The sequence below is a fragment of the Dryobates pubescens genome, chromosome Z, assembly GCF_014839835.1.
Source record: "Dryobates pubescens isolate bDryPub1 chromosome Z, bDryPub1.pri, whole genome shotgun sequence".
Lineage (NCBI taxonomy): Eukaryota > Metazoa > Chordata > Aves > Piciformes > Picidae > Dryobates > Dryobates pubescens.
In genome coordinates this window covers 101235195-101379373 of record NC_071657.1, presented here as the reverse complement: position 1 = coordinate 101379373, position 144179 = coordinate 101235195, and the positions used below count along the sequence as shown (strand labels likewise).

The 144179-nt window shown below is 43.8% G+C and overlaps 2 protein-coding genes across 5 annotated transcripts; one reads left to right on the top strand and one right to left on the bottom strand.

Moving 5' to 3' along the window:
- The first annotated feature begins 58133 nt into the window (after positions 1 to 58133).
- KIF2A (kinesin family member 2A) lies at positions 58134 to 133143 on the top strand. 4 transcript variants are annotated; one of them, XM_054177970.1, is made up of 21 exons: positions 58134 to 58386; positions 83965 to 84059; positions 85282 to 85401; positions 85918 to 85972; positions 87898 to 87963; positions 88614 to 88714; positions 90959 to 91054; positions 91841 to 91895; positions 95063 to 95225; positions 106654 to 106744; positions 106858 to 106921; positions 107303 to 107394; positions 107636 to 107778; positions 108507 to 108711; positions 118739 to 118849; positions 124169 to 124236; positions 126094 to 126207; positions 127318 to 127468; positions 128433 to 128534; positions 130409 to 130544; positions 132315 to 133143. In XM_054177970.1, exons 1-21 carry the CDS (start codon positions 58323 to 58325, stop codon positions 132398 to 132400), a joined length of 2178 nt encoding a protein of 725 aa, XP_054033945.1. In that variant the 5' UTR covers positions 58134 to 58322; the 3' UTR covers positions 132401 to 133143. The 4 variants fall into 4 exon arrangements, with proteins under 4 accessions (XP_054033945.1, XP_054033947.1, XP_054033944.1 ...); XM_054177969.1 differs by having other exon boundaries at positions 58135 to 58386; positions 87898 to 88020; XM_054177972.1 differs by lacking the exon at positions 126094 to 126207.
- A 2930-nt stretch (positions 133144 to 136073) lies between these two features.
- DIMT1 (DIM1 rRNA methyltransferase and ribosome maturation factor) lies at positions 136074 to 142387 on the bottom strand. Its single transcript, XM_054178180.1, has 12 exons — positions 142311 to 142387; positions 141816 to 141889; positions 141269 to 141355; positions 140832 to 140893; positions 140633 to 140726; positions 140502 to 140551; positions 139567 to 139690; positions 138619 to 138711; positions 137883 to 137947; positions 137529 to 137592; positions 136946 to 137052; positions 136074 to 136214 (listed from the first exon to the last, which is right to left on the bottom strand). The coding sequence occupies exons 1-12, from the start codon at positions 142369 to 142371 to the stop codon at positions 136172 to 136174; spliced, it is 924 nt and encodes a 307-aa protein (XP_054034155.1). The 5' UTR covers positions 142372 to 142387; the 3' UTR covers positions 136074 to 136171.
- Positions 142388 to 144179: the final 1792 nt, after the last annotated feature.

Here is a 144179-nt window from a genome sequence, read left to right as displayed (position 1 = left end):
AGTCCGTTCCGGCTATACTCAGATGTAGATGATTCAGAAGTCCAAAAAAGTCAGGAAATAAGAAAAATGGAAACCAGCTTGTCTCTCCACAGATGAAGTGAAGAAAAGGCAAACAGGAACACAGGGACTCTCAGTTGACTCAGGGCTCTTAGGGCTCTCAGGGTTCGTGCACTGTAGATTCCTCAGGGATTCTTCCTTTGGGCGCGTTGTAGCTGTACGACAGTCTGAAATTAAACTCTTTCAGCTAAAGTTAAATTTCTTTGTGGAATACACTGAATTTGACCATTCTCCTGCATTACCCAATAAGTGTGACCCGGACCTTCTGCTGAAACCACCCCTCGGACAGGTTTAGCCTCTCCTGAGGGTGAAAATACCCAAACAGTTTTACCTAACAGGTTCTTTTCTCTAACAACAGGAACTCTATCACCTTCTACTCTCCGTAGCAGATCTGAATGTGCCGGTCCAGCTCGGTTCACTGAACCTCTACTATTCACCAGCCAGGTTGCTTGTGCTAAATGTTTCTCCCAGTTTTTCAAAGATCCACCTCCCATGGCTTTGAGAGTGGTCTTCAACAAACCGTTGTAGCGTTCAATCTTCCCTGCAGCTGGTGCATAGTAAGGAATGTGGAAAATCCACTCAATACCGTGCTCTTTTGCCCAGCTCTTTACAAGGTTGTTCTTGAAATGAGTTCCGTTGTCTGACTCAATCCTCTCTGGAGTTCCGTGTCTCCACAGGATCTGTCTCTCCAGACCGAGAATGGTGTTGCGTGCAGTTGCATGTGGAACTGCATAAGTTTCCAGCCATCCGGTGTTTGCCTCTACCATAGTAAGCACGTACTGCTTACCAGAACGAGAACGTGGTAGAGTGATGTAGTCAATCTGCCAAGCTTCACCATACCTGTACTTGGACCATCTGTCACCATACCACAAGGGCTTAATTCGCTTTGCCTGCTTAATAGCAGCACAAATGTCACAGTCATGGATGACTTGTGTGATAGCATCCATGGAAATGTCTATGGATCTGTCACGAGCCCACTGGTATGTTGCATCTCTGCCTTGATGTCCTGACGAATCGTGAGCCCACCGAGCTAAGAATATCTCACCTCGGTGTTTCCAGTCGAGATCAAGTTCAGAGTCCTTGTCTACTTGAGAAACTCTTGCAGCTAAATCTGCCTGATGGTTGTGCTGCTGTTCCTCAGTAGCTTTGCTCTTAGGAATGTGAGCATCAATGTGTCTCACTTTCACTGGAATTCTCTCGATTCGATCAGCAATGTTTTGCCACAGGTCGGCTGCCCAGATGGGTTTTCCTTTCCTCTGCCAACCATTCTTCTTCCAGTTCTTTAGCCAACCCCATAGAGCATTGGCTACCATCCATGAGTCGGTGTAGAGATAAAGCTTTGGCCATCTCTCACGTTCAGCTACGTCGAGAGCTAGCTGGACAGCTTTTACCTCAGCAAACTGACTGGATTCTCCTTCTCCATCCTTCGCCTCTGCAACTCGGCGTGTTGGACTCCACACGGCAGACTTCCACCTTCGCTTGTTCCCGACGAGACGACAGGAACCGTCTGTGAACAAAGCATATTTCTTCTCATCATCTGAAAGGTCATTGTAAGGAGGAGCTTCCTCAGCACGAGTTACTCTCTCCTCTGGAGGTTTAGCACAGTTGGTACCTTCAGGCCAACTTGAGATCACCTCCACCAGACCAGGTCTTTCAAGATTTCCCATTCGAGCTCTCTGTGTTATCAGAGCCATCCACTTGGACCAGGTGGAATCTGTAGCATGATGTGGTGTGGAACCCTTGCCTTTGAACATCCAATTCAAAACTGGCAATCTGGGAGCTAGGAGAAGTTGTGATTCAGTTCCAATCACTTCAGAAGCTGCTTTCACTCCTTCATAGGCAGCTAGAATCTCTTTCTCTGTTGGAGTGTAATTAGCCTCTGAACCTCTGTAACCTCGACTCCAGAAACCAAGAGGTCGTCCACGTGTCTCACCTGGAGCTTTTTGCCACAAGCACCAGGTTGGACCATTGTCACCTGCAGCCGTGTACAAAATGTTCTTGATGTCTGGACCATCTCGGACAGGTCCCAGTCCCACTGCTTGTACCACTTCTTGCTTTATCTGGTCAAAGGCTGCTTGTTGTTCAGGTCCCCAGTGGAAACTGTTCCTCTTTCGAGTCACATCATACAGAGGTTTCACAATCTGACTGTATCCAGGAATGTGTAGTCTCCAAAATCCCACTATCCCCAAGAAACGTAGAGTTTCTTGCTTGTTCGTGGGATTTGCCATGGTAGAGACTCTATTTACCACATCCACTGGAATGTGTCGGCGTCCATCCTGCCACTGCACTCCCAGAAACTGGATCTCTGTGGTAGGACCTTTCACCTTGTCTCTCTTGATGGCAAAACCTGCATTCAGAAGAATGTCCATGATTTTGTTGCCTTTCTCAAAGACTTCCTCAGCAGTTTTACCCCAGACGATGATATCATCGATGAACTGGATGTGTTCTGGAGCACCACCTTCCTCCAGAGCATCGTGGATTACCGCATGACAGATGCTGGAGCTGTGGATCCAGCCCATTGGCAGTCTGTTGAAAGTGTACTGGATTCCTCTCCAGGTGAAAGCAAACTGAGGCCTGCATTCCTCTGCTATGGGAATAGAGAAGAATGCATTAGCAATGTCTATGGTAGCATACCATTTGGCCTCTTTGGATTCCAGCTCGTACTGGAGTTCCATCATGTCTGGTACTGCTGCACTCATAGGCGGAGTTACTTCATTCAGGGCTCGGTAGTCCACTGTCAGACGCCAGTCTCCATTCGGCTTTCGCACAGGCCACACTGGACTGTTGAAAGGTGAATGAGTTTTGCTGATGACTTTCTGACTCTCCAACTGACGAATCAGATTCTGAATGGGCAACAAAGAGTCACGGTTGGTTCTGTATTGTCTGTGATGCACAGTCTGAGAAGCAACCGGCAACTTAATGTCCTGAATCTTGTGTTGTCCCACAACTGCAGATTCATCAGAAAGTTCAGGTCTAGCAGACAGCTTCAGTTTTTGTCCATCAATCTCTACAGAAGCTACTCCAAAAGCCCATTTGTAACCTTTAGGGTCCTTGAAACGCCCTTCTCTCAGAAAATCAATTCCCAAAATACAAGGTGCATCAGGTCCGGTCACAACTGTATGCTTCTTCCACTGCTTACCAGTTAGACTTATATTAACCTCCACCTTACTTAACTCTTGAGATCCACCAGTGACCCCCAGAATAGTTATGGACTCCGATCCCTGATAATTTGATGGCAATATGGTGCACTGAGCTCCTGTGTCAACCAAGGCCCTGTACTTCTGAAAGTGTGAAGTGCCAGGCCACTGGATGTACACATCCCAATAGATTCTGTTATCTCCATTACCCCTCTCCTCCCCCTGGCGGGAGGCAGGGCACCCCTAATTGTGGGGAACATTTCCACAGGTGCAACGAGCACACTGTGCAGTGTTAGAACTGGAGTCACTGTTGGAGCTGTCATTGTTGTCCTGGGGAACTGTAGAAGTAACAGCTACCCTTCTGGTATTGCTACCCTGGGTTCTGCTACTTTGCAGTTCTCTCAGTCTCCTGAAAAGATTAGAAGTTGGTTGACCATCCCACCTGCTCATGTTCTCACCAAACTGATCACGTAGAGTTATCCAAATGGTCCTACGTGATTGCCTTGGTGGTCCGTTTTGGTTTGGCCTGTTTTGGAATGACCTCCTTGGAGGACGTCTATTCCTCACAGCTGAAACCTGCACCCACCTGGAGGAAGAATTGGAATCATCTCTTTGTGCCAATTGGCATATGGAATCTTTCAGCTCTTTCATGCAATTCTCAATTTTTCCAGACAGTGTTTCAATGGCTGAAACCAAAGAAACACGTGTCATGCTATCATCCAATTGTCTTAGTTGATCAGTGAATTGGCCAACCGTGGGAGGATCTCCACCATAATTTCTTGCCACAATTCTACTTGCCAGAATGTTTGCATAATTGGAAGGAGCAAGTTTGATGAGCTTTTTAGCAAGACCAGCTGCCACAGGAATGTCATCAGGATTCAGAGTATCATGGTCACCATAGAGTATCTCTCTAATGGCAAACTCTCTCAGACGCTTAATTCCCTCATCTATGGTAGTCCAGGGCTTAGGATTCCATGGAAGGTCATCTCGGGAAGGGTATCTCAGGGAAACTGCCATTAAAAGGCGTATCCAGAGATTAACCTTACCGAGAATCCTGGCTAGATGTCTGTCTATTCCATTATCCTTTGAGAGAGTTCCTAGCTGAGCTGCTGACTTGTCTCCAACTATTAGAGCTGGAGCACCTGTATCATAACACCTAGCAAGCCAAGATAGGATGGGTTCCTTATCTGCTCTGAGGTAATCTTTGCGGACATTGCGAATCTCCTCCCTTGGTGACGAGCATTCGGTGATGTCATCTTGCTCTCCATCTATCACATCTTCCTGAACCTTTTGTCCCCATAATCCTGCTGTCACTCTCCTAAGGACCTCTTTAAGCTGAAAAGCGCCACTGCCAGCTGCTGTCTTAGCTGCATCTCCATCCTGTGATGATCTCAATAACTCAGCTATATCTCTAAGACAAATCTTCTCCTCATCTTCAGCAGGCACTTTCCTAGCAGAGGTTCCCTCACCAGGATCATCCTGTTTAGCAGAGGTTCCCTCACCAGGATCAGTCTCCTGCTCTTCTCCTCCATTAGCTCCACTAGCTCCTGGATCAGCTTTGGCCTTTCCACCTCTGGTCTTTAAGACTGCTACTTGTTTAACTGGAGCTGTGTTTGAATTTACAGCCATCCTGATAGAAGCTGACAGGTCCTGATCTAAATCAGCCGCCGTGGGGGCCCCTTCCGGTCCTGTCATGGCGGACGGAAATGACCTTGCCTCACTACCGGTCGCCATCTTGGGAATGGGAGCCGCCCCTGGCTGCTTGCCAAAGTCATAGAGTGGAGCATTTAAGGCTGCTTTGCCAATAGGTTTTGCTATTTTTCTAACTGACGCAGCCCCTTCCTCGTCACTCGAGGACTCTGGGGCAGATTTAGAGGAACGCCTACGCTTCCTAGATTTTTGTTTAATCACAAAACATGGTCGAGAAACCTTTCTCTCTATATATAGAGCCCACAGCAGACACACAATAATTATCAGCAACAGCAGGATTACACCTGTCAAATAAATCACCTTAAGATCCCAGCCAGCACTTAAAGTTACTCTTTGACCTCCTGAAGTGTTAAACTCCCTTATCTCGATCGGCAAAGTAGAAGACGTTCTATTGCCGTAATTAGTGAGCCGAAAAAAACCCAAACAGTGTTTATACAACAGCTGGATCCTATGCATAAACCACAAATAGATTTTACGCATTAAATATTTACCTATCTGGTCTAACATCAACCCGATGCAGTACCGGTAGACCAACATGCCACAGACCGAGAAGAATAAACGTTCTAAAACCCAGAGCACCTTCATTTTGTTTCTCCGGCTGAGACAAGCAATAAATCAACTTAATTACTTAATTACCCGGCCCCACGTTGGTGAGCCAATAAAAAAAGTGTGTGGTGGTTTGAAAGGAAAGGCTCTGCTTTCCCTCCCCCACTGAGAAAGAGACCACGGCTAAACCCAGTCGGAGAAATGAGAGTATATTGTACAAGGAAACAGATTCTATGTAACACAACAAATACAGGTATTTTACAATATATACAGGAATATACAGCAAATGAACTCAACCAGAAACCAGACCCCCCACAGAGGGGGCTTCCCCCTGTGCCCCCTTCAACCCCCTACCTCCCTTCTCCCCCAAAAGAGGTAGAAGAAGAGACGAGGACAGTTAACAGGGCAGGAAAGGAATAAAGGCCTTGCACAGGAGTTAGTATCTTATCTTAGTTGGCCAGAATCCCAGAAGCAGATCCAGCCGAAAGGGACAGCCAAGGAAGGAAGACCGAGAGAAAGTTCCCAACTCCCCTGGGTCCAATCTCTCCTCCCACAATCCTACCAATGAAATTCGTTTAGAAAACCAAAATATTTTACAAACATTTAGCCAGTGTGCCCCTTCCTTAAAGGCACAGCGTCAAACGGCCACACAGACACTCACAAGAAGCCCTAACCCAACAGACAGAGCTTTCCTTCCGTGATCTCCCAATCAAAGACCAGCTACTAAAGTGAACACTGAAAAACCCACAGGTATGCACAGACACTAGGACTTCACCTCTTTTTTGTCTTGGCCTGTTTCATGGAAAGTTAAGCCTTAATGACTGCTTTTCTTCTACCTGATGTACAAAACAACCTCTCAGCCTTACTTGTTAGTGCCAACAGAGGGAATACAACAATGAAAGGGAAGGAATGAGTCAAACATTTTTTCCACAAAGGTCTAACATATCAAATGATAAACTCTTAGAATAACCCTGTCTCTACCACAAAACCAGTCTGTCAGCCACGATTTTGGAATCCTTTTACCTTCGTGATAAAATAGCAGCTGTTTTTTTAGCATTTGCCAAGAATATATTTCTACCCTCTACTTCCTTTAAAGAAATTAAGTCTTCATTTACATTAAAAAAGTCTCTGACTGTGTGTGTAGTAATAAAAAGGGGTTTCAGCATCATTAATTACTTCTACTAACAGATTGCCTCAGCTGCCAGCTAGCAGCTCAGGCCAGGAGAGGCAACAGTAGTACTCACAGAGATTAAGCATCAGAAATTTCTCCCTCACTCCTTCATACTTATTAATGATCACGGAATTTTCCCATATTAATTCCATATCTGTACATATTTTGCTTCAAATTTTGTAAAAAAAAACACAAAAAACCACCACCACCACCACAACAACAAAAAAAAAACAAAGAGCACATCAGACAAAGAGAATAAAAGACATAAGCAAATAATCAGATTTTTTAAAATGCAAAAATATATAACTGAGACAAGCTGGAAATAAAACCGTACTGCACCATGCTATTGAAGAAGTTCTAGCAGAGGAAAACCTGTTAATTTGGCAGTCAGTCTCAGTGAATATGAGTAGTAAATAAGCTTTAGATAACAGTAATTATGAAGCTACTTCAAATGCTATTGATACAGCTGCCAAAACACTTTATATCTTTCTTCTGCAACATTTCATCAAGTACTAGAAATGAATAGCACCATTTCCACAGGCTGACTTCAATATCCATGTGGCTATATTTAAACAAGAAAACAAGGGAACCGAGAATACTACAGAATTCTGAATGGGGAAAAAAAAAAAAAAAAAAAGGAATGTATAGCCAAAATTGCAATCACAGTAGAAAATAAAGGCAGTTTTATTAAAAGTTACTTGGTCAGAACAGATCCACTAAGATATGAGCACTCAGGCATATTTTTGCAATTCTTGAATTAAAGAATATCTGCCAGGTTAAAGTATTCTACAAGAATGTATGTGAAACAGAGAGGTCATAGCAAAAATTCATCTGGGCAAATGGGAAAAATTCCAGCTATATGTGGTGGTTGAGGCTGGGGTCCTGCCCTTGATACCACTGCACCAGCCATACCTGTGATGGCCCAAAAGGGTCCAGCCTAGTGGGTGGGCGCAGGAAGCCAGGTATTTTATCCCATAATGCTATTCTCCCCCTTAAAACATCAGCGAGGGGTCCTCACTTCCTCTTTCTTCCCTCGCCGCTGCCTGGGTAATGGGGTGAGCCGCCTCTCTTGGGCCTGGCTAGTCCCAAGGCTGGGGGGGGGGGGGGGAGAAAGAACCCTGGGGGTTTTGGGTGTACCCCCAGGTGGGGGTGGAATGCTTTTGGGTATGCTTTGGGATCTCTTTCCTTTGTCATGGTGCTTGTGGTTCTCTGTAAAACTTTCATTGTTTTTCCATTTAAACTTTCCACCATTTTTTGCAATCCATTTGTCTGAGTCTTTTCTTTTGCCTATGGTGGGGGAATCGGACTCTCAACCTCCCACACTATAGGATGACTAATGCTCACAGTGTGCTGGGTGAAGAGCTGGCTGAATGGAAGGCTTCAAAGGCTTGTAGTGAGTGGGGCTGCTTCTGGGTGGCCACCAGTCACCAGCAGTGTTCTTTAGCATTCAATTCTAGGGTCAGTCTTGCTCAATATATTTATCAGTTATCTGGATTCAATAATTGAATGCACCATGAACAAGTTTTGCTAATGATTTCAAACTGGGAGGTTTGTTAACTCTCTTGAAGGGCAAGAGCCCTTGCAGAGTGATTTAGATAGGTTGGAGGACTGAACTGTTTTCAAAGGTATGACATTTAACAAGAACAAATGCTGGATTATGCACACAGGATGGAGTAATGATGGGCAGAAGTATGAACTGGAACAGAAGTGGCTGGAGAGCAGAAAGGAATCTGGGGGTGTTAGTCAACTAGCAGGTTTAACAGTCATCAGTGTGCCCCAGCAGCCAAGAGGGCAAACCATGTTCTAGGGTGCATCAAACACAGCATAACCAAGCCTGTCTAAAGAGGGGATTACCCCATTGTATTTAGCTTTGGTGTATCCTTGCTTTGAGCACTGTGTACAGTTCTGGGTTCCACAATTTAAGAAGGATGTGAAGGCCCTTGCATGCATCCAGAGGAGGGTGACAAAGCTGGTGAAAGGGCTGGAAGACATGTTCTATAATGAGCAGCTAAGTATTTTGGCCTTGTCTAGTTTGGAGATGTGATGGTTTCAGGCAGACCCACTCCCCACCATGGGCAGAAATAGCAACTCAGACAAATGGATTGCAAAAGGGATGGAAAGTTTAAATGGAAAGCGGTGGATGATTACAGAGAGCCAGAAGCACAGTGACAAAAGAAATCCCAAAGCAGACCCAGAAACTTCCCATCCCTACCTGAGGGTACACCCAAGACCCCAGGGCTTCTTCTTCGCCCCCTCCCCCCCCTGCTAGGCTAGTCTCAGCTGGCCAGATCTGAGACTGCCCATTCCCCCCTGGCCTTGGGCCTAGGCAGGCCCAAGGCCGGGAGACATCTCCCCCAGTTACCGGGTGGCAGAGAGGGAAGAAAATGCCAGACCCCGCGCTGGATCTTACAGTGGCGCAGAGAATTATGGTATGAAATACCTAATTTCCTGTGTCCACCCACTGGGCTGGACTTCTGGACACAGGAAACACACCCCCCACCCCGGTAGCAGAGGGCACCCATCCCAAACTGCTACAGGAGAAAAAGAGACTGAGGCATGACCTTGTGAGAAGGGCAAGTGCAGAGGGAAGTGCTGAGATCCAGTGAATGGACACATGGGAATGGCTCAAAGCTGCATGTGTTGGAGGTTTAGACTGGAGATTAGGAAACATTTCTTTACATAGAGAGCACTCAAACACTGGAAGAGGCTTCTTAGAGAAGTAGTTGAGTCTGTCAGTATTTAAGAGACAGTTGGACTGCAAGATTTGACTTGAGCATGACAAATCAGCCATGTCAATCTGTCAGAGGGTAGGAGGGCTCTGCAGAGGGACCTTGACAGGCTGGATAGATAGGCAGAGTCCAACACCCAATCATGGAGAACATGATCACTGTGGGTCTGTTCCAAATGAACTTTTCTATCCTATCCTATCCTACCCTATCCTACCCTATCCTACCCTATCCTACCCTACCCTATTCTATTCTATTCTATTCTATTCTATTCTATTCTATTCTATTCTATTCTATTCTATTCTATTCTATTCTATTCCATTCCATTCCATTCTATTCTATTCTAGTCCACCTAGAGGTTAAATCAGTTCTTTATGCAGGTGCTTAGTAATAAAGCACATGTGCAAATCTGTACTTAGAATGCAATTCTTTCTTTTCATATATAGTATTGACCTCTGTGGTTTCTTCCAGTAGTCTTTTTCTTGCCATTTGTCAGGTGATTAAGAAATCACATCTCTTCAGAACAGTGAAAGTGAATTCCAAGTTCTTCCTGTCTCAACAGTGTTTCAGCAGCTATAGAGAGGTCCTACTTTCTTTGTGTATATAGTTTAAAGAGTTTAGATTTTATATTTTTAAATAATAATTTATTCTTTCCAAAATTGAAAGCAGTATAGCAATAATTTTTTTAATAAATAATTGATTATCAAAAATTATGTATTATTGGCATGAAATTCCTTTCACTAAGCAGTTAGCTTGCATTGAAATGCACTGGAATAACTCAGTGGCCTCCACCATTTGATTCATGGACTCCTGTCATGGTGTAAAGAGAACACTCCAGAACAATGGCAGTACATTCACAAGAGTCGCTCTTTCTCCAGACACTCATTGCTGGATGTTTCAGAAAGCTGCATATTGCCATGGTGTAACTCCTAATTATCTCTGACAAGGGTAACTTGTCCTAATTTTTTCTTATCCTGCAAAAGATTGGGTTTTGACTAGTATTAGACTTGTCATAATGTAGGAAAACCAACTCAAACACAGTGACACTTTTCTTAGAATCATACCTTTTTTTTTTTTTTTTACTTTCTATGAAAGTAAAACAATTGTTTGATGGGGCAGGAGCTCAAGTGGTGTTCTGCTCAATTCCCTCAGTGGCAGGGGTGTACACTGAAAGGAACAGGAGAACCCATGCCATCAACAAATGTCTCAGGGGATGGTGCCAGCAGCGGAATTTTGGGGTCTTTGATCAAGGAGCAACTTTTACCACACTTGACCTGCTGGACCTGGATGAGCAAGAGGGCTCTAGCACTAGAGTTGGCAGGGCTCATTGGGAGGGCTTTAAACTAGGTTTGAAGGGGGGTGAGTTTATGTCCCTCTCTCCCCTCTCCACAGAGGAGAGAGGGACAAAAACTAGAGTTAGTGGAGAAATCAGCAGCCCAGCTGAAGTGCATGTACACCAGTGCATGCAGTATCGGTAACAAAAAAGAGGAACTGGAAGTCTTGGTTCACCAGGAAAACTATGATGTAGTTGCCATTATAGAAACATGGTGGGACAGTTCACATAATTGGAGTACTGCACTGGATGGTGACAAGCTCTTTAGGCAAGACAGGTGAGGGAGAAGAGGAGAAGGGGTGGCCCTGGATATTAGGGAATCTTTTGATGCCACAGAACTTAAGGTAGAGGATTAAAGGATTGAGTGGCCATGGGTTAAAATCAGAGGGAGGGCTAACAAAACTGACATCCTGGTTGGAGTCTGTTACAGACCAACCAACCTGGATGAAGACGTTGAAGAAGTATTCTATAAGCAACTGGAGGGTATCTCAAGATCATCAGATCTTGCCCTTGTGGGTGACTTTAACCTGCCAGACATCTGCTGGGAACTTAACTCAGCAGAGAGGAGGCAGTCCAGAAGGTTCTTAGAGTGCATGGAGGACAGCTTCTTGACGCAGCTGTTAAGTGAGCCTACCAGGGTCAGGCTCTGCTTGACCTGCTGTTCTCAAGTAGAGAAGGGCTGGTGGGAGATGTGATGGTAAGAAGCTGTCTTGGGTGCAGTGACCATCAGATAGTGAAGTTGTCAATTTGCAGGGAAATAAGGAGGAGCAATAACATAACCCTTATATTAGACTTCTGGAGGGCAGATTTCAGCTTCTTTAAGCAACTATTGTGGAGAGTACCCTGGGTAGAAGCCCGTAAGAACCAAGGGGTCCAGGATGGTTGGACCTACTTCAAACAGGAGCTCTTGAAGGCACAGGAAATGGCAGTTCCCATGTGCTGAAAGATAGAATAGGATAGAATAAACCAGGTTGGAAGAAACTTTCAAGATCATCGCGTCCATCCTATCACCCAACACCACCCAATCCACTAAACCATGCAACCAAGCACCCTATCAAGTCTCCTTCTGAACACCTCCAGTGATAGTGACTCTACCACCTTCTCAGGCAGCCCATTCCAATGGGCAATCACTCTTTCTGTGTAGAACTTCCTCCTAACCTCCAGCCTAAACCTCCCCTGGTGCAGCCTGAGACTGTGTCCTCTTGTTCTGGTGCTGGTTGCCTGGGAGAAGAGACCAACCTCTGCCTGTCTACAACCTCCCTTCAGGTAGTTGTAGAGAGCAATAAGGTCACCCCTGAGTCTCCTCTTCTCCAGGCTAAGCAACCCCAGCTCCCTCAACCTCTCCTCATAGGGCTGTGTTCCAAGCCCCTCACCAACTTTGCTGCCCTTCACTGGACACGTTCCAGCAAGTCAACATCCTTCCTAAACTGAGGGGCCCAGAACTGGACACAGTGCTCAAGGTGCAGCCTAACCAGTGCAGTGTACAGGGACAGAATGACCTCCCTACTCCTGCTGGCCACATTGTTCTTGATGCAGGCAAGATGCCATTGGCCCTCCTGGCTGCCTGGGCACACTGCAGGCTCATGTTCAGCCTACCATCAACCAGCACCCCCAGGTCCCTCTCTGCCTGGCCACTCTCCAGCCCCTCTGACCCCAGCCCGTAGCACTGCATGGGGTTGCTGTGGCCAATGTGCAGAACCCGGCACTTGGATGTGTTAAATCTCATGCCGTTGGACTCTGCCCATCTGTCCAGCCTGTCGAGGTCCCTCTGCAAAGCCTCTCTACCCTCCAGCAGATCAACTCCTGCCCCCAGCTTGGTGTCGTCAGCAAATTTACTGATGATGGACTCAATGCCCTCATCCAGATCACCAATAAAGCTGTTAAAGAGCATGGGGCCCAGCACTGATCCCTGGGGCACACCATTAGTGACTGGCCACCAGCTGGATGTGGCACCATTCACCACCACTCTGTGGGCTTGGCACTCCAGCCAGTTCCTAACGCAACGCACTGTGCTCCCATCCAAGCCATGGGCTGACAGCTTGGCCAGGAGTTTGAAGTGGGGGACAGTGTCAAAGGCCTTGCTGAAGTCCAGGTAGATTACATCCACAGCCTGCCCCATATCCACCAGGCAGGTCACCTGATCACAGAAGGAGATCAGGTTGGTCAGGCACGACCAACTAAATCCATGCTGGCTGGGCCTGATCCCTTGGCTATCCTCTAAGTGCTGTGTGATTGCACTCAAGATGATCCACTCCATAATCTTGCCTGTCACTGAGGACAGGCTGACAGGCCTGCAATTCCCTGGCTCATCCAACTGGCCCAACTTGTGGATGGGCACCACATTGGCCAGCTTCCAGTGTTCTGGGATGTCTCCAGTGAGCCAGGACTGCTGAAAAATGATGGAGGGCAGCTTGGCCAGCTCATCTGCCAGCCCTCTCAGCACTCTAGGATGGATCCCAGTATCACAGTATCACTAAGGTTGGAAGAGACCCCAAGGATCATCAAGTCCAACCTGTCTCGATAGACCTCATGACTAGTCCATGGCACCAAGTGCCACGTCCAATCTCCCCTTGAACACCTCCAGGGACGGTGACTCCACCACCTCCCTGGGCAGCCCATTCCAATGATGAACGACTCGCTCAGTGAAGAACTTTCTCCTCACTTAGAGTCTAAACCTTCCCTGGCACAACTTGAGACTGTGTCCCCTTGTTCTGGTGCTGCTTGCCTGGGAGAAGAGACCAACCCCTTCCTGGCTACAACCACCTTTCAGGTAGTTGTAGAGGGCAATGAGGTCACCCCTGATCCTTCTCTTCTCCAGGCTAAACAATCCCAGCTCCCTCAGCCTCTCCTCATAGGGCTTGTGCTCAAGGCCTCTCCCCAGCCTAGTTGCCCATCTCTGGACACATTCAAGTGTCTCAATGTCCTTCTTAAACTGAGGGGCCCAGAATTGGACACAGTACTCAAGGTGTGGCCTAACCAATGCAGAGTACAGGGGCACAATGACCTCCCTGCTCCTGCTGGCCACACTATTCCTAATAGAGGCCAGGATGCCATTGGCCCTCTTGGCCACCTGGGCACACTGCTGGCTCATGTTTAGGTGGGTGTCAATCAGCACCCCCAGGTCCCTCTCTGTTTGGGAGCTCTCCAGCCACTCTGACCCCAGCCTGTAGCTCTGCATGGGGTTGCCGTGGCCAAAGTGCAGCACCCAGCACTTGGACTTGTTAAATGCCATCCCATTGGCCTCTGCCCATCTGTCCAGTCGGTCGAGGTCCCTCTGCAGAGCCTTTCTACCCTCTAACTGACCAACATCTGTTCCCAACTTGGTGTCATCTGCAAACTTGCTGATGACTGACTCAATCCCCTCATCCAGATCATCAATGAAGATGTTAAAGAGGATGGGGCCCAGCACTGATCCCTGGGGGACGCCACTGGTGACTGGCCACCAGCCGGATGTGGCACCATTCACCACCACTCTCTGGGCTCGGCCCTCCAGCCAGTTCCTAACCCAGCACAGAGTGTTGCAGTCCAAGCCACGAGTTGACTGCTTAGCCAGCAGTTTACTGTGGGGGACGGTGTCAAAGGCCTTGCTGAAGTCCAGGTAGACCACATCCACAGGCCTCCCCACATCCACCAGACGGGTCACCTGATCATAGAAGGAGATCAGGTTGGGGAGGCAGGACCTGCCCTTCCTAAATCCATGTTGGCTGGACCTGAGCCCTTGGCCATCCTTCAGGTGCGCAGTTATTGCCACCAGGATAATCTGCTCCATCACTTTCCCTGGCACTGAGGTCAGGCTGACTGTCCTGGAGTTTCCAGGTTCCTCCATCCGTCCCTTCTTGTGGATGGGGACCACCTTGGCCAGTTTCCAGTCATCTGGGACATCTCCAGTGAGCCAGGACTGGAGGAAAATGATGGAGAGCAGCTGGTCCCATGGACTTGTGGGGATCCTAGCAGCTGAGGAGATCTCTAACTATCCCCTCCTGGAACAGACAAAAACTATACTGCTCCCCGACTCCTCCTGCCAGCTCTGCAGGCCAGCTGTCTGGAAGACATTCTGTCCTGCTAGTAAAAATTGAGGCAAAAGAGGTGTTACGTACCTCTGCCTTCTGCTCAACCTTTGTTACAATGTTCCCCTCCATGTCAACCAAGGAGTGGAGGTTGTCCTTGCCCTTCCTCTTGCTATTAATGTATTTATAGAAGGACTTTTTGTTGTCCTTCACAGCAGAGTCCAGTTTAAGCTCCAAATGTGCTTTTGCCTCTCTAATTTTCTTCCTACAAGACCTAGCAACATCCTTAAACATCCCATGGGTTGCCTCACCTTTCTTCCAAAGATGATACACCCTCTTTTTTCCCTTAGTTCTATTAGAAGCTCATTACCCATTCAGGCTGGCCATCTGCCCCAGCGGCTCTTCTTCCAGCACATTGGCACAGCCTGTTCCTGTGCCTTCAACAGTTCTTCCTTGAAGTAGTCCCAGCTCTCCTGGACCCCTCTGTTTCTAAGGGCTGTTTCCCAGGGAACCTTCTGAGTTAGTTCCTTGAGTAGCCTGAAGTCTGCCCTCCGGAAGTCCAGAGTGGAGGTCTTCTTGCTACCCCTCTTCACTTGCCTGAATACTGAAAATTCAATTATCTCCTGGTCGCTGGCCCCTAAACAGCCTCCAGCCATCCCCACCAGCCCTTCCCTGTTGGTGAAGAGGAGGTCAAGCATAGCCTTACCCCGGTAGGCTCACTCAGCACCTGGGATAAGAAGCTGTCCTCCATGCACTCTAAGAACCTCCTAGACTGTCTCCTCTCTGCTGTGCTGAGATCCCAGCAGATGTCAGGCAGGTTGAAGTCGCCCATGAGAACAAGGTCAGGAGATCTTGAGACGGCCTTAAGCTGCCTATAGAATGATTCATGAACATCTTCATCCTGGTTGGGTGGTCTACAACAGACTCCAACCAGGATGTCTGCCCTGCTGGTCTTCCCTCTAATAGTCATTCACAAGCACTCAACCGGATCGTCCCTGATTTCCAGCTCAATTTCATCTAGTGCCTCCCTGATGTGCAGGGCTACCCCTCCACCCCTTCTTCCTTGCCTGTCTCTCCTGAAGAGCCTGTAGCCATCAATTGCAACGCTCCAGTCATGTGAGTCATCCCATCATGTCTCTGTGATGGCAACTACACCATAACTTTCCTGCTGCAACAAGGCTTCCAGCTTCTCCTTTTTTACCCATACTGTGTGCATTAGTGTATATGCACTTCAGCTGGGCTGCTGGTTTCACCCCTGAATCCAGCTTACCACCCTCAGACTGCTGTCTGGGGGGCCTGGTTCCAGCCCCTTCCCCTTCAAATCTAGCTTAAAGCCCTATCTATGAGACCTGCCAATTCCCTTCCTAGAATCTTTTTCCCTTTGGGGGACAGGCCATTCTCATATACTGTGACCTTTTCCCTCCTCTGGGACAGATGTACTCAATCTATTGCCAGCTGACCCGGTGCAGTAGAAAGTTCTTCAAGATCAAAAAAAACCAAAATTCTTTTGACTGCACCAGCCTCCAAGCCACTTGTTGACTATAGCTGCTGACCTGTTCCTTATGGTATTCCCCCCTGCAACTAAGGGTATTGAGGAAAAACTTATTTGTGCACCTGACCCCTCAACCAGATCTCCCAGGGCCCTGAAGTCATTTTTGATAGCCCTGGGAGTTCTGGTTGCAACATCATGATTCCCTAACTGTGTAAATATTAGGGGATAGTAGTCAGAGGGCTGCACCAGATTAGGCAGCCTTCTGGTAACATCACTAACTTGAGCTCCTGGGAGCAACAAACTTCCCTGTGAGAAGGGTTTGGCTGACATATGGGGCTTTCTGTTCCCCTCAGGAGGGAATCACCAATAACAATTACCCTCCTCTTTTTTTTAAGGGAGCAAGTCCTGATGTCAGGGGAAGGCTGTTTAACTTAGGCTGTTTAACCTTAGGCTGTTTTGCCTTAGGCTGTTTTGCCTCAGAGAAAACCCCAGATGGCATGTCCTCCGGCATCAGAATCACCTCACCCTTGACCTCCAATGCCCCATACTTGTTTTCCAAGGGCAGTGGGGAAGGTGAGGGGAGGCAAGGAGGTTTTACTTTGTGTCTTTTGAGAGGAACCTGCGTCCATTCCCCTCTGCTTTTTGGATAACCAGCCTCTGCCTGAGGGAGCCTGCAGAGCCTGGCTACTCATGTTTGTCTCCCTTCTACAATCCCTTACATCTCTAAGTCTAGCAACCTCGTCCTTCAGTCTGGACACCAGGTTAAGCAGATAGTCAATCTGCTCACACCTAATGCAGGAGTTGTCCCCACTACCCTGCATCTCAAGCACCAGGCTCTAGCACTCTCTGCAGCCAGATGCCTGGACACCTCCCTCTTGCTTATGACACCTACCTACCTGCTTATGTTCCCCCTCAGTCTGAGTCGAGACTGCTTTTTTGAAGGGGTTATTGCGACAAGTTACCACCATGGCCAGCCCTGCCCACTGTAAGAGTCTAAACTCCTGGTGTGAGTCAACAAAGATAAAATCACTTGCTGCTTGCCCAGACAGTACCAATCCTGGATGCAAATCACCTTGCGATTGCTTCGTGATAACACTGGACTGCAGCTGGCCTATAACAATGACCCAAGGACCCAGCCATCATGCCTTCAAGACAGCTATCAGATACCCCCAGGAAGGGAGGGTGATGAGTCAATGGACTCTCCACCTGTCTCCTGATGTGTGATAAGTGGGTAGGCAGGGAGATGGAGAGGAAGGAGGCGGAGGCCCCCCCCCACTCCATCCAGACCACTGTCCAAACTCACATGAATACACAAAAAAGACTTCCTGGGGAACGATATCTGGATACTTATGATTTCCTGGTTCCTGAATTCCTGAGGGACAATGCTTGGACACATACCTAAGGACTAAAAACTGTATAAAAGACTTGACCACTACTGGCTCAGTTGGGAAGAAAACCGCAGAGGAAGAAAACCGCAATGGAGGGAAGAAAAACGCAGAGAGAAAAACGCTGAAGGAGGACCATGCCGCTGAGAAGGAAGGAAGCAGACTGAACCCTCTCTCCATGTCCTCTACTCATGGAGCTGACCCACGCTGCCCAGAGGGACCTCATCTGTTCTCCAGCCAAAGCCTCAGCACCCTTTCTCTACAGACCCAGGCTGCCCAGAGGGATCACATCGCATCTCCAGCCAAAGCCTCAGCACAAACCCAGCACCTCATGCAGCACCTTTCCTCCACAGACTCAAACTGTCTTGGGGTGGGTGAGGGGTGTGGTAATATAACTCCTTTCCTCTTCTCTCTCTCTCTTCTCTCTCTCCCTCTCTATCTTCTCGCTCTCCCCTTCTTATTTCCACTTTATTTATGTAATAAATAGTCTAGCTGTTGATATTTTGGCCTCGTTTGTGCCGATTAATTTCACAGCACAGGAATATTCAAAAGAACTAGTCTCTTTCCCTCTCCGGACCGAGACACCCACATGACCTGTTGGACAAAAATGTAGAAAAAGTGCGGCGGTGCACGCATCTGGCTGCAGCCGAGCGGAGCACGCCGGCTGGAATGGAACCGCCCGTGAGCTGCCACTGGTTTTTAAAAGTGCCTCTGGTGATGCAGCGAGCCCAAGCGATCCCGAGCGATCCCGAGCGATCCCGAGCAGCAAGCATGTGGAGAACGGCAAGTGCCAATTCTAGCCAAGGGCCAAGAGACCACGGGGGTCCTGCCGTTCCCGTAGGCTGACATGGAAAGCAGTTAGTGCTCTCTGAGGTTGCTGGTTGCAGTGTGTTCCCGAGAGAGCTTCCCGCTGAAATGGAAGCCAAATGATGAGCCGACAGGGAAGGCAACCAGCCTGGATGGGCAAGCAGCTCTTGAAGGAATTAAGGGAAAAAAAGAGGATGGATTGCCCTTGGAAAGAGGGGTAGGCAATTTGAGATATGTTTAAGGATGTTAGACAGTGTAGAAGAAAAATTAGAACATCAAAAGCCCAATCAGAACTTAAAAAAGTCCATTTCTGTGAAAGACAATAAAAAGCATTTTTATAAATATATTAATGCCAAAAAGAGGGGCAAGAAGAACATTCAGGGGTCAGGGAGCAGTGTAGTCCCCCTGAAATCCATGAGGAAGTTGTTCGGGATTTGCTGAGCCACTTGGATCCCCACAAGTCCATGGGACTGGATGGGATCCATTCTAGGGTGCGGAGAGAGCTGGCAGATGTGCTGGCCAAGCTGCTCTCCATTATTTTTCAAAAGTCCTGGCTCACTGGAGAGATCCCAGATGACTGGAAGCTGGCCAATGTGGTGCCCATCCACAAGAAGGGCCAGATGGAGGAACCAGGGAATTACAGACCTGTCAGCCTGACCTCAGTGCCAGGCAAGATTATGGAGTGGATCATCTTGAGTGCAATCACACAGCACCTGCAGGATGGCCAAGGGATCAGGTCCAGCCAGAATTGATTTAGGAAGGGCAGGTCCTGCCTGACCAACCTGATCTCCTTCTATGATCAGGTGACCCGCCTGGTGGATGTGGGGCAGGCTGTGGATGTAGTCTACCTGGACTTCAGCAAGGCCTTTGACACTGTTCTCCACAGCAAACTCCTGGCCAAGCTGTCAGCTCATGGCTTGGACAGGAGCACAGTGCGTTGGGTTAGGAACTGGCTGAAGGGCTGAGCCCAGAGAGTGGTGGTGAATGGTGCCACATCCAGCTGGCAGCCAGTCACTTAGTGGTGTCCTCCAGGGGTGAGTGTTGGGCCCAATCCTGTTCAATATCTTTATTGATGATCTGGATGTAGGTGTTGAGTCCATCATCAGTAGATTTGCAGATGACACCAAGCTAGGGGCAGGAGTTGATCTGCTGGAGGGTAGGAGAGCTCTGCAGAGGGACCTTGACAGGCTGGACAGATGGGCAGAGTCCAACAGCATGAGATTTAACACATCTAAGTGCCAAGTTCTACACATTGGCCACAAGAACCCCTGGCAGTGCTACAGGCTGGGGACAGAGTGGCTGGGGAGCGACCAGGCAGAATGGCACCTGGGGGTACTGGTTGATAGTAGGCTGAACATGAGCCAGCAGTGTGCCCGGGCAGCCAAGAGGGCCAATGGCATCCTGGCCTGTATCAGGAACAGTGTGGCCAGCAGGAGAAGGGAAGTCATTGTGCCCCTGTACTCAGCACTGGTTAGACCACACCGTGAGTCCTGTGTCCAGTTCTGGGCCCCTCAGTTTAGGCAAGATGTTGAGTTGCTGGAATGTGTCCAGAGGAGGGCAACAAAGCTGGTGAGGGGTTTGGAACACAAACCCTATGAGGACAGACTGAGGGAGCTGGGGTCGCTTAGCCTGGAGAAGAGGAGGCTCAGGGGAGACCTCATTGCTCTCAACAACTACCTGAAAGGAAGTTGTCAGCAGGTGGGGTTGGCCTCTTCTCCCAGGCAACCAGCTCTAGAACAAGGGGACACAGTCTCAAGCTGTGCCAGGGGAGGTTTAGACTTGATGTTAGGAAGAAGTTCTTCACAGAAAGAGTGATTGGCCCTTGGAATGTGCTACCCAGGGAGGTGGTGGACTCACTGTCCCTGGAGTTGTTCAAGAAAGGATCGGACATGTCACTTGAATGCATATTTTAGTTAGTCATGAGGTGTTGGGTGATTGGTTGGACTTGAGCTCTGAGGTCTTTTCGAACCTTGTTGATTCTGTAATTCTGTGACATTGCTGTGACCACTGCACTGTTATCTACAAAGCTTTAGAAAGGAAGGGAGGGGGAGCTTTCTAAGGGTTCTTCTTTCTCTGTGTATGAAGAGTCCTTGTTCATGTTTCCTACTCTAAGTGAAGACAGTAATGGAATCAAGCATCTTGAAAAACTTCTTTATTATATTGAAAACAATTTCTTGCCTGTAAAATCATGGCATGTTGGAAAGAAAGATATTTACCTACTAGATGTTGTCATTATTATGGGGCAGCTAACCAGGACAGAAAGGAAGAACTTTCCAAGTTTCACTTTGGAGACTAATATTGCACTAAAAATGTACTAATATTGTACAAAACTAACGTACTTTTAACAGAAGCAGAAACAGGCTTTTGAATATAGCAACCTCATTGTGCTTTCAGGGAAGCTTGTCAGCAACTCTCTGATCAACTCTGATCTTGCTTCCCACTGTAAACACTGAAGACACGTTTTGTGGCATACACTAAAAATAAGCATTGGACTTCAGAATGGATTCTTTCTGTCTGTTGTCTTTTGTGGACAACAAACAGCAGAAATGTGCTGAATCTGCAGAAGTGCTAAAAGAGATCCAAACAGTTTCTGCAGTTTATGTCCACCCTGTTCCAATAACTCTTTTTCCCATCTTGTTTATCTTACTAAGGTTGTACCACCAAGTCTTCAACACAGGCAAATTTACCTCAAAACGTGTATATTGCCATAAGTGAAAAGTTTGTAAGTTTAATACTTCTTTTTATAATATACTATATAATTAGAATGCATTTAAATTATAAATGGTAACTATCAAAATAATTGTGGAATATTATGATCAAAATATATTAGATACTGTTACAGTTATAATGTATTACATATTATCATGTAATAAAATGGATTATCTATTTCTGGATATAATATTTCTGAATATTTCAGGCTGGAAAGGGTCCAGAGAAGGGTCACAAAGGTGAACAAAGGTCTAGGAAGCCTTTCAAATGAGGAAATCATGGATGTAGGAAGGGCAGGTCCTGCCTGACCAGCCTGATCTCCTTCTATGATCAGGTAACTTGCCTGGTAGATGTCAGGCAGGCTGTGGATGTAGGCTACCTGGACTTCAGCATGGCCTTTGACACCATCCCCCACAGCAAACTCCTGACCAAGATGTCAGCTCGTGGCTTGGACAGCAGCACTCTTTGTTGCATTAGGAACTGGCTGGAGGGCTGAGCCCAGAGCCCAGAGAGTGGTGGTGAATGGTGCCACATCCAGCTGGCAGCCAGTCACTAGTGGTGTGCCCCAGGGATCAGTGCTGGGTCCCATTCTGTTCAATATCCTTATTAATGATCTGGATGAGGGTATTGCATCCACCATTAGTAAGTTTGCAGATGACACCAAGCTGGGGGTAGGAGAGCTCTGCAGATGGACCTTGACAGGCTGGACAGGTGGGCAGAGTCCAACAGCATGAGATTTAACACATCTAAGTGCCGGGTTCTACACGTTGGACACATGCAGTGCTACAGGCCAGGGACAGAGTGGCTGGAGAGCAGCCAGGCAGAGAGGGACTTGGGGGTACTGGTTGACAGTAGGTTGAACATGAGCCTGCAGTGTGTCCAGGTGGCCAAGAAGTCCAATGGCATCCTGGCCTGTATCAGGAAGAGTGTGGCCAGCAGGAGCAGGGAAGTCATTGTGCCCCTGTACTCAGCACTGGTTAGGCCACACCTTGAGTACTGTGTCCAGTTCTGGGCCCCTCATTTTAGGAAAGATGTTGAGTTTCTGGAACGTGTCCAGAGAAGGGTAACAAAGCTGGTGAGGGTTTTGGAGCACAAGCCCTGAGAGGAGAGGCTGAGGGTTGCTTAGCCTAGGGGTGACCTTATTGCTGTCTACGACTACCTGAAGGGAGGTTGTAGCCAGGTGGGGGTTGGTCTCTTCTCCCAGGCAACCAGTGAGAAAACAAGAGGACACATCCTCAAGCTACACCAGGGGATGTTTAGGCTGGATGTTAGGAAGAAGTTCTTCACAGAAAGAGAGATAGAATAGAATAGAATAGAATAGAATAGAATAGAATAGAATAGAATAGAATAGAATAGAATAAACCAGGTTGGAAGAGACCTTCAAGATCATTGTGTCCAACCTATCATCCAACACCACCTAATCCACTAAACCATGCAACCAAGCATCCTATCAAGTCTCGCCCTGAACACCCCCAGCAACGGCGACTCCACCACCTCCTCGGGCAGCCCATTCCAATGGGCAATCACTCTCTCCGTGCAAAACTTCCTCCTAACCTCCAGCCTAAACCTCACCTGGCATAGCCTGAGACTGTGTCCTCTTGTTCTGGAACTGGTTGCCTGGGAGAAGAGACCAACCTCTGCTTGACTACAACCCCCCTTCAGGTAGTTGTAGAGAGCAATAAGGTCACCCCTGAGTCTCCTCCTCTCCAGGCTAAGCAACCCCAGCTCCCTCAGTCTCTCCTCATAGGGCTTGTGCTCCAAGCCCCTCACCAACCTTGTCGCCCTTCTCCGGACACATTCCAGCAAGTCAACCTCCTTCCTAAACTGAGGGGCCCAGAACTGGACAGAGGACTCAAGGTGCGGCCTAACCAGTGCAGTGTACAGGGGCAGAATGACCTCCCTGCTCCTGCTGGCCACACTGTTCCTGATGCAGGCCAAGATGCCATTGGCCCTGCTGGTCACCTGGGCACACTGCAGGCTCATGTTCAACCTACTGTCAACCAGTACTGTCAACAGCAAAGCACCACTTTAAGAATTTCTAAAAGTCTCACCAATTCCTTGAGTGTCCTTATATATACTCCTATGCTTGATGTAGGCAATAGTCTCAGTTTCTAACGTTGCCATTTGATCCAGCTCTTAGAGAAAGCAATTAGAAACCTACTTTAGCTACAGTAGAATCATACCTCCGTTGAAAAATCTATCAGCAAATAGTTGTCAAAGATGTGACTTGTCCCCTCTCTAGGCTCCATGAAGACATTGACTACATGCAGAATCTCTAAAACAATCGAGAACTATCATTAGGTTGTTCACAAGGTAAAAGGAAAGCTGTCATCATTACAGAACACTGAAAACTTTGTACAAAGATTAATGCTATGTGTACTATAAAAACATGTTCCAAACTTGTTATAGGCCAGTAAAAATGAATTTAAGAAGAGATTATTTGTATTTTTAAATGTGCGCTTATGTGCCATGAATTCATCGTTCTGATGTAATTGTCAGGATTAAAGAATCACATTCTGCATTAAACCAATGAAATATTATATATTAAATATTTTTCTGTTAATTTGTTGAATATGCAGTGACTGTCACTTGGCTGGTACTTGGTGAGTTGTGACAGTGACGTTCAAATATGAATGCATTTTACATGTAGAATGAGGTTGTAAAGTTCTTATGAAACATTTCACAAATTCTGTATGGTGAGGGTGACAGAGCACTGGAGTAGGCTGGCCAGAGAGGTTGTGGAGTCTCCTTCTCTGGAGATTTTCAAAACCCTTCTGGATGTGTTCCTGTGTGGCCTGCCCTGTGTGATCCTGCTTTGGCAGGGGAGTTGGACTCAATGATCTCTGGAAAACCCTTCCCACCTCTAACATTCTGTGATTCTAATAAAACATTTGTTATAAAACATTTTAAAATTCTTATAAAACATTTAAAAATTAATATCCATGGAAAAATGACAGATTTTGGGTACTAGTAAGCATAAAGATCTTTAAAATAGACAGAATTTGCACATAAAGTGGACAGACTAGTCAGTGCGTTAAGCATCAATACATATTCTTAGCACAGTGATTACTTTAGATAAAATGTTGCAGACAGTCATGATGTCCCAAAAACTTAGATGCTCTGGGGGATCATATGAATAAGTGTCTATATGAAAAAGCTTCAGCTGAGACCTGTCTTGCACTGTGGTGAGGGAACATTCTAAGGATACTCTCTGTGTCCCAGAGACAATGAGTATAATCTGGGCTCACTGCTAAACCCCACAATAACAGGGTACTCTCTCTGCCCCTACCAGAAACACTGCTGGCGTAAGCACCCATCCCAGCAGGCTTCCTTCTTAGCATGATGTCTGGGCTGGAAACCTTGTGAGGACTTTCTGAGGCAGACAGGAAAAAATGGGTGGCCAGTTGAGCGAAGTCAAAGACTGATATGGCAGCAACTGAATTCCAGGTACCAATAATTACACCTTATATATGCATACTATGCTTGTAGGGAAGTAAACAAAACAAAGTCTGTGCAGCCCATAATAAGGCAAAATATTAAGGCACAGTGCAAAGGGAAGAAAGGAATATTCTGTGTCCTTCATATTTGGTTTGTTTTTTTTTTTTTTTTTTTAATGTTTGGAGTTCCAAAGTAATGCCAAAACTAGAACAATTACACTGTATGATGCTACTGCAGTTACATTCATTATTTCTGATCATCAAAAAAGAACAATTTTAACCTCAAAACATGTACTGACTGTTAGGGAAAAATCTAGGGCACAAGAATATTCAGAATAAGTTTAAGCTGCAAGGCAATGACAGTTTCTTCTTCATCTATGAAACTGGATTTCTTTTCATGTATCCAAGCTGATACCATACTGTTCAGCTTTCAAATTCAGCAGCTTTTGCTTCTCACAAAAAAACCTTTCCCTGAAATATTAACTATTTAATTGGATTGTCTTAAGGTTGTCTGAGTAATCTTGTGGAGGATGCCACTCTGGCTCCAAATAAATTTGCTAAGCAAAAGTGAAACTGATGCCCACAGTCATTAGAGGCATTTCACCAAAATTTTTCACAGCAGAATGTGCTGGGTTGAGGCAGCCCCCTCTCTCCCCACCACCGGCAGGCGGAGGAGGAAGAGACGAGACTTCCTCGTGCTGAGGAAGCTCCTCCTTACAATGACCTTTCTGATGATGAAAAGAAATATGCTTTGTTCACAGACGGTTCCTGTTGTCTCGTCGGGAACAAGCGAAGGTGGAAGTCTGCCGTGTGGAGTCCAACACGCCGAGTTGCAGAGGCGAAGGATGGAGAAGGAGAATCCAGTCAGTTTGCTGAGGTAAAAGCTGTCCAGCTAGCTCTCGACGTAGCTGAACGTGAGAGATGGCCAAAGCTTTATCTCTACACCGACTCATGGATGGTAGCCAATGCTCTATGGGGTTGGCTAAAGAACTGGCAAAAGAATGGCTGGCAGAGGAGGAAGAAAAGAGAACGTGCTAGACTCCGCACTGGATCTTATAGTGGTGCAAAGAATTATGGTAGGAAATACACAATTTCCTGTGTCCATCCCTCTGGGCTGGACTTCTGGACACAGGAAGTGAACACAGCAGGGGGGCACCCAGCTCAAACTGCAACACAGTGGTAAATGTTATTACTTTGGTCAAGCCAGTGTACTGAAATTTAAACATTTCAAACTTTTAATAAAATATTTGAAGTAGATTATTTTTGAAGATGCTGTAATTTTGTTTCTTCCCTTAAACTACTTAGAAATACATTCCATAAACTTTTCTTCTACACCTCCCCTATTTATGCCTCTTATATTAAAGTCCTCACAGTATTACCTCCCTACTAAACAAAATTAGCTGTCATAGATTGTATGAACAGGTACCTTATGAATCCTTTTTCTTACTCTTCTAGCCACTGCCATCCTCCTTTTCATGATTTTTACCTGTAAATGACACCAAAATGTCATGCAAGAGAGAGATAAATTGTTCTCAGTGACTGCAGTGGTAGATTTTATAGTATTTAGAAGTCAAATCTAAACACCTCTTTTCAGTGTGAAAAAATAAGGTTAAGGAATGCTGATTGTGAATATGTTACCAGTTTACACGGGGCATGTAGAGAACCGCATCAATTTATCCTTCATCTCTCCTTATACATGAAAATCACTGCTGAATTTAAACATGGAACTATTTGTAAGTTGTAAGACTGAATTTAACTCTGTACTGGAGTAGAAACGTGCTGTTCAGCTTGCCAAAATTCCTGATACTTTTATATTAAGGGATAAGGCTTTATTATTTTCTTGCTTTTTTTGTCCCTAATTCAGACTTTCTTTCTTTAATAGTACTTAGACTTTGCTTGCAAGTACTATCAAATTCTTCAAGAGACAGAATTAGCACACTTCAAGAATTAAGTTTGCATTTAAATTTTAGCACTTCTCATAAAAGTGACCCAGTTTCAAAAATATTATCAGTAAAATTCCAGACATGGGCAAAAATCTTACATCACTTTCTACTCATGATTACTTGCATCATTGAGAACTTTCAGCTCTAATTTAACGGAACACATGAGAAAAACTAGAAACTGTTTCCACATACAGCTTTAAGGAACCAATTTATGGAATATTTGAACTGTGTAATCATAGAGGAAACCTGTCTTTAAAAAGCTCTTATGAGTTCAAGGCCACACTGGATGTGGTCTTGAGCAATCTGGTCTAGTGGAGGGTGTCCCTGTCACTGTCAGGGGAGGCTGGAACTAGATGATCTATAACCATTCTGTGAATTCTGGTTGGTCATGGGGACTAGACTTCTCTGTCTAACTGTAAGCTCCATTTTGAATGTGGCTTGTGATCTTTTCAAGGGCATACACTTCAGCGGATAGTGATAGGCATCACTGTCATCAGCATGTATTACTAAACCATTTAGCAGTTAATGAGAAACACTCCCATTCAAAAAAAGTGTATTTGATGACTAATAACAGTTTTCACTTCAAGTAGCTAGTTTGAGGTTGAAAATTTTTCAAATGGCAGGAAATACAAATCAGTCTTTAAAAATGAAGATACTGAAGCACATTACAAAACCTGAGCTTTAGGAAAGCATGCATTATATTTGCAATGGATTTTGATAAGTCCCTTCAAAGGGACTTGTATGGGCAATAGCTGGAATTGTGTCACAGAAGATGAGATGGAATGCCCTTCAGGGTGACCTGGACAAGCTTGAGATGTAGGCCTATATGAACCTCGTGAGGTTAAACAAGGCCAAGTGCAAGATTCTGCACATGGGTCAGAGCAGCCCCTAGTATCAATATCAACCAGGGGATGAAGTGATTAAGAGCAGCCCTATGGAAAAGAGCTTGGTAGATGAAAAGCTGGACATGAGTATGCAATGTCTGTTCACAGCCCAGAAAGCAAATCATATCCTGGGCTACAAGTGTGGCCAGCAAGTCAACGGAGGTGATTCTGTCCATCTGCTCTGCCTTGGTGAAACCCCATCTGGAGTACTGTGGCCAGCTCTGGAGTCCTCAGCACAAGAAAGACGTGGGCCTATTTGTGCATATTCAGAGGAATAGAATAGAATAGAATAGAATAGAATAGAATAGAATAGAATAGAATAGAATAGAATAGAATAGAATAGAATAGAATAGAATAGAATAGACCAGGTTGGAAGAGACCTTCAAGATCATCGTGTCCAACCCATGATCCAACACCACCTAATCCACTAAACCATGCAACCAAGCATCCTGTCAAGCCTCGCCCTGAACACCCCCAGCAACGGCGACTCCACCACCTCCTCGGGCAGCCCATTCCAATGGGCAATCACTCTCTCTGTGTAAAACTTCCTCCTAACCTCCAGCCTAAACCTCCCCTGGTGCAGCCTGAGACTGTGCCCTCTTGTTCTGGTACTGGTTGCCTGGGAGAAGAGACTAACCTCTGCTTGACTACAACCCCCCTTCAGGTAGTTGTAGACAGGAATAAGGTCACCCCTGAGCCTCCTCTTCTCCAGGCTAAGCAACCTCAGATCCCTCAAGGTCACAAAAACGATCAGAGGGATGGAATACCTCTCCTGTGAGGACAAGATGAAAGAATTGTGGTTGCTCAGTCTGGAGAAAAGAAGGAGGCTGTAGGCAGGCCCTTATTGTGGCCTTTTCATATATAAAGGGTGCTTACAAGAAAGATGGGGACAAACTTTTAGTACGGCATACAGGCTAAGGAACAATTGCTTTAAACTATAAGAGGATAGGTTTAGACAGGATATAAGGAAGAAAGTGTTTACTACGAGGTTAATGTAACACTGAAGGAAGTGTTACACCCAGAGAACTGGTAGAAGCTCTGTCCCTAGAAATATTCAGTGTCAGGATGTTTGTGTCCCTGAGCAACCTGGTCTAGCTGAAGTTGTCCCTGCTTATGGTAGGGACTAGATGACCTTTAATGGTTCCTTACAGCCTAAACCGTCTATGACTTCATGATTTACGAATACAGTAGAACAGAAAATAATACAGCTCTTCCAGACCAAGATTTATTGCTTGTGAGTCCAGCTAATAGGGCCCCAAAGCCACCAGTCTGATAACTTCTGGCAAGAGGAGCTCAGCAGCTGTGATATACAACCAGAATATATGGTATAGAATCATCACAGAATCATAGAATCAATAAGGTTGGAAAAGACCTCAGCGATCATCAAGTCCAACTTATTAACTAACACCTCATGACTACCAAACAATAGCTTCAAGGGCCATGTCCAATCCTTTTTTGAACACTTCCAGAGACAGTGACTCCACCACCTCCCTGGGCAGCATATTCCAATGGCCAATTACTCTTTCTGGGAAGAATTTCTCCTCACCTTGAGCCCAAACATCCCCTGGCACATCTTGAGACTGTGTCCCCTAATTCTGGTGCAGGTTTCCTGGGAGAAGAGACCAACCCAACCTGTCTACAACCTCCTTTCAGGTAGATGTAGATGGCAATAAGGTCTCCCTTGAACCTCCTCTTCTCTAGGCTGGACAACCCCAGCTCCCTCAGCCTCTCCTCATAGGGCTTATGCTTGAGACCTCTGACCAGCCTTGTTGCCTTTCTCTGGACACGTTCAAGAGTCTCAACATCCTTCTTAAATTGACGGGCCCAGAACTGGACACAGTACTCAAGGTGTGGCCTAACCAATGCAGAGGAGAGGGGCACAATGACCTCCCTGCTCCTGCTGGCCACACTATTCCTAATAGAGGCCAGGATGCCATTGGCCCTCTTGGCCACCTGGGCACACTGCTGGCTCATGTTTAGGTGGGTGTCAATCAGCACCCCCAGGTCCCTCTCTGTTTGGGAGCTCTCCAGCCACTCTGACCCGAGCCTGTAGCTCTGCATGGAGTTGCCGTGGCCAAAGTGCAGCACCCGGCACTTGGACTTATTAAATGCCATCCCATTGGCCTCTGCCCATCTGTCCAGTCGGTCAAGGTCCCTCTGCAGAGCCTTTCTACCCTCTAACTTACTAATATCTGTTCCCAACTTGGTGTCATCTGCAAACTTGCTGATGACTGACTCAATCCCCTCAACCATATCATCAATGAAGATGTTAAAGAGGATGGGGCCCAGCACTGATCCCTGGGGGACGCCGCTGGTGACTGGCCGCCAGCTGGATGTGGCACCATTCACCACCACTCTCTGGGCTCGGCCCTCCAGCCAGTTCCTAACCCAGCACAGAGTGTTGCGGTCCAAACCACGAGCTGACAGCTTAGCCAGCAGTTTACTGTGGGGGACGGTGTCAAAGGCCTTGCTTAAGTCCAGGTAGACTACATCCACAGGCCTCCCCACATCCACCAGACGGGTCACCTGATCATAGAAGGAGATCAGGTTGGAGAGGCAGGACCTGCCCTTCCTAAATCCATGTTGGCTGGACCTGAGCCCTTGGCCATCCTTCAGGTGCGCAGTTATTGCCGCCAGGATAATCTGTTCCATCACTTTACCTGGCACTGAGGTCAGGCTGACTGGCCTGGAGTTTCCAGGTTCCTCCATCTGTCCCTTCTTGTGAATGGGGACCACATTGGCCAGTTTCCAGTCATCTGGGACCTCTCCAGTGAGCCAGGACTGGAGGAAAATGATGGAGAGCGGCTTGGCCAGCTCATCTGCCAGCTCTCTTAGCACCCTAGGATGGATCCCATCCGGTCCCATGGACTTGTGGGTGTCCAAGTGGCTCAGCAGGTCCCAGACTAATTCCTCATGGATTTCCAGGGCATCACACTGCTCCCCGACCCTATTACCCAGCTCAGGAGGCCACTCATCCTGGACTCCTACCTTGCTGTTAAACATTGAGGCAAAGAAAGTGTTCAGGACCTCAGCCTTTTCCTCATCTTCGGTCACCATGTTCCCCTCCAGGTCCAGTAAGGAGTGCAGGTTCTTCTTGCCCTTCTTTTTAGCGTTGATATATTTGTAAAATTGCTTTTTATTGTCTTTCACAGAGGTGGCCAGCTTCAGTTCCAACTGGGCCTTTGCCTCTCTAATTTTATTCCTACATAATCTAACCACTTCCTTAAACATACCTCGAGAAGCCTTCCCCTCCTTCCAAAGGTGATACAGCCTCTTTTTCCCCTTCAGTCCTCCAGGAGCTGCTTGCTCATCCAGGCCGGTCGCCTTCCCCTGGCCTCATCTTTCGGCACATGGGCACTGCCAGTTCCTGTGCCTTCAAGAGCTCCTGTTTGAAGTAGGTCCAACCCTCCTGGACCCCTCGGTTCATGAGGGTTTGTACCCAGGGAACTTTACAAATAAGTTTCTTAAAGAGGCTGAAGTTTGGCCTCCTGCAGTCCAAGGTGAAGGTTCTGTTGGTGCTCCTCCCTCTCTCCCTGCAGATTGAAAACTTCACTATCTCGTGGTCACTGCACCCTGGGCAGCCTCCCACGGTCACATCTCCCACCAGCCCTTCCCTATTAGAGAGCAGCAGGTCAAGCAGAGCCTGTCCCCTGGTAGGCTCACTTAACAGCTGCGTCAGGAAGCAGTCCTCTATTCACTCCAGGAATCTTCTGGACTGCCTCCTCTCTGCTGAATTAAGTTCCCAGCAGATATCTGGCAGGTTGAAGTCCCCCACAAGGACAAGATCTGATGATCTTGAAACAGCCTCCAGTTGTTTATAGAATAATTCATCAGCCTCCTCATCCTGGTTGGGTGGTCTGTAACAGACTCCAACCAGGATGTCAGATTTGTTGGGCTGCCCTCTGATTTTAACCCACAGGCTCTCAATTCCCTCATCTTCCACCTCAAGTTCTGAGGCAGAAAGTGTCTCCTTAATATACAAAGCCACCCCTCCACCTCTCCTCCCTCGCCTATCCCTCCTAAAGAGCCTGTAGCCCCCCAGTGTAGCACTCCAATCGTGCGTGTTGTCCCACCATGTTTCTGAGATGGCAACTATATCATAGTTGCCCTGGTGGATTAGGACCTCCAGCTCCTCTTGCTTATTGCCTAGGCTGCGTGCATTGGTGTACCTGCACTGCAGCTGGGCTCCCGACCTCTCAGTTGACCCTACCTTGTGCCCTACTCTTTCCTCTGCAGAGGGACCAATGTCTTCACCCACCCCCTTCAGACCTAGTTTAAAGCCCTCCTAATGAGCCCTGCCAACTCTAGTGCTAGGACTCTCTTGCCCCTTCTAGATAAATGCACCCCATCAGGACCCAGCAGGTTGGGTGCCATAAAAGTAGCCCCATGATCAAAGAAACCAAAGTTCATCCGCTGGCACCATTCCCTGAGCCACTTGTTGATGGTGTGGGTTCTCCCGTTCCTCTCAGTGTCCTCCCCTGCCACTGAGGGAACTGAGCAGAACACCACTTGCGCGCCTGCCCCATCAATCAATTGCCCAAGGGCCCTGAACTCCTTCTTAATTGCCCTGGTGCCCTTCCTGTTGATCTCATCACTCCCAGCCTGTATTACCAGCAGAGGGTAATAGTCAGAGAGACTGATGAGCCTGGGGATTCCCCTTGCAATGTCCCTTACCCGCGCCCTGGGTAGAGAGCAGACCACCCTGTGGGATGGGTCGGGACGACATATGGGTCCCTCAGTACCCCCCAGGAGAGAGTCCCCAACAACTATAACCCTTCTCCTTTTCTTTGTGGAGCTGGTCGTTACAGCTGGTGGTGGCCGCTTGGCCTTAGGCTTGGCCTTAGGCTGCTCCCTGGAGCTGGTTGTTACAGCCGGTGGGGACCGCTTGGCCTTGATCTCCCCTCTGGATGGCTGCTCCTCAGCCCTCTCATCCCCACCGCCTTCAGCCTGCAGGGCCTCATACTTATTATGCAAGGGCAGCGGAGGAGGAGGAGAGGGCGGGCGTGGATTTCTCTTGGCACCCTTGGCAGGGACCTGTGTCCATCCCTCTCCGTTTTCAGGGGCCCGTCCCTCAGCAGGGGAGATCTGCAGAGCCTTCTCCCACAAGTCCTTCTGCAGAGCCCTTCTACCCTATAACAGATCAACTTGGTGTTGTCTGCAAACTTACTAACGGTGGACACAATCCCCTCATCCAGATCATCAGTAAAGATATTGAATAGGGTGGGGCCCAGCACTGATCCCTGGGGAACACCACTAGTGACTGGCTGCCAGTTGGATGTGGCACCATTCACCACCATCTCCAGCCAATTCCTAACCCAGCAAAGAGTGCTGCTGTCCAAGCCATGAGCTGACAGCTTGGCCAGGAGTTTGCAGTGGGGGGCGGTGTCAAAGGCTTTGCTGAAGTCCAGGTAGACTACATCCACAGCCTGCCCCACATCCACCAGGTGGGTCACCTGATCATAGAAGGAGATCAGGTTGGTCAGGCAGGACCTGCCCTTCCTAAATCAATTCTGGCTGGGTCTGATCACTTAACTGTCTTGCAGGTGTGCTGTGGCAGCCCCCAAGACGATCTGCTCCATAATCTTGCCTGGCATTAAGGTCAGGCTGACCCAGCAGCTCATCTTCTGGCACATTGGCACAGCCTGTTCCTGTGCCTTTAAGAATTCTTTCTTGAAGTAGGTCCAGCCCTCCTGGACTCCTCTGTTTTGAAGGACTGTTTCCCAAGGTACATTCTCAATTAATTCCTTGAGTAACCTGAAGTCTGCCCTCCAGAAGTCCAGAGTGGAGGTTTTGTTGCTGCCCCTCTTAGCTTGAGTGCATATTGAAAACTCAATTATTTCATGGTCACTGGACCCCAGACAGCCTCCAACCACCACATCTCCCATCAGCCCTTCTCTATTGGTAAAAAAGAAGGTCAAGGAAAGCCTTATCCCTGGTGGTTCACACAGCAGCTGGGATAAGAAGCTATCCTCCATACACTCTAAGAACCTTCTAGACTGACTCCTCTCTGTTGCATTAAGGTCCCAGCAGGTATCAGGCAGGTTAAAGTCACCCAAAAGAACAAGGTCTGGCAATCTTGAGACAGCCTCTTGCTGCCCATAAAATAATTCATCAGCCTCTTCATCCTGGTTGGGTGGTGTATAACAGACTCCAACTAGGATGTCAGCCCTGTTAGCCTTCCCTCTAATTCTCACCCACAGGCACTCAACCTGATCATCCTTGATCTCTAGTTCCATGGTGTCTAGAGCCTCCCTGATATACTGGGCCACCCCTCCACCCCTTCTCCCTCACCTGTCTCTCCTGAAGAGCCTGTAGCCATCAATTACAGTGCTCCAGTCATGTGAGTCATCCCACCATGTTTCTGTGTTTGCAAGTATATCATAACTTTCCTGCTGTAACAAGGCTTCCAGCTCCTCTTGTTTGTTACCCATACTGTGTGCATTAGTATACATGCACTTCAGCTGGGCTGCTCATTTCACCTCTGACTCCAGTTTACCACCCTCAGACTCCTGTCTGCGGGGACTGGTTTCAGTCCTTTCCCCCTTCAAATCTAGTTTGAAGCCCTGTCAATGACACCTGTCAAGTCCCATCCTAGAAAGTTCCCCAAGATTGAAAACCCCCAAATTCTGTTGGTGGCACCAGCCTCTGAGCCACTTGTTAATTACACCTGCTGTCCTGTTCCTTTTAATATTCCTTATTGGAACTAAGGGCATTGATGAAAACATTACCTGTGCCCCTGACCCCTCAACCAGTTCTCCCAGACCCCTGAAGTTGTTTTTGATTGCCTTTGGACCTCTGGTTTCATCATCATCACTCCCTAACTGCGTAACTATCAAGGGACAGTAATCACAGGGCTGTGCCAGACTAGGCAGCCTTCTGGTAACATCCCTGACCTGGGCCCCAGGGAAGTAGCAGACTTCCCTGTGGGAAGGATCCGGCCAACATCAGCGCCCTCTGTTCCCCTCAGGAGGGAATCACCAATAGCAATTACCCTCTTCCTTTTTTTTTTTTTGAGGGAAACAAGTCCTGATGTGGGGGCAGGCTGTTTTGCTTTAGGCAGCACCTCAGATGGTCATCAGAATCACCTCACCCTCAACTTCCAGCACTCCATATTTGTTTTGCAAGGGCAGCTGGGAAGGTGAGGGGAGCTGTGAGGGTTTTACTTTGCATCTCCTAAGAGGGACCTCTATCCATTCCCCGCTGCTTTTTGGGTCACCTCCCTCTGCTAGGGGAGCCTGCAGAGCCTGGTTACTCAAGTTCAACTCCATTTCACATTCCCTTACAGTTCTAAGTCTAGCAACTTCCTCCTTCAGTTCAGCTACTAGATTAAGCAGATCATTGATCTGCTCACACCTAATGCAGGTGTTGTCTCCACTGCTCTCTATTTCAGGTGCCAGGCTCCAGCACTCTCTGCAGCCAGTTGCCTGATACCTGCCTGCTTATGTTCAACCTCAGTCTGGGTCAACACAGATCTTTTGAAAACAGCTTTGCTGCAAGTTATAACCATCGCTGTCCCTGGACACCGACCGACTGGAAAAATAAAAAAGTGCCACAGCACGTGCCGCTGGCCGCAGCCGAGTGAGAAGCCAGCAGCTCTCTAGCAACAAGCAGATCACGCAGCTCTCTGGAGCGGTTTAAATTTCCTGCTGATGATGTCACGACCTTGAGCATGCACGCGAGAGACGACCTTGCAGGTCCTTGCTGACTGCCAAGGTCCTTCTGCCTGGAAAAGCCTGCAAAGGAAAATAAGATGGAGTGCCTTTTGGCTCAAGCGTGCCAGTCCCAAGTCAGCTCTCTGGCAAAATCAAGGACAAGGTCTGATGATCTTGAGACAGTCTGCAGTTGCTTTTAGAATATTTCAACAACCTCTCCATCCTGGGTGATTGGTCTATAACACTCCAACCAGGATGTCAGTTTTGTTAGCCCTCCCTCTGATTTTAACCCACAGGCACTCAATCCTTTCATCCTCTACCTCAACATCTGTGGCATCAAGAGATTCCCTAACATACAGGGCCACCCTTCCTCCTCTTCTCCCTCACCTGTTTCGCCTAAAGAGCTTATAACCATCCAGTGCAGTACTCCAGTTGTGTGAATTGTCCCACCATGTTTCTGTAATGGCAACTACATCATAGTTTTCCTGGTGAACCAAGACTTCCAGCTCCTTTTGTTTGTTACCCATACTTCGTGCATTGATGTACATGCACTTCAGCTGGGCTGCTGATTTCTCCACTAAGTCTAGTTTATGTCCCTCTCTCTTCCCTCTGGAGAGACTGGTTTCATCACCCACCCCCTTCAAACCTAGTTTAAAGCCCTCCCAATGAGCCCTGTCAACTCTAGTGCTAGAGCCCTCTTGCCCTTTTTGGATAGATTTACATTATTCACATTATTTCTGGAGGAAGCATGTTTGGTATGTTTCTTTAAGAATGCAAAATTCCCTTGGGAGGACAATGATAAGATGATGGAGTATGTTATTGAATAGACAGGTTGCTGGACCTCATGAATGTTTTTTTCAGAGCAGGACAAAATGCATATGAAATGCACATTAAATTATGACACACTGTAAGGAGTGTAAAATGAATATGCAAAGATTTACTCCTGATGGGTGTCACAGGAAAGGATTTGGGTGACTTCTTGGGGGTCATTTCAGGAGACTTCAGGACAAAGGGGAGCCTGACACACTTCCAACTGTAGAGGGGCTTGTAAGCTGAAAGAAGTGGCGCTAACAGCCAAGAAGACACATGTACTAAATCTCCAAAACTTCATTTTCATTTGTTAGGACCATACCATTAATCTCCATAATTTCCACTTTTATTATTGGTATTCCATAGATCATTTTCTCTCCTGTCCAATACTATTGGCTTTTCAAAGGCTGATAAATATTTGTACTGTACTTTGGATGCTTAACATCCTATAAAAATACTAAGCACCATAACAAATACACAAACAGGGAAGCAACATGTGCTATTTCTAAATTATTTTTTCTTTAATACCTAAGTCCAGAAAATGAGTTTATAAGAAAAATTCTATGTATGAAAGCAGTCAAAATGAAAAGCAAAAAGTTGACAGGCCTGAAATTATTAGTTTACTTTTGAGACTATTTAAGCAGAAAACATACGGAAAGAATAAAGAAGAAGAGAAAGACAGATTTCCTTTAAGACTTTTAGAACATTTTTTAGAAAACTATACAGACAATTTTAAAAGTAAACCAGGTACACATAAAGATGGAGTAGTGGCAAAGATAATTCCATTCTGATAAATCCCTTTGTTTTCTTCAGGGAACAAAAAACCAGGATTGTTATTCTTTATTCTTCAGATGACAATATCTCTTTCTGTTATCTTCCCTGTACTGCTCTTAGGTACTTCTACGCAATTTCCTCAGTTGTTTTTATAAATGCGTTCCTAAGCAAGTTCTGCAGGTTAGTTCCTGTCCTGTTTATGCCTTCTGAGCAATGGAATAAAGGGGAGCCTTGTAGAGCAAGATCAGTGAGCTTCCCTCAAGGGAGGAGTTATGTTCTGTTTTCTATCTGTTTCAAATCTCTGTTTTCTACAACAAAGTGCCATCATTTGGAAATGCATTCCTGCTTACACATTCTGTTGGCAGTGAGAGAAAGGAAAGCCACAAAGTTCAGATGAGAATCAAGCTAAAGGTTTTTATCCACAAAGAGACTTAGAAGGAATGTCAGAAAACTCAATTTGACAGTTTATATATATATTTCTTTTTTTTTCTTCAGAGAAATCTTGGAAATGTTGTCAGAATTTCAATTACAGGGAAAGATCCTATCTTACATAAATGGTATAATATGAAAATGCTCACTAGATACTGCTAAGCTCTGAAAGTGGCAGCTCTTGATAAGGAAGAGATAGAAAATGTGAAAAAGCTCTCAGGTAATAAGTCACAGCTTTGAACCAACAGAAGCACTATGTTTGACAACTGGGTTTAGTGAGATTTCTTAGTAAAACACAAGACTGATCTGTGGTTCTGTGATCTCAGCAAATAGTGCTAACCTGTACTAGTTCCACCACTGACTGAGTAACAATACTAGGTTATATCATTAATAGTACAACCACAATCTTTAATATACAACTTTGTAAATACAACCAATTAACATCAAAGGCCCCATCAACTGGTAGATGAAATTCTGTGTTTGCTCAATCCATGGAACAAACCCATGTGGTATAAGGAATATGTGGGATAGTGGCCTTCTGCATTTACTTGCATTGTCTTCTTACTCAGTGTATTTATATTGGAATAGAATAGAATAGAATAGAATAGAATAGAATAGAATAGAATAGAATAGAATAGAATAGAATAGAATAGAATAGAATAGAATTAACCAGGTTGGAAAAGACCTTCGAGATCATTGAGTCCAACCTATCACCCAACACCATCCAATCAACTAAACCATGGCACCAAACACCCCATCCAGTTTCTTCTTAAACACCTCCAATGATGGTGACTCCACCACCTCCCTGGGCAGCCCATTACAATGGGCAATCACTCTTTCTGTGAAGAACTTCTTCCTAACATTCAGCCTAAACCTCCCCTGGTGCAGCTGAGACTGTGTCCTCTTGTTCTGGTGCTGGTTGCCTGGGAGAAGAGACCAGCCCCCACCCGGAGGAATGATCATGCCTCATGTTTCCTGAAATATAAGAAAACAAATTTGGACAACAAAAATAAATTTAATAATTAGTTTAATTTTTCCTAATGCCAGGTTACATTAGAAAGGCAAGTTTGTTCTAGCAGAAATAGGACAGTGGAGGTAAGAGTACGTTGGTGTTGTCTAGCTCCAAGGTTTGTTGAATGCTGGTCTTATAGCTGGAGAGTGTAACCTCTGCACAGTCCTAGCATCGTAACACCAATTAGTATCACTAGTCGAAGTGTCATTGGTCTAAGTAAAAATCAGCTTTCAGAGGCTGCCTTAACTTCATATTTCTTCCAGGCCTAGTGACCACTTTAATTCCACAAAAAATATAATTGGGCCTATCTCCCAGGCAGCTTCCTGGACCTGGTGGTGCTAACTCATCTCCTTTCTACAACTTGCTTCAAGCTGTCATTTTGTCATATATTTTAAAAAGTCTTTCCCAAGATCCTACACTGTTACTATCACAGTCCTCCAATCTGGCAGGTACTTTGCAGTTATCCAAGTTTCCTTTACTAATTATTCTGATGACAGTGATTTAGGCTTGAGTGTGCAGTGACAGATCATTACAAAGGATTACTGCAAGTAAAATGTATTTGTGTAAACACACTGAAACTTCAAGCAAAAAAGTGCCATGTTGTTGACCTTGAGGCTGCCAACTGCTATCACCATCCAGAGTCATTCTGTTTGCCTCTGGTTTGGTGAATACTATGACACTGTAGGAAAAAAAAGCTTAATAAAGATGTGACGAGCTATAAGACAGTAAAAAAATGAAGTTATGAGATGACTTTTTAAATCTGGGGCATATAAAATTTTCATGGTGTTTAGTGCTCACAGTTACCTTTGTTATACCTGTAAGAATCAAGTACTTCAAAGGATTTATTTTTTTTTTTAAAGCAGGATTTTTTTTAGTAAGTAATCACAGCTGAGGACAAACAAAAAGTTACAGTTCCTGTAGGAATGCGTGGCAACTTCACTGCACAGAGCCCCCCATTGTACTGTTTCTCAGTATGTTGGGTTTTTTCAGTAATTCTCTCTTCTGTGAGGATGAAAAATTTGGCGTTTAAAAAAACCCAAAACACATCTTAATATATTAATGGAAAAAAGGAGGGGCAAGGACAACCTCCACTCCTTAGTGGACATGGACGGGAATATTGTAACGAAGGATAAGGAAAAGGCAGAGGTACTTAACACCCTCTTTGCCTGAATTTTTAATAGTAGGATAAATTGTATTCCAGACAGCTGGCCTCCTGAGCTAGCAGATGGAGTCAGGGAGCAGTATAGTTCCCCTGTGATCCAGGAGGAAGTAGTTAGAGACCTGCTGAGAAACTTGGATCCTCACAAGTCCATGGGACCAGATGGAATCCATCCTAGGGTGCTGAGAGAGCTGGCAGATGAGCTGGCCAAGCCACTCTCCTTCATTTTTCAACACTCCTGGCTCATTGGAGAAGTCCCAGATGACTGGAAGCTGGCCCATCCACAAGAAGGGCTGGATGGAGGAAACTGCAAATTACAGGCCGGTCAGCCTGATCTCAGTGCCAGGCAAGACTATGGAACAGGTCATCTTGAGTGCAATCACTCAGTACTTACAGGATGGCCAAGGGATCAGGCCCAGCCAGCATGGGTTTAGGAAGGGCAGGTCCTGCCTGACCAACCTGATCTCCTTCTATGATCAGGTGACCCGCCTGGTGGATGTGGGGCAGGCTGTGGATGTAGTCTACCTGGACCTCAGCAAGGCCTTTGACACCATTCCCCATAGCAAACTCCTGGCCAAGCTGTCAGCCCATGGCTTGGATGGGAGCACACTGCATTGGGTTAAAAACTGGCTGGAGATGGTGGTGAATGGTGCCACATCCAGCTGACAGCCAGCCACTAGTGGTGTCCCCCAGGGATCAGTGCTGGGCCCCATTCTGTTCAATATCTTTATTGATGATCTGTATGAGGGGACTGAGTCCATCATCAGTAGATTTGCAGATGACACCAAGCTGGGGGCAGGTGTTGATCTGTCTTAAGCTGTGCCAGGGGAGGTTTAGGCTGGATGTTAGGAAGAAGTTCTTCACAGAAAGAGTGATTGGCCATTGGAATGTGCTGCCCAGGGAGGTGGTGTAGTCACCATCACTGGAGGTGTTTAGGAAGAGACTGGATGGGGCACTTGGTGCCATGGTTTAGTTGATTGGATGGTGTTGGCTGATAGGTTGGACATAATGATCGCAAAGGTCTCTTCCAACCTCGTTAATTCTATTCTGTTCTAGAGGGTAGGAGATCTCTGCAGAGGGACCTCGACAGGCTGGACAGATGGGCAGAGTCCAACGGCATGAGATTTAACGCATCCAAGTGCTGGGTTCTACACATTGGCCACAACAGCCCCATGCAGTGCTAGAGGCTGGGGTCAGAGTGGCTGGAGAGCAGCCAGGCAGATAGGGGCTTGGGGGTACTGGCTTATAGTAGGCTGAACATGAGCCATAAATGTGCCCAGGTGGCCAAGAAGACCAATGGCATCCTGGCTTGTATCAGGAAGAGTGTGGCCAGCTGAAGCAGGAAGTCATTGTGCCCCTGTACTCAGCACTGGTTAGGCCATGCCTTGAGTCCAGTGTCCAGTTCTGGGCCCCTCAATTTAAGAAGGACATTGAGATTCTTGAATATATCCAGAGAAGGGCAACAAGGCTGGTGAGAGGCCTTGAGCACAAGCCCTATGAGGAGAGGCTGAGGGAGCTGGGATTGTTTAGCCTGGAGAAGAGGAGGCTCAGAGGAGACCTTATTGCTGTCTACAACTACCTGAAGGGAGGTTGTAGCCAGGAGGGTGTTGGTCTTTTCTCCCAGACAACTAGCACCAGAACAAGAGAGAGACCAGAACAGTCTAAAGCTGTGCCAGGGGAGGTTTAAGCTGGATGTTAGGAAGAAATTCTTCACAGAAAGAGTGATTGGCCATGTGAATGGGCTGCCCAGAAAGGTGGTGGAGTCACCATCAATGGAAATGTTTAAAAAGAGACTGTATGGGGCACTTTGTCCCATGGTTTAGTTGATTGGATGGTGTTGGGTGATAGGTTGGACTTGATGATCTCAAATGTCTTTTGTTAATTCTGGTTAATTCTGGTTAATTCCGTATGCTGTAGTATTTGAGTAAATCTCTTTTAGGACAAAGTTAATACAAAGAATTTGTAAGTTATGAAGGGAAGAAATTCATAAGATAGGTATTTTATTCTCATCATAATTAGGTACTATTGTTTTCCTGTTTTCCTGTTTCTGTTATATTGATGGCTGTTTTCCTGTGAGCAACAGAAAACAGCTTCTCATGAAAGTTTCTGACATAGGCATACAGGTACTGCATATTCTGGAAGCAACTATGTTCACCTGCTTTGGCCTCCTGGTTCTCATTTCCTTAGCTGAGTTTATAACCTAAGAATTAGAAATAAAAATATAATAGTAACTGTAACAATTTCAATAATTACTAAGTAACTTCATTTTAATGCCCCTGAAGGGCACTTCAGTGGTTTTGTGTATAATTATCCAGGAAAAAAAAAATCCACTTCTTCTGCTAACATATTGAAAGGCAGGGATTCTTTCTTCATCTGCCTTAGTACAGGCACACTCAATTTATTAGGTAAATCATAAGGGTGGTGGTTGAACACAATATTAAAGTCTTTGTTAAAATTAAAACAGCCATTAAGTTCAAATCAAATCTGTTAATCCAGGTGGGGGTGATAGTTTAGTCAGGAGAAAGATTTGTCATAAATCAAATAGAGATGTAAGGCTGCAAGGATATGAAAGAGGTGAAGTAGCCCATTCACCTGCTCAGAGACAGGGTAAATATGATCTCTGACACACTTAATCTCTTTTCAAATCACCTTCCCTAGAGAATTATGCCAAACACTCTGTATAATCTGATTCAGTGCTTAACTACACCTACACTATGCTTAAACAGCAAGGGTATTTTCCCATAGTGTAGCCCACAGTATACTCTTAGAGGGCACATCCATCTTCCACTGGCTGCTGCTTCTGCAACAGCATGACACCTTTATATTACACCTTTGCCAGAGAAAATGAGAAAATAAATTATCTTCCTTAGGGAAGAATGTGGGACTCACATATCAGTCTACAGTACTCTGCAAGTGTATGTTCAGAAGTTTAGCAGCCAGAAACTAAGATGAATACATTTCCTTGAGCTTAAGAAGAGAACAATCTCAAAACAGAGATAAAGAAAAAAAAAGGTTGTTATCTCCTCAGATTCTTCCACTATGTGTGTACTACTTAGTACAAGTGTAGGAAGTTTAAATATATTTAAATATATTCCAGTAACTGGATCAAAAATATTCTGTTCTCATTTCTTCCTTCATGCACTTGATCCAGTGAGCTAGCTTAGAAACTTTAGAGTTCAATTATAGTAGAATCATAGAATCACTCAGGTTGGAAGGGACCTCTAAAGACATCTAGTCCAACCCCCCTGCAGTGAGCAGGGACATGCTCAACTAGATTGAGTTGCCCAGAGCCCCATCTAGCCTCACATTCATTCAGGTGAATGAACAGCACACCAGATTCACGGTGAACTGAGGCATGCTGTTATTTGCAAATAATTCCTCTCTTTTGACACCAACAGCTATCTCTGATTGTAGCCCTTCACACAGGTGCTGCCATGCCTTTCATCCAGTCACCACATCTTTGAACACACCTCCGTCCATACCTCAGTATAACAGCTTCTGCACCTCCACCTTCAGAGATATGCAGGGCTCCTGCCACCTCTGAGCGGAAAAGGACTTGCCCAAGCACTGGTGCCTGCCAGACTCCCTTCACGCCAAAGGGCAATCTTGCTCTATTGATATTTTGACCCTGATGAATGTCTGTGCCACAGAATCCCTACCAATGCCTCCTTTTTTTTTTTTTAGAAATAGGTCAGAGTTTATCCATGCCACTTACTGCAGAGAGCCTGGGTCCTTTCAGTGTATTACTTTCCAACTCATAAAATGTACAGGAACCCTTCATATACAATTAACTTTAAAAGTGGTTCAGCTCCACTGAAGTTAACATCTACACTAACAGGGAAGTTACTGCAGTAATTTCTTACAGCCACAGTATTTCTCTCTCATTGCTTTGCCAATACAGAAAGTGGATAGGCCTTTACCTAGGGACTGGATCAGTGGGGTTATTCAGTTTTATAAGCTTTTCCACTCCTGAAAACCAGGGAAAAGGAACACAGTCTAACTATAGCTCTTTATTTATTATATAAAAAAATATCATTTAGGCTAGCTTAAAACAGAAGACAAGGCATAAATAACTTTTTTTTTTCTGGTTGTTACAATAAGCAATTACAACAGCTGGGATATTTTCTCTATTTTACAGACAAAACACTAGCTTTACTGTTGTCATAACTCAGAAGAGCTCCCTAAACATAAATAGTCTTTGTGCTGACATTTTAAAATTTTATTTGATATATGTAAACAGCTTAATTAGTGAAATGTATGACTAAATGAAAGAATCTGCTTATAGAATTTCTAATTTCCAAGATGAATGGACAAGAAATGCAGTCAGATTTTCATCGGTATAAAACTTGATAAATTATTTAAGCTTTAAATTTTGTTTGTTTGTTTCTCTGACATTACTGAAGATTAAAATATGCATGCATCCATTTACAAGCAAATTTATTAACTTTTCCAAGGAATCTGTCAAGCAGAAATAAACACCTATTTTAATCAAATTACTAGAAAACAATTGCATTTTAATGAAATCATTGCATTCAGCAATGATTTATTTGTTTTTAAAATAAAACAGTATTTACTATCCCTTCTTGTTTTAGAAGATCTAATGCAAATTTGTGGTATGGGAAAACACAGGGAAAAAATGCATCTCACTGTACCAAATTTCTCTTGTAGGATGGTAGGGATAAACAGTACAGTTTTAATGACCTTCATTTAGATAAGGTTTGCCTTGATATTTTTATTTCATACAAGTATGCATCATTATAGTTAAAAATGTGCTCCAGTTCAACAGTCAAGGTACTAGAATCATCTCTACTGTCAGAACTATGTACGAGTGCTTAGAACAAAGCTTGGAGTTGCTATATTGACATACTTACTTCACATGTTTTCTGGGATTAATGGATTGAAATCCACTGACTGTCTTAGAATACACCTGTAGCTTGAATTTTGGTCCTCACTGCATCATGACTGAGAAACTGCAAATAGGTCTCTTTGTATTTTTTTTACCTCTGTTGTAACAGCAGGCAGCTTCAAGAAAGAATTTCATGCCCTCTGGGTGTGCTATATAATTCAGTACTTTTTTGGGGTGCTCCATAGTGTTGTGCAATGTAGACCTAGCTAAATACATAGGTATATGAAAGGACATTAAAAAGGAGTGAAATCATAAACAAAGATATTGACAATCTATATGAACTTAAGTTTCAACACAAAAATCTGCTAAAACATAATCTGTTAAGACAAAAATACAGCAGACATGACTATCAGGTTCTGATGATATACAGTGTGGCCAGCAGGAGCAGGGAGGTCATTCTGCCCCTGTACACTGCACTGGTTAGGCCGCACCTAGAGTACTGTGTCCAGTTCTGGGCCCCTCAGTTTAGGAAGGAGGTTGACTTGCTGGAACATGCCCAGAGAAGGGCAACAAAGTTGGTGAGGGGTTTGGAACACAGCCCTGTGAGGAGAGGCTGAGGGAGCTGGGGTTGCTTAGCCTGGAGAGGAGGAGACTCAGGGGTGACCTTATTGCTCTCTACAACTACCTGAAGGGAGGTTGTAGACAGACGGAGGTTGGTCTCTTCTCCCAGGCAACCAGTACCAGAACAAGAGGACACAGTCTCAGGCTGCACCAGGGGAGGTTTAGGCTGGAGGTTAGGAGGAAGTTTTACACAGAAAGAGTGATTGCCCATTGGAATGGGCTGCCTGAGGAGGTGGTGGAGTCACCATCACTGGAGGTGTTCAGGAGGAGACTTGATAGGGTGCTTGGTTGCATGGTTTAATTGATTAGGTGGTGTTGGATGATAGGTTGGACACGATAGTCTTGAGGGTCTCTTCCAACCTGGTCTATTCTATTCTATTCTATAGAAAAATACACAAGTAAAGAAATTCAAGAAGTTCAATTTTTACAAGGCAGATTAGATTTACGTAACTTGCTGCAGAAGCCTTACTGGTGTGTGCAGACAGGATGTAATTATTCGATTAGAAGGCAGGTGTATCCATGCTAAAGTTATTTTCACATATACTATCATACAAGATATTTCCTTCTGACAGAAAAGTTAGATTGAATAGCCAAAGAATGTTGCAGTTGTGGATTTATTGCTCATCTAAATAACCTAAATATAACACCATTTTATCAGAAACCCTCTGAGATTTTCCTTAAAGATGTGGAGAGGTGAGATAAGGAGGAAAAGAAAGAAGGAAGAGGAGGATAAAGACTAAACATAAATATCCACACTGTAATTGCTCTGGGCTTACCTGTAGGCAGCAAGTGTCTTATACAGAGATCATGGCAGCAATAACTGCACACCTGAAGGATGGCCAAGGGCTCAGGTCCAGCCAACATGGATTTAGGAAGGGCAGGTCCTGCCTCTCCAACCTGATCTCCTTCTATGATCAGGTGACCCGTCTGGTGGATGTGGGGATGCCTGTGGATGTGGTCTACCTGGACTTCAGCAAGGCCTTTGACACCGTCCCCCACAGTAAGCTGCTGGCTAAGCTGTCAGCTCGTGGCTTGGACCGCAACACTCTGTGCTGGGTTAGGAACTGGCTGGAGGCTGAGCCCAGAGAGTGGTGGTGAATGGTGCCACATCCAGCTGGCGGCCTGTCACCAGCGGCGTCCCCCAGGGATCAGTGCTGGGCCCCATCCTCTTTAACATCTTCATTGATGATCTGGATGAGGGGATTGAGACAGTCATCAGCAAATTTGCAGATGATACCAAGTTAGGAGCAGATGTTGGTCAGCTGGAGGGTAGAAGGGCTCTGCAGAGGGACCTCAACAGGCTGGACAGATGGGCAGAATCCAACGGGATGGCATTCAACAAGTCCAAGTGCCAGGTGCTGCACTTTGGCCACAGCAACCCCATGCAGAGCTACAGGCTGGGGTCAGAGTGGCTGAGAGCTGCCAAACAGAGAGGGACCTGGGGGTGCTGATTGACACCCGCCTAAACATGAGCCAGCAGCATGCCCAGGTGGCCAAGAGGGCCAATGGCATCCTGGCCTGTATTAGGAATAGGGAGGCCAGCAGGAGCAGGGAGGTCATTGTGCCCCTGTCCTCTGCATTGGTTAGGCCACACCTTGAGTACTGTGTCCAGTTCTGGGCCCCTCAGTTTAGGAAGGACATCGAGACACTTGAACGTGTCCAGAAAAGGGCAACAAGGCTGGGGAGAGGCCTTGAGCACAGCCCTGTGAGGAGAGGCTGAGGGAGCTGGGATTGTTTAGCGTAGAGAGGAGGAGGCTGACCTCATTGCTCTCTACAACTACCTGAAAGTGGTTGTAGTCAGGAAGGGGTTGGTCTCTTCTTTCTAGCAACCAGCACCAGAACAAGGGGACACAGTTTCAAGCTGCGCCAGGGGAAGTTTAGGCTGGAGGTGAGGAGGAAGCTCTTCACAGAGAGAGTCATTCGTCATTGGAATGTGCTGCCCATGGAGGTGGTGGAGTCACCATCCCTGGAGGTGCTCAAGAGGGGATTGGATGTGGCACTTGGTGCCATGGTCTAGTCATGAGGTCTGTGGTGACAGGTTGGACTCAATGATCTTTGTGGTCTCTTCCAACCTTGGTGATACTGTGATCATAGAACTGTAGAATTGTTAGGGTTGGAAGGGACCTCAAGGATCATCTAGTTCCAAGCCCCCTGCCATGGGCAGGGACTCCTCAGGTTGCTCAGAGGCACATTCAGCCTGGCCTTAAAAAACTCCAGTATCTGAAGGGGGCCTACAAGAAGGCTGGGGAGGGACTTCTCAGGATCTCAGGTAGTGATAGGACTAGGGGGAATGGAATGAAGCTGGAGGTGGGGAGATTCAGGCTGGACGTGAGGAGGAAGTTCTTCACCATGAGAGTGGTGAAGCCCTGGAATGGGTTGTCCAAGGAGATGGTTGAGGCCCCATCCCTGGAGGTGTTTAAGACCAGGCTGGATGAGGCTCTGGCCAGCCTGATATAGTGTGGGATGTCCCTGCCCATGGCAGGGGGCTTGGAACTAGATGATCCTTGTGGTCCCTTCCAACCCTGACTGATACTATGATACTATGATACTATTGGGCTTCTACCACCTCCCTGGGCAACCAGTTCCAGTGTCTTACCAACCTCATGGGGAAGAGCTTCTTCCTAACATCCAATCTGAATCTACCCATTTCTTTTTATTTTTCCCCCATTCCCCCTAGTCCTATTGTTACCTGACACCCTGAAAAGTCCCTCACCAGTTTTCTTGTAGGTCCCCTTCAGATACTGGAGGGCCACAATTAGGTCTCCTCAGAGCCTTCTCTTCTACGGATTGAACAGCCCCAACTCCCTCAATCTGTCCTCACAGGAGAGGTGCTCCAGCCCTCTGATCACCCTCACGGCCTTTCTCTGGACATGCTTCAACACATCCAGATCCTTCCTGGAATAGCAGCTCCAGAACTGGATTTAGTACTCCAGATATGTTGCTTTAGAGACCTGGGTTCTTTTGTCTTGGCGGGAGAACACAGAGGCTAACTCAGTAGTGACACTGACACATTCTGGAAATATCCACAACAGTTTTTGAAAGAGATATTCTTAGAAATTCTGGCTTTCAGCATGTCCAGATCCTTCTTGCAATAGGGGCTCCAGAACTGGAGGCAGTTCTCCAGGTGGGATCTCACCAGAGTGGAATAGAGTGGGAGAATCACTTCCCTTGACCTGCTGGCTATGCTTCTCTTGATGCAGCCCAGGATGTGATTGGCTTTCTGGGCTGCAAGTGCACACTGGGGGCTCATGTTGAGCTTCTCATTCACCAGCACACCCAAGTCCTCTTCTTTGGGGCTGCTCTCAAGCCAGTTGCTGCCCAGCCTATATCAGTGCTTGGGATTGCCTCGACCCAGATGCAGGACCTTGTACTTGGTCTTGTAGAACCTCATGAGGTTGTCATGGGCCCATCTCTCCAGCCTGTCAAGGTCCCTTTGGATGTCATACTTTCCCTCCAGCATGTCTGCTGCACCACGCAGCTTGGTGTCATCAGCAAACTTGCTGAGGGTGCATTCAATGACACTGTTTTTTTCGCCAACAAAGATGTTGAGCAAGACTGGTCCCAGTACCAAAGTTCTGCTTTTGCTCATCTTTATTTCTGAAGTACTTTGCATGTGTTTCATGCAATTAATTGAAAAGCAAAATGAAAAGTGACAATAGATACATAGCTGCCTTGGGCCTGACACTCAGCATCAGCATATGGGATTAATAAGAGAATATGCAATTTGTGTCTGAGCCATAATGACCACACTGCTGCAATGAGCATGTCCAGCTTTGTTATTCATCAACACTTCTCTCATTTTCTGACTTTTGAACTAGTGAAGTTTTTCTGAACTATTATTTTAACCTTAGCTATCTGTTATGACTAAGCCAACCAATGTGCACAGTGACTGTGAATATAGGGGAAAAGATATTGTCTCCAAGGCTCCAAATGCAGAGCTGGAGTGAAAGGCACAGTAAGAGAGGGAAGTGTGCTTTTCCCTAGCATACTTTGAATGCGTTCTGCTTTGAACAGATGGGAATACATTCACCCTCTTCTTCACTTTTTAGCTGTTTAACTAGTATCTAGCAACACTCCACTTTTCTGCATCAAAAGTTCTTTAGGAGGGCAGCTCATTCTGGAATAATATAGCAATAAGTGAAATGGTTTTATTTGTATACCTGCACTTGCTTTAGGAGCAAATTTGCTGGACATTTAATTTTCTGCACATTTTTGCCTAAGATCTATCCCAGCAAAAGTGTTTCAAAACTGCTATATGTGGAGTGGCGTTCTTTACAACAGTAGAGGTCAGTGAGCCTCCCATTTTCTTACTATCTTTAGCCTCATGCACACTGATGTCAGCCCTATGCATGCTGCTAGAAGGACTCACATACTACAAGATCTAAATTATGCTGAGAAGCTGTGTGGTAATAAAACAATGGAAGGAAAATAGATAGAATTGCAAAAGCACACAAAGAGATTTCTTTAGCCCTGCTCACAGAGAGGAGAGGTTTTCAGAAAACCTGATGTTCTCAGGGATCATACAAACAAGTGACCAGAAAAGCCATATTAGGAGTTATCAGAGTTCTGTAATATGATGCTGTGACCAACAGAGAAATTATAATTTTTTTTCTTAAATTTACTTCACCAGCAAAACACTGCTGAAGAACAAGTGCATATTTCCAGTTCTCATAATGGCACTAGGGAAGGTGTGGGCCCCCTCAGAAAGGAAACTGGTGAAATGGTCATAAGGGATGTGGAAAAGGCTCAGGTTTTCAATAACTTCTTTACCTCAGTCTTCACTGCAAGGGCCTCCAGCCACACTCCTGATGTTATGGAAGACAATGCCAGGGACGGGGAGGAAGAACTGCCCATCGTAAGTGAAGATCAAGATCATGATCACCTGAAGAACCTGAAAGTGTTCAAGTCCATGGGACCCGATGGGATACACCCACGGGTACTGAGAGAACTGGCAGAGGAGGTTGCTAAACCCCTCTCTATTATATTCCAAAAGTCATGGCAGTCTGGGGCAGTCCCCACAGACTGGAAAAGGGAAAACATTACCCCCATTTTCAAAAAGGGTAAGAAGGAGGAACCAGGGAACTACAGGCCAGTCAGTCTCACCTCTGTGCCTGGAAAGATCATGGAGCAGATCCTCCTGGAGGCACTACGGACTCAGAAGAATGGTGAAGAGGTGACTGGGAACAGTCAGCATGGCTTCACCAAGGGCAAATCCTGCCTGACCAACCTGGTGGCCTTCTATGAAGAGGTGACAACATTAATAGATGAGGGGAGAGCAACTGATGTCGTTTACCTGGACCTGAGCAAATCCTTCGACACTGTCCCTCACCACATCCTGGTCTCCAAACTGGTGACACATGGGTTTGATGGGGGGACCACTAGATGGATAAAGAACTGGCTTGATGGCCACACCCAAGGAGTGGCTGTCAATGGGTCCATGTCCCAGTGGAGGCCAGTGACAAGCAGAGTCCCTCAGGGATCAGTCCTGGGACCAGTCTTGTTCAACATCTCTGTGGGTGCCATGGACAGTGGCACTGAGTGCACCCTCAGCAGGTTTGCTGATGACACCAAGCTGTGTGGTGCAGCAGACATGCTGGAGGGAAGGAATGCCATCCAGAGGGACCTGGACAGGCTGCAGAGGTGAGCACAAGCCAACATCATGAGGTTCAACAAGACCAAGTGCAAGGTCCTGCATCTGGATTGAGGCAACCCCAGGCACAAATCCAGGCTGGGTAGTGACTGGCTGGAAAGCAGCCCAGAGGAGAGAGACTTGGGGGTGCTGGTGGACGAGAAGCTCAACAAGACCTCTCAATGAGCACTTGCAGCCTAGAAAGCCAATCAGATTCTGGGCTGCATCAAGAGAAGTGTGGCCAGCAGGTTAAGGGAGGTGATTCTCCCCCTCTACTCAGCTCTGGTGAGACCCCACCTGGAGTACTGCCTCCAGTTCTGGAGCCCCTATTACAAGAGGGATCTGGAGGTGCTGGAAGGTGTCCAGAGAAGGGCCATGAGGATGATCAGAGGGCTGGAGCACCTCTCCTATGAGGACAGACTGAAGGAGCTGGGGCTATTCAGTCTGGAGAAGAGAAGGCTCCAAGGTGACCTAATTGTGGCCTTCCAGGATCTGAAGGGGGCCTCCAAGAAGGCTGGGGAGGGACTTCTCAGGATCTCAGGTAGTGATAGGACTAGGGGGAATGGAATGAAGCTGGAGGTGGGGAGATTCAGGCTGGATGTGAGGAGGAAGTTCTTCACCATGAGAGTGGTGAAGCCCTGGAATGGGTTGTCCAGGGAGGTGGTTGAGGCCCCATCCCTGGAGGTGTTTAAGCCCAGGCTGGATGAGGCTCTGGCCAGCCTGATCTAGTGAGGCGTGTTCCTGCCCTTGGCAGGGGGCTTGGAACTAAATGATCCTTGTGGTCCCTTCCAACCCTGACTGATACTATGATACTATGAATATTGGTAGTTCACTGAAAGGCTTTCATAAATGGACATAGCAACAGTTTCAGTGCCTCCATTCTCTAATACAGAGAAACCTATTATGCTTAGACATCATTGTTTAAATCACAAAATCATCCATCTGTGTTGTTTCTAAAATATAATTAAGTATAACCCCAATGAGTAACTTACTTGTTCCAGTTAACCAGCAGAATTTGTGGACATTTAATGCAGTGGAATCTAAAATGCATTTGCAGAAAACTAAAGGTTACTTCTGAAGCTTTGAGTACCTTGTTTAAAACATTTTGATTCTCAGATAAGGCAGCTAAGTAGAGTTATGAATATCAAAATAATTTGTTATTCAGAGGAAGTTACATGAAAAGCCGAAATACATTAAAATATTTTATCTCTACAAGTAAGACAGCTCTCATATTTTTATTGCTTTCTGATACTACTAGAACCATAGAATCATAGAACTGTTTTGGTTGGAAGTGACCTCTAAGATCACTGATTCCAACCTTCAACCTAACACCACCATGGCCATTAAACCGTGTGCTAAGTGTCTTGTTCACTCATTTCTTGAACACCTCCAGGGATGGTGACTCCATCACCTCCCTGGGCAGCCTGTTCCAATGCCTGACAGCCTTTTTTCCTAATCTCCAACCTAAATGTCCCCTGCCAGAATTTCAGTGCAGTTACTCATAACGTGGTGGGTCCAGCAGTGGATAGTTTTAAACAGAGATATAATAAAGATAAAGGAATACTTAAGAGGGAAAATGAGCAGGAGGAGATTTGCAAGACAGCACAGCTGCTACTGTTTTCACAAAGGTGAAAGGACAAGAATGGTCTATCAGTATAAGTTAGCAAATGGCATCTCAAACTACTTTGGGCGCTTCTTGAGTATTTACTGATTCTTGAGTGGAAGAGTGAATCTATTAATTTTGCAGTGTCTTTGTGTGCTGCAACAGTTACTCACGATTACCTGAGAAGCTACAGTATTACAGTGGCTTCTTTTAAGGACTGTTTCTACATGATAAATACATTGATTTTATTTACAAGTCCATGGGACCTGATGAAGTGCATCACAGGGTCCTGAGGAAATTAGCTGATATAGTTGCCAACTCACTCTCCATGAGATCTGAGAAGTCCTGGCAGTCAGGTGAAGTCCCTGGGGACTGGAAGAAAGGAAACATTACACCCATTTTCAAAAAGGGTAGAAAGGAGGACACTGGGAATTACCAAGGTGGCATCCTCACCTCTGTGCCTAGGAAGATCATGGAACAGATCCTCCTAGATGCCATGCACATGGAGGACAGTGAGGTGACTCAAGGCAGACAGCATAGCTTCACTAGGGGTAGGTCCTGCCTGATTAACCTAGTGGCTTTCTGTGCTAAAGTGACTATGTCAGTGCACAATGGATGACCTATGGATGTGATCTATCTGGACTTCTGCAAGGCCTTTGACTCAGTCCCCAACAACATCCTACTCGCCAAGTTGGAGAGATACAGATTTGATGGGTGGACTGTTCGGTAGATAAGAATTTGGCTGGATGGTTGCATCCAGAGGGTGATGCTCAATGGTTTGAAGTCCAGATGGAGAGCAGTGATAAGTGGTGTCCCTCAGGGGTCAGTACTGGGACCTGTGCTGTTTAATATTTTTATCAATGACAGAGACAGTGGGATCAAGTGCACCATCAGCACTGGTTAGGCCACACCTTGAGTCCTGTGTCCAGTTCTGGGCCCCTCAATTTAAGAAGGACATTGAGACTTGAATGTATCCAGAGAAGGGCAACAAGGCTGGTGAGAGGCCTTGAGCACAAACCCTACAAGGAGAGGCTGAGGGCACTGGGATTGTTTAGCCTGGAGAAGAGGAGACTCAGGGGAGACCTTCTTGGTGTCTACAACTACCTGAAGGGTGATTGTAGCCAGGAGGGGGTTGGTCTCTTCTCCCAGGCAACCAGCACCAGAACAAGAGGACACAGTCTCAAGCTGCACCAAGGGAAGTTTAGGCTCGAGGTGAGGAGAAAGTTCTTCACAGAGAGAGTTGTTAGCCACTGGAATGGGCTGCCCAGGGAAGTGGTGGACTCACCGTCCCTGGAGGTGCTCAAGAGGGGATTGGATGTGGCACTTAGTGCCATGACTTGGTAGTCATGAGGTGTTGGGTGACAGGTTGGACTTGATCCTTGAGGTCTCTTCCAACCTTATTGATCTTGTGATTCTATTATTCTATGAGTGGTGCTGTTGTTGTGCCAGAGAGAGAGGATAGCATCCAGAGTGACCTGGATATGCTGGAGTGATGGGCCCAGGTGAACCTCATGAAGTTCAACAAGAACAAGTGCGGGGTTCTGCACCTGGGCCAGAACAATCCTATCAGTACAGACCAGCAGATGAGGTGATAGAAGTCAGCCCTGTGGAAAAGGATTTGGGGGTGCTGATGGATAAGAAGCTGAACATGAGCAGACAGTGTGTGCTTGCAGCCCAGAAGTCAAATCACATCCTGGGCAGCATCAAAAGATGTGTTGCCAGCAGATCCAGAGAGGTGATTCTGCTACTTTGCCCTGTTCTGGTGAGACTTCACCTGGAATACTGTGTACAGGTCAGGAGCCCTCAATACAGGAAGGACATGGACCTGATGGAGCAGGTCCAGAGGAGGACCACAAAAATGATCAGGGGGTTGGATCACCTCTGCTATGAGGACAGGCTGAGGGAGCTAGGGGTATTCAGCCTGTAGGAGGCTCTGGGGAGATCACTGGAGGTGTTTAGGAAGAGACTGGATGGGGCACTTGGTGCCATGGTTTAGATGATTAGATAGTGTTGGATGATAGGCTGGACTCAATGATCTCAAAGGTCTTTTCCAAACTGGTCTATTCCATTCCATTCTATTCCATTCCATTCTATTCCGTTCCATTCCATTCCATTCCATTCCGATAGTTACCTTCCAGTACCTGAAGGGGGCCTACAAGAAGGATGGAGAGAGATGGTTAACAAAGGCTTGCAGTGATAGAACAAGGGGCAATGGCTTCAAATTAGGGAAGAGTAGATGCAGATTGGATGTTAGGAACAAGTTCATTACTCTGAGGGTGGTGGAATACTGGAACATGTTGCTCAGGGAGATCTCCCTGGAGATATTTAAAGTGAGGCATGACAGGGCTCGGAGCAGCCTGATCTAGCTGAGGATGCCCTCGCTGACTGCAGAGGGGGTTGGACTAGATGACATTCAGAGGTCCCTTCCAACCCAGACCATTCTATGATTCTATGATTTTATTTTTTTTCATTCTTACAGGCAACCACATATTCCTTTAACCAGGCTATTGACTGCCCTCTATACACATGTAATACCAATTCCAGTCACAAAACTAATAAAAAATATGTTCTGAGTTGAGCTTTAAAAACTTTCATGTCACTGTCATTACAAACATACACTATGATTAATCATGCTTGTTCATTAGTGCTGTGAAAGTTTAAATATTTACTAGTCAATGACTTTGAAGTTATCAAGTAGATAGAATATTAATAACATGATTTTGACATTAAAATATAATAAATTAAGTATTTTAATTAATATGATTGTGAATTTGTGAAATGCAAGAAGATGCTAATGTTTAATGAAAACCTTAGTATTGCTGCTAACAGCTGAAACAAAACTGACCCATGATAATTTTCCACTATTTTTAATATTTTGCTAATGCAAAAGCAGCCAGAGTTTGGAATTGAATGCCAAAGCTTCAGTAATTTTATTGCTTCTTTGTATGGTCAACAGCATAAAAACTAGACAAGTCCTGGGACTGAATGTGTACTTTTAACTGAAACTTTGGAAAAAGGCATATATTTAGAATATTAGGTACAAAAGACCTGGTACTCCAACGCACAGTTTTAGATGTTTTTTCTTCAAAACAAAAGGAACATTTTCTTGAAAAAAAGAACACCCTACCATTAGAGATCTTTATTTGCATAGGAAAACTTTCTATAATTGTGTGTGATATTTTGAAAATACATACATTTCTTCACTACCACTGTTGCTCATTTTCTAGGCACACAGAAGTGATTTTCTGGCCATTGATGACTCTGTGGAAGCCTTCATGTGTGTTTTATGGTAATAACAAACATTTCCATTGTCAGAGGATACAACAAAATAACAATTTCGGATCTTATTTTTACTAGTCAACTTCAAATTTGTATTTAATTTTTAGAGCAGTCTTAAACAATTTACTGTACTGAGGCCAAAGCTGAATAACTCCATATTGTATGTATTGTTCTATTTTACTTTAGAGCAGCAGTGGATTTTGTAAATATTTACCATTGTATATGTTTCCAAGATACAAATTTTTTTCCTCAGTGACGTGTGTAAAAGTAATCACCTATTTCTTCAGTGACAGGACTCAGTTTTAAAGAAAATTATATATAATTTATTTGTCAAAAATTTCAGTTTAACCCTTATGGAATAGACAGAGCAAATAGTATAAAAATTAATTATAAGTTTTACTTAGCTATTTCTAATGAGACGATTTTTCAATTACCCTGTATCTAATCTTAGAATCTGGATGTCTTTATTTTTACATAGCATAAAACCATCAGAAAAGGTTAAATAACATTGACAATAAATATAACAGGTAAACAGAGACCAAGCAATGGCTGTTCAAGTCTGTGAAGGGTACTTCTCCAAAACAAAGCTCAACTACAAAGCAAATGTCTATGAAATATACCTTGTGTAAAAAGAACAGTATAAAATGTTTATGTCATTGAAATGCTGTGGAATTCCAGCAGGTAGAAGAAACCTTTTTTTTTTTTTAATTCAAAGTTAGGCCCTGCTTAATTCTTCTGTAAAACTAAAACACCTGTTGCATTTTGGTTTTGTATATATTAAAAAGACCGTATCTTCAATTCTGTTAAATTACAAGAGACTTTCTTAAAGGCTTTAGACCATTCATGGTAATACTTGCATCTGATCTTTTTTCAAAGAGACATTTCTTCCTAGTGTTTGTCAGCAGACTAAATTAAATGGACAGTGACTAAACTAAAAAGCCAAAGTAGTTTGCTGGACATGTCTTGATATTTTTAATATTATAATTCCATCATAACCATAGTAAGAAATACCTTACATGAAGTAATTACATAAAGTGGTTTGGACATAAATTTGTCACAGAAAAAAACAAATGTCAGCAGGATAAGAGAGTAAGACTTTTTTTTCCCCACAAGTGTGAAACTTTCACTCTTTTTTCTTTTCTTTTTTTTTTTTTTTTTCCTATTAAACTCTTTGTCTCAACCCATGAGCTTTCTCACTTACACCCTTCTGGTTCTCACTCTCATACCATGGTGGGGAAATGAGCAAGTGGCTGTGTGGGACTCAGCTGTCAGGTGGAGTTAAACCATAACCACTTCCAGTGAGAAAGCATCCACAGACTGTTCCAATGTCTCATCACTCCTCATCATAAAACATTTCTTCTTTATATCCAATCTAAGTTTACCCTCTTTCAGTTTAAAAACCATTATTCCTTGCCCTGTCACTACAGGCTCTGGTAAAAGGTCTTTCTTATAAGCCTTCTTTAAATACTGAAAGGCTGCAATGAGGTCTCCTTTCTGGAGCTTTCTTTACTCCAGCCTGAACAACTTCAACTCTCTCAGCCTATCCTCACAGGAGATGTGTTTCATCTCCCTGATCATTTCTATGGACCACCTTTGGCACATCCCTTACTGAGAACTCCAAGGTGGACACAGTACTCCAGGTGGAGTCTCATCAGAGTACAGTAGAGGAGCAGAATCACCCCCCTGACCTCCTGGCCATGCTTCTTTTGATGTAGCCCAGAATGTGATTTGCTTTCTGGGCTCTGAGCACACATTGCTGGCTCACATCATGTTTTTCATTCACCAATATTCCCAAATCAGCAGCTGGCAGCTGGGCTGCTTTCTCTCTCTCTCACCTGTAGGAATTAGGAGTCATATTTTCTTGACTGCAATTGGATGAATATCTTACTGATTTCAGTACAAAACTGACAGTGGAGGCAGGGAGAAGATGTCAAAGACCCTTGCGAGGCTAGGCAGGAAGGTGCAGTTCTAGCAAGGTGGTACGGTGTCAGCTGTCATTACCCATTGATGTGTGGATTGGGGGATTATTTTTAATAGATTGGCTTTGCTGAGCAAGAAGAAGCTGTGTGCAGCTCAAGGTGACCAGGAAGCTGTACAGGAAGGATATTTTAAATCAGTGGTGACTTCATCATGTCAGGAACTGCCTTTAGATGCGAAATCCAAGAGACAATGTTTATCAAAGCAGCTTGCATGAGGCACAGGACACATTATAGGGAAACGAGGAACATAAAGAGTGGTTTTATTATTTCAGCTATAGAAAGACATGGGTCAATCCTGACACAAAGATGCATGGATACTGTTGCCAGCATGGCCTTCCTTGTACTGAAGAGCTGCTGCTACATTGGGAAGCGTAGGAATGTTTCCGAGCTGCTCTACCTGGCGCACGAGAGCTCAAAGAGCAGATAATAGGTAAAGCTGTAACATTTAAACTACATACCAGCTCAGGCACGATCTGGTGCCAAACTGGCGCTTGCGTCTCCAAGTCGAAGACAGACCTATATAGGCAGAGGCTGGCACACGCGGCCTGCAGCTGGGACGAGCTTCCTCCGGCCGGGCCTGGGCCTCCGCGAGCAGGGAGGCGGCAAGACGGCCAGCCGCAGAGCTTTCCGGCGGACTGCTGGCCCCAGGGCTCAGGGGACGCCCATCTTGTGTCAGCCCGAGCTAGATGCCTCGAAGGGCGGCTGTAAAGCAACAGCTGCGGGGCCGTGGGGAGGGGGCAAGGTGGGGGGGGGAAGAGGGCAGGGAAAGGGGGGGAGAGGGTGGGTGAGGCGAGGCGGGGCTTCCAAAGGCCGCGACGTGGGGACACCGGGCGTCCCTGTGACGGGGGAGGCCGCTGGGGACGCGCCCGCCGAAGCAGGAGGAGGAGCAAGCGCGAACCGTAGCAGCGCCACCGCCCTCTCCTCCCCCGTAAGCCGGTCCTGTCGTGACGCCGCGGAGACGCGCGCAGGCGCAGCAGCTCCCAGCGCCTGTTGTACCCGGCCGGCGCCTTGTCTCTCTCCCCCTCCTCCCCTTCCCTGTCCGCCCCGCCCGTTCTCCCTCCTTCCAGCCTTCCCAGAGCCGTCGCGGTCAGTGTCGGTGTCGCCACCGCTGCTGTGCGCGCTCTGCTCGCCCCCTGTGCTCTCGGCCGGCAGCGCCTGCGATCTTCCCGGCTGCCCCATGAAGCGATGGCAGCGGCCAACTTCGGCAAGATTCAGATAGGGATCTACGTGGAGATTAAGCGCAGTGATGGTGAGCGGGACAGGGGCCGGGCGGGCCGAGCTGCTGCAGACCTCGGCCAGGCGCCGCCGCCGCCCCGATGCGCCGCGCGGGGAGCCGGGGAGGGGGCTGCCTGCAGGGCCCATTGTGTGCGCGGGGCCGGGGAGTGGCCGGGCCTGGCGCGCGCTGCGGTTGTCAGGGGAGCGCTCGCGCTTGGCGGCGCAGGGCGGTTGCGCGAGGCGCGAGCAGCGGAGGCGGCCGCTGAGGACGGGGAGGCTGCGGCAGGGCCATGAAGGAGGGGCGGAGGCACTAGGGCGGGGGGCTGAGGCGGACGAGGAGGTGAAGCAGGGATGGGCTGGACTCGTGGGGGAGGGGAAAGCGAGAGAGGCGCGAGACGTGCCGTGGGGTGGGGGTCTGTGGATGATGGGATTTAGGGCGAAGAGGGGCGTGGGTGGGGAGGACAGCCCGGGGAGCTTTGGGCGCGGGGTGGGGAGGGGGGAGGGGCAGGGGAAGGCACTAGGGGAGAGGATGGAGTGATGGAGGGTGGGAAGGCCTTCAGTGTAAAGAAATAACTTGGTGTGGCGTTCGAGCCGTGCTATGAAAAACACGACAAAACGGTACGCTATGACAAGCGCCTTTGGACACTTCCATCGCTTGACATAAAGCTTTATGTTATTTGTGATTAAAATGTAAGAGGGGAGTGCTTGCTGTTTATGTCTGTGAGTTGTTATTTCTCTGTGTTTTTCATTTTGCCCAGCATCTCCTGCTGGGAGGAAGTATAGTACCGTCTAGAAATACACGTGAATAAAGGAGGCGTGTATGACAGGTTTAGGGTGCTAACTCTTTATATTTGTCTGGTAATTGTGAACTGAAATAGGAAGTTCAGTGATGGAATCAGTGGCAGATCACGGGTGATTTCAGCTCTTTAGTTTGAGTGGGAATATGTGCATTGGTTTAGCAGGTCTGTGAAGCCTGCTAAACCAGGGTGGGGTTCTGCTGGGATTTTCTGGAAAGTCATCTTTTTTTTTTGTCCCTTTCCTTTCCCTCCCTTCAGGGTTCAGGATCTTGCTAAAGAATAAGCAGATGTTTCTAGGGAAAGAATGAGCTGGAGGTCAAAGGTGCTGAAGTTAGAGTGGTTTTGTCATGAGGCAGGAAACAAGCAGCCCACAAGCTTTATGCAGCTTGTCTTTCATGTGTCCCATACTACTGTTCAACCCTACAATAGAATAATGGTTAGTGTTGGCTGGACACTGTACTAAATCTAACACCATTTCTGCTTAATCGCTTGTGTCATGTGAAGAATCTGATAGGTCTGGCTGTTATTTACGTAATTCAGGCAGATCTTTGTCTGGAGTTTCAGAACATCTGTAAAACTTTTTCTGAGGTCTGTGCAAACTTTAATAAGTGTTACTGTTTGGTTTGTATGCCTTCAGAAAACAAGGCATGAAAATACTTTGCTGCCATATTTTTTTCTCTGCAGGACTCTGTTTACTTCTGATGTCAGAATTAGGACAGTAACTCATGAACAATACTTATTTTCTTGTTTTGTTAATGTTTGACATACTTCACTGTAAACTTCAACTCACCACACTGTGTCACATATGTGGTGTAGCGCATTCAATCAGTAAGGGTACTACACATCAGTAATACACTAGAGGATCGCCATCACAGCGGTTGCTCAAACTGTAGCATTTTGAACATTTGTGTTAGGTTGGTCCTCATGTGGCCAGCCAAATTGCAGTGTCATACCAGTCAGTGAGTCCTGGTTATTTTGAGGTTTGCTTGTTTCTTGTTGGGCTTGGAAGAAGAGCTGCCCTATTCTGGCTCAGGTTGCAGCTGTTTTGTGTCATTCTCTTTCCATTAAGTTGTAGGTGAAACTGTCCTAGGTATGTGGAAGAAAAGGGAGCATTTGGGGAATTATATCAAAGGGCAGCCATCTCTAGATTGCATTGCCTTTCATGAGGTGGATTTCCAGCCTGAGGCTATCAGAATTGACAGAGCTGCTTCTAGTAAGAGGAGAGTATTGTTGTCTCTGCCTCTCTGTTGTATTTTTCTACAAACGCTCCCCTATCCTGTGGGGCAAATGGTTGTTTTCTTGATGATTTAATATATTAATCAATGATTGATTCACTAAACACAGTAGAAATCTTTTGGATATGCTAAGTTTCTACATGATTAGTGAGTTCCAGTAGCTCAGAGGGATCTGTGACCCCAGCAGTGTGTGTGGGAGGTACACAGCAGAGTGAAGTGGAGGTCTTCACATAAGATCTTCCTGCATTTTTAGTGTGGAGCTACCTGGGTCTGTTACCAGAACTGTTTTCTCTAGGGTGAGTCATGGTTGTGTAACATACCAGCTACTCTTGGCTGAAAACACAATTAAAATTTTTGGACAAAGCAGTGGTTGGACAAAGTGGTGGTGTCTGTAGGGAGTACTTTTTTAAAATGAATTCACTTGTTTGCTGAATCCAGAGAAGAATAGTTTTATTTTGTTAATGGAGTCATTTGGAAAAGTATGTTTTTTCCCATCTATCCACCAGTTATGTTAAATGGTTTTCTGAATACAAGCTTTTGTGTATTTGAGGTAGCTATCTTTTTCTTTAAATGAAAGGAAAACCTAACAGCAAAGCAGTTTTTTTGGGTGAGACGTCAATTTTAGAAGTCATACTTGTGCACTACAGCAAAGTTGCAGAGAAATGCAGAAGACAGTAAATGTGAGAATGAGATCAGAACGTTCTGAAGAGTTGCATATTCTGTCATTCTGACAATTTCTTGTTAGGCTTAAGTGTTTCCTAACACATTTCTTACAGGACTGAATAGAAGATGAATGTTGTGCAAACAAAAGGTATTGTTTGAAATCATGTCTAAAAACATTAAGCAGTATTAACACTCCCCATTTTCAAGTACCGATGCTGCAGAGTTGTTTGCTGTATATCTGTTCTTTCTTACTAGGTAAACATTGACAAAAATGTCTGAAGTGGAAACATCTGCAGTTCATAATTGGAAGATCTTCTATGTCCACAGAAGTTAATAAGAGTATACTAAGTGGTCAGCTAGTTTTGGTTTTTGCTATCATTTCTGATACTGAAATTTGCTACTTCTATCAGTATAACTTTTGTATGTTGCTTGGAATGGGCTGTGGTAATTATCTTGGGAAAGAACTCCTTGATTTTAGGCTGCAAATTGCTAAGAAAGGACTGATTTCCTTTCTATAAAAATCTTTATCACAAGAAAGCTTAAAGAAATGAGGAGGGAGCCAGAGGATACCTGTGGGACTCTCTGTAGTGCTCCTGTCCAGAAGATGCTCCTTGTTGAGGTCTAAATATTGTTGAATTCTCTTTGTTCAAATAGTAACAGCCCACTGTTACTACTTTACATATGAACTTACCCTGGTACCTGCACTTCCTAGTGCACTACTCCATTAATGATTACAAAGATCTATGCAACTACTTGGAGAAAGAATATCTCAATTTTTTTGCCCCCCATAAATGAATTTATTGGGTGAAATAGAATAAATCTCTTTTGCCCTTCAGCCCTTTCGAAGGCTGATCAGTGTTGCTTTTTTTTCTTTACTTTTTCAGTCCAATTGTGTTTTGTCCATTTCCTCCTCAGGTTGTTGCTATTCTTTGGAGATCTGAAATACTACCAAGAATGAGAGATAAAAATAGTGATATATTTGCTAATTTTGAAAGCAGAGGGAAATAAAGTTCTGATCTCCCTGTGTCAGACATAATATAACAGATATGAGATATTCTTGTAATTGGAAGAGTGGCTGAACTTCCATGAATGAGAAGATGCTGAGGTTTTTTATGAACTCACCATCAACTTCTGTAGAAAGGATCATGGTTAGTGCCCAATTTTTGTGAATACAACAAGAGAGCTGCCAGTGTTTGAATGAGAACTTAATACTGACAAAGGAGAGCAGAGTAGGTGCAGTTATCCCATACAGTTTGTTTCCAGAGGAATGGAGGCTAAAGCACATCAGAATTTTAAGAAGGATGATAGAAATACCAAGTCTCACGCTAAAACTTGCAAAAATACACCAACAACCATAAAAGGTGGTTTCTCTTCTTCCTGAGTCTGTAGTTTAAATAACCTCTAAATGATAGAGGTATGAAGAAATACTGGCTGTGGCTCTGTTATTTTTAATTGCCTACTTAAGAATTTTCTTTACTCAGAAGCAGCTGGAGCTGGTCATGGTGGAAGATAATCCATCTAGTCCAAAGACCTACTGGCAACTCCTCTCTTCTTAGGCTTGCCAAAAAGTGTTTCACCTTCAAACACAAATGAGACTAGATATTTGTAATGGCTGGGGCTGTAATTTTGTTCTTTAAAGCTCAGCTTCTTTGAAATCATGTTTCTCAGAGCTTATGGTTCTGTAGCATCCTCTGTCTTCTGTGTAATGACGTATGATGATCTTGGTCTTTTTATACAGCTCTCAATAGCAACAATGATTTTGTAGCATGATAGAGGATGTAACAATGCTCTAAAAATTAAGTTCACATTTGGATAGTTACCCTATATTACAAGCTCTTGGTGATAGATTAATAGTAAAGTGCTTTTACTCTTTCCTTTGGTGACATACATCTATTTGTTCCCTGTGGTTCAAGCTTTTTTGTTAATACATTTAAGTCATTCGACTCAATTACTTAATCCCTGTGTAAGCCATACAGGGCACAATGTGTCTTTGTCCTTCTACAGTGGCCAGATCACACAGAGAGTTTCAAGTCTGCTATTGCTGCTTGAGCTAAAAGGTCCAACATTTAGGCTTACCTGGTGTAGGTTCTCATATTGCGACATCCAGGCGGCCTGTTGATGGTTCTTGAGAAGTACTGACCAGGAGGATTAAGTTTTCTGTATTCTTTTTAAATCACTTTTTAAGCATTCAGCTTTTGTTAATGCACTAAGTGGATTTTCTCTATAACTTGCAGATTCTCAGATATTTGTGTTGGCCTTCAGTATTTTCTATAAATAGTTTTTGAATGACAGGAGTTGAGTTCTAATATTCAGAGAATCTCCTCATCTTTATTTCATAAATGTTTTAAAAAGCATTGCATACTGGCAATAATGTAATTAGAGGTGCTGTATGTGGCTATTAGGATTTACATAGCTTTTTTTTGCCCCTGTAACAGGTTGTGGGGAACCTATCCTTTGTTTCTGTTTGATAGGTGAAGGTGCTGCTCTTTTCACAAACTCTCTGTGATGACCTGTTCCCTGGGCCCAGCTTTACTTGCCTTTTCTTCTTATGACTTCATGAACTGAACAATTTGCCATGCTGCTATGGCAGCAAGCATGGCTTTCCACTTTGTTGGAAGGAGGCCATGCCTGACTGAAAAGTAATGTAATTGCAAAAGTATCTCTTTCTGTTGTTCTGGAAGACAAACTGGCCTTTTGAATTCTTTTAATACATAAATTTACCACAGGACAATGCAGAGAAGTATGTGCTGGGTGAGCTCCTTTCCATCAGCATGTAAATCTGCAGCATATTTGATATCTTGACCTGTGGAATGTGATTTTTTTTTGTGCTTAAGGAATAAGTAACAGAATGGAGTAAATTTGCTTAATTGCTTTGTTCTTAAGATCTTCCTTTGTAAATGTTCACTGCTAATATCATAAAGTGTGATTTAAATTTTTTTTTCCCCCTCCCCCATCTTAGTGTTTGTTAGATTGTCTTGTCTTCCTCACCCTACTTATAAATGGTCTTGGGGTGAGGGAGAGTGCTGTGGTCAGTCCATGCTGAGCACTGAAATGTATTAATCACAGAATCACCAAGGTTGGAAGAGACCTCAAAGATCATCAAGTCGAACCTGTCACCACAGACCCCATGACTAAACCGTGGCACCAAGTGCCACATCCAATCCCCTCTTGAACACTTCCAGGGATGGTGATTCCACAGCCTCCCTGTTAACTGTGATTGTAGCATGTTTAGTGCATAAAGGAAAACAATTACTTCAAGTACATAAACATTTCATGTTAACTTTTCACATTTAAGTATAATTTATAATGTAATGCAGAATGTAAGATATGAAATTCCACACTAAGGACTACTGAGATAGTCTTGGCTTTGTCTAGTAGAGAATGTGTAGTAAATAAAATACATTGTCAGGCATGATGTTGGAAGACATTGGTGTTTGGTAGTCGGTTTCTCATTATGCCTCAGTAGCGTTGTTTAAATTATTTGGAAATGTAGATGTGTAGGTTTTTATAGAGCTGTAATGTGTTCTTTGTTTTATCTATTTCTAAAACCATTAGCAAGGTTTAAGGTATAGGAGAATTTCTATTTGCTTTCTTGAAAGCTTCTGTATCTTTTCCAGTTTTACTACTTTTGTCTTTTTAGAAGTATTCTTGTGGTTTTGGAGGGAATAGTTACTGTTCCTTCTAATGTAATATGCTTTCAGTATAGCTTATTTTTACTTAGTGGCAGTTCTGATCGCATCAGGCATAAGCTGCTTTGTAAGGTTCCCCATCTTTTAAAGGGAACAGTGCTGCATTCCTTGACACTTCTGCAGCACTGTCCCTGTAAAACTAATTGTCTGATCCCAAGGAATAACAAAGGGAGTTCAGGTAACTTGCAGATAAAGCAAAGATTTTTAAAAATTTTTGTGAGTGGATGACCATGCTTTTCACATAGGGCAATGTTAATTGTTCATTAGCAGTAATCCCAATAATCCTATTGCAGCTCTGTCAAGTGCAGGTTTGAGTTACTGGTGACTCCCACTGGACACTGACAGCTTTGTGTAATCCAGGTATTGGAAGTGTGAATATTTTCAGTTTCTTCTGTTACTTGCAGGGTAGTATGTTAAGAAGTGCCTTCAATGGATGAACATAATGGATGTGTGAGTGGAGAAACCTGGTGCGTGGGCTTTGTTTAAAACTCTAGAAGCAAGATGCATAACATACTTGTACCCTTGCAGAGTTTATCTCTCAATTTTTTTGTTGCACACTGCTGCACATTCTGCAGTTAAGTGTTATTTTCCCCTAGTGGCTTCTATACATGTGGAGATGGTGGTCTATTTCCAACCAACACTCTAGAAGTGTTAGGTAGAGGTGCAGGCATGCATAATGATACGGGAATGAAGATCACTGTCTTTAGAAGCAGGACAATGGAAATTAATTCAGTTTGGAAAACACATGCACAATTGAGTTTTGGAATACTCCAAGTTTCTGAGTCACTTTTTGGGTTATGTTTGCATGTTCTTCTATACTTTATGAATTGAACTTCCCAGTTTGTTTTGACATTTTACTAAGATAGGAATGCAGGTGATGATGAATCAGGTAGATATAATTCACCATCTCATGGCTAAATTGCAGTAAGCTGTCATCAAAGGTAAGGGGAAAAATACAAGCTACAAACTTTTGTGAGAATAAAGGCTTCTGTTAACCAGGAGCAACTGTTGGCAGCTCTGCAACAAATTAAGAAATAGTAAATATTCTTGCTAAACTTAATATTGTAAAGTAAGGGAAATTAAAAAATAACCCAAACAACAAAACACTATTTGACAGGGTAGGTCATGAAGGGCAAGTGTTACCACTGGAAAACATCTATAGAAGATGATGGTAGAAGTTTTCTCTGTGATGCAGGAAGTTATTGTTTCTAGGTGTCTACTGTCAACTTCAGAGAAAGTAGAGAAAATAAAGAAAAGGAGGTCTCTGCCATTTATTTAGGCAACAAAGAAAACGGGAAAGGGGGAAGGGAGAGACGAGACTAGCCAAGTCATCTCAGTCTTCTGATAGAGGGTATTCACCACGCTGTCTGAATCCACTACAATCTTAAATCTTGTTGCTAAAAAAATGTCAACAACCACTAAACCCCAGCGCTGTTTGGAAGAAATACTCAGATCTGGTTTTGCTTCTATGTAACATGTTTATTGAAATTTATACTGAACACAGTGGACTTTGATCTGCAAAAGTATATAACCGTATTCTGAATAGGAACTTTCAGCAGCAGTTTTGAAAGATTTTAAAGAAGCTGCCTGCAAAATTGCCCTAAAGGATTCTAAGTACTGCTGACTGAATATGCAGAGAGATGTCAAATTATGTTCAGTTTTACAAAATGTAAAATGTATACTCTCTTGTGGTGGGTTGAGAGAGGGCCTAGCTCTCCCTCCCCCACAGAGTAAGAAACCACAGCTAAACTCAGTCGGAGAAAGCAGACTATATTTACAAGCATATATAGGAAGTAGATTATATATAACACAATATATACAGGTATTTACAATATATATAGAAATATACAGCAAATAAACACAATCAGAAACCAGACCGCCAACAGAGGGGGCTTCCCCCTGTGCCCCCTTCACCCCCCTACCTCTCTTCTTCACCAAAGAGGGTTAGAAAAGAGGAAAGGGTAGTTAGCAAGGCAGACAGAGGCCTAGGGACAGGGAGTTATTATCTCTTATCTGTTGTTTGGCCAGAAGCCCAGAAGCAGTCTGCTAGAAGGGAGAGCGAAGGGAGGAAACTAAACGAAAGTCCCAGCTGCTCTGGGTCTTACAATCTCACCTCCCCCTTACGATCTCACTCCCCCATAATTCACCAATGAAATTTGTTTAGAATACAGAATATTTATAAATATTTAGCCTAAGTGCCCCTTCCTTAAAGGCACAGCCTCAAATGGTCACAGTCCACCCCTTCTAAACAATTTCATTGGTCGTTCGTACTGTCTATCCAATCCAGGACAATATTTACAGTTCATGAGTAAAGTTCATAGTTCATTCCGGCTATACTCAGATGTAGGTGATCCAGAAGTCCAAAAAAGTCAGGAAATAAGAAAATGGAAAACAGTTTGTTTCTCCGCAGATGGAGTGAAGAAAAGGGAAACAGGAACGCAGGGACTCTCAGTTGACTCGGGGCTCTCAGGGTTTGTGCACTGTAGATTCCTCAGGGAATCTTCCTTTGGGTGCGATGTAGCTGTACAACAGTCTGAAATTAAACTCTTTCAGCTAAAGTTAAATTCCTTTGTGGAATACACTGAATTTCACCATTCTCTTGCATTACCCAGTAAGTGTGACCCAGACCTTCAGCTGAAACCACCCCTCAGACAGGTTTAGCCTCTCTGGAGGGCGAAAATACCCAAACAGTTTTACCTAATAGAATCTTTTCTCTAACAACAGGAACTCTATCACCTTCTACTTTCTGTAGCAGATCAGAATGTGCAGGTCCAGCTCGGTTCACTGAACCTCTACTATTCACCAGCCAGGTTGCTTGTGCTAAATGTTTCTCCCAGTTTTTCAAAGATCCACCTCCCATGGCTTTGAGAGTGGTCTTCAACAAACCGTTGTAGCGCTCAATCTTCCCTGCAGCTGGTGCATAGTAAGGAATATGGAAAATCCACTCAATACCGTGCTCTTTTGCCCAGCTCTTTACAAGGTTGTTCTTGAAATGAGTTCCGTTGTCTGACTCAATCCTCTCTGGAGTTCCGTGTCTCCACAGGATCTGTCTCTCCAGACTGAGAATGGTGTTGCGTGCAGTTGCATGTGGAACTGCATAAGTTTCCAGCCATCCAGTGTTTGCCTCTACCATAGTAAGCACGTATTGCTTACCAGAACGAGAACATGGTAGAGTGATGTAGTCAATCTGCCAAGCTTCACCATACCTGTACTTGGACCATCTGTCACCATACCACAAGGGCTTAATTCGCTTTGCCTGCTTAATAGCAGCACAAATGTCACAGTCATGGATGACTTGTGTGATAGCATCCATGGAAATGTCTATGGATCTGTCACGAGCCCATTGGTAGGTTGCATCTCTGCTTTGATGTCCTGATGAATTGTGAGCCCACTGAGCTAAAAACATCTTGCCTCGGTGTTTCCAGTCGAGATCAAGATCAGAGTCCATGTCTACTTGAGAAACTCTTGCAGCTAAATCTGCCTGATGGTTGTGCTGCTGTTCCTCAGTAGCTTTGCTCTTAGGAATGTGAGCATCAATGTGTCTCACCTTCACTGGAATTCTCTCGATTCGATCAGCAATGTCTTGCCACAGGTCGGCTGCCCAGATGGGTTTTCCTTTCCTCTGCCAGCCATTCTTCTTCCAGTTCTTTAGCCAACCCCATAGAGCATTGGCTACCATCCATTAGTCGGTGTAGAGATAAAGCTTTGGCCACCTCTCACGTTCAGCTACGTCGAGAGCTAGCTGGACAGCTTTTACCTCTGCAAACTGACTGGATTCTCCTTCTCCATCCTTCGCCTCTGCAACTCGGCGTGTTGGACTCCACACTGCAGACTTCCACCTTCGCTTGTTCCCGACGAGATGACAGGAACCGTCTGTGAACAAAGCATATTTCTTTTCATCATCGGAAAGGAGGAGCCTCCTCAGCACGAGTTACTCTCTCCTCTGGAGGTTTAGCACAGTTGGCATCTTCAGGCCAACTTGAGATCACCTCCACCAGACCAGGTCTTTCAAGATTTCCCATTCGAGCTCTCTGTGTTATCAGAGCCATCCACTTAGACCAGGTGGAATCTGTAGCATGATGTGGTGTGGAACCCTTGCCTTTGAACATTCAATTCAAAACTGGCAATCTGGGAGCTAAGAGAAGTTGTGATTCAGTTCCAATTGCTTCAGAAGCTGCTTTCACTCCTTCATAGGCAGCTAGAATCTCTTTCTCTGTTGGAGTGTAATTAGCCTCTGAACCTCTGTAACCTCGACTCCAGAAACCAAGAGGTCGTCCACGTGTCTCACCTGGAGCTTTTTGCCACAAGCACCAGGTTGGACCATTGTCACCTGCAGCCGTGTACAAAATGTTCTTAATGTCTGGACCATCTCGGACAGGTCCCAGACCCACTGCTTGAACAACCTCTTGCTTTATCTGGTCAAAGGCTGCTTGTTGTTCAGGTCCCCAGTGGAAACTGTTCCTCTTTTGAGTCACATCATACAGAGGTTTCACAATCTGCCTATATCCAGGGATGTGCAGTCTCCAAAATCCCACTGTTGGGGTGGGGCAGAGCCATCGCTCAGTCGGTACAGCATGAGACTCTTAATCCCAGGGTTGTGGGTTTGAGCCTCACGTTGGGCTCGAAGACATTGAACTATTCCTTGAACTGGCTTTAAAGTTGCCAACTCATAGGGAAGACATGAATGTCATTACCAGGAACGGAATGAAAATCTTCATATATGCAATGAATGTAAAAAAGAAAAAAGTGATGGACAGAATATACAGTCACAGCGTACTGTAATGTCTTGTTCTCATTTAAATAAGGTTTCCACTCTGATTGTTTAGTTTTCCTTAAATCTGAGAACTGGCCATGAAAAGACCAGCAAGCATTGGAAAATCTCATAGGAATTTTGAAATCAGAAAGATTATTAGAATTATATCTGGGGTAGTAGAAGTACAACTTTGCCTAGTCCTATTAAATACCCATTTATAGCCCTGTTGTCTATGAATTTATTGAATAATTTTTTGATCCAACTTATATGGTCTGGCTCTGCAACCTCTTGTGGAAGCAAGACTGGGAAGTTCCCTGGTTGCTGTGTGGAAAAGTACACTTCTACTTTTTTCTGCCTGAATCCAGTATGCCTTAAGAGACAACTTCCAGCTTTAGTGTTGCAGGATTTGGTGAATAAGTTTTCATATTCTCTCCTTTGTGTTTTAAAGTGCAACCAAATTCATCCATTCTTCCTCAAAAGCAAGCGGCTTCGTCTACCTTATTATTTTTGTTCTCTTCACCTTCTTAGTTGTCATTCTCTGTATGTTCTGTAATTTCACTACCATGTTTTGAGGTGCAAAGATGAGTGCTGCAGTACTTGACATGCAAGTGTAACAAAATTTTATTTATAGTTGAAAAATGACACTTGGTTTTATGTTTCACTGACTTGTTTGTTTTTGTAGCAGCATGGTGAGTTAATGTTTTAAGAGAACTGTGTTAACTTAAGGATCTCTTACTTAGTTGTAACTTATAGCTTCAGTTTCAGCATTGTGTATGGATAATTTAGATTTTTCTCTCGGTGCAGTATGTTTTCCTTTGTCTATATTGAAGCTTATCTGACACCTTTTGTTGCACTCTCTTGTTTTTGAAATGCCCTTTTGAAATAACGGCATCTGATCACCCATAAGGCTGTATTGCCAAAGGATCAAACTCCTAATTTAGTGTAGTTCAGAGTTTAACCAAACATAGGAGTTCTTGAAGAGAGTCTTGACCTAAATTATTTTGACTATCACTGTTCAGACAGTCCTATGTTTTAGTAGGCTTCACACCTTCATATTCTCATGTATGTCCCTGAGAATGCAACACGTTTCTCTTCATGCTTTAAAACCATCCTAAGGGGAGGCTGCAGTGCAGTTTTCTCACTTTTGTGAATGTCAGGGTGAATAACCATTAAAAAAATTAGGTGGTCTTAGGGCTGTCTGGGCACTGCAATTGGGACTTCAGACATGCATCTTTTGATTGTCCTTTACATCTTTGTGCTATGCTTTAGATGGCTTTGAATGTGGCCTTGGAGCACACTAAATTGCTTGTGCATGAAATACCTAGAGAATACATTCCAAATGTGTAACGGGATGAACTTGAACAAGGAATAGTCAGTCTCTAGCACTAGAATGCCCTCCAGTCCCATCCAAAACACGCGGCATGAATGTTCAATCTCCAGCACCACCTGCTCTGCTCCACCTATCTGCTCCTGTTGCAGTCATGCTATTTGCTTCCACAGGCACATCTGAGGGATCTGGGCTGTATGCTAAGTGCTGTACTTGTGAACATTGTGTCATGAAAGGTGCTGTCCCGGGGCTGTTGTGAACATGAGCCAACTTACACTAGTTGTCTTAGGATTTTTGTCCATGGTGTGATCTGGAAAGAAGGCAGGGAGGTGATCTCCAGCACTTGAGGGTTTTCTGTTGCAACCTAGTGCTGTGTGCTTCTTGAGAGTGAGAAGGCTGTTCATGGGGTTTATATCGTGTTTCAATAAAGGATGATACAATCCTAACTTGACAGCAATTCATAGATTGTCATAGAACCCGACTCCACTTCTTGTCAAAAAATGAAACAAAACAAACTGTTGTGATACTGCAATGGCGGAACCAGTGTAACTGGATAAAAAAATTTAGGTCATAGAGCAATTTGCCATCACCTTAATGTCGACTTTGAAACTGTTAACAGCACATCCTGCTTGATTTTGCACTAAAATAGGGGGGAAATTGTAAATCTAATTGAAGTATTCTTGGAGCATGCAGCACTGAAGTCTCTGTATCTCAAATTAGTGTCCTAGAGGTGGAGTAGGTAAGTGTGGTGCTGAATCCTGGAGCTGAGTGTAGGGGCTGGAGAGGTTTTGTGCAGTATTCCTGGTATCAGTCAGCCATAAATGTTTCTGAATTTCACTAAGAAGTTTTGTAGAGTGTGAAAAATTAGTCAAATAAAGTTTAATACAAGAATTGTAATGTATTTAAGACAGGTGATAATACTTTACAATTTCTACCTAGTACTGTGCCTTCTAGGGTCAGTTTTAGGACTGACTGGTCATAATACATAAATTTACATTGTTCTCACAAAACTTCGTAACTGTGCTAGAGTGGAGTGTTACCTAAGTGGGGTTGCATATGGTGCAGGAGTATTGGAAAGTATGGAATGAAACTATTGGGGTAAAACCATGGGACTGAGAAAATGTGGGTTTGCTATGGATTGGGGAATCATAAGCTGGTAATGACAGGAGAAAAACCTTGATATTCTAGTCAGTCACAAAGTAAGTGTGGATTACCAGGGTGAAGTGACAAGGGGAAAAGTGACCGTGGTTTCAGAAGTACTGTTATTTGGTAGTGAGTGCTCCTGTGGAAAGAAGTCTGGAGATTCTGTAATACATTGTACCTTGTCCTGGTTAACAGTGTTGGAATAGGATATACACCTAAGAGGCTGAAACAGGTAAAGATAATCTCACTGGTCTTGTACAACTGTGTACAAGGCATAAATGAAAGCACAGAGTACTAAATGACTGTGAACACATGACCTGTAAAAAGGTTTGTGTATGTTGACAGCAAGGTGCTGGTGCAAGCTTTCTAGGCTAGCAGAGGTGGGCCACTTAAAAATTTAAGTGTGAAACAGGTTCAGCTTATTGTATCACAGTATAATTGAAGGGTTTCTAGGGGACTTGTGGTTGTGTGTATTAGATACGACTGGACAAGTACTTTCCAAATACCAGTGAGGGTGGTCAAACACTGAAACAGGTTGCCTGGAGACATGATAGGTGCTCCTTCCCAGGAAACATTCAAGGTCATGCTGGACAGGGCTCTGAGCAAACTGATCTAGTTGAAGATGTCCCTGCTCACCTCAGGGAGTGTTGGACTAAACAATGCTATGATACTATGATCTTTTTCTGTGGCTTAAGTTATATGTGGGAAAACTCACCCACTCTTAAAAATGACAGGATGACTGGCACAGTACAGCTAAGATAACTTGTTTGTAAATACCTAAATATCAGTGCATCTATCAAGTAATAACAAATTTTGCAGCTTTAGGAACATGTTTCCTCTGTTGCCCTGACATTGATACTTAAAAGGCAGTATATAACCTTTGCTTCCAATTTCTGCTATGGTCTTTAGTGAAACTGGTGAGGTAACAGTTGTTGATTTCACTGGCCATTGAAGTTTCTGAGAGCAAATAAGGGGAAGATGTTTTAGGAGCTCACTAGTGTAAAATAATACCCTTTGAAATGTGCTTAAAGGAGTATCAGCTCCCCACCCCCAAAAGAAGATAGACCTGCCTTGAAAGGAAGCTTACTGTGTGACAGGGATGCAGGTTAATTTTGTACTCTTCAGGAGCAAGTTTGAGATGCTTACTGCCAAGAGATGGCTATGTTGATTCTGGAAATGAACATGTGCAGAGCTGGCCTGCCAAATGGCTGAAGGAAGGAGTCTTGTGAGGATAAGATGACCTTGTTTTGGCTAAAACTGATGAAGCAAGGCAAAATAAAAGCACACAACTTCAAAACAGATTTTGAAGGCTTTAGAGCTTGAGCAGAGACCCTTGCCTAATTTTAATATTAAAGTTGACACCTCTCAGTATGATAATGAGCCGAAAGGAGTACATGCTAAACGTATGTGGTGGTTAATCAACTCTCCATGCAAATCATGCTAAACATCACCTAGAAGGCAGCGACAACTGGGTTGAGGGTATAAAAAACAGTGTGGGGAGATCCTCTCTTGGCAGGGAAAGACTGGGGCTTTAGCAGAGACAAAGGTGGTTGAAGGGCTCTGCTCCTTCTCCTCCACACCCAACACAGATATGCTTTCTTGGTAAGAACTGCACCTTCAATATATGGCTTAGCTTCTGCTGGCATTTCTGTCATACATTAGCCGTGTTGCAGAGATTTGTGTCTCTGACTTTGTTGGATGTTACCCAGGATTTGTTAACTTGAGCTCAATCACTTGCAATTAGTGCATTTATCACTGGCAATCCTGAATCTCTCGTATCTGTTGTTTTAATATTAGTATTTTTTCTTTCCTCAACCTATGTCAGTACAAGTCCTTACTGGGGCACTGGGAAAGAGGCAAATGTTAATTGTATCAAACAGTTTCAGTGAAGAGTTCTGAGTCTCTGAGACCATCAGATGTCAGGATCTTGCCTGAAACATGACAGAAGTGGAAAACCAAGGTGTTTTTCTAACTGGAGAAATCACAGGAAACGTGTTTTGAATGTAAAGAGAAGTTTTAGAGATTTGCTTCCAAATTGAAAGGTCAGCAGAAAACCGTAGTGAATAACAATATGAAAAGACTTGACAATTGTTAGAGAAGTGAAAACCATTACAGCAGTGCTGGGATGCTGCTTAAAGTAACTGCTTTAGAGAGGGTGCATCAGTATGGACAGCTAACAAGTTCAGCTAGGCTGAACATGATGAATTACAATTTGCTGGCTTGGACTGAAGGGACTTGCTGTTGAATGCAAGGGGAATCAAGAAGTTGCTTGTGTCGTGTTTGCTGTATTAGGGACATTAAATGTGCTGTTTGAGCTTTGAAACTAAGTATTATATGCAATTCAGTGTCATGTCTATATGTTGGCTTTTTCCCCTCTCCATTTTTAGTGGACTTATTAAGATCTGTGAACTTTGTTTTTCATTACCTTTGATTGTTTCTGCACATAAATTAGATAAATATCTTTAATGGGGATTTTTTAAATTTTTTTTTTTGTGTGTGGTAGCTTTCTAGATGGGGTTAAGAGTAGATGAAGTTGGATTTTAATTCAAAGCTGAAATGTAGAGGCTGGTATGAGAAACCTGATTTGGGTAATACTAGTTCTTGCTTTCAAAATCTGTGTCATGTCTTAGAGGTTTTCCTAGATCATAAAATGTGGTTGTAATGTGCTTGTCATTTGAAGGACTTGCTGTGGTGATTTGGAGACTAAACCAAAACGAGATGGTAGCCAGAGATCATTTACAAAAATAAATTTCTTTTTATATATAGATGTTCAATTACAATTATTTGTACTTTTAACGTTAAAAAACTTGTTTTAGAAACATGGCAGGTACTGTGTATGTTTACTGACCCATTTGGCAGTGTGATAACACTGAAACTAAGGTAACAGACACACCAGTCTGGAAGGTTGGCAAAACTATAATAAATCTACAAGATTAGGTCAAACAACTAAATCATAAATGTGGTAGATACAAAGAAAATAAAAAAACCTACTTCTTTGGGGGTAAATGAAACTTTGAAACAAAATTAAGTCAAACATGTTTAGTGCTGTGGAGAAAGAAACACCTGCCACTGGTAACTGCCATTTTTTCCTGGAGGCATTAGAAGCAGGACTGTCTGTGTAGCACAGGGAAAACCGTAACAAGAACTGAATTAGGGACCTCAGCACAGCTGACGTTGCTGGAGACACTGAGCCTGAAATTTGCTTTTTCTTTGGGATATTTTCCTTGAAGTTTGGTAAAGGCATTGCTTGGTGAGTAGAGGATTATTTTGCAGCTCCCTGAGCTCTATGAGAGCAGGAATGCACTTCTACCAGTCACCAGGACTCCTTATCATACAGGAGACCTTTTTCTGGACTATGATAATTCTGGTAAATGCTGCTTCTGGACTTGCAGCCTCATCTTTCTCCTAAACATATTTTTTTTCTATATGTAACTTGGGCTTTGTATTATTTTAAAAAGAGAAGAAAATTCTACTTCTCCCAATTTTAATTTTGAATAGGAAGTGGTAGAGGGTGAAAGTCTATCATGTCCGGATGTGATAGATGAGATAACATTCATGTTTAGTGCCTCATGAACATGAGTAGGAAAATGATGGTGATTTCACAAATGCCTGTTATAATCTTTCAAGGGATTAGTACCTTCTGTTGCAGTGATAATCTTCAGGAAGTTGCATATTTTTGCATTTGATGAAACATCTACTGTGATGCACTTAGAGAAGATAAGTGCTAGGCTGGCACACCACTGCCTGAGCCAAAATAACACTTTTGTGTTCCTGAAGAAGTGGCAAGTTCAGAGCATGTAAGTGCCGCACACCAAGGCAGGACCCGAGCACCACTCTGTGCAGACTGGCTCATCTCCCTCATCTCCCCCATCCCCCGAGCCAGTGTTTTCTCTACGGAGAGGCCGGCGCAGCGTAGGCGGAGACTGCTGCAGCAGCGGTGTTTTCACCATGGGAGGGAGGTGCTGAGCCACGTGGGCTCGTGCCTGAATTGCTCTCCAGTCAGGTCACTTGGCCAGGGACAGGGATGGTGGTAACTTGCCACAAAGCTGTTTTCAAAAGATCTGTGTCGACCCAGACTGAGGTCGAACTTAAGCAGGCAGGTATCTGGCAACTGGCTGCAGAGACTGCTGGATCCTGGCACCTGAAATGGAGGGCAATGGAGATAACACCTGCATTAGGTATGAGCAGTTTGATTATCTGCTTAATCCAGTGGATGAACTGAAGGAAGAAGTTGCTAGACTTAGGACTGTAAAGGAATGTGAAAGCTAGTTGGATTTGAGGAACCAGGCTCTGCATGCTTCCCTAACAGAGGGAGGTGACCCAGAAAGCAGAGGGGAATGGATGCAGGTCCCTCTTAGGAGATGCAAAGTAAAACCCTCACAGCTCCCCTCACCTTCCCAGCTGACCCTTGCAAAACAACTATGGGGCAGTGGAAGTTGAGGGTGAGGTGATTCTGATGACAGAAGAGACACCATCTGAGGTGTTACCTAAAGCCAAACAGCCTCCCCCCTACTTCAGGACTTGTTCTCTTAAAAAAAGAGGAGGGTAATTGTTATTGGTGATTCCCTCCTGAGGGGAACAGAGGGCCCCATATGTCAGCTGGATCCTTCCCGTGGGGAAGTCTGCTGCCTCCCTGGGGCCTGGGTCCAGGATGTTACTAGAAGGCTGCCTAGTCTGGTACAGCCTTCTGATTACTAGCCCTTAATAGTTATGCAGGTGGGGAGCAATGAGGTTGAAACCAGAGGTCCAAAGGCAATCAAAAAGGACTTCAAGGCTCTGGGAGAACTGGTTGAGGGGTCAGTGGCATAGGTAATTTTTTCATGAATACCCCTAGTTGCAGGAAGCAATACTGAAAGGAACAGGACAGCAGCTGTAGTTAACAAGTGGCTCAGAGGCTGGTGCCACCAGCAGAATTTTGGGTTTTTTGATCTTGGGGAACTTTCTATGGCACCAGGTGCACTAGCAAGAGATGGAGTACATCTGTCCCAGACGGGGAGAAAGATGAGAACAGCCTATCCCACGAAGGGAAAAGGGTTCTAGGAAGGGAGTTGGCAGGTCTCATTTGACAGGGCTTTAAACGAGATTTGAAGGGGAAGAGGCTGAAACCAGTCTCCCCAGACAGGAGTCCGAGGGTGATAAGCTGGAGTCAGAGGTGAAACCAGCAGCCCAGCTGAAGTGCGTGTACACTCATGGGCAACAAACAAGAGGAGCTGGAAGCCTTGTTCCATCAGATGATGTCGTTGCCATCACACAAACATAGTGGGATGACTCACATGACTGGAATGCTGTAATTGATGGTGACAGGCAAGGGAGAAGAGATGGAGGGGTGGCCCTGTACATCAGGGAAGCTCTAGACATCAGGGAACTAGAGATCAGGGATGATCAGGTTGAGTGCCTGTGGGTGAGAATTAGAGGGAAGGCCAACAAGTGTGACATTGTGGTTGGAGTCTGTTACAGACCACCCATCATCTTGAAGGTCTCTTCCAACCTGGTTTATTCTATGTATTCTATGTATGTATGTAAGAGGTTGATGAATTATTTTATAGGCAGTTAGAGGCTCCACTCTGGACATCCGGAGGGTGGACTTTGGTTATTTAAGGAACTGACTGAGAAGGTACCTTGGGAAACAGCCTTTAAAAACAAAGGGGTCCAGGAGGGCTGAACCTACTTCAAGAAAGAAATCTTGAAGGCCCAGGAACAGGCTGTGCCAATGTGCTGGAAGATGAGCCGCCAGGGTAGATGGCCAGCCTGGATGGGAAATGAACTTCTGAATGAATTAAGGGGAAAAGAGGGTGTATCATCTTTGGAAGGAAGGAGAGGTAACCCATGGAATGTTTATGGATGTTGCTAGGTCATGTAGGAAAATACTAGAGAGGCAAATCCCATTTAGAGCTTAGACTGGCCACTGCTGTGAAGGACAACAAAAAATTCTTATACAAATACATTAATGGCAAGAGGAGGGACATGGACAACTTCCACTCCTCAGTGGACATGGAGGAGAATATTGTAACTAAAGATGAGGAAATGGCAGAGGTACTTAACACCTTCTTTGTCTCAAGTTTTAATAGCAGGATAGGTTGTCTTCCAGACAACTGGCCTTCTGAGCAGGCAGATGAAGTCAGGGAGCAGTATAGTTCCCCTGTGATCCAGGAAGAAGCAGAGACCTGCTGAGCCACTTGGATCCCCACAAGTCCATGGGACCAGATGGGATCCATCCAAGGGTGCTGAGAGAGCTGGCAGATGAGCTGGCCAAGCTGCTCTCTCCATCATTTACCACCAGTCCTGCCTCACTGGAGAGGTCCCAGATGATTGGAAGCTGGCCAACATGGTGCCTGTCCATAAGAAGGGGGAGCCAGGGAATTCCAGACCCGTCATTCTGACCTCAGTGCCAGGCAAGACTATGGAACGGGCCATCTTGTGTGTAATCACACAGCGCTTGCGGGATGGCCAAGGGATCAGGCCCAGCCAGCATGGATGTGGGAAGGGCAGGTCCTGCCTGACCAACCTGATCTCCTTCTATGATCAGGTAACCTGCCTGGTGGATGTGGGGCAGGCTGTGGATGTAGTCTACCTGGACTTCAGCAAGGCCTTTGACACCATACCCCACAGCAAACTCCTGGCCAAGCTGTCAGCCCATGGCTTGGACAGCAGCACTCTGTGCTGGGTTAGGAACTGGCTGGAGGGCTGATCCCAGAGAGTGGTGGTGAATGGTGCCACATGCAGCTGGCAGCCAGGCACTAGTGGTGTCCCCCAGGGATCAGTGTTGGACCCCTTCCTGTTCAATGGCTTTATTGATGACCTGGATGTGGATATTGAGTCCATCAATGGGGCAGGTGTTGATCTGTAAGAGTGTAAGAGTGTAGGAGATCTCTGCAGAGGGACCTTGACAGGCTGGACAGGTGGGCAGAGTCCAACGGCATGAGATTTAGCACATCCCAGTGCTGGGTTCTGCACATTGGCCACAACAACCCCATGCAGTGCTAGAGGCTGGGGTCAGAGTGGCTGGAGAGTGGCCAGGAAGAGAGGGACCTGGGGGTACTGGTTGACAGATGGTTGAACATGAGCCATCAGTGTGCCCAGGTGGCCAAGAAGGCCAGTGGCATCCTGGCCTATATCAGGAACAGTGTGGCCAGCAGCAGCAGGAAAGTCATTGTGCCCCTGTACTCAGCGCTGGTTAGGCCACACCTTGAGTCTTGTGTCCAGTTCTGGGCCCCTCACTTTAGGAAAGATGTTGAGTAGCTGGAACGTGTCCAGAGAAGGGCAACAAAGCTGGTGAGGGGTTTGGAGCACAAGCCCTATGAGGAGAGGCTGAGGGAGCTGGGGTTGCTTAGCCTGGAGAAGAAGAGGCTCAGAGGAGACCTTATTGCTGTCTACAGCTACCTGAAGGGAGGTTGTACCCAGGGAGGTGGTGGAGTCACCATCACTGGAAGTGTTGAAGAAGAGACTGGATGAGACACTTTGTGCCATGGTTTAGTTGATTATATAGTGTTGGGTGATGGGTTGGACTTGATGATCTCAAAGGTCTTTTCTAACTTGGTTTGTCCTGTCCTGTCCTATCTGTCCTATCCTATCCTAACCTGCAATCTGTGAGTTTACTGATTATGTGGTCCGTTAACATTGGCATAGGCTAGTCATGTTAAAAATATTTGCCTAGGTTTGAACTGTCAAGCTTTAAAGAGCTATATGGTGGTTATAGTGTAACACTACCAGGCAGGGTCCTGCTCCTGTTTTTGGGCGAGGAATGGGAGAGTTAGAGTAGAAATTATTACTCAGTAGCCTGAACCAGAGCTGGTGTGTGAGTTTTAAATTATTCCAGCTGAAAGATGTTTTTGAGACATAACAAAAGTTTTGCAAGAGATATGCGAGTATAAAGTGTCTTTTTGGGTGGGCGCACTTCAATTATGTGAAAGGGTTGGGAAGGCTGTGGTATTTCTCCAGCCTTATTTATTGAGTCATTTGAAAGAGCTGAAAGGGGTTTGAGTCACCTGTCATGCAGTGCCGTACCACAGACTGTAATTTAGAAAACACTAACCCATATTTAACACTAATAACTTAGATTTCTGACAAGTATTAGGAAGACAAAAAGGTCATGGTCTTAGTACTGTCATTGATCACTGCTTCAAAATTGTGTTTTTGAGAATTTTTGCAGGTAGAAAAATGCTCAGTTTGCTTAGAGGTAAGGGTCCAAGTATGCCTCACATTGCTACCTCAGTTGAGCATTAGTTTTCTTTATCCCTAGTTATTTGCTTTTGCTGCTGCTTGAACCACTTTCTGAACCGTAGCTACCCTAAGCACAATAGAGGACATTTGTCTGATATTTTTGCAGGTGTTTATGCTTGCTTTCTTTTGTTTGTCATACGTTCATCAGATGATCAGGAGAAGAAGGAATGGAGAGTTGATGTTCTTCAGCTGTATTGATTATGGTGAGAATACTGTAAAGTGTATTTAAGGTAATTGTGAGGAGTTGGCTTCACAAGTTCATGTTGTGTTGCTGTATTTACACAATATTTTCTGCATGCTCTGTCTCCACAGTAGGAGGTAACCCAGATGCCACACACTCTATGACAGAGTATATTTATAAAAAGCTTAGCCTTTTCACAAAGCTTGTACATTAGTCTTGAGCCCTATAGCAATGGAACAACTTCTAAGAAAAGTTTTCTCTGTGCTGTGGATTCTAATCATGTGAGGAAAGGGAATAGAAATTAAACAGCTGATGTTTCAGCGCCATGGCTCGCTCTTACTTTCTTTTTGAGAAGTGTGTTAAGATAGTCCTTCTTAAATCACTTGTTCTTTTTCAGTTTGCTGTAACAAATGTTTGTGCTTACATGAGTGTGTTTACATTTCAGATTTTGATATCAACTCTATACAATATAAATCAGGGACATGGCCTTCAATCACTTTCTGCAGATTGATTTGGCGCTGGTGTTTTAGCATTTGCAGCATGGTCTTGCTTTGTATGCTAGACAAGGTTTATGCCAGCCTAATTGGTTGCTGGCATTCCTGAATTTCACAGCTGCTGTATTCATCTGTGTTCTAGAAAAATAAAATGGAATACTGTTCGTGGAGAGCAAGAGGCAATTGTAAAGATGTGAATGTGTTTTCTGGCACTTCAGTAACATGTAAACTTTTAGTAACACTAAGACTTTTTAGGAACATATTGTATGCGTATGTTGCCAGTTTAAGAGTTATAGTATACATTTTCTGTTGAAGCTGAGAATAGTTGGAAAATGGACTCTTTCTTTTTGTGTGTGTGTGTAGTATTCTTTATTTTTATTCATTCCTGACTTAATTGGCCAGGGAACAGATGAAGTCTGGGAAAGAGATGGAAGATTTATTGTGATTCTTTTGTTACAGCATGCTGGCTTGCTGTGTTGGTAGGACTGTTAAGTGTTTTCTATTCATTCATCAGCCTGCTTTGATCTCCTTTGTTAGCTTTTTTCATCTCCTTTTTAAAAATTATTCGTTCTTTCTCAAAAAGAAATAGAGTACAGGAGCAAATAATAGGGCTTGTGTGATGGCTCTGTGATTAATAGTGTCACAAGTTTCAGCTGTCAGTAGTGCTTTTCTGCAAAATTTGTAGCATTTGGTAACATACTAGAGATGATTATAATATTGTATGGAATACATGTTGCTAAACTTATGTCTTTCATGTATTGTTTTTCTCTTGATTCTGGATTGATGGCTAGGCCACACCTTAGAACAGTAGCAGAAGATTCTACCAAAGCAAGCGTGAAGATTCTTCCAGGTTCCACAGTGTTTATGTCCTTGCAGCCCTTTGTAGAAGTGGCAGGAGGGGCACTGGTACAGGAAGACAACGGCTTCTGTTGCTGCTTTACTGATGGACCAGATACGTAACTGAAATTGCTTGACAACAGGATGTTCTTGCACAAATTAGGTCCCCAGAGGTTGTTAAGGGTATCAAAAAATAACAGGTGTCTTGCAGACCTTGCACAAATAAATCTTCCACAAAAATGATCATCTGAGGAAATACAGTATGAGAGCATTGTACTCAATGAGTCTTCTTCAGCCCAGCCACCAGCAGAATTTGTGCAGGGGCCTGAGATCAGGATGCATACCTGTACAATATGCTTTAGGCTAGAGGAAAGGGAAGAGCACCTGTGTGCAGAGTAGAGGGCACAGAGTTAGTGCCTGCCCGTACATCTCCATGGGGAATGCAGGCCAGTCAGCACGCAGATGGGGACACCTGAAAGAATGGTGCTCAGGAAGCACAAATACAAGGGTTTGTTCAGACAAACCATGGGTCAGGGAAATAAAAACTGGTGAATGCTAGAGGAGAGGAATGAAATGAAGCAAAGGCTCTGCCCTTTTATTTTTAAGTAAAAAAACTCTTAACTTTCTTTGGCGGTGGAGTGAATACATATACATATAGAATACATAGAATTAACCAGGTTGGAAGAGACCTTCAAGATCATCGCGTCCAACCCATCTTAATGCTTTTGGGCAAGGACAGGCGTGGAGATTGTAAACATGTATGTGATGTATGTTGCCAGCAATGTGAGAACAGTAGATGTGAAAGCCATGCTGCCCAGGGATGCTGGCTCTTTTGCGAGTTCCCCAGGTGCTGTGCTTTGCCTGATTTTAGTCCCTTCCTGTGCACATTATATGGCATAGATTTGCTGTGGTCTCTCATGATGCTTTCCTGTAGTCTCTCTTCTTGCTTAATTTCAACGGGGTATGAATGCTTGGTGACCTTTTGCAGTGAAAGAAATAACATTTGTTACTTGCACCACTAGTGAAGTAGTTTGGGATAGACTATAAAAACATTAACTTTGGAAAGCTGTCAAATTATGACTGAAATTGCTGAACCAGAACTTTGTGGAGGAGAAAAACTGAAGTTAATTTGGTGGTCTAAGATCTTTAGGAAAGGAGAAGAGAGGGTGCAAGGTGTAGGAGACACAGAGCAGAACAGATGTGTAAAGACCATGCTATGTTTCCTCCCCATTGGGTGCCCAGCCCAGCAGCAGCATATGCATGGACTGCTTCAGGGTGGGTGCTTGTGCTTAGGGAGCTGCATGTGACTGTTGGGCACCTGCAGGGGTAGCTTGGGGCAAGTGGAGTTAACATGTTCATGCTATGGCTTGTTAGGGGCAGATGTTAGAGGAGTCATTGCATTGGACTTGTGACTCTCTTTAGATACCCTGATTCGTGGTGCTCTTAGAGCAAAGCATAGATGTGAAATCGGTGACACCTGGGTCTTGATCTTTTTATGTCAGTGCATGGCTGTTCTGCTCTTCCAATTGCTCTTCACTACTGTGTGTAAGAAATAGGACATAAAAAAAATGTAGTCTGCTGCATGTTTAAGAAGAAAAATCCTTGTTCCTACTGAAAGCTTACTGGTAGGGGCTTGCTGCACTTTGTGGAGACTTGCTGTCATTGAGTCCTTTACTGGAGAAGTCAAAGCACTGGCCCCTTAACTCCCCTTAGCTGGAGCTAAAGAGTTTATATAAGCAGCTGTTTTTAAAGTGATGGTTTGTGTTATTCTAGCAAGTGGTTTAATTTTAGTTGAATTGCCAGCTGACTGGATGCCCATAAGAAATGGATATCTGAGTACAATTTCAGAGGGCTTCAGTCCTGTGCTGGGGCATGTAATGTATCCCTAGAAAGAAGACAAGCAAGCCTTTGTGAAGAGCAACTCAGGAGACTTTACCACTTGGGGGAGACTAATGGTATTGAAGTTTTCTTCCTCTCAAGAAAAGAGTCTAAGTGGTGTGGCTTTCACATGGTGTTTTGTTTACTTACCACTCAGTTTTATATTCATTGAGCTTTTCACTTGTATGCTGACTGTCAGGTTAGATTCTTCACTGGTGGATCAAGTCTGAGCCACTTCATAGTATGTGACCAGGTATCAGCTTCTATTTATCACCTTATTTTTTTCTAGCATTCTTCCTCCTGCCTCTCTCTATATGTCTCAGTGCAGCAATGAAAATAACTCCTGGAAAAATTTCCTACCAGTTAATAAATGATTGTTTGTGTTTGCTTTCTAGGCCGAATTCATCAAGCTATGGTAACATCTCTAAATGAAGATAATGAAAGTGTAACTGTTGAATGGATTGAAAATGGGGATACTAAAGGCAAAGAGGTAAACCTAATTATTTTAAAACTTTTCTCCTTTAAAAAATAAGTAATCTACATGAATATTACTTTGAAACTTGCACTGAAAACAAAAAAAAAAAGATATAAATCCTTGTTTACTTGACTTTTTTTGTTACAGACTGTTTTGCATGGAAGCTGTTGGGCAAATGATGGTTTCTGTTGTATTAAATTTGACTTCCTGAGCTCTGTGTCATAGCTTTTAAACAGTTCTTGAACTAGATTAGAAAGGCTGACCTTGTTATCCTCTTTTTACAAGTAGAAAAATCAAATATTTGAGAGGGAGAATGACTTTCAGTTCAGGCAGGAAACTAGTGGGAGAACTAGATTAGAAATTTTGTTGTGTTTGTATTAGCGAGTAAATGAACTGCTGTTTTGTTTGCTTAAGTTTATATTTTTGGCAGTAGTTTTCCAGCCTTGCTTTTCTTGAGAAACTGTATCTTTGCGTGTAATGCTTTGCTGTCTCCTCTTCCTTTAAATTTAGGACCATGTTAGCCATTTTCAAATGAGAATTGGAGAAGCATCTTAGAAATAATTATATTTCATTGCTTCTGCGAAATCACAGGAAGAAACAAACAAGTAAACAAATAAACCCCGTAACAAAACAGTCCTGGTGATCTCATCAGCTGAGCTCATCCTTCTGGACACACAGAATCCTTATGGTAGTGAGGTCTTTGAAAGGTTCAGAAAGGGGAAATGGCAGTCTGTGGAGACTATCTTAGATTGTTAGGAAATCAAGTTTCAATAGGTCTGAAGCAAGCTGTTTCTGAGAGCCGGCCTCTCCCATTTTACGTTTTACAGCATTTTGAATCACGCTTACGAAAAACCCAACACAATAATATGATAGCAACTGTGCTTTTATTTTTTTGAGTGGTTGTAATTTGCATTTTTTTTGCACTCTCTGGGCAATTTCAAAAAATGAGGTCCTTTTTATGTTAGAGAATGTCTTCCATATTTTGCAGTAATGGCCAAATTACCATAGTAGTACTAACATCTGTTTTAATAATTTAACAAAATCATTAGTATCCATTGGTCATTTTTAATTCATCCCTTTTCTGATGGGTTTGTTTTCAACTTATAAAGAGCCCGAAGATTACATTGTTTTTAGCAAATATAAACTAGCATCATTCAGGTTTTAGACATAGAGGAGAAATTGAGAGAATGAATATTGTTCTAAGACTCATAGATACATTTGTTATTCTTTTACACAGATCGACTTGGAAAGCATATTTTCACTTAACCCAGATCTTGCACCTGAAGAAGATATTGAACCTAGTCCAGAGACGCCACCACCACCTGCTCCGTCAGCCAAAGTGAACAAAATTGTGAAGGTTGGTAATAACTATGCAACACATTCATGTTAAACTTAACAATACTGTAATACATGTTGTTATGCTTGAATTTTTACCTTGAATGTTTGTGACTGTGGAACTATATGTTAACTGTGTTCCTTTCCTTTTCCTGTAGGGAATAGGGGCTTCTGGGTAACTTTTTTTGTGTGTGTGTTTTTTGTTTGGTTTTGTTTGGGTTTTGTGTGTGTGTGTTTGTTTTTGTGTGTATTTGTGGTTTTCTTAGAACAGGTTTGGCAGAGAGGGAGTTGGGAAGTAATATTTATATAATTTTTTATATCTCAAGAAAAAGTACAGAAAATTATTTGGAGATTGTTTTGAAACAGCACTTGGAGTTCAAGCAGTCCTTGCTCTTGGCTGTTCAGGGAGGGATTTGGCAGCAGTCATCCCTCTGTATTGCTGATATTACTTTCATTCTCTGGAAAAAAGCAGAAGTGGGGCTGCAGTTTGTTTTTAATAATAATAATAATTGAATAACAGGGAGTTCTTTCTTTACAGAGTCGACGAACTGTGGCAGCTGTTAAGAATGACACCCCTGGCAGAGATAACAGAGGTAAATGTTATCTCTTCCCATTTCAAGGAAGTAAAAAATATGTGAATGTGAATCCTCTTTTCATCTAACATTCCTTAATTGTCCTGTATTTCTCATTTGATACTGCTGCATGTGGCATGTAGAAGACGTGGTACATCAGTCCTAGAATTATCCATGTTGTACACATGATATTTATATATGTTAGGAAAGTTAGCCTCAATTAACTGAAGGTGCAAAAATTTGAAAGTAATTAATTTTGCTACATTAGATCATGTGTGGACTTAGATTCTAAGTTAGAGCACCTCAGTTTTCTTCAACTTAGCTATTTCAGTATACACTAAGTAGTGCACTTAAAATTCATTGACAATTTATTTTGGTTTTTTAACTTAGTTTTGTGAAAGTCTGTGTAAAAATTCTTTCAGAGTACTTAAGCCCTATGTGTTATTTTTTCATTCTACAGTTAGCAGCAAAAAAATCTAAAAAAAAAAAAAAGCTGAAATGCCACAGGAGAATAGGTGAAGAATATGTATTGGATGAATATAGATATAATGCATCCATAAGATGAGGAAAAAATAGTTTCTGCTTATTGTTTTCATTTTCTCTTTTGCATTAAACCTTACTGGTACTGATGGTGGTGATGATTCTTTTTCCACAAATATTAATTCAGCCTAGCTTCCAGTCCATCTGTTTAAACTTGAAAAACAAGTGGGCTTGCATATATTCACAAATGTTCAGACTCTTCTGGTGGATGATTTGGACCACTTTTGCCCTCTGGCCATTTGCTTCTGGGTTGCAAATCTCAGGAGGAGGGGTTAATTTTATTCAAACTAACATTAAATTTGAGACATCTTACTGATAGGGTCTGCCAATGTCTATACATCCTGTCATTTGTACTATGTGGTCTGTTTGGTATGGAATAACTGTGTAACTTCGATTTTAATAGGTCTTAAGCATCTTACTATTCACAGCCTAAGTATTTGTAATTAAGCCTTGTAATACTTAGAGCCTTGTAATAAAGCTTTTATCAGCACATTGTCAGTCTTGCTATAAACTAGGTCTCCTATTGTATTTGGAACTATCTGAGCATTTGTCTTGTCTTGTCTGTCCCATTCCAGACCTGTTTTCTGTAGTTGTATCTATGTGGTCTTTATTTGGACTGTCTTCTCTGAATGGTAATCAAAGCTGATACCTTCACGTTAGTAGGCTTCTGGCAGATTCTGCTAGGAGCATGTGCAGGAAATGGACCAACTAAAGCAGAGCTGCTTGAGGCAACTCTTTGAAAAACAATTTAAAGCACTCAGCTCTACCAAACAGGCTCACATGTGCACCACTCCCAATGTATTCACTCTGAACAGATAATCACTGCATCTTCAGAAACTGGCATCCTTAGCACATAGAGAATAATGCATAAATTTAGACATATTGATTATTTATATTCTTTCCAGTATGGTGGCAAAAAGATTTATTCAGCTGCACTTTGTACTGCCTTAATTTGTATTCTTCCACTCCTCCAGAGAGCATAGGCTCAGTGGAGTAGGACTAACCATGTTGTAATGTCTAGAGAATGTGAAACATCAGAGCTCTATTATCACTCCTGTTTGGGATGTAATCACAGTACAAATAAAATGTCAGCACTTTAAGCTTCAAGACTGCATATGCACTTCATCCTATGCACATAATAATTTCTACTAATTCTGCACTAGAATATTTAAAATATGCACTTGCAGCATCAGTGCTTAATAATCGTGTTGTGTAAGTGTGTAACACTAGAATAAAAAAGGCTGCATACCAAATGTCTTTGACATGTAAGGCTCCCCTCCATCCCCAATAAATTATAGTGTCTGGAAGAAGGCCTCTTCTTATCTTGTCATAACAAAAGAATTTCAGAATCTGGTAGAAACATTAATCTTCTGTGTCCAGATGAGCTTTGTGCTTTTCCTTCACAGTGGTTGGTTCTGCACGCCCGCGACCTACTCAGCTTCCCGAGCAGTCTTCCTCTTCTCAACAGAATGGTAGTGTTTCAGATATATCTCCAGTTCAAGCTGCAAAAAAGGAATTTGGACCCCCTTGTATGTAAACCGTGTATCAAAGATTCGTTCATTCTGGGCGTTACATGTACATTCTCTTGGATTATGTTGTTTTCCATAAAGGACAAATGATCTACATGTGCAGTTGTCTGTGGGCTTCTTCGAGAAGCTTTTGCAGAGAGATGCTGCTAAACAAATAATCACTTTTGTCATAGTTGTGCTAGTATTTTGAATTTAGTTTTCCTATATTTTTATAAAGGTGTGTTGTTTCTTGTTGTGTTTTGGGTTTTTTTTGTGTGTTTGGTTTTGGTTGTTTTGTGTTTTTTTAATTTGCCTAGGCTTTCTTTTAATTTAAACCAAGAGATCACATGTATCTGTCCTAATGTTTTTTGAGGGTCATTTTCCTGATATTTTTCCTTATATAATTATTGTCCCATTCCCATCACTTTTTTCTTAATTAATTTTGTGCATTTGAGAAATTCAATTGCCATAATTATTCTATATTAATACTGATTTGTCTTTAGAAGACAATTAATACAAATGCATTCTGATTATTGATAAATTACAATGCTGTAGTGTAAACATTGAACTAATGCAATACAAAATAATTCTAAAATGTTCCTGTTTTCTTTAAGCACGCAGAAAATCTAACTGTGTGAAAGAAGTTGAAAAATTACAAGAAAAACGTGAAAAAAGAAGGTTACAGCAGCAGGAACTTAGAGAAAAAAGAGCTCAGGTTAGTATTTTTAGCTTGGATGGAAAAGTATATTACAAAAAAGAAGTTTGCAAAATCATTGCACTTGTAATTTTCATGCACTGTAATAGTTTAGAAATTATATCTTTCCATCCTGTATACAGGTTTGATGAATATTTTGGTGCTTGTGTGGCTGTTATTACTATTACTTTAGACAGTTTCCCCCCCTCTTTTTATTCCTGCTTACAATTGCTTATGTTGTCATGCGTTCTTTAAAGAGCAAGTACAGATAACAAGTATTTCTTAGGGAAAACAATCAAAGCTTTGGCTTTCAGGTAGGTCTATTAAACTACAGGATTACAACATTATGATAAGTTGTTCTTTATGGTGTTTGCTGCTTTGTAGGAGATCTCTTTGAGGCTCAAGTTTGAACAGTGACTTCTAATTTGTTTTTTTCTTTAAACCAGTCTATGCATTTAGCTTTATGTCATGCAAGCAGCTTGGCAGCAAGCTCTTGCAAACTTGTGTGAAAGAAATGAAATTGCAAATCCTGTGAGAAAAATCTCTTAATAATGAGTGATGTTCTGTCACAGGGGTATAAAAGCTTTAGCAAAACTAGTAGTGTAGTCTTGTTGGCAGCCCTGTGCATGTGTGTTAGTCTCCAAAGAGATACTACTAATCTGCTACTGAAGTGTCACCACCAAGTGAGTAATTCAGTCGATTTTCTCTGTGGTTTAATGATATTTCTAAGTTGACCTAAAAATCACTTATGTTGAATCCACTTTCTCTAATTTATGTTCATTTACACAATTGCAAAACATTGCTGCATCTTTGTGTGAGGAATAAAAATTTTTTTGGCTGTATGTATTGAAGTACTTTAATGTGGTACCACACCTAAAATTTTGGTTTTATTGCTCCCTTTGCATCTGAGTCTTAATCTTCTGTATGAGGAGGCTCTCTGTTTTGGTGACCTGTATGTACAAGTGCTTCCTGTTGCTTTGTGTATTCTATTGTTGTGAAATACAACAGTAATTAGCAAAGCACTGTGTTCTAGTGGGCAAAACCTTTAAACAGGGTTTGAAGAATATTAGGCAAACACTTTCTCCATAATAAGCAATATTCCTTTCTGAACACTTTTCAGCAGGAGTACATTTTGTGTGGAATTACTGTCAGCACTTTTTAGTTCACTGTAGACAGGGTGAAAAAAATCAACTTATGATTACCAGGACGCATTTTTATCTGAAGTGAGGATCAGTTGTGTCACCGGTGCGGAGATGTGAGCTGTCTCCCTTTCAGCTGGTTAGCTCCAATGCAGTGCTTTCTGAGAGTAGCTGTGGTGTTTCCACAACCGGCTGTGATCTAGAAGAGAGTTTAATGTAATTAATATAAGTTCAATAACTTGAGGGGAGCTAAAAAAAAACTCGTTAAGGTATGAGCACCAGAACTGGCTATGTGTGGCATCAGCAATGTGTCTTGTAACAGTGTTAAAATGCACATTTATGGAGAGAAATAACGGGAAGGATGTTTGAATGACTCTACAGAGAGCCAGCTCAGCTCACAGTAGGCTCAGGCTTGGGAGGGGGCTCCCTGCATGGCCTTTTATGTGTCCAATTGCTCTGGTACTGATGGCTTCCAGTTTAGGGATGGGAAGTCTTCTGAGCCTGTATGTAGGGATTTTGTCTGGTTTTGGGGCGGATCTAGGAGAGTTAGAAATGTTTCCAATGCATCCAAGCAACTGTAGGATTTAACTCAGGACCACTGATAGGGTGAAATGCCTTCAACTGACCTGGATTCAGCAGGCTTGTGCTTAGAAAGCATCTAGGGTGCCTGGACTGTCCTCTGTGGTGTGTGTTGTACCTATGTAATGGGTGTATCCATCCATGTGTTGGATTGCCTTATGTCAGATTAAGAAACACTGACTGTATATGCTATCTGGTCTTGTGCAGTTGTTTGGAGGTATTTCTTTAGTATAAAGATTCTAGCAAAAGTGGGAGTCATATCTCTCTTGAATAGGCTGTTAACGAGTCCTCAGTTAAAAAGTGTTTTCTATTACATGCCAAACTAAAACATGAAATAGTGTGCAACTGTTTTGCTTTGTCATCAGGAAATAAACTACATCAGGATGAATAAAAGCATAAAACTTGCACATGAGATTTCTGGCATTTTAGAGAAAATTAAGATTTCAGTTAATGTGTATTTTTCTTGTAAACAGATGTGGAAAATACTGAAGTTAGTATGTTTCAGCAAAAAAAAGTATATAAGAAATTCTGTTGCTTACTTCCTTAGGATGTTGATGCTACAAACCCAAATTATGAAATTATGTGCATGATAAGAGATTTCAGGGGAAGTCTGGATTATAGACCACTAACAACTGCAGATCCTGTAAGTACTCCAGCAACAAAGGAATCTTTTACCCTTTTGTAGTTCCTTCATAAATTTTCAGTGTTTTTGATGTACACTTCTGTCTGTAAACATGAAAAATAAGTAGCTTAATATATATATATTAGTATTCATTATAACACAAGTGGGTTTTTTCAGTAGTTCAGTGATATTAAAATCAGGTTTTGGAAGCCCTAGGTTACTAAATTGTTGTTATGTCATTTAAATGTCTTTTTACTTTAAAATAATACCAGTGTCTACTAACGAGTCACTCAGCCTCAGCATTGTATTTTTTCCTGAGATGTTAGGGCATGTGCACACAAAACCATTAAGCTACTCTGAAAAGCCCTGCAGGGTATGAGGTTTAATATTTGATCTTTGAAGGTGATGAGGGACTTTGGTTTGAAGAGAAGTTAGAGGAACAGAATCCTTAAATGAGGAAGACTGTCAGATCGCTGTGGAAGTTGGAGATCATGACAATTTCTATCAATATCAATAGCATATCCACACTGTTGGAGCCAAATTTTCTTGCAGTATTCCAAGGTGTACCTGCTACTCCAAAGGATTAGGTCAGTGTCTGCAGGTAGTTTTGTTAAGTATGATTCTCCCATTTGGGTTCTTGACTATTGTACAGACATAAGGGGCTTTTACATGTTCAGATAACTCACTGTCTTGGAAATTTCTCTGTGTTTATATGATTGTTTAATTCAAGAATTGAAATAAAAATAAGTAAAATATTGTATAATCAGAGTTGGGGTATGGTTAACTGAAAGATTGCTTCCTCTGCAGATCGATGAGCACAGGATATGTGTTTGTGTACGAAAACGACCACTCAATAAAAAAGGTATGAGCACTGAAGATTATGCTGAAGTTTTTCCTCTGAAAAGCTGCTTCTAATGGTAATATTATTTGTGTTAAAGAGATCTAGAAATACTGATCAAAGGTGAAACTTGTAGTAAACAATATGTGTGATGGACTGAGAATATTCATAGATTCCTCATAAACTGGATAAAGACAGGCAGAAACGTAGTTTAACTGTCAGCCATTGTTTGGGATTGGGAGCTGAGGTGCAGAGAGACACCATTTTTCTCCAAGATATTCTAGGATGTATTTAGTTTATCTGGGAATTGATTCTACTGTAATTTTTTCAGTATTCTTATATTGCATTAGGATCACCATTCTTCTAAACAACCTTTTTTGTGTTCTCCTGAACAAAGAGCTACCCAGTGAAAGCTTTCATATACACTTTTGGTACATATATACTTTCAAGTGATCTTGACTCAGTCATCAAGGAGCAATTCGGATGTCTAAATGCTGACGTCATATGACAGTGTTAAGAGTCCAGCTATGTCCAAGGCATCCTTGAAGGATACAAACTGGAGACATGTATCTCCTGGAGCTGCTGCTTGGGGTTGGCATATAAAATTCCACTAAAAAAATGTTTGCTAGTGCGATGACTCCCTAGTGACTTTTTGTTTTAAGTGATTAGGGTCACAGCTGCTTTTTTTAACACCTGTTCATTAGGCTGGAGTCCATATTCCAAAAAACTACCAAATATTCAGACTTTCAACTCCAGTTATGTCCCAGTCTTTCTATGAAGTTTGTTACTTTCAGTGGGAAATTAAGAATACATTGCTTCTGGATTGCAGCCTGTTTGAATTCAGTACTTAAGTAATCTGATTTTTGTTTTGAAAGATTTTTCATTCTATTGTATTATGCTTAGCTAAAGGATAAAAGAGCATTACTCTGACTCTGAGACAAGATGGAATTCATGTAGTATTTCTCTAGTGTCAGAACTATACATTGAAAATTATCTGGAGAACATCCAGAGGATAATGAAAAAACTGGATGGAAAAGGGAAAGTGTCAATACCAGTATATGCATTTTGTCTTTTTTTTTTCCCTCTCATGTTGCCCCTACTTAATTTTTTCTTCATTTTTACTTTTACTGTTTTGTTATTCCCTCTTTTTTTTTTCCATTTATTGATCTGGAAGGAATACATAATGTCAAAAAACGGTTGATTGAAACTGTTTTACACACACTATTTAATAATGGTGTTCAAAGTACAAGTCTGGTAGCAGCTGAATTTCTGTTTCAGAATTGGAGATTATTTTTAATAAAAGCTGATTTAGAAATCAGATACATTTGGGGGAAATGTTACCTTCTACGAGCACTGAAGGAGGAGAAAATGAAATTAAAGAAAATGAGAGTGAAGAGGCATGGGACATGAGTCAGGATTCAGAAGCAGAATTTGATTTTGTGGAAGATATGTACTTCATGTATTATTGGTTTGAGGCTAATAAAAGAATAGTTCTGAGGTGTTTGTAGGAATATGAGCATCTGTGTAAAAAATGAGAATGGTACTAAAATAATTTTGCGTTTTTAAGAACAAACAATAATAGATAAGAATGAAATAATATAAGGAGAGGATGAAATATAATCTACAACCACATGATACAATCTTCCGAAGACACACACTTGAAAAGAAACTGTTTCCCTTGCCATGTTTTCAGTTTGAAGAGTATAAAAGAATCAAAGATACTACTATGTAACCACCTACAGAAAAAAAAGAGTAATTTGTTTTGTCAGTCACACAGAGAATTATCTTAAAGTGTTATTTGCACCAATTGTTTGGTGTCTCATCTTTGCAGGAAGTTTGTGTTCAGCTTGACATTTTAAGATTTACTTCAGTGACATGAGAAATTTATGGTGGGTTTCAGAGACACTATTCCAGGCTTTCAGCAGTAAGGAATATAGGTTGTCATAACAAGAAGCTTTTAGCAGGCAAATTTATTATTCCAATCAACTGTTTAAGAAAAATAGCTTTTGACTGCTTAAACTAAAAAGTTTTTGCTGCATTGAGTTTTGTGTGGTACAACTCTTCATCCCTGTTCCTTATTTCTTCTCTGTGGTTACTGTAGAATAATTGCATTTTATTTTATTGCAGTGCAGTTGAAAAACAAATTATTATGTAGTGACTGGAATACCTGACTCTGTTGGTGTGTAATTGTCATGCAACGGTAACCACTGTACTGTTTGAACAGTATGTTAGCTAATGAAAAGATTTCTATCTGATTGTATAACGCCACATCACGTTCTTGAACTGCACGCCTTAAGAAATGCAAGTGGGACACATTAGCGATCCTGACTGTACACACAAAGGAGCTTTATTTTTCTGCATATCATGGATCACTGGGTTCTCTGTTTTGCTGACTCATATCTCATATAACAATTACCAGTAAATTGTGGTGCCGTGCAGTAATTATAACCTGGGATCTCGTTAAAATAGCATGTAGATGGCTTTTGTTCCTTCCCAGTGACAGAAAGGATCATTAGCTTTTTCATCTTTTTCTGCTTACACTTTAATTTTTAGAAAGGATTTTACATTAGAGAAATTCTCTATTAAAGATGTATACATCAGATTATAGGAAGAACACACAAACAAAAATGTCTGTGTAGAATGAAAGCAAAATGATTCTTTTTGAAAGCATATGGTTGTAACATTAAGGATTTAGGGGAAACAAAATGATAAAATTTTGAAATCAGATTACTGTAAGGGTATTAGTTGCTTTATGTTTTCAAGTTTTACAATCCAAGTAGTATAGGACTTCAGCATCCAGGTCTTATGAATAACTCAAAGGTTGTAGCAGTAATCTGTAAAACAGTATTGAAGCCCAGAGGAAAAAGATCTTGTTATCCATGGAAAGTGTTTTTTATAGAATGCATGACTAGCTACAATGATAATGCTAGGATTAATGATCTCAGCTTTTCTAATCATCTTCATACAACCTCTCTTTAGTTTCTAGCAATTCATAGGATAGGATAACTGGAATTTCAGAACTAAATCTCTTACTTAGAAGATTACTACCTAGGCATTGGAAGCCCAAATCCATTGCAATGTTGTTACTTGGAGGAGTGTGTTATCGGGGATGTAACAACGGTGTAAAGAATTTTAAAATGTAAAAATAATTAGCTGTTGCTAGCTAAATATTTATTTCACTTATTTTATAGAAACTTTAATGAAAGACCTTGATGTAATAACAATTCCCAGTAAAGATGTTGTGATGGTACATGAACCAAAACAAAAGGTGGATTTAACAAGGTACCTAGAAAACCAAACTTTTCGTTTTGATTATGCCTTTGATGATTCAGCTCCTAATGAAATGGTTTACAGGTATGTAGATCTGTTTTTTTTCCTTTGTGAATCTCTTTTCTCATATATCCTGTGTCAGTAACTGTGGTGTTACCTTGGTGATGGACTTTACTCCTCTTCTCTGTTTACCAGATATGTGTATTTCTACCACCATGCTTTTAATTGTTTACTTCTGTTTTAACTCTTCATCCTGAATCCTTCACCTGCAATGTCATCTCCACTGCTGTTAATCTCTGTCCTGCATTTCAGTCCTCCTCCAAGTCCTGGTGGTTTTCAGGCCCCAGTGTCTGTTTCCTGCTTCCACAACTACTTTGTATTTGAGCAACTTCATGAGCTCTCCATTTGCTTCGGGGGTTTTGTCTTATTTATGTGTGTCTGCAGCATCTGGGAAATTGGAGTCATGGCTTTTAGTCTTCAGGAAATGCTGAAGAAAAGGACAGTCCCAGCCCCAAAGAGCTTGCAATTTCAGTATAAGATCATAGAGATGGAATCAAATCAGGAGAGGTTTGGTGAACTACAAAGAAAGTGACAACAGTTATGTTCCTGTATTGCTGAGATAGCTAAGCTAGCTTGGCTGCTGGAAGCAGTCTGGTTGATGTAACATGGAGGTGCATGGGGCTAAATTATCTTGCTCAAAATGCTGAATCTTTCTGATTTCAAAAACAACAGCAACAAAGAAACACATTTACTTGCAGCCCCAAGGTATTTGGATGTCCATTTTTCTCCTTTATTATGCTGTCTTCTTTTATTCTACAGCTGGCACAGAACAACACACACAGTGCTTTTAAAAATGGGTTTAGAAGTAGCTCTTCATCTTGTACAAGTCCCTGAATGGAATAGACACAGTAGGAGGCAAGGTTAGACACCACAATAGATCAGTCTTGGTACACAGTGTAACTACTGTAAAGCTTTGTAAAGGGAATATTGATATTGGAAAGGAATCTGATGATGATAATTTTCCTTATTCTTGGAAAATGCTTCCTGTAACCTTAAGGAGTACTGACAGAGAAATACCTTCCAATAACTGAGAAGCAAAAGTTAGCATTGTGTCCTGGTTAATGTTGCACATTAGCATCTTAGTGGTGGATAGCAAAAAATGATACTAAAAACACTACTAAAGGCCTTGAAATTTAAAACTTCTATATTGTACTTTTAGAAGAATGATGATGAAAAGAAAATTAATATAGTCTGTTAGTTTACACGAAGAAAATATATCTAAGCAGCAAAACTGTGCCCTCTGAGATTTCTTGCTCTAAGGGCTGTTGGTAGCACCTCTTCTTTCTTGATGTGGAAGAGTGTTCTGGTTCGTGATGCATGCCTCTTAGTTAACAATTGTTTCTTCTAATCTCCCTTCTACTGCTTTTTGTCTTGTGAGCATAATGTTTACATTTTTATGGAGTTTTCTCCAGACAATTTCTATTAGTTGTGCAATAAATTAATGGAAATATGGGCCATCATGGCCACCTGAACACATTGCTGGTTCACATCCATATGGCCATCAGCCAACATCCCCAGGTCCTTCTCCATCAGGCAACTTTCCAGCCACTGTGCCCCAAACTTACAGCATTTCATGGGGTTATTGTGACCTAAGTGCCGTACCTGGCACTTGTCTTTGTTAAACTTCATGCAATTGACCTTGATCCATTGGTCCTGTCATCCAAGATGATTTGTAGAGCCTCTCTACTCTCAGGCAGATGAACACTCCCACCCAGTTTAGTATCATCTATGCACATACTGAGAGTGCACTTGATCCCCTCATCCAGATAATTGATAAAGATATTAAACTGAACTGGCCCAAATACTGAGTCCTGAGGAACACCACTTGTGAGTGGCCACCAACTGGATTTAACTCCATTCACCACTGCACTTTGAGCCTGGCTATCCAGGCAGTTTGTAACTCAGCAAGCTGGACACTAATCCAAGCAATAAGAAGCCAGTTTCTCCAGGATGATGCTCTGGGAAACAGTATCAAGGGCTTTAGTAAAGTCCAGATAAATAGCATCCACAGCTTTCCTTCAGCCATGGCAAGAGGAGGGGCAAGGACAACCTCTGCTCCTTAGTGGACATGGTGGGGAATATTGTAACTAAAGATGAGGAGAAGGCAGAGGTACTTAACACCTTTTACCTCAATTTTTTATATCAGGATAGGTTGTCTTCTAGACAACTGGCCTCCTGAGCTGGCAGATGGAGGCAGGGAGCAGTATAGTTCCCCTGTGATCCAGGAGGAATTACTTAGAGACCTGCTTAGCCACAGTATAACTAAGGTTGGAAGAGACCCCAAGGATCATCAAGTCCAACCTGTCCCAATAGACCTCACGACTAGACCATGGCACCAAGTGCCACGTCCAATCTCCCCTTGAACACTTCCAGGGACGGTGACTCCACCACCTCCCTGGGCAGCACATTCCAATGATGAATGACTCGCTCAGTGAAGAACTTTTTCCTCACCTCGAGTCTAAACCTCCCCTGGCGCAGCTTGAGACTGTGTCCCCTTGTTCTGGTGCTGGTTGCCTGGGAGAAGAGACCAACCCCTTCCTGGCTACAACCACCTTTCAGGTAGTTGTAGAGGGCAATGAGGTCACCCCTGATCCTTCTCTTCTCCAGGCTAAACAATCCCAGCTCCCTCAGCCTCTCGTCATAGGACTTGTGCTCAAGGCCTCTACCCAGCCTTGTTGCCCTTTTCTGGACACGTTCAAGTGTTTCAATGTGCTGCTTAAACTGAGGGGCCCAGAACTGGACAGAGTACTCAAGGTGTGACCTAACCAATGCAGAGGACAGGGGCACAATGACCTCCCTGCTCCTGCTGGCCACACTATTCCTAATAGAGGCCAGGATGCCATTGGCCCTCTTGGCCACCTGGGCACACTGCTGGCTCATGTTTAGGCGGGTGTCAATCAGCACCCCCAGGTCCCTCTCTGTTTGGGAGCTCTCAGCCACTCTGACCCCAGCCTGTAGCTCTGCATCTGGTTGCCGTGGCCAAAGTGCAGCACCCAGCACTTGGACTTGTTAAATGCCATCCCATTGGCCTCTGCCCATCTGTCCGGTCAGTTGAGGTCCCTCTGCAGAGCCTTTCTACCCTCTAACTGACTAACATCTGTTCCCAACTTGGTGTCATCTGCAAACTTGCTGATGACTGACTCAATCCCCTCATCCAGATCATCAATGAAGATGTTAAAGAGGATGGGGCCCAGCACTGATCCCTGGGGGACGCCACTGGTGACTGGCCGCCAGCTGGATGTGGCACCATTCACCACCACTCTCTGGGCTCGGCCCTCCAGCCAGTTCCTAACCCAGCACAGAGTGTTGCGGTCCAAACCACGAGCTGACAGCTTAGCCAGCAGCTTACTGTGGGGGACGGTGTCAAAGGCCTTGCTGAAGTCCAGATAGACTACATCCACAGGCCTCCCCACATCCACCAGACGGGTCACCTGATCATAGAAGGAGATCAGGTTGGTCAGGCAGGACCTGCCCTTCCTAAATCCATGTTGGCTGGACCTGAGCCCTTGGCCATCCTTCAGGTGCGCAGTTATTGCCGCCAGGATAATCTGCTCCATCACTTTCCCTGGCACTGAGGTCAGGCTGACTGGCCTGGAGTTTCCAGGTTCCTCCATCCGTCCCTTCTTGTGGATGGGGACCACATTGGCCAGTTTCAGTCATCTGGGACCTCTCCAGTGAGCCAGGACTGGAGGAAAATGATGGAGAGCGGCTTGGCCAGCTCATCTGCCAGCTCTCTTAGCACCCTAGGATGGATCCCATCTGGTCCCATGGACTTGTGGGTGTCCAAGTGGCTCAACAGGTCCCGAACTAGTTCCTCATGGATTTCCGGGGCATTACACTGCTCCCCGACCCTATTACCCAGCTCAGGAGGCCACTCATCCTGGACTCCTGCCTTGCTGTTAAACATTGAGGCAAAGAAGGTGTTCAGGACCTCAGCCTTTTCCTCATCTTCGGTCACCATGTTCCCCTCCAGGTCCAGTAAGCAGTGGAGGTTCTGCTTGCCCTTCTTTTTAGCGTTGATATATTTGTAACAATGCTTTTTATTGTCTTTCACAGAGGTGGCCAGTTTCAGTTCCAACTGGGCCTTTGCCTCTCTAATTTTATTCCTACATAATCTGACCACTTCCTTGAACATACCTTGAGAAGCCTTCCCCTCCTTCCAAAGGTGATACAGCCTCTTTTTCCCCTTCAGTCCTCCAGGAGCTGCTTGCTCATCCAGGCCGGTCGCCTTCCCCGCCGGCTCATCTTTCGGCACATGGGGACCGCCAGTTCCTGTGCCTTCAAGAGCTCCTGTTTGAAGCAGCTCCAACCCTCCTGGACCCCTCGGTTCCTGAGGGTTTGTACCCAGGGAACTTTACAAATAAGTTTCTTAAAGAGGCTGAAGTTTGGCCTCCTGCAGTCCAAGGTGAAGGTTCTGTTGGTGCTCCTCCCTCTCTCCCTGCAGATTGAAAACTTCACTGTCTCGTGGTCACTGCACCCTAGGCAGCCTCCCACCGTCACATCTCCCACCAGTCCTTCCCTATTGGAGAGCAGCAGGTCAAGCAGAGCCTGTCCCCTGGTAGGCTCGCTTAACAGCTGCAGCAGGAAGCAATCCTCTATCCGCTCCAGGAATCTTCTGGACTGCTTTCTCTCTGCTGGATTAAGTTCTCAGCAGATATCTGGCAGGTTGAAGTCCCCCACAAGGACAAGATCTGATGATCTTGAAACAGCCTCCAGTTGTTTATAGAATAATTCATCAGCCTCCTCATCCTGGTTGGGTGGTCTATAACAGACTCCAACCAGGATGTCAGATTTGTTGGGCTGCCCTCTGATTTTAACCCACAGGCTCTCAATTCCCTCATCTTCCACCTCAAGTTCTGAGGCAGAAAGTGTCTCCCTAATATACAAAGCCACCCCTCCACCTCTTCTCCCTTGCCTATCCCTCCTAAAGAGCCTGTAACCCCCCAGTGTAGCACTCCAATCGTGCGTGTTGTCCCACCATGTTTCTGAGATGGCAACTATATCATAGTTGCCCTGGTGGATTAGGACCTCCAGCTCCTCTTGCTTATTGCCTAGGCTGCGTGCATTGGTGTACCTGCACTGCAGCTGGGCTCCCGACCTCTCAGTTGACCCTACCTTGTGCCCTACTCTTTCCTCTGCAGAGGGACCAATATCTTCACTCACCCCCTTCAGACCTAGTTTAAAGCGCTCCTAATGAGCCCTGCCAACTCTAGTGCTACGACTCTCTTGGTTTGAAAGGAAAGGCTCCGCTTTCCCTCCCCCACTGCGAAAGAAACTGTGGCTAAAACTCAGTCGGAGAAATGAGAGTATATTTTACAAGGAAACAGATTATATGTAACACAACAAATACAGGTATTTTATAATATATACAGGAATATACAGCAAATAAACACAGTCAGAAACCAGACCCCCAACAGAGGGGGGGGTTCCCCCTGTGCCCCCTTCACCCCCCTACCTCCCTTCTCCCCCAAAGAGGTAGAAGAAGAGAAGAAAGGGGAGTTAGTACAGCAGACAGAGGCCTATGCACCGCGAGTTAGTTCTTATCTCTTGGCAAGAAGCCCAGAAGCAGATCCAGCCGAGAGGGACAGCAAAGCAAGGAAGACTGAGAGAAAGTTCCAGCTGCGCTGGGACTAACCTCGCCTCCCACCTTAACTTGGCCACTGAAATTGGTTTAGAATACCAAAATATTTTATAAACATTTAGCCAGTGTGCTCCTTTCTTAAAGGCACAGTGTCAAACGGTCACACCCTTCTAGATAAATGCACCCCATCAGGACCCAGCAGGTTGGGTGCCGTAAAAGTTGCCCCATGATCAAAGAAACCAAAGTTCCTCCGCTGGCAGCATCCCCTGAGCCACTTGTTGATGGTGTGGGTTCTCCTGTTCCGCTCAGTGTCCTCCCCTGCCACTGAGGGAACTGAGCAGAACACCACTTGCGCGCCTGCCCCATCAATCAATTGTCCAAGGGCCCTGAACTCCTTCTTAATTGCCCTGGTGCCCTTCCTGTTGATCTCATCACTCCCAGCCTGTATTACCAGTAGAGGGTAATAGTCAGAGAGACTGATGAGCCTGGGGATTCCCCTTGCAATGTCCCTTACCCGCACCCCGGGTAGGGAGCAGACCTCCCTGTGGGATGGGTCGGGACGACATATGGGTCCCTCAGTACCCCCCAGGAGAGAGTCCCCAACAACTATAACCCTTCTCCTTTTCTTTGTGGAGCTGGTTGTTACAGCTGGTGGGGACTGCTTGGTCTTAGGCTTGGCCTTAGGCTCCTCTCCAGAGCTGGTCGTTACAGCCGGCTGGGACCGCTTGGCCTTGATCTCCCCTCTGGATGGCTGCTCCTCAGCCCTCTCATCCCCACCGCCCTCAGCCTGCAGGGCCTCATACTTATTATGCAAGGGCACCGGAGGAGGAGGAGAGGGCGGGCGTGGATTTCTCTTGCCACCCTTGGCAGGGACTTGTGTCCATCCCTCTCCGTTTTCAGGGGCCTGTCCCTCAGCAGGGGAGATCTGCAGAGCCTTCTCCCACAAATCTAACTCCTTTTTGCTTTCCCTTATTGACCTCAGCCTAGACACCTCCTCCTTCAGCTCGGCCACTTCATCCTTCAGCTCAACCACTAGGCTGAGGAGAAAGTTCACCTGTTCACACCTGACACAGGTGTCCTCTCCCTCTATTCCAACTGCCAGGCTGAAGCACTCTCTGCAGCTGGCAGCCTGGACTCCAGCATGCTGGAGAAACAACTCTGTTTGGGTCGATGCTGTTTTTCTACCCTTGGTCCGAGTAACGACCATGGTGCAGTGTATGAATGAAAACAAACACAAACAAACAAACAAAAATTTTTTATTTTTTTTTTGCAAGCAACCGAAAGGCTCTGGAGCCAAACTGGCACCGCGCGCACAGCCCGGCCGGGATTTAAATCTCCCGCGGCTGACGGCAGGCACTAGCTCCCGTGCACGCTCGCGAGAGCACGAGCCCGCCTCAATCCCTGCCCCCCAGGAGTCCTCCCGACCCGCTAAACCATAAAAGCAAGGCGAAAAGCTGAGCAGAAACTCACAAAGCGAGCGGTGCTGTCCCGAAGGAGCGGTTCTGACCGGCTATTGAGCCAAACTGACCACTTGGATCCCCACAAGTCCGTGGGACCAGATGGGATCCAATGATGGAGAGCCAAGCTTCCCTCCATTTTTCAACAGTCCTGGCTCACTGGAGAGGGCTCAGATGACTGGAAGCTGGCCAACAAGATGCCCATCCACAAGAAGGGCTGGAAGGAGGAACCAGGGAATTCCAGGCCTGTCAGCCTGACCTCAGTGCCAGGCAAGACTATGGAACAGGTCATCTTGAGTGCAATCACTCAGCACTTACAGGATGGCTTAGTGATCAGGCCCAGCCAGCATGGATTTAGGAAGGGCAGGTCCTGCCTGACCAGCCTGATCTCCTTCTATGATCAGGTGACTGCCTGGTGGATGTGGGGCAGGCTGTGGATGTAGTCTACCTGGACCTCAGCAAGGCCTTTGACACCATACCCCTGCAGCAAACTCCTGGCCAAGCTGTCAGCTTGTGGCTTGGACAGCAGCACTCTGTGCTGGGTTAGGAGCTGGCTGGAGGGCCGAGCCCAGAGAGTGGTGGTGAATGGTGCCACATCTGGCTGGCAGCCAGTCACTAGTGGTGTGCCCCAGGGATCAGTGCTGGGCCCCATGCTCTTTAACAGCTTTATTGATGATCTGGATGAGGGCATTGAGTCCATCATCAGTAAATTTGCTGACGACACCAAGCTGGGGGCAGGAGTTGATCTGCTGGAGGGTAGAGAGGCTCTGCAGAGGGACCTCGACAGGCTGGGCAGATGGGCAGAGTCCAACGGCATGAGACTGAACACATCCAAGTGCCGGGTTCTGCACATTGGCCACAGCAACCCCATGCAGAGCTACAGGCTGGGGTTGGAGTGGCTGGTGAGCTGCCAGGCAGAAAGGGACCTGAGGGTACTGGTTAATAGTGGGCTGAACATGAGCCATCAATGTGCCCAGGTGGCCAGCAGCAGCAGGGAAGTCATGGTGCCCCTGTACTCAGCACTGGTTAGACCACACCTTGAGTCCTGTGTCCAGTTCTGGCCAGCAGGTCACAAATGATCTCCACTTGAACTATGGGGTCTTCATTCTGTTGCCAGTCCCTATCTTTCAGCTCAGGGGGATGTGTATCCAGTACAGAGGTGGTCTTACTACTAAAGACTGAGCCAAAGAAAGTATTGAGTCCCTCAACCTTTTCCTCATCCTTGATCACTATGTTCCCTTCTGCATCCAACAAAGAGATTCTTCTCAGTCCTCCTTTTGTTAGAATAGAATAGAATAGAATAGAATTAACCAGGTTGGAAGAGACCTTCGAGATCATCATGTCCAACCTATCATCCAACACTACCCAATCAACTAAACCATACAAACAAGCATCCTGTCAAGCCTCGACCTGAACACCCCCAGCGACGGCGACCCCACCACCTCTTCAGGCAGCCCATTCCAGTGGGCAATCACTCTCTCTGTGTAAAACTTCCTCCTAACCTCCAGCCTAAACCTCCCCTGACGCAGCCTGAGACTGTGTCCTCTTGTTCTGGTACTGGTTGCCTGGGAGAAGAGACCAACCTCCGCCTCACTACAACCCCCCTTCAGGTAGTTGTAGAGAGCAATAAGGTAACCCCTGAGTCTCCTCTTCTCCAGACTAAGCAACCCCAGCTCCCTCAATCTCTCCTCATAGGGCTTGTGCTCCAAGCCCCTCACCAACCTTGTTGCCCTTTTCTGGACACGCTCCAGCAAGTCAACATCCTTCCTAAACTGAGGAGCCCAGAACTGGACACAGTACTCGAGGTGTGGCCTAACCAGTGCAGTGTACAGGGGCAGAATGACCTCCCTGCTCCTGCTGGCCACACTGTTCCTGATGCAGGCCAGGATGCCATTGGCAACTCCTGGCTGCCTGGGCGCACTGCAGGCTCATGTTCAGTCTACCGTCAACCAGCACCCCTTGTTGCTACTATGTTTGTAGAAGCATTTCCCATTCTTTTTAACAGTGTCCATTTGGGCTTTTGCTCTTCTAATTTTCTCCTTGCATAGTCTCCTGACACAATCTTGTAGTCCTTCAGAGTGACCTGCCCCATCTTCCAACAACCATAAGCTGTCCTTTTCTCCCAAAGCTGAAACCAAACAACTCTGTTCACCCAGGCTGGCCTTCCCTGCTGACTCATCTTTTGGCACGTGGGGACAGCCTATTCCTGTGCCTCTTCCCTCTCAGTGTCCAGCCTTCCTGGACTTTGTGGCGCCTCAGGACTGCCTCCAAAGGGACTCTGTCTGCCAGTCTCTGAAACAGGCCAAAGTCTGCGCAGCCAAAGTCTCAGGTGGCAGTTTTGCTGACCCTGTCTTTACTTCAGCAGCTGAGAACTTTATGATTTCATGATCACTGTGCCCAAGATGGCCCCCAACCGTTGCATTGTGCACAAGTTCTTCTCTGTTCACAAAAAGCAGGTTCCTCAAAGTACCTTTCCTACTTGACTCTGTAACCAGGTGCATCAGGAGTTCTCCACACACTCTAGCAACCCGCAGGACTGTTGCCTCTGTGCTGCTGTTGTATTTCCAGCAGGCATAATGGAAATTGAAGTTCCCCACAAGAGCAAGGGCCAGCAATCTTGAGATCTCTACCAGATGCCTAAAGAATATTTTATTAGTCTGTGCATCCTGGTTGGGTGGTCTATAACAGACTCCCACAGGGATATCTGCTTTGTTGGCTTTCCCCCAGATTCTTGCCCATAAACACTCAACTCTACTATCACCGTGATCAACCTCAATACAATCAAAACACACTCTGACATACAAGGTCACCCCACCACCTCTCCGTCCTTGCCTGTCCCTTTTGAATAGTTTGTAGCCATCCATAGTGGCACTCCACTTCTTCGAGACATCCTACCACATTTCTGTGATGGCTACCATGTCATAGTTTTTCTGATAGACAATGGCTTCAAGCTCCTCCTGTTTGTTTACTGTGCTGTGTGTGTTACTGCATTCAGTTGGTCTAAAGGTCTTGCCATTTGTGGTGAGAAGTCCCAGTTTCTGCCTGGCAGTTCTCAAGGCTATCTCTAGCCAGCCTGCTTTTCTGCCCTTCTGTATTCCAACCTTCCAGCTTAAGCTGTATTTTAAGTATTTTTAAATCCATGAGCCACTCTTCTGAAAGAGTAAGATGTCAAATAAAGGTTTTAATAGAAATGCCATTTGAAGTTGTGTAATGCCTTCAAAATATAATTAATTCTCTTTTATTAAAGTCAGCAAAATAAGCAATTTCAAACTCATTAAAACAAGAGATAACGGAGTATGTTTTTTCAGTAGACAGGCTTTGTGAAATATGGGAATGCCCTCTTGAGGACAAAGGAAGCACATGTTTAGAAGAAGAAAATAAAAGAGTGTGTAAGGCTGATCATGAATCATCTGGTTTATTTATGATGAAAGTTCATGATTCATTTTAACTTACCTTTTGGATAACCATTGGTTGCTGAATGGCTCAGTCTTGCACATACCATTTTTGTGATACTATGTTTGTTCAAAAGTGGAATGAAAATAGGGTGTAACACCTCTGTGTTTCTGTTAACAATTGTTCCTGTTCAGTCACTGAAGATACTTTGTGTGTAAACAGCTAGAAAAATTTTGGAGAGAATTTTGCATAGAGATTCTTACCTCCATTGGCAAGCCTCCGTTGGTTTACCCTCGTCTTGTGGCATTTTTAATGAAACAAGGGTGATCAGCAGCTAGAACAATAACTCTTATGGTTTTTGAATTAAAAATTAATCATCTAAAATAGAAAAATGCTACTTTGGATAATGTCTTTTAACAGATTAAATAATACTTAAGAGGTAACTGTATTTTTCCATTCTGAAGAGCTTGAGTATCCTTCTTGATCCTTTTCTTAGTGTATAGACGTTCTGAAAATACTTAGATGTGCAATGTCCTTTTGGCCACTTGTCTTCTAAATGTAATTTTGGAAGCTGATCTATGGAGAAACAAAACCCAACCCCAAAACAACAGCAGAATTTTAATACTGGCAAAACCTAGGTGTTTACCTGTTCCCACTGCCCTACTTCTAAGTCTTCTAATTCTGCTTGCTTTGGAGAACTCCAGACTCCATATAGCAAATTGTGCTGTGTTGCATTGTTAAAGCAGGGAAATTTTTTTTTCTTAGGGTTTAAAGGAGTATAATGTTGTTGTAAGATAAATGGGGGAGACATTGCAATTTTCATGGGCTTCTTTGGGATGTTATATTGCCTTAGACCTGGTATTCTATTCAGTTCCTCAATTAATGTTGAAACGTCCTTTGACCTCTCAAACATCAGGACCAGTTTTGTCACTTCTGACCTTTAAATTTATAGCATCCTTGTGCAGTAGAATGTAAAAGGAATTTAATTTCTTAAGTACTGCTGGGTTTTTTTGCATTTAAGGTTTACAGCTCGACCATTAGTGGAAACCATATTTGAAAGAGGAATGGCCACTTGTTTTGCATATGGGCAGACTGGTAGTGGAAAAACCCATGTAAGTATTTCTTCTAAATGTCAGCAATAAACTTCTTACTGTAGAAAATAGAAGTAACAGTTCTGTGATTTTTATATTTTGCAAATTTATTTTTGTATTTACTTATCATTTAGACAATGGGTGGTGACTTTTCAGGAAAGAACCAAGATTGTTCTAAAGGAATATATGCACTTGCAGGTGAGATAAATAAATTTTCTATTCCCAGTCATACAAACATTAGTTTGTATGTATTTTACATTATAGAGGTTCTTTGGTAACATCATAAGTAGTACCTAGATGATAGTCTTTACAGGATAATGTAAGTGTATATCTGGACTACTTTAAAAAAAAGTAATAAACATGACAGGTGGTTGATTAAGTTTGTAATTTAGGGGTCTTCTGCATCTTTCCATTTTACATGGCAGTTTAAACTGCAACTTAGACATGATAGACTGACCTCACTTCTTAAAATTGCAAAATATGAGAGGTGACATAAAATAGACTATTGGGTATGAATGGATTTTCAGTAAATAAAAAGGCATAACAAGATTTATTTTTATTTTGGAAATATATTCACAGCTCGAGATGTCTTTTTAATGCTAAAGAAAGCAAACTATAAGAAGCTAGAACTTCAGGTGTATGCAACATTCTTTGAGATCTATAGTGGTAAGGTAAGTACCTTATCTTTCTTTGAGGAAGGGGGAATTTTTTTCACAAACGAGATTTTGAGCTTGTCACATAGGGTCTTTTTATCCTCTTCCTCTTTGTACTAAAAGCTTTATTTCAAATAATTCTTTACCTTCCCCTTCCAATCATGTTTTTTCATGGAATGCTTTGCATATTTTGATATGGGATTTGAAACAAAAGTGTCTTTTAAAGCTGCCCTTTAACTGTTCTTTTTCCCCCCATAAGGTTTTTGATTTGTTGAACAGGAAGACAAAATTACGAGTGTTAGAAGATGGTAAACAGCAAGTCCAAGTGGTGGGATTACAGGAACGGGAAGTCAAATGTGTCGAAGATGTTCTTAAGCTTATTGAAATAGGCAACAGCTGCAGGTATCTCCCGTAGCTTAAACCGGGTTTTTGTTGTATGTTAAAGAACCAGAGCAAGATTTTCCAGGGGAGTTCTTCATAGTGATGGCTTTTTCATATGCAGTGGGGTTTTTGAGGATGTTTGCTGCAGGTAAGGCATGTGATTACCTTTTAAACAAACGGATTTAAAATTTACTAGAGAGAAATCACTGATTTTTCTGCAGGATGTGACCTGCATGTATTATGTAAGCATCTTACTGACTTGAATTCATGTAATTTATAATCTGGAATACTGCCAGATTCTTCAACTGGAAAAGACTTTGATGCATAGTGACAAAGGCTAAGTATAAAATTCTATTTTTTTTTTTTGTAAGAATCCATTGTTTTTAAAATCACCCTTGTGCATAGAATGCTGCCTGATTAGGTGAAAATGTCATCAGCATTTTGCACGTAAGCTCTCTGATATTATGAAACCTTCAAAGATCTGATTATTTTTGCTTTTAAAAGGCAGGTAAAATGTTACTAATCTTCCATTTCTATTTGGAGAGTTGAAAGAAAGAGGTCTACTTGTACTATGTATATCCAGTTATTAGGGTTCTATCTATGTCCACCAGAACATTAGACATGCTGGCAGCACACTTCAGAAAATAAAGAACTTTGCCCTGAAAAAAACAGCATTCTGTGGTTAGTGTGTTTAACATGTGTGGTCCTTTGCCTGTTCATGTCTTTCCCTCCTCTCCTTTTGTTTAAAGGACATCTGGCCAGACATCTGCAAATGCACACTCATCTCGAAGCCATGCAGTGTTTCAGATTATTCTCAGAAGAAAAGGGAAGTTGCATGGTAAATTTTCTCTGATTGATTTGGCTGGCAATGAAAGAGGAGCAGATACTTCCAGTGCAGACAGGCAGACTCGACTGGAAGGCGCAGAAATTAACAAGAGCCTTTTAGCACTCAAGGTAACTGAAAAGTTTCTATTGTCTCATAGTAGGTGGAAGCCTTCTATGTATAATAGCAATGACTATTAAAACCAGTGTTTCTGTAGGCTTTGCTTGTCTACATTGTCTGCTGATGTAACAGGTAAAATAATGCATTGATTTTTTTTCTCTAAATGCCTGAAGGAACATTTGGTAATTACCAAGTAGAAGCATTGCAGAAACATTGTTCCATAAACTTGCATGCAGCTATAAAGCAAAACAAAACAACCTCAAGGAGAAGTCCCCAGCAGTTTATCTGAAGACTTTCCTGATAAGTATCTAAAATGGGAAGAGAGATGACTTACTTTGGTACTCAAGGTCTGAAATACTAAGTGGAAATATTCCTGCTGATGAACTTATTTTTCTATAAAATTACCTTCACAGCATATTTATGTACTGCTGGAATTAAACAGCAGCCTGTGCAGAAGGAACTAACAAATAGATTAAAATAACCATTGAAGGTTGGAATCTATTTTTGACTACTCTGTAGCAGATTGTCTGATACATAGTCACTTTACAGATTTTCATACACTAAACCAGGACACATCAGGAGATCTAAGAAATATTATTTATTCATGTGCTGCTTTTATTTTTTATGTTTGAAAAAAGTTTCAGTAGCAAAGTAGCATTTTTGTCTCAACTGGGGAAGCAGTAGTTCTGCACATCTCCGAACTTATCTCTGTTGTTAGTTTGGATTAGGTGTATTACTCTCAGCACCAGCACTGTAGTTTTATATACAGAATATAACCTCCCAAATCACTGTACTTACTTCTTTTTAGCCATGGTATAAATTTGGGGAAGACTTCTGTCTGATTCTAAGCAAATCTCACAAAACACCACAGAACTGTAATCTGTAATGTGCATTACAGAGTTGTATGGCATGTTGAAAAGCAGCAGCAGTTCCAAAAACTGTGGCCTATTTTCATTCACAACGAAGCAGATAATTCAAGCAACGTTGTGTTGACTTTTATCACTTGTCTCTAAGTGTTCATCAGTCCTGGCTCACTGGAGAGATCCCAGCTGACTGGAAGCTGGCCAACGTGGTACCCATCCACAAGAAGGGCCGGTTGGATGAGCCAGGGAATTACAGGCCTGTCAGCCTGACCTCAGTGCCAGGAAAGGTTATGGAGCAGGTCATCCTGAGTGCAATCACGCAACACTTAGAGGATGGCCAAGGGATCAGGCCCAGCCAGCATGGGTTTAGGAAGGGCAGGTCCTGCCTGACCAACCTGATCTCCTTCTATGATCAGGTGACCCGCCTGGTGGATGTGGGGAGGCCTGTGGATGTAGTCTACCTGGACCTCAGCAAGGCCTTTGACACCGTTCCCCATAGCAAACTCCTGGCCAAGCTGTCAGCCCATGGCTTGGATGGGAGCACACTGCATTGGGTTAGGAACTGGCTGGAGGGCCGAGCCCAGAGAGTGGTAGTGAATGGTGCCACATCCAGCTGGCAGCCAGTCACCAGTGGTGTGCCCCAGGGATCAGTACTGGGCCCCTTGCTCTTTAACATCTTTATTGATGATCTGGACGAGGGCATCGAGTCCATCATCAGTAAATTTGCTGACGACACCAAGCTGGGCGCAGGAGTTGATCTGCTGGAGGGTAGAGAGGCTCTGCAGAGGGACCTCGACAGGCTGGGCAGATGGGCAGAGTCCAACGGCATGAGATTTAACACATCCAAGTGCCGGGTTCTGCACATTGGCCACAGCAACCCCATGCAGAGCTACAGGCTGGGGTCAGAGTGGCTGGAGAGCAGTCAGGCTGAGAGGGACCTGGGGGTGCTGGTCGACGGTAGACTGAACATGAGCCTGCAGTGTGCCCAGGCAGCTAAGAGGGCCAATGGCATCCTGGCCTGCATCAGGAACAGTGTGGCCAGCAGGAGCAGGGAGGTCATTCTGCCCCTGTACACTGCACTGGTTAGGCCGCACCTCGAGTACTGTGTCCAGTTCTGGGCCCCTCAGTTTAGGAAGGATGTTGACTTGCTGGAACGAGTCCAGAGAAGAGCAACAAAGTTGGTGAGGGGTTTGGAACATAAGCCCTACGAGGAGAGGCTGAGGGAGCTGGGGTTGCTTAGCCTGGAGAAGAGGAGACTCAGGGGTGACCTTATTACTCTCTACAACTACCTGAAGGGAGGTTGTAGACAGACGGATGTTGGTCTCTTCTCCCAGGCAAGCAGTACCAGAACAAGAGGACACAGTCTCAGGCTGCGCCAGGGGAGATACAGGCTGGATGTTAGAAAAAAGTTCTATACAGAAAGAGTGATTGCACATTGGAATGGGCTGCCTGGGGAGGTGGTGGAGTCGCCATCACTGGAGGTTTTTAGGAGAAGACTTGACAGGGTGCTTGGTGCTGTGGGTTAGTTGCTTGGGCGGAGTTGGATTGGTTGATGGGTTGGACGCGATGATCTTGAAGGTCTCTTCCAACCTGGTTTATTCTATGTATGTATTCTATGTATTCTATGTATTCTAAAGCTGGTTCTCTTTTGTTGTTTTTTTTCTTCAGTTTACTTACTGATTTTTTGTTACCTGGTTTTCTGGGTTGTGATGAAAAGCAAAGGTAGTTAAAAACTCCATTAATTTAGAGGCTGTCAGTGGCTTCCAATAATCATATTACAATACATACAATACATAGAATAAACCAGGTTGCAAGAGACCTTCAAGATCAGTGCGTCCAACCCATCAACCAATCCAACACCACCTAATCAACTAACGCATGGCACCAAGCACCCCATCAACTCTCCTCCTGAACACCTCCAATGATGGTGACTCCACCACCTCCCCAGGCAGCCCATTCCAATGGGCAATCACTCTCTCTGTATAGAACTTCTTCCTAACATCCAACCTAAACCTCCCCTGGTGTAGCCTGAGACTGTGTCCTCTTGTTCTGGTACTGGCTGCCTGGGAGAGGAGACCAACATCCGTCTGTCTACAACCTCCCCTTCAGGTAGTTGTAGAGAGCAATAAGGTCTCCTCTTCTCCAGGCTAAGCAACCCCAGCTCCCTCTCTCTCTCCTCATAGGGCTTGTGTTCCAAGCCCCTCACGAGCTTTGCTGCCCTTCTCTGGACTCGTTCCAGCAAATCAACCTCCTTCCTAAAATGAGGGGCCCAGAACTGGACAGAGGACTTGAGGTGCAGCCTAACCAGTGCAGTGTACAGGGGCAGAGTGACCTCCCTGCTCCTGCTAGCTACACTGTTCCTGATGCAGGCCAGGATGCCATTGGCCCTCTTGGCTGCCTGGGCACACTGCAGCATCATGTTCAGCCTACCATCGACCAGTACCCCCAGGTCCCTCTCTGCCTGGGCACTCTCCAGCCACTCTGACCCCAGCCTGTAGCACTGCAAGGGGTAGCTGTGGCCAATGTGCAGAACCCGGCACTTGGATGTGTTAAATCTCATGCTGTTGGACTCTGCCCATCTGCCCAGCCTATCAAGGTCCCTCTGCAGAGCCTCTCTACCCTCCAGCAGATCAACTCCTGCCCCCAGCTTGGTGTCGTCAGCAAATTTACTGATGATGGACTCAATGTCCTCATCCAGATCATCAATGAAGATGTTAAAGAGCATGGGGCCCAGCACTGATCCCTGGGGCACGCCACTAGTGACTGGCTGCCAGCTGGATGTGGCACCATTCACCACCACTCTCTGGGCTCGGCCCTCCAGCCAGTTCCTAACCCAGCACAGAGTGCTGCTGTCCAAACCATGGGCTGACAGCTTGGCCAGGAGTTTGCTGCAGGGGATGGCGTCAAAGGCCTTGCTGAGGTCCAGGTAGACTACATCCACAGCCTGCCCCACATCCACCAGGCAGTCACCTGATCATAGAAGGAGATCAGGCTGGTCAGGCAGGACCTGCCCTTCCTAAATCCATGCTGGCTGGGCCTGATCACTAAGCCATCCTGTAAGTGCTGAGTGATTGCACTCAGGATGACCTGTTCCATAATCTTGCCTGGCACTGAGGTCAGGCTGACAGGCCTGCAATTCCCTGGCTCATCCAACCGGCCCTTCTTGTGGATGGGTACCACGTTGGCCAGCTTCCAGTCATCTGGGACCTCTCCAGTGAGCCAGGACTGTTGAAAAATGATGGAAAGCAGCTTGGCCAGCTCATCTGCCAGTTCTCTCAGCACCCTTGGATGGATCCTATTTGGTCCCATGGACTTGTGGGGATCCACGCAGCTGAGGAGAGCTCCACCTCCTGCTCATGGAACATAGGGGAACTATGCAACTCCCTGGCTCCTTCTGCCAGCTCTGCAGGCCAGCTGTCTGGAAGACATTCTGTCCTGCTAGTAAAAATTGAGGCAAAGAAGGTGTTAAGTGCCTCTGCCTTTTCCTCATCCTGTGATACAACATTTCCCTCCATGTCAACCAAGGAGTGGAGGTTGTCCTTACCCTTCCTCTTGCTATTAATATATTTATAGAAGGACTTTTTGTTGTCCTTCACAGCAGAGGCCAGTCTAAGCTCCAAATGTGCTTTTGCCTCCCTGATTTTCCTCCTACATGATTTAGCAACATCCTTAAACATTCCATGGGTTGCCTCCCCTTTCTTCCAAAGATGATACACCCTCTTTTTTTCCCTTAGTTCTGTTAAAAGTTCATTACACAGCCAGGCTGGCCGTCTGCCCCGGCGGCTCCTCTTCCGGCACATTTGCACAGCCTGCTCCTGAGCCGTCATCAGTTCTTTCTTGAAGCAGGTCCAGCCCTCCTGGACCCCTTTATTTTTAAGGGCTTTCTCCCAAGGAACCCTCTGAATTATTTCCTTGAGTAACCTGAAGTCTGCCCTCCGGCAGTCCAGAGTGGAGGTCTTCTTGCTGCCCCTCTTAGTTTGACTGAATACCGAAAATTCAATTCTCTCGTGGTCGCTGGCCCCTAAACAGCCTCCGACCACCACATCCCCACCAGCCCTTCCCTGTTGGTGAAGAGGAGGTCAAGCATTGCCTTACCCATGGTAGGCTCACTCAGCACCTGGGATAAGAAGCTGTCCTCCATGCACTCTAAGAACCTCCTAGACTGCCATCTCAATGGCATCTAGTGCCTCCCTGATGTACAGGGCCACCCCTCCACCCCTTCTTCCTTGCCTGTCTCTCCTGAAAAGCCTGTAGCTGTCAATTGCAGTGCTCCAGTCCCACCGCATCTCTGTGATGGCAACTACATCATAACTTTCCTGCTGCAGCAAGGCTTCCAGCTCCACTTCTCTGTTGCCCATGCTTCATGCATTAGTGTACATGCACTGCAGCTGGGCTGCTGGTTTCACCTCTGACTCTAGCTTATAGCCCCCAGACTCTTGCCTGAGGGGACTAGTTTCAGCCCCTTCCCCCCCTTCGAATCTAGTTTAAAGCCCTGTTGATGAGAGCTGCCAATTCCCTTCCCAGGATCTTTTTACCTTTGGGGGACAGGCCGTTCTCACATACTGTGACCTTTCCCCTCCTCTGGGACAGATGTACTCCATCTGTTGCCAGCTGGCCTGGTGCAGTAAAAGTTCTCCAAGATCAAAAAACCCAAAATTCGTTTGACTGCACCAGCCTCCAAGCCACTTGTTGACAATAGCTGCTGACCTGTTCCTTATGGTATTCCCTCCTGCAACTGAGGGTATTGACGGAAAAATTATTTGTGCACCTGACCCCTCAACCAGATCTCCCAGGGCCCTGAAATCATTTTTGATAGCCCTGGGAGTTCTGGTTGCAACATCATCATTCCCTAACTGCATAACTAGTAAAGGATAGTAGTCAGAGTGCTGCACCAGGCTAGGCAGCCTTCTGGTAACATCATTAACTTGGGCTCCTAACAGAGTTCCCTATGAGATGGGTCTGGGCCGTCAATTAAGGAGATAATACAATTCTAATTATTCAGGAGTGAGATAACTAAAAATTGTTACAGTTAATTAAAATACCTTAATTAAACTTGACAGTTGCCATATCAGTAATTCAATATATACATTTATTACTCGGTTTAGTTTATGGTGTCATTTGTTGAAAACCTGTTGCCCCTCTTGTTGAACTTGTTTTTCTTCCCATGTAAGTAAAGCATTAATGTACAAATTCAAAAAAATCTAAGGAATGCACTGCCTTGCTCACCTATGAGTCCTTTCAGCATTTGCATGTAAAATTCACATTCCTGAAGCTTCTGTGTCCATTCTGTAAAATTCAGCTGGTGATTTTTTAAAACAATCACTTTAAAGTCAACTTGCCCTTTGTGTTTGTTCTATTCTGTATCATGGCATTTTTGTTCTAAGCCTGTTTTCAGTTCTGGATTATGCTGTTTCATGGTTGAAACCCTTTCTTGGATTATCATCTCACAGGTTTTAGCCTGGTTTTTGAAAGGAATTCTTTCTAGGAAGTTTTTAAAGACCATAAGAATATGTCTGCAGCTCAAGGATTAGCAAACCTACTGCAGAACTATTCATAGGATCAAAAGTGTTGGAGAAGACCTCAGAGATCAAGTCCAACCTGTCACCCAACACTTCATGACGAACTAAACCATGGCTTCCAGTGCCATGTCCAAACCCCTTTTGAACACCTCCAGGGATGGTTACTCCACCACCTCCCTGGGCAGCACATTTCAATGGCCAATCACTCTTTCTATGAAGAACTTCTTCCTAACATCCAGCCTAAACTTCTCCTGGCACAACTTGAGACTGTGTCCTCTTGTTGTGGTGCTGGTTGCCTGGGAGAAGAGGCCACCCCCCCTCCTGGCTACAACCTCCCTTCAGGTAGTTGTAGACACCAAGAAGGTCTCCTCTGAGCCTCCTCCAGGCTAAACAACCCCAGCTCCCTCAGCCTCTCCTCATAAGGCTTGTGCTCAAGACCTCTGACCAGCCTCACCCTTCTCTGGACATGTTTCAAGAGTGCCAATATCCTTCATAAATTGAGGGGTGGAGAACTGGACACAGTACTCAAGGTGTGGCCTAACCAGTGCTGAGTACAGGGGCACAATGACTTCCCTGCTCCTTCTGGCCACACTCTTCGTGATACAGGCCAGGATGCCATTGGACTTCTTGGCCACCTGGACACACTGCAGGCTCATGTTCAACCTACTGTCAACCAGTACCCCCAAGTCCCTCTCTGCCTGGCTGCTCTCCAGCCACTCTATCCCCTGCCTGTAGCACTGCATGTGTCCAATGTGTCGAACCCGGCGCTTGGATGTGTTAAATCTCATGCTGTTGGACTCTGCCCATCTGTCCAGCCTGTCAAGGTCCCTCTGTAGAGATCTCCTACCCTCTTAATGGATCAACACCTGCCCCCAGCTTGATGTCATCTGAAAATATACTGATGATGGACTCAATTCCCTCGTCCAGGTCATCAGTAAAGGTATTGAACAGGATGGGGCCCAGCACTGATCCCTGGGGCACACCACTAGTGACTGGCTGCCAGCTGGATGTGGCACCATTTGTGGTGGTTTGAAAGGAAAGGCTCTGCTTTCCCTCCCCCACTGAGAAAGAGACCATGGCTAAACCCAGTTGGAGAAATGAGAGTATATTTTACAAGGAAACAGATTCTATGTAACACAACAAATACAGGGATTTTACAATATATACAGGAATATACAGCAAATAAACTCAACCAGAAACCAGACCCCCCACAGAGGGGGCTTCCCCCTGTGCCTTCTTCACCCCCTACCTCCCTTCTCCCCCAAAGAGGTAGAAGAAGAGATGAGGATGGTTAGCAGGACAAGGGAAGAAGCGGACAGGCCTGTTACAGGGAGGGAGTTAGTTCTTATCTCTTGGCATCTTATCTCTTGTTCCATTCGCCATCCTGTAAGTGCTGTGTGATTGTCCCCAAGATATTCCATAATCTTGCCTGGCACTGAGGTCAGGCTGACAGGCCTGTAGTTTGTAGGTTCATCCATCTGGTCCTCCTTGTGATAGGGCATCACATTGGCCAGCTCATCTTTCAGCATGTTCCTGTGTCTTCAAGAGCTCCTGTTTGAAGTAGGTCCAACCATCCTGGACCCCTTGGTTCTTGAGGGCTGCTACCCAGGGTACTTTCTGAATAAGTTGCTTAAACAAGCTGAAGTTTGATCTCCAGAAGTCCAAAGTAAGGGTTCTGTTAGTGCTCCTCCTTATTTCCCTGCATATTGAGAACTCCACTATCTCGTGGTCACTGCACCCTGGAGAGCCTCCCACCGTCAACAACATATGGGTCCCTCTGTTCCCCTGAGGAGAGAGTCACCAACAACAATTACTCTCCTCTTTTTTTTTAATGGTGCTTGTCCTGATGGTTGGTGGGGACGGATTTGCTTTAGGCATCCCCTTATATGGTTCCTATTCTGTCTTCTCATACACACTGCCCTCAACCTGCAGGGCCTCATACTTACTGTGCAAGGGCAGCAGGGGTGGCAAAGAGGTCTGGGATAGATTTCCCCATGCTTCTCCTTACAGGACCTGTACCCATTCTCCCATGTTTCCAGGGTCGCCTCCCTAAACTGGGGAGGTCTGCAGAGCCTGCTCCCACGTATCTAACTCCCTTTCGCATTCCCTTATAGTCCTGCGTCTTAATTCTTCTTCCTTTAGCTGAGCCACCAGATTGAGAAGATAATTCACCTGGTCACACCTGACACAGGTGTTGGCTCCTTCCCCCTCCATTCCAAGTGCCAGGCTCCAGCACTCTCTGCAGTTAACAGCCTGGACACCTGCGTGCTTGTGTGCCATCTCTCTCTGGGTACTTATCATTTTTCTAGTAGCCTTTGGCTGAGTCATTACCATGGCTGGATCTCTTCAGGCAGGTGAAATTAACTTTGGGGTTTTTTATTGTTTGTCGTTAAATATATATATTCCACCTGACTACTATATTTTGCCCAAGTTACCACAGAGTCTTCTGTACTCGCCGCTAGCTGCAATCCAGCCGGAAGGCTCTCTTGCCAAATGTCGGTCGTGCGGCTTTGCTCTGCCTTGTTTAAATTTCCCACGGCTGACGTCACCCTGCTGAGCAGGCATGTGAGAAGATGACCCTGCCAGTCCTTGCTGTTTGCTGAGGTCCTCCCGCCCCAAGAAGAAACCAAAATAGAGCACCTCTCAGCTCGAGCACGCCAATCCTGCTGCCAGTCCCAAGCAGCTCTCTTGCCAAATGGTGCAAGATATAACAGCAATGCAGTTCTAGCTATTACTGCTGCTAAAAGCAAAGCTCTGTTTTGAAAAGCTTTTTTTTTTTTGAGTATGATAGTTTGAAGAAGTTCTGTGTGTAGACATATTAAAACATCTGAAGAGTTGCCTGTACACAACTATTAAGTAAGGCAAAGGCAAAAACTGGAATTAATGAACAAAATATGACAATCAGAACAACAACACAGATCCTGGTTTACACTGCTGTACTTAGTTGCTGCCATAACTTCATAGTAATTTCATAGTCTTTACACATGTATAGTTATTTCTCAATGGAACTTTCCAGCTAATTACAAATACTGGTTTAGCCTGATACCCTTGTGAGTAAAAGAGGAGACTTTATCCCTGTTTTTTCACATGAAGAATGTTTTAAAACTGGAGATGACTTGAATTTTCAAGCATCTTCCAATACTGTGTATGTCAATAGAGAACTTTGCTCACTAGGTTAGTGACCTGTGGAAGCTTTCAGAAAACTTAGTGTCTTCTAAGCTTTAAAGAGTGTTGATTGTAGAGCCAGAATCAAAGTTGCTGCTTCTGATGTTGCTGTCCATGCTAGTCCTGCTGGCAGAAGTTGTAGATCATTCAGGCTTTTGCAGCTAATAATCAGACATAAGTGTTAAAGTTGATATTTAACATCAATACTGATTTGTTTTGTTTTGTTGTTGGATACAATAGATGTGAACAGATGAGAATCAGGAGTATTTTTGGCTCCTACATTCTGTTTAGGTTCCTGACTCTCTACTGAACTTAATGAGAGGTCAAAGCTTAAGGCTTCTTGAATCCAGTCTGTAATGGTAAATTTTAATGATATTTTAGGGGACAGCAGTACAGCTCAGGCATGTGTATTTTTATTTTGAATTGCATTTTTTCTTATATTGATTTAACTCATGTTAAAGAAAGATGCATAATCCTGTTTGTTCTTTTAGGAGTGCATTAGAGCCTTAGGCCGAAATAAACCTCATACACCCTTCCGAGCAAGCAAGCTTACTCAGGTGCTAAGAGATTCATTCATAGGAGAAAACTCCCGTACCTGCATGGTAAGTTGATCTGGTTAACTGTTTTTTCTGGCAATTACAAAGAGAAAATATGCTGAGAATTGTCATGATTTCAGCTGGGATAGAGTTGGTTTTTTTTGTCTTAGTAGCTGGTACCGTGCTGTATCTTGGCTTTAGTTCGAGATCAGTGTTGATGTGGTGGTTTGAGCCTTATCTAGGATTGAAGAGCTCAGATGGGGGCCAAGGCTGAGAATTCCTCTCCCATTCCCCCTTCCTTTTTCCCGATCAAGACCGGGGGGGAAAAAGGGAAGGAGCAAACCTACCAAGAAATAATTTGGAGTTGGCTTGGAATTAGAGAGGTAAAAATTTTCTTTTAACTATATATATATATATATATATATATATAACAATAACAGGAAGAGTTCACAAGGGTAAGGAACAAGGATGGATGGGGAAAATATGTATACAGAACCAGTCCTTTGAGGTCTTTTAAAGAGGTGTGGATGTAGCAGGGAGGGGGAGCACCAGGCCTGACCACGTGGTGGAGAAGCAGGAAGCCAGCATCAGGGCAGGAGCCAAAAGAGAACAAATGGCTGCAGTCTCTTCCTTTTTATAGGCTTGCTGGACAGGGAGGAGGAGTGGAAAGACTAACTCAGTTCCCGAGGGGAAAATGCCCTCTCAGGGAGCAAGGGCCTCACAAACCCTCCTGCCCCTGCTTTCAGGATGGGCGTTGATAACACAGTTGATAACACACTATGTTTTCAGTGGTTGTTAATCAGTGCTTATCCTCAGTTAAAGACTTTTCTGCTTCCCATGCTCTGCCAGCAAGAAGGTGCACAAAAAGCTGGGAGGGAGCATGGCCAGGACAGCTGACCCAACTAGCCAATGGGATATTCCCTACTATAGGCTATCATGCCTAGTATATAAACTGGGGGAAGTTGGTTAGGAGGGGCCAAGTGCTATTCAAACATCCATCAGCAGGTGGTGAGCAGTTGCACTGTGGATCACTTGCCTCTTCTTGGTTTGTTATTTCTTTCACTCTTTGTTATATTCCTTTACATTATAATAATTATTATTATTGTTTTATTATATTTCCTTTTTGCTAGGTCATGCGGGAAAAAAATTAGAGAGGCAAAAGCTCATGTAGAGCTTAGACTAGCCACTGCTGTGAAGGACAACAAAAAATCCTTCTATAAATATATTAATAGCAAGAGGAGGGGCAAGGACAACCTCCACTCCTTGGTGGACACAGAGGGGAACATAGTAACAAAAGATGAGGAAAAAACAGAGGTACTTAACACCTTCTTTGCCTCAATTTTTAATAGCAGGATATGTTGTCTTCCAGACAACTGGCCTTCTGAACTGGAAGATGGAGGCAGGGAGCAGTACTGGTTAGTCCACAGCTTGAGTACTGTGTCCAGTTCTGGGCCCCTCAGTTTAGGAAAGATGTTGAGTTGCTGGAACGTGTCCAGAGAAGGACAATGAAGCTGGTGAGGGGTTTGGAGCACAGGCCCACAGGAGAGGCTGAGGGAGCTGGGATTATTTAGCCTGGAGAAGAGGAGGAGACCTTATTGCTGTCTACAACTACCTGAAGGGAGGTTGTAGCCAGGTGGGGGTTGGTCTCTTCTCCCAGGCAACCAGCACCAGAACAAGAGGACACAGTCTCAAACTGCACCAGGGGAAGTTTAGGCTGGATGTTAGGAAGAAGTTCTTCACAGAAAGAGTGATTGCCCATTGGAATGTACTGCTCAGGGAGGTGGTGGAGTCACCATCACTGGAGGTGCTTAGGAAGAGACTGGATGGGGTGCTTGGTGCTGTGGTTTAGTTGATTAGATAGTGTTGGGTGATAGGTTGGACTCGATGATCTCAAAGGTCTCTTCCAACCTGGTTAATTCTATTCTATTCTTTTTCATTTTTTTTTTTAAACTGCCATAATCTTAATCCATGAGGTTTTTTCATTTCTCTTTCCAAGCACTGGGAAGAGAGAGGAGTGAGCAAGTAGCTGCGTAGTGTGTAGTTTTTGGCTGGAGTTAAACCATGACAATTTTATGTTTAAAATTGGGTCACTTGCACTGGCAATGTGTGGGAATGAAGTTTATCCAGTAGCAGACACTGTATGTGAAAGGAGATTTCCAGCAGAGACATTTGAGATAGCTTGCTCCCTTCTCACTTTCTGTTGTCCTTTCTTACTGCTTTTTCTATTTTTCTAGCTAGGCACCGAAGTGGAAACACTTGCAGCCTAAGAAGTTTGTTTGCTTATTTTAGTTGCATGAATGTATTGTTTCTTGACTCAGAATTTTTGAAAAGGTGGTGTAGATGTGGTGAGTTTGCAGCACAGCTGTGTAATTAACTGAGGTTCTTCAAATGTCTAAAAACAATTATAAAAATAGTTAAATAATTACTAGCTTCATATTCCTACATTTGACTGCATAGATCATTGTTGCTGTGTTCTCTATAAATCTCTACTTACGTGAAATAAATCACAGAACTTTTTAGTTATAACTCTCACAAGGTAACATGGAGATCACAATAGTGATGCCTCTAAAATTTGTTACCCTGTTACAGGCAAAATAAATTAATGAGTTTGCAACATGGAAATTACTCAATTGGAAAATATTATGTACTGAACATGTAAGACTTCTTTTAAGATGTTGTCAGTAAGGAAGAGTCCCTCAACAAGACAAAAAAATGATCCAACATTATAATGTTCTGTTAGAAAGTATTGTCATTCCACAAATACAGGGTGCTTTTCGATAGGGAATGTATATAAAACAATGTAGTAAAAACTTGTGATTTTAACTTTATAAGAGAGTCTTGAGATGTTCTGGTATAAAATACCTGCTGGGCTTTTCTCATTTGCTTTCTGACATGCTAATCTCTGATTAGTATATTTGAGTCAAATTTATTTGGTAATTTATATACCTAGTTTTTATTTGACTTTTCCTTTTCTTATTCATGGACTTCCTGTTGCAATTTTGAAGTTGTATCTATAGGAATGGATCTTCTGTATAAAAGGTTAAGCTGTGATCTAGAAACTTTTTTTTTTTTAATATTTTGTAAAAATGTTTAAAATAACTTCATAACATGGACAGTTAAGACCAGGATCTGCTTGATTTTAAAGAAGTCCAGAGACACAGGGTTAGCATAAGTAGGTAGTTTTGAAGTTTATGCAATTTGACTGGAATTCTTGTCCTTAAACAGTTTCAAAAGCCATTCAGATTGGTTTTGAAGAGTTATGTAGCAGATTAATGTATCATCATTTGAAATTTGCAAGGTAGCTACATAGGATAGCCTTATTTTTCTACCAGTATTAGATCTTTGATGTATTGCGTCCTTGACATGCTGCACAGAGGACTGCCAGACCCCACAACCCTCCAGAGTGGAAGAACCTACAGACTTCTATGTCACAAAAGGTCATTGATTCCACTCTGATAGCAATACAGACATATTTGAAAGAGGAAGAATGATAATTATGGGTCTTCCAGATATTGCTGTTCATAAATAATGGAGATTATTTTCATCCTCATTTGGAATTATGAACAAGGAAGTGAGCAGCAGAGTGGTCAGAGTCTTCCTGTCCTGCCTGGATTGGGCTTGTTGGGGCATGAGGACACATGATGTAGTGGATATTTGTGTTCAACAGACTGCATCCTGTGCATGGGTTCCTGTGCTCTGGATGAAGCTGTACCTTACATGCTTCAAAATGTTGGAGTGTTGCAGCAGCTGCCATGTGTGATACACTCTGAACATTGAACTGATGGAAGGGATGCACACATTTCACATTGAAGGAATTTGAAGTATCTTAGGGATGGGTAGGACATTTTATAAAGGACATGTGATCATATGATCTTTTTTAAAATCTACTCTTACTGCTTTCATTAGTAACTGATGTGTACCAGTGTTAGGGGTTTAAAAGTAAGTCTGTATATCAAGCTATTTAGACTTTCTAACCTCCTCCCACCACATAGTTTTTTTGTTCTCCTCAGAAGGAGAAATTCCTCTCAGGCTGGCTGACTGACTGCATATGCTTTTGTGTAGTAATGCTGGCAGTGGTATGAAAGAAAGGACCAGGATTATCTAATTTTCTCCTGATGCCGTGGTGCCACAAAAATATTAGTGTGTAGGATCATAAAGGTGGCTTTTCTAGATAGTGACTTTATGGCTCTCCTGAAAGAATCATAGGTGAAAAAAACTACCCTACTGAGAGAAACTAAGACAAGCAACGATGCTGCTGTTGCCTGATACCAGTTTCTTTGTGTTTTTTCCTGAGTACTGGAAAAAGGTGAGATCTTCAGGGTATGTAACTTTACTGGAAAAGGAAAGACTTACAGATTCCAGATATGTATAATAATAAGTTAGCTATGAAGTATTGTTCACTTCTAATTGAGAAAAAATATATTTACCTAGACAAATAGTTAGATACATGCTGGTCTTTAATATTATTAAGCAGTTTCTCTTAAGTCAGTATGGAGTCTGATTGAAGGGAGAACAGCCTACTAAGATACAAAAAACCCCAATCTGTTAATTATTTGCAGAACATAGTAGACTTACTTTCTACTGAGCCACAAATTTCATAGGGTTATAAAGGTTGGAAAAGATCTCTAAAATCATCAAGTCTGACTGTCAGCTACTTTTACCACTAAACAATGCCCTGAAGTTCCACATCTACACCATTTTTGAGCAGTTCCATGGATGGTGACTCCCATAACCTCCCTGGGCAACCTACTCAAATGCCTGACCACTCTTACAGTAAAGAATTCTTTTCTAATATCCAATCTAAACCTCCCCCAGCACAACTGGAGGCCATTTCCTCTCATCCTATCACTAGTTTCATTTGAGACCAACCTTCTTTCAGGTAGTTGTAAAGAGCAAGGAGGTCTCCCTTTGGCCTTCTCCAGACTAAACAATCCCACTTCCATCAGCTGCTCCTCATAAGACGTGTTCTCCAGACTCTCCCACCAGTTTTCTTGCCCTTCTCTGGACCTGCTCCAGCACCTTGATGTCTCTCTTATACTGCAGTGCCCAAAATTGAATGCAGTACTCAATTTCCATTTTTGATAAGTCTTTTATTTTCACAGTAAGAGTTTAGCATTTACGTGTTTTGTTAGAAAGTGAGGTGGGGGAAATGGATTGAATTTCTATGAATTCTGGATGTGCCAGGTAAGGTTACACAATTTGCATTGAAGCTTTGACTTCACATCTGTTTCTTTGAGATGTCATTGTATGTGGACAGCTGTGCCTAGCAGGCAGTTTTTGTAGAAAATAAATTAAATTGGAGATGTAAAAAAAAAAAAAAAAAAGTTTATCTACTGTTTCATCTGTACAGAGTGATATATCAGTGTGTGGCTTGCTTTTCTCCAGATTGCTACAATTTCTCCAGGGATGGCGTCATGTGAAAACACTCTAAATACATTGAGATACGCAAACAGGTATGGGGAATGTTGCTGCTTGTAGCTATACTGGCTGTTTATTACTGACTGTTTGAATAGTGTTGTTCTATGATGTATAATTACTTAGCTACTTGAATAATTTTATTGTACTTGGATCACTTAGTAAGACTCAAACCAAATTACTGACCCAGGGTGATACTTAAATTTTGTGACTTTTTACAACCATAACAATAGAAACAATAGAAGCCATTATCCAGAGGTGGATAATGATCTGGAGGCACCATCTCTTTCATTAAGGGTAGTTGGTAAGAAGATTCCCTGGGTTTTTAGCTGAAATACCTTTCAGCAATGCAATATTTTATTTCCATCCCCTTTGTGGAATTGCATACAGTTGCTACTCCCTTTCATGCATAAATGTGAAATTTTGTGCTTTCTAACCTCAGATAAATAACTGAGGCCCTTCAGTAAAGAGTCAGTTAATCTGGTGACTTTATAATCAGTCCAGAAATTAGCACTACCAGAGGCTAACACAGCATTTCTGAGACCTGTACTGATTCCTGAGAGTGCTCATCTCTCTTCTGCTAGTGTGAAAGGAGCCTTTCCCCACTACATTTGCCTTTGATTAATGTCTGTGAAGGCAGGGTGATCAGGTCCTTTGTAACAGGTTAACACACTGTAACGATTCACCTGCCTGTTCCCTTCCAACACAAAAGTGAGGGAGAAGTAACACACAAAAACTCTGGGTTGAGATAAAGAGTTGAAATAAAAAATGTTTAATATAAATGAGAGAACATAATGCACAATTACCTTAGCTTAGCTTATTTGCAGAAAAAGCACAATGAGATGCAAACAAAAAACAGAAAACAGCTAACCATCTCCTACACCTCTCCTTGCCATCCCTGTAGAAAAAAGAGCCAGCACCCAAACCCCAGAACCCAAAAGCAGCAACTGGAACGGGAAGCCTTTCATGCTACAACCTGAACTTCAAGCCCCAAAATACTTTGCTCCAGCCAGCACTTTAATTTTGAAGCTGGCAGGATGGTTTTGATTAACAGCAGTGAATATTCAGATTAACCTGTGACACCCTGTAGTTGGACTTGTCTCCACAGACATGCCTTAGGCTTTACTGCGAAGGACAAAGGAGACAGACAGGCCTCTAAGGCCCAGAAACCCTGGTTCTGCCAGAATTGGCTACCATCTAGTGGGCTCCTTGTTACCAATGAAAGATAGGGCAGAACCACTTAGGGTCCTGCTTGGCTGGGCACCCAAGCCAGTCACTATTTGGGCACAAAGGGCTGCCATGAAAGGTTGCTGCCCACTCCTCTCATCTGAAAGTTTCTGTGTCTTTTCAGTACCTGAAGCAGTTCTGCTGAAAACTGTTTGTTCCCCATGGTGTTAAGTTTGTATGGAGTAAACGACTGTTGCTCTAAACTAGTTTCATGTGTTTTGTGCAATATTTTAGTTTTTTCTAGGAATTTATCATTTTCATAGTACAAGTAATTTTTAACTATTGGACATCAGAGCTCATGCAGTGTAAGCCAGGTGACAGAATAGAATGTAAAGGTTTGTAGCTATAGCGGTTTGCTATTTTAAAAGAAGTCATTTAGTGGAATGTTGAATGTAGAGCAAATTTTATTAAAACACAAACTAAAATCTGGAATTACTCTTCTGAAAACACTATTGTTTATCATTCCCTGCAAATTAGCAACACTGATTTTGTTAGTGGTCTGTCAGTCCGTTTCCACAAGGTTGAAAATATTGGCACATTTGTGTTATAATATAAAAACAATTGAATAGTTAAAGTATTAAAGAAGTATGCTAAACAAAGACTTGTAATTTTAACTGTCTTCATGAGAACATTTTCTTTTAATTTGCTGCTGTATTTTGCTGCTGCAGAGTAAAGGAATTTGGAATTAGTCCTTCGGACATTCCCTTCTCACAGGGTAGTGGCAGTCGCTCTGATCTCTCTCCTTCCTATGAGTATGACGACTTTTCTCCTTCAATCACCAGGTCTACTTCATTCTATACATGGAATCTTTATTTTTAAGTTTTCTTTTTGACTATGTAATTTTACAGACCAGCCTTTCATTAGTCCCCTTGCCTTGAGTCACATATACTTTTTATTAATTACGTTTGGCAGGCAATGGTTCTGCATGATCTGCAATCATCTTCCCAGTATTTTGTTCACCCTCCTTAAACATCCACTCTCTGTATCCAGGCTTGGTAGTTTCCTTCATGCATTTTTTTTTTTTTTTAAATGGTGATGTCACCTTTGTACATTTAGTGGACCAAATCTGAAAAGACTGTGCTTAAGGCAATTTGAATATCTCTTAATTAGAAGAGAAAACAATTTTCACACATACGTCTTTTAAAAGCTTTTCAACACTCTGAAGGTGAATTTTGAAAAACAGTTTCTGTTGTGGTAAATAAGTGCTACCTGATTTTTTTTTCCATTTAAGAGAATTAAGATGTTCTAAAACTTCCAATACTAACAAACTTCAATTTGGCTGGTTTTGTAAACTTGCTTTTAAATGGCCTTTCAATTGACAGAATTATTATGAATGAACTATTTTCATGCTGCAAAGAGCCTGACATTTTAATAAGATAGTGTAACATTTGAAATTATCTTAATTAAAGGATCTATTAATTCTCTGAGATACTTGTTTGCAAATTATTTTCTTCAGAATTGTTGGTGGATTTGTTTGTAACAAGTAGTGTTGTACTGAACGACTAACTTTTTTTATAGCACAATTGTGTGCACAGAAGAAGAAAGACGGTCAGGTTTAGGGTGCTCAGTGAAGTTTTCTCTCAAATACTACTCCTTGTTAAGGAGTTTTGCCCTCTCAGATGTTAATGAGTAGCGAGATTTCAATCAGAAAATGCCTCTTGATAGATGTTGGACCGTAACGTGCATGAAAGTAGTCGAAATGCAGTGGTCCATGGTTTTCAGAAGTTGGATAACATATTTTTATCACTTCAAAGTACATTAAATTTGTGAGCTGACATCATCATCATCATTAAATTAATTAATTGTATTTAAACCCATAGAGCTTTATTTTTGGTTGTAACTCTTTTGTGCAGGAAGTTACTAATTTACAGTGAAACATCTTCTGCTTGTAGGGTGAAGGAGCTGACAGTTGATCCTAGTGCTGTAGGAGATATCCGTCCCATTATACACCATGCTCCCAGTCAGATTGACGATTTGGAGACACAGTGGGGTGTGGGGAGCTCTCCTCAGAGAGATGATCTCAAACTGCTTTGTGAACAAAATGTGAGTCATTTACAGCATTACATGGACAGAGATGATAAATACAGTGGTAGAATGAACCCAGAGTAATGTTCATTTATAGCCTGTTAGCAAGACCATAAAGTAAATACCGTACGCCTGTGCATTGCTTTATGGTGCGATGCTTATTCCCAAACAAAATCAAACCCAAAAATGTTTCTTGAAGGGTAAGAGCAGAATGTTTTACTTTATTTTGTCTTCATTGCTGATCAGGGATTTTTAATGTCTAAGCAAGGTCTGCTCTAAGCTCTGATGTTCCTTACTGTGCATTTTTTTTCAGCACAGTTTCATATTTTTTTAGATGGTTAGAAATATCTTGGACACTCATCTGTTTTATTGAACACTCTTGTGTTTCTGAGTTATTTTCCCTGAATGCAACACCCATTTCAGGTGAGCTTGCCTTTCTCTGCATTTAGAAGTCTGGCTACCCATCATTCTTGTTTTTAACATTCTGATTTTCATAGGGTGGTACCCCAGTGTACTGTTTGGAGAGAAAGCCACATCACGTTGCCAGCATATCTGCTTGGCTGCTGGAGTAGGGAGCTGAGAGTTATCTTTTAAAGGGCATTTTCCCCTCATTGCTGATTATCAGCTCTAGTCCTAAAATATTCAACAGGGATTAAAACTCAGTTTGCAGAAATGCTGAAAGAAAAACCTTTGCTGTCTGAACTAACTTTTCACAAGGTGCCTTCCCAGACACTTTTTCGTGGTTTCTGTTGTATTCCTTGTATTAGTAACTGGGGTTCTTTTAAGAGCAAGCTAGTAACTTCTGTACTTTGAGGATGACAGTACACTGGAAGAGGCTTCCCTGATAGGTTAAATTGTGGTTTTGACATGTTCTGCCCTATTCATATTTCTTTTTGTATTCTGTAATGAGATGAATCTCATTGAATAGATTTCTTGTAGCCATGGTTCTTTCCAGACTAAGAAGCTTAACTGTTATTTTTAGGAAGAGGAAGTTTCTCCGCAGCTGTTTACTTTCCATGAAGCTGTGTCGCAAATGGTAGAAATGGAAGAGCAAGTAGTAGAAGACCACAGAGCTGTCTTCCAGGTAAAAGATGAAGCTGTACTTTGTTTTATCCTAATCCAGGGGTTCAAATTTTCCCAGTGAAAGTACAAGCTCTTGAAGCTGTAGGATATATCATCTGGTCATCCTGCTGCTGTCAGAGATTGCTATATTTCTTTATTATGCTAAGCCTATTATGGCAGGCTAATCTCTGTCTTCCTGATGAAAGGGAAGCGTATTTCTGTATCACCACACAAATTTAGCAAGATTTTTCTTTTCAACACACATTCCTAAATAGACTGTCCAGCATAAGAAAAGTTGGTTCACTTGGTGCCATGGTTTAGTCAATAAGATGGTGTCGTGTGATAGGTTTGACTCGATGATCTCAAAGGTCTTTTCCAACCTGGCTAATTCTGTTCTATTCTAATCTAAGTTGCTTTTTTCTTTTTACTCTCTTTACTGTTCACTGTATTTTCGTTGTAGTCCTTTTCCAGCATAAATGACTGTATTGCAAGAAGTTTGTTCAGACTGGTCTTGAGATTTTCAATTTCACTGTCTAACCTATGCTATAGTATTCATATGTTAGAGCTGGCAGTTAATGTGAATTAGCACCATTTGTATTTTGTCATCTCCCTTGAAGGTACTGCAGTTCTCCCTCCAAGTATCTCACCTGAGTATCCTTTTGTGACATCTTCTTCTGAGATACTGAGATCCAGAAGAGACACGTCTGTTTCTAACTGCCTGTTTGCTTCCTTTCTACAGATACATAAAGGTTTTCACTTGCTATTAGGTATGGTCTTTGGAAGGAATACTGCCCATGCAGCATAATGCTGGTCAGAGCGATGAAGCTTTTTACGGTTACAAAAGAAATTACAGTAATCAGTATGAATTACTGCTTTTCAGAAGTAAATGTGAACTGCTGCTGTTCATAGCCTTAGAGTTTTCAGGCAAGCTGTCTGTTTGGCATGTGTGCTGCAAGAGAACAGCAGAGTATTAAACCTGCAGGGAATACACACATCTGCTCTGTTTAGGTATCTGGCTTATTGGAACACTGATGTATGTTCGTAATACGATAGGCTGCTAAATAACACATTTTGCCAGCAGATGTAAAGATTTAGTTATTGGGAACCATCAGCCCTGAAGTAAAACATGGAGGAGTGTGAAAGTTATAGCATAGCTGTGTCCTAATACCTGTGACTTCTGGAGAGACAAGCTGTATTAGTTTAAGGTGTTACTGTCCCTGTGTGTCCATCTGGCCTTCTGCTGGAGATTACTGCTCTTCTCAGCAGTCACTGGATGGAAATATCTCTGAGCCTCCACTCCCTTCATTTGCAGCATGGTAGTTAGGGGCTTGTTAGCTTATGCTGTGGGTGGAGGTGGACTGCACCAATACAAAATTGGCAGCTGTACCAGGCAGAAGTTGTCTTCCGTCAGTTTTCTTTCAGAAGATGTCTAAATGTTGAAAGTAGATCAATGGAATGAATCATGCTCTAGACAGAATTATCTTGGCTCCATGACTGGTGGTGATGGTATGGTTATAGTCAGTGGCTGCTAGCCCATACTTACATTTGAAGCCTGACTTCAAAGTTTGATACCTATCTAAGAGAACTGTGACAGAGTTCAATGAATTTCTTTGCTTTACAACCACCTAATGTTCTGAGCTTGAAGAGAACTGAAGTAGCTGGGGTTTACCTGCTGCTGGTATGACCACTGGAATTAAGAAACCATGCAGAAAATACACAGGTTTGCTGAATTAGGAAAAAAAGGCTTCATTTTAGGATTGAAATCTCTTATATGGAGATGACTAGACAGTACGAGTGTGGTCATCTTAAGAAAAGGTCTGATTCAGCTCTATCTTGAAACTTGTCTTGAAACTTTGGTAATGTATTTATTTATAGGGTTTTTTACTTTCTGTCTAGGAATCTATTAGATGGCTGGAAGATGAAAAATCTCTTCTTGAGATGACGGAAGAAGTGGACTATGATGTGGACTCCTATGCTACCCAACTTGAAGCAATTCTAGATCAAAAAATTGATATTCTGACTGAACTTAGAGGTAGATTGCTTTTAATCACTTTGGAGTGTTTTCATATGCTATGGTGACTTGCAGTAATAGTGAGGAGGAAAAAAGAGTGGTTATGTTTTAGGTGTTTTTTTGCCTTTTGCTGCTTTGCAATATCCTGTTTAAGGAAGAGCTATTGTGCTGCCTAGAAATTAGTTCTTATCTGTTCTCAGGTCATCCTAGTTCAATGGAAAAATCTTCACTTCCAGGAAACATAAACTCAATCCTGCAATTTTCCTGTGTTCCAAAACAAGAAAGGAAGGAAAAAGAATATCCAAACAAACTGTGGAAAACTAAAAGAGAAGATAATGCCATGAGCAAAAAGTAGCAGGAATTCCCAGTTCTTTCTCTATCACATTCTGTAGAGTAGCAGGGAGCGTGTTGTGAGTTTTAAGTCTGCTTAAGAGCAGCATCAAGTTCTGAGTAACTTTGTTGTGAGCTTACTTTTTTTCTTTCAGGAGGCTTTCTGTCTGAATTTTATCATCCTCTCTTGTTGAAACTGCAGATTATTCTTAGTGCCCAAAACTGACTCTTCCACTTGTCTTCCAAAATCAGATTAATTTTTCTTTTTGCCTTCTGTGACTATTTGGACTCCAAGAGAGATGCTGTACTTCTTAAAATTCAAGAGTGGGCTTGGGGATTCAACAGTGTGGGTGGGATTTTTTTGTGTGTTAGGAAACACCCTGTAAGATAAAATCTTACTTTTTGCTCAATCTGAATATGAGCTGTAGGTTAGAATACATAAAACAAATCAGATGTGACCTGTCTGAAACATGCATTGGCACCAGTGTACTTCAGCAAAAATTTGGAGGTACATGCCTTTGGTTTTTTATGAATGATAGCTCCCTCTTCAGAAGACAACATTTTGAGACACCATTAGTGAAAAAAACACAGTTTAAGTGTCTTCCTGACCTTGGAAAACTTACTATATACTGCTTTGGAAAGAATGTACAGGAGGTAAAGGTTATGTAAGAGATCCTTGCCTCTTTACAGGTAGTGTGATACATGTATACCTTTACAGGAAGGAAGAACTGTTAAGCCAAAAATCATTCCTCCAAGAATCTTCGGTGCTCTGATCATGGCACAGAATGCTTGTTGGATGTTTTAACTTTTATTCCTGTTGCTCTGGAAGTGACATCATTATGCCGTCGTTTTTGTTCCCTTCCCCTCATTCTTGTTATGGGCATGTTACTGGGCAATGGAGTGGGACAGAAAAAGAAATATGACAGGATGTTAGACTTCTTTTCTCAGGTTTCTTCCATTCTTGTAATACTTAATGTCTGTTTATATTGGATGACTTAACACAATGTAATTACAAATGCTTTTCCACATTGATAGAAAAAGGGGAAAATAGAAATATACTCTGCTGGGTTTTAGAATGTACAGAGGTGACTGACTATAAGCAATTTTGTATACCTCTAATGATAGTTTGGAAGGTGCTGGGAAGGAAAAGGACATGTGTGGTGTTTATCTTTCTGTGCTAAGGTAGAGGCAGAATTTAAGTCTGAACAGGTTATGTGCTGGGAATGCAGCTGTGGAAGCTGGTCCCTGTAAGAAGGGACTAAAGTTGCTAAGCAGCTTGCTTGTGTATCAAGTATTGGATTAAGTTTGTGTCAGTCCTCTGCAGTTTGTAGCATCATCTGTTTTTGTGAAGGAATGTTCTTTGTTGCGCATTAGGGCCAGGATGTAGAGCATTAGGACTTAGTTTCAAGATCTGTGTTGAACACAGGCACATCAAGACTCATTTTCTCTTTTTCATTAAAGATAAAGTGAAATCTTTCCGGACAGCTCTACAAGAGGAGGAACAGGCCAGTAAACAGATCAACCCAAAAAGACCACGTGCCCTTTGAAATGGGCCTTTGCTGCTCAAGGAATCCACAATCCTGTACTGTTGTAGCACACATTTGTTACAAAATCAAGTGGCCGTAAGAACTCAAGTACTTGAAAGTGTAAAAACGTTAGAAACGTCTGTGGAAATGTCCTGTTTCTTATTCACCCGAGTGATGACATTTTCAGTTTTATGTGAAATGCTCCTTATGTCTACAAAATGCTTCTAGACCAGACAGCACAACCATGCAGGGTTCAGATCTATGAAGCACTTTGTTTAAAATATTTCATTTATTCAAATTGTGAACTTTATGTTGGGAAATATTTGCCATATTTATAATAACAAAGCAAAACTGTGGCCATTACAAAGTCACGGTATTTCCTTTTGACTGTGTTCGATTTTATTACAAAGACCAGCTGTGCAGTTTTGTGTTTGCCTGCATGCACCTCACTAGTGGTTGTACATAGCTTCTCTTCTACAGACAGCTGTGCTTACCTTTTCCCATTTGGTGCCTTGATGAAGGCTACTTAACCCTAAGCATCCTTTTTCTGAAGCACAGCCTTAATAATCAACATTCCTTATTTGTCAATATGAATTACTTTTAATGTGTGTACATTTTTAACGTGTTTCGAGGCTCTTTTTGTGTGGCTAGTTTCATTTCACAGTATGTGCCATATCATTTGAACAGGAAACGCAGGAGCTGTTAGAATGGACAAACAGCTGGACATTCTGTCCTCCTTGTAAAAATCTGGAACCTAGATTTGACCATAAAGAATGGTTTATACAATTCTAACATTTAATAATTAAAAAAGAAAAAAAAAAACAACTAAGAACAACAAAACAAAACCAAAACAACAGGAAAAAAAAAAAAAGAAAAAAAATTAGTTGATGTATAATAAAGGGTAATGTTTAAGTACCGAGGAGAGTTGTGTCTTAGGATAATACAGATACACAGTATGTGGTATGGTGTGGTAACGCTGTCAGAGTAAAGGTACGATCCAACCTCTGCCTATGGTTAGGATAACTGTCGAAGTTCAGGGATCCAGCTAAATGCTTACATATTAGCCTTTCACATACTGTTAAAATTTGGCTTTTGATGCATGACAAACTTACATGTACATTAACTGTAGTTTGCAGGTAGTTTGAGTAGCTCTTTTGCTTTAAAAAATAATAGCTATTACCTAATTTTCTCTTTGTACAGTGCCAGCAAATGAATAAATGGGGATCATTTTGAGGATTTTGCACAATACCTCTTACGTAGCACTAATAGAAATCCCATCAGTACGTGAAGTCTTACAAATGGTGCCACCTGTGTCAACACTTTTTTTAGGTGGTGGCACTCAAGTTATTTTTGCAAGTCAGTATCCAGAAAAGACTGACATTTCATGTAAGAACTTTACGTCAAATGAAGAACTGTAGACCTCTCTAGGAGTTCTCCCTGTTTCCAGGAGTTCCTATCTGCAGGCTTTCCCTTGAACTCTTTAAAATAAAACCACTTTTGGGATACAAACCTGTGTAAGGGAAATAAAGGGGAAAGCAATGAAAAGAGAGTTAAATGAGCCAGGAATTCTTGTAGTGTTCAATGTTTGTATCTCCCATAGGAAGGTAGGCTATGGGAAGCTCTTTGTTGCATCATGGTTGAAAATGAAAAAAAATCCTTCTGTGTGTAAACATGAAATCTGAAACAATGTAGATTTTACATAATGTGTTTAATAAATTAAGCTGTTAAATAAACTACAGCTGAGACTTTACTTCTCTTAAAGTTGTGTTGTGCTTTGGGAAAGGTTTCTACAAACCTATGGGAAGGGTTTCACTTTGTAAGCACATTACGCTTTTAAAATCCCCTCTGATTTCAGAGTTAGCTCTAGAATAAATACCCATTCTTCTGTACAAAGTTGTATAGAAGTTCTCCAGAGCACTGTCCTGAACTGAGTTTTGCAGCAGGTCTCACATATCTTGCTGAACTTTCAAGGACAGTGTCCATCACAGTTCAAAGGGAAAACCCAACATGACAAGGCAGCAGCTTTTGTTGGTAGGTGCTATTACATGTTGTATAGTACCAGGTGGTTTTTTTGAGGCTGCTCTCGAGAAGGCTTACTTTCTAAAAAGGCTGTGAAGATCAAGACATCCTACATGAGACAGAGTGGCTTCCCTACTGTTCTCCATGCATGCCAAGGGCCACAACCTACCTGTGGTTTACAGGGAGCACCAAAAAGGACAGTAAAGACAGGCACCTAGATTTCTGCAGCTTTTTACTAAGCCTTCTAAATGACTCATGTCAGGTGGCATATACAAGTGGAGATTGCTGCAGGGAAATGGTGAAGAAGCAACCTTTGTGGCAGAGCCTGCTGTAAAAGTCAGACCTAGATACTGAAGCAATAAAAATCAAGATAAACTGATAAGGCTGGTTACAGCACTTGAATTCCTGCAGTCTGTTTTTGTGATGCGCTGCAATTACTTCCACAACACTCAGGCAAGCTTGATTCCTGTCCTGTAAAATGAAAGCATTTAAGAAGTGTGACACAACCCTAGCTCTTGTTCCTTCTGAATTAGTCTGACCACACTGCTGTGGCTACTTACTTGACTCTTAAGTATTGGTTCTGTATGTAGTGGAGCAGCACTACAAAGACAATCTCTTAGGATGCACGCAAATTTAATTCCATATTTCTGTACATGCTTCTAAATCAATGGCTTTTAAATAATTGATATTGGATGTGTATAAAATGAAGTTGTATCCTAGATTTTTGCCTCTTTGTGTCTTCTCCACTTACTGTGATCTTACAGAGACAGGCTATGCATGAAAAAAAAAAGAGCATGACATTACACAGAAGCGATGCTTTCACCACTGCATGATGCTGCAAACTTAACAGTTACTGTTTTCCTGAATCTCAAGACAGATCAAAGTGGATTTTAATTTCAAAAGCTGCTATGCAGAGTTAATGCAAACCTCCTTGGGAAAACTCTGCCTTGTCCTTAGTAAGAAACATATCTAATCCAAACAATATTAAGACACTTGAGTAAGTCAGGATATACGTGCATGCATTGCTCTAAGGCTCACTTTGAGCTATGCTAAAGCTCCTCGCCTTGAAGGGTGAAGTAATTTTCTTACAGAAACAGCTGCTTACATTAACAATTGACAAAAAATCTTGCTGTGCATTCTTTTGAGCACTGGCCCTTTGGTAGTTGTCTGCTGGTTTCTACACTGGTCTGATAGCAATAAGGAGGGAGTAACAACAGATGAGACTGGTAGTTTCAGGTACCTTGGTAGTGGTTTTGTAATGACAGCAAACCCACAATACAAATGTTCTTCAAAAAAAAGCTGCTGGGATTTCTGCAAGAGAAGCAGATTACTGAGGGATTAGGAATGCGAGTAGCTATCAGAGGACAAATGGAAGAGGCAGGCACTTCAGATTAACAGAAGGTGTTTAAAGACACTATAAAAGAAATTAAAAAAATCCCCAATACATGGAATTACTACAGCTCTGGTTTTGCTGCCCAGACCATGTTGAGTGTTGTGCAAGAATATACTGAGGTGAAGTCTGCAATCAGAGGATACAAATTATGACTGCATCAATCCATGTTATTTGATATACTGTCATGTGGAAGTCCAGCATTCTCGTCCATCATGACAGAATTTATCACTTGTGAAATACAGAGCAGCAGCTTCTTCCCGGTATGTAAGGTTTCGGTGCTGCCTTCAGGTCATTGCCTTTGCGAGAAGAGCTTGTCCCACTGCAGCCACTTAGGTAACACTTTGGGTGACATAATACACCTTGCATTCTTCTAGTAGAATCTAGGAGAAATGGATGCCTTCTGAATTGAAGCCGTGCAGCAGTCTGAGGGAGAGAAACATTGGTTACAATTTCTACAGAATTATACTTCAGCTTCAGGCATTCTGAGACCTGCTAGCTGGCAAAGAGCATACAAAACCAGCATGAAAATAGCCATCACTGTTCAACTACCATGAAGAAGTTACACATCTTACAACTTCTGTTTTAAGATTTGCTGTTTTAGAGGTGCAGTTGTATTTGCAATGAGGTTAGTTATATTGCATCCTCCCAGATTTATTATCTTTCTTTCAAGAGTGGCAGCTGAGAAATAGCTAGGAATTTTTAATTTAAATTAGGAAAGGATTGATGTTGCCACTTAAATTAACTGACCAGAAGAGTGAGCAGAGTATAGCAGTTAATTACTCAAATTTCCAAATTATGCTAAAGATCACAGCCTAATCCGCAAGACAGGGAAGGGTTGTGTAGGTCTCCAGGGAAATTGCAACCATCATTTGCATTATTAGACCTATTTTTAGAGACATAGAAAGGTGCAGTACACAAACACCGGGAATGGGGATCTTCAGCCAGTTGCTTCTCAATAGTGTAAGCAGCAATTAAAACATGTAAGAGTTTTAAGTGTTTGTTCATGTTCAGGACTGGAAGCAAAGAGTGTTTGGTGCTGAGAGGGAAATGGTACTATTCCTATGCAACCCAATACCAACCTGTGCTACATAGGTACAGATGCAGATAGAATTTGAAGTGGATGATAACAAATGCATGAAGAGGGGAAAAAATACCTAATGAAATCATCTATATCCATTGAGCGGGCTCGTTTTTCAGAGTAACCTGTATTTTTTAGGACTGTCTGTATCTTCTCTGCAATTTTGAAGTTTTCTGGTATTTCCTGTCAATGGAAAATAGAATGCAAGTTTATTTTTTATTCCAAGCATTGGAAAAAACTTCATTTAAATAACTATTATTTCCCTGCCTTTAGAAGAGTTCTTGTCTTAAGTGACAGAATTAAGTTTGTGGTTTTTTTTCTGTATGGATTACTGTATTCTGTTCTTTCATCTGAATGTTTATACCTCGGCTCATTCACTGTAAATTAATCACAACAGCATTGCTAAGCAGAAAACAATGTTTATTAAATCAATGGAAGTCCGTGAGTCATGTACACCCAATACACTACTTACATACTTAGCTTTCAGCTTTTTCACTGCAATTTACTGACCCTTTCAGATTTTTTAGAATGGAGTTTCTCCCTTTCTCAAATTCTCATGTAAAAACTTCTCCATGTTAAGCTTTTCAATGCCAGTATCTTACTCACAGAAGTCAGTACGTAGGCCACAGTACACAGAATTTATTATATTAAAAACTTACTGTATTATGTAAGGAACAATGAATTCGGTAATTATGATCCAGCAACTGCTCTACAGCACTTGACCTGAAAGAAATAAACATTCAGAAGGAAACCTGAGCTGTAAGTTTTGGTTTCTTTTCTTGCAGGGTTGCTACTCTTTGATATAAACAAGTGCAACAACTATGCAGAGATGCTGTTTTTAAATGGCTGCCTAGTTTTCTTCCTTCTCAAGCCTGTGACCTCAGTGTAAATCCTCCATCATTGCTTATCAGTGCTGGCACACGTAGCACTGCTATGCATTTGCACAAAACAAATGGTTTAACTGGACAGGCTGTCAAACTTTGAAAAGAATTCCTTAATAGATGGCTACTTACTTAAATGCTGCAGAAAGTGTCTTGTTTTTCCTAACAAAGGCTATCCTTACCAGGCCATCCCACTCCTGGAAAGAAAAATGTCAGCATTTACTGAAAGGAACATACAGCTGCCACAAGCAGTGATAGTCACTACTGACAATTTCACAACTACACTGAACAAAAATCTTTCAGGAAAATATTTTTCCAAACAATAAAAATTCAGTCCTGTCTTGGACAAAGCAATACAAATGAAGGAGAAATACTTTACCCACAAGACCCTTGGTATTGTTTTTTGTGTTTTGTGCCTAGGCATTACTGGCCTGATCTTGCTGAGAAGTCAAGATGCTGGAAGAAAATCCAGCCAGCACTGGGCAAGGCTGAAATAGTCTTGAAAACCAAAGCATTTAAAAAGTTACCATTAAGAATACAGTCCTGTCTTCTGAGATTATACGCAATCATTTGAGGACAACTTATCACAGACACTCCTCTGATCATAATGAAAAAAGTCATCAGGCACAAGGGTCTCTGGGAGGTACAAACCACAATGAAAGGTCGCTATTACTAGCAACTCTCCAACTGACATGGAGATGGTAGCTCAGTCACCTCAGAAGTGCTGTAAACAAAGCTGCACTTGAATTTCTGGCGACACATTCAGGGAACATCCTAATGCAAGTCTGACCAGTACAGGAGTTTTGGAATGACGTAAATGTGAATGAATAGCTGGTGTTCAGTAGTAGGCACAGTACACAATGCTCACCTGGAAGTTGATAGGTGGTGGTGGGTTCTTTGGCTCTATTCTGACAACACTGGATTCAACCTTGGGAGGAGGCCTGAAGTTGTTCTTTCCAACCTGTTATTCAGGAGAAGTCAGACAGCTACACAAGTAAGAAAATCCTCACATTCCTAGAAACATTAGTGTATTAGAGAACTCAGAATGATGTGCCAAGTGCTGGGTGCTGCACTTTGGCCACAACAACCCACACAGCGCTACAGGCTGGGGTTGGAGTGGCTGGAGAGCAGCCAGACAGAAAGGGACCTGGGAGTACTGACTGACACACGGCTGAACATGAGCTAGCAGTGTGCCCAGGTGGCCAAGAAGGCCATTGGCATCCAGGCCTGCATCAGGAATAGTGTGGCCAGCAGGAGCAGGGAGGTCATTCTGCCCCTGTACTCAGCACTGGATAGGCCACACCTTGAGTCCTGTGTCCAGTTCTGGGCCCCTCAATATAAGGACATTGAGACACTTGAACATATCCAGAGAAGAGCAATGAGGCTGGGGAGAGGCCTCGAGCACAAGCCCTGCAAGGAGAGGCTGAGGGAGCTGGGATTGTTTAGCCTGAAGAGGAGGAGGCTCAGGGGAGACCTTCTTGGTGTCTACAACTACCTGAAGGGAAGCTGTAGCCAGGAGGGGGTTGGTCTCTTCTCCCAGGCAATCAGCACCAGAACAAGAGGACACAGTCTCAAGCTGCACCAGGGGAAGTTTAGGCTCAAGGTGAGGAGAAAGTTCTTCACAGAGAGAGTTGTTAGCCATTGGAATGGGCAGCCCAGGGAGGTGGTGGAGTCACCATCACTGGAGGTGTTCAAGAGGGGACTGGACGTGGCACTTAGTGCCATGGTTTAGTAGTCATGAGGTGTTGGGTGACAGGTTGGACTTGAGGATCTTTGAGGTCTTTTCCAACCTTACTGATTCTGTGATTCTATGTACCTTCATCAGATGGTCCACTCGCGCTAGTAACTGGGTGTTAATAGAAAGTCTGCAGTAGAGTTTAGTTCCTGGTTTTGCAACCAAACGAAGTGCAAATTCCCTTTGAAACATAAGTATTGCACACCTGAGAACAACAGAAGTGAGATAATGAATTCACAGTGATCAACCTTTACATCAAAAGCCATCTAAAACACCTGGAAAACACAAGGTCTCAGCACTCAGAAGCAATAGAAGTTTGTCATAAACCAACTCTGCCTTAATTAGTTCAGTCTGTTACAAAAAGTAAAACAACAAAACTTGGTAGAAGCATCCAAATGTCCCTAAACCCACAACAGAATTTGATTCATGTTAAAGACGTACGGGTCAGCATCAGACAGACAGAGGCAGGTCTCAGAGTTCTGTGCCTGGCTGTAACACATCATTTCAAACAACTGTGATGAGCCCTTCGAACACCCACTCTCCAGCTCAAACAAATGACCAGCAATGTCACTAACATTGCTGACTCAGGGAGAGAAATCACAAACTGTTGACACACATTGAAGTAACTGGGCAGTCACATTTTCACACCAGAAGTTAATTGTCTAATCCTACCCTTTCCATTCTTCCTTTCTTAAGTAGGAAGGCACTTGAAATGCTACTATGCTTTCCTTATCCCTAATGTAACAGTGTAGTACTCGTACAAAGAGGTGCGTTTCTTGTTCTTATCAGCTGGACACTCACTGATACCACAACCAAATTTTTCCTTCATACTTAGTACAATGATGTAAATTAATTTCCGGACACTAGGAGGTTTCATGTTACAGACACATACACACACAAAAGTGCATCTCTGATGTACCAATGATAAGAAGTAGAAAAAAACATAAAAAATTTGGGAATATTTTTAAAAGTATTTTTTCCTATGAGTTAATACAGAGTTCTGTTCTTCCACATACCTGAAAAAAGGTCTATGAAGCAACAACTTGAAAACAAAAGGTGAAGAAATCTGAGGAAAAGAGTAATAGCATTAGTATAATCTCTGGGAAATGAGAATTCAAAGGGTTTTATCAAGTTGCTTAGTCTATACCTGGTAAGGCAAGTTAGCCACACATGCATCAAAGAACGGCAAGTCTGTTTTCAAGATATCGCCAATCTTGATTTCGAGCTTGTTTGCCAGACACCTGGGGGAAATACAGTGTGGTTACCCTCAGAGAACTGTTGCCAAAGTCGTTGCCAAAGCCCTTCCACCACTCTCGGCGCCAGTTATTTCCACAGTTGATACTTACGTGCCCTGGACTCTCTTCTGAAGCTCACCAACAAGTCGAGGGTCAATTTCACAAGCAATAACCTGAAAACAAAGCACGTATTTGCTACTTTGTGCAATTCCGCCCAACTGGGATTACAAGTTCAAGTGTAGAAAAACCCAAACTATCTAGTGTTGCAGGGTTAAGTAATTCTTTAAAATTCCTCATGAGGCTATGAGCCTTCCTGCCTCTTCAAAAACAAGCAAGCTATACCACACAAACAGGTAAAAACACTATAGTCTGATAAAATCATACCCAAGATTGACACGAACAGCTTAAAAAACATTGAAATTAAGCAAGTGTTAGGTAATTCTACTTATCTGAACCAAGCAGACGGAAGATCCCTCTGTTTGCTGTAGTCCAAACAATGTGGGAGCAGGGGCGTACACAACGTGTGTGCGGGGGAAATTCTCACTTACTTTTTTTACTTTCTCTAACATCTTTACTGTCAGGTTACCAGTTCCTGGGCCCACTTCCAGAATGACATCTGTACGTCGCAGGGCAGCCTAAGAACATATGGCATTTCAGTTATTTTTTACAACTCACTTCAAGAAACCATTTAATTTCAAAACAAAAGCTACATGCAGCTCAATAACAAGCTACAAACAGCTAGTAGGAAGGATGTAGAAAGTCATCAGAAGGGAATAGCGAAAGTAAGAATGTCTTAATTTATGAAAGATCTTTAGCGAAGTATAGGAAAATACACAAGCTGCCACACTTTAAACCAAAGTAATGCATTAACTGCAGTAAAGAAGGAAGATCCCTCCACAACCACAAAACGGCCAGAGTCACGGAAGAGGACGGTGCGTTTGGACACGCCTTCCCGGGGAACTGTCGGCCAGCTCTGCCCGGCGCAGCATGCCGTGTAGGGCCAGAGCGCCCCGCACACGGCCCCTGAGCAGCGCCCGGTCAGCCGCCGCCTCCCGCCGCCTGCCCATCGGCGATCCCCGTTTCACTTCCAGCTACCTTCTCGATGATGCTGTTGACGACGAGGGGATTCTTCAGGATGTGTTGGCCGGCCCCTTTGTTGAAGAGGATGCCTAAGGCAGAGAGCAGCGTTACTCTCGGTTCAAGCACACCCCGCGATAAACGTGAAGACAAAACTCTTCCTTTTTTTCCTATGCCGCTGGCATTCCCAGAATCATGGAATCACAGAACGGTCTGGGCTGGAGGGGACCTTAAGGATTAACTAGTTCCAACCCCCCCTACAATGGGCAAAGGCACCTCCTACTAGGCCTGTAGAGATGCTGCTTATGTGTGTTGAAACTTCCAGGCAGCTGGAATCGTAAACCCCTCTCACTTCTCCCAACTCAAGCCGCGCATACCACCAGAAACTGCCTTCCCCAGGGCCTCCAGCGAGGCCGCTCCCGGGATGGAGGCACCCCCAAAACACGGCCAAGAGCAGGCCGGGCCGGGCCTGCCAGGCCTCCGCGCTCGGAGGCGTCGCGCGGCCCCACTCACCGGTAGCGCGGACCTCCCGGCTTTCCTTCCGCGGCCGTTTCCCGGCCCGCACCTTGGGCATGGCAGCGCCTGGCGGCACTAAGGGCCCCTCTCCCAGAGCACGTGTAGCGTGCAACGGCAGCTCCCGAGCGGCGCCGGGGCCAGAGCAGCGCGACGCGCTGCACAGTGCCCCCTGGCGGGCTGGCGGTGTAGCCGCGCCGCGCTCGCGTGGCGGCGGGCTGCTTCCGGCAGAGCTGCTGCTCTGAGTCACGAAGTGCGTTCTCCCCTCGAAAAGTACAACCTTCTCTGCCCGGAAAGAACTGCCGCAGAGACACTCAGCTGCAGGGCTGCCGGCACAGCACATGGCATCAGATGCCCCTCACTGCACGCTGTGGTGCAGTGTGGTCGGAAGGGTTTCACAGATTCACAGCATCAGGTTGGAAGTGACTCTCAAAGGTCATCTTGTCCAACGCCCCTGAAGTAAGCAAGGACATCTCCAATTAGATGAGGCTGCCCAGTGCAACATCAAGTCTGATCTTAAATGTCTCTAGGGATAAGGCCTCAACCACATCCCTGGGCAACCTGTGTTTCAGTATTCTAACATTCATTGTAAAGAACAACTTTCTTAGGTCCAGGCTACATCTCGCCTGCTCCAGTTTCAAACCACTGCCCCTCAACCTATCAGTAGTCCTTGCCCAGCCTTCCTGTCAGTCCCCTTCAGATATCGAAACATAATTACAAGGTCACCCCAGAGCCCCCCTCTTCTCCAGGCTGAACAGCCCCAACTCTCTAAGGCTGTCTTTATAGAAGAGGTGCTCCACCCCTCTGATCATCTTCGTCACCTCCTCTGGACCCACAGGTCCATATACCTCTTCTGTTGTGTGCCCCATAGCTGGACACAGTACTCCAGGTGAGGTCTCCCCAGAGCAGAGTGGCAGAATCACCTCTGTTGACCTGCTGCCCACACTTCCTTTGATGCAGCCCAGAACGTGACTGGCCTTGCAAGTGTGCATTGTTGGCTCATGTCCAGTTTCCCCTTTACTCTGCTCTTGTAAGGCCCCACCTCAAATGCTGCATCCAGTTCTAGTGTCCCTATCATAAGAAGGACACCGAGCTGTTAGAGCGAGTCCGGAGGAGGGCCACAAAGAGGATCCAAGGGCTGAAGCACATCTGCCATGAGAACAGGCTGAAGGAGCAGGGGTTGTTCAGACTAGAGAAGGGAACACACACACGCACCTTAGGGCTTCCTTCCAATACCTGAAGGGATCCTACAGCAAGACTGGGGAGGGACTTTTCATAAAGGGTCTCTAACAATTGGACAAGGGGGAATGGTTTTAAGATGAGGGAGAATAGGTTTAGACTGGATCTTAGGAAGAAATTCTTCAATATGAGGGTGGTGAGACTCTGGTATAGGTTGTCCAGGAAGGTTGCGGATGCTTCCTCCCTGGGGGTGTTCAAGGATAGGCTGGATGAAGCTTTGTGCAGTTAGTTAGGCGGTGTCCCTGTCCATAGTGGGGAGGTTGGAGCAGATGAGCTCCAAGGTTCCTTCCAACCTAAGCCATTCTATGACTGTGATTTTCATCCACCTGTACCCCCAAGTTCTTTTCTGCAGGGCTGCTCTCAATTTCATTATCCCCAAAGCCTGCATTGATAATAAGGATTGCCCCAACCTAGGTGCAGGACCTTGCCCTTTGCCATATTGAACCTCATGAGATTGTCCTCAGCCCACCCCTCCAGCCTGTCCAGGTGCCTCTGGTTCCAGGCAGAACATCAAAATGTGGGACGATTAGAAACACACAAACAGGGTCATTTTGGTTGAAAGAGACCTTTAAGATCAAGTCCAGCTATTAACCTAGCAGTGTCAGGTCACCACTAAACCATATCCCTCGG

What these genes read in the sequence shown, in the direction of transcription:
- KIF2A (XM_054177969.1), top strand. Translation starts at nt 58,323, where the DNA reads ATGGCAGCGGCCAACTTCGGCAAGATTCAGATAGGGATCTACGTGGAG. An exon ending in CACTAACAACTGCAGATCCT is followed by an intron (nt 91,055 to 91,840) that starts GTAAGTACTCCA and finishes CTTCCTCTGCAG; the next exon opens with ATCGATGAGCACAGGATATG. An exon ending in ACCACAGAGCTGTCTTCCAG is followed by an intron (nt 128,535 to 130,408) that starts GTAAAAGATGAA and finishes CTTTCTGTCTAG; the next exon opens with GAATCTATTAGATGGCTGGA.
- DIMT1 (XM_054178180.1), bottom strand. Translation starts at nt 142,371, where the DNA reads ATGCCCAAGGTGCGGGCCGGGAAACGGCCGCGGAAGGAAAGCCGGGAG. An exon ending in TGGCTAACTTGCCTTACCAG is followed by an intron (nt 140,552 to 140,632) that starts GTATAGACTAAG and finishes TCTTTTCCTCAG; the next exon opens with ATTTCTTCACCTTTTGTTTT. An exon ending in ATTGTTCCTTACATAATACA is followed by an intron (nt 137,053 to 137,528) that starts GTAAGTTTTTAA and finishes TTCCATTGACAG; the next exon opens with GAAATACCAGAAAACTTCAA.